This window comes from Camelina sativa, chromosome 14 (assembly GCF_030686135.1).
Source record: "Camelina sativa cultivar CO46 ecotype springtype chromosome 14, ASM3068613v1".
Classification (NCBI taxonomy): Eukaryota; Viridiplantae; Streptophyta; class Magnoliopsida; order Brassicales; family Brassicaceae; genus Camelina; species Camelina sativa.
The window spans coordinates 9,764,063-9,902,768 of NC_141893.1; the positions used below are offsets into that span (position 1 = coordinate 9,764,063).

At 34.8% G+C, this 138,706-nt stretch overlaps 25 protein-coding genes, 4 long non-coding RNA genes and 3 pseudogenes across 37 annotated transcripts in view; 11 read left to right on the forward strand and 21 right to left on the reverse strand.

Moving 5' to 3' along the window:
- Positions 1-3,983: 3,983 nt before the first annotated feature.
- On the reverse strand, positions 3,984-4,469 carry LOC147928005 (uncharacterized). The gene has a single exon (XM_087485973.1). The coding sequence runs from the start codon at positions 4,467-4,469 to the stop codon at positions 3,984-3,986; it is 486 nt and encodes a 161-aa protein (XP_087342099.1).
- Positions 4,470-7,235: 2,766 nt separating this feature from the next.
- Positions 7,236-9,378, reverse strand: LOC104740887 (uncharacterized). Its single transcript, XM_010461613.3, has 3 exons — positions 8,025-9,378; positions 7,701-7,929; positions 7,236-7,594 (listed from the first exon to the last, which is right to left on the reverse strand). The coding sequence occupies exons 1-3, from the start codon at positions 8,927-8,929 to the stop codon at positions 7,436-7,438; spliced, it is 1,293 nt and encodes a 430-aa protein (XP_010459915.2). The 5' UTR covers positions 8,930-9,378; the 3' UTR covers positions 7,236-7,435.
- A 2,183-nt stretch (positions 9,379-11,561) lies between these two features.
- On the reverse strand, positions 11,562-12,056 carry LOC104740888 (uncharacterized). The gene has a single exon (XM_010461614.2). The coding sequence runs from the start codon at positions 12,033-12,035 to the stop codon at positions 11,742-11,744; it is 294 nt and encodes a 97-aa protein (XP_010459916.2). The 5' UTR covers positions 12,036-12,056; the 3' UTR covers positions 11,562-11,741.
- Positions 12,057-13,462: 1,406 nt separating this feature from the next.
- On the reverse strand, positions 13,463-13,756 carry LOC147928006 (uncharacterized). The gene has a single exon (XM_087483182.1). It carries the CDS (start codon positions 13,742-13,744, stop codon positions 13,475-13,477), a length of 270 nt encoding a protein of 89 aa, XP_087339308.1. The 5' UTR covers positions 13,745-13,756; the 3' UTR covers positions 13,463-13,474.
- A 356-nt stretch (positions 13,757-14,112) lies between these two features.
- LOC104740889 (uncharacterized) lies at positions 14,113-15,977 on the forward strand. The gene is made up of 3 exons (XM_010461615.3): positions 14,113-14,214; positions 14,833-14,896; positions 15,477-15,977. The coding sequence occupies exons 2-3, from the start codon at positions 14,847-14,849 to the stop codon at positions 15,718-15,720; spliced, it is 294 nt and encodes a 97-aa protein (XP_010459917.1). The 5' UTR covers positions 14,113-14,214; positions 14,833-14,846; the 3' UTR covers positions 15,721-15,977.
- A 260-nt stretch (positions 15,978-16,237) lies between these two features.
- On the reverse strand, positions 16,238-16,634 carry LOC104740890 (uncharacterized). The gene has a single exon (XM_010461616.2). It carries the CDS (start codon positions 16,632-16,634, stop codon positions 16,257-16,259), a length of 378 nt encoding a protein of 125 aa, XP_010459918.1. The 3' UTR covers positions 16,238-16,256.
- Positions 16,635-19,058: 2,424 nt separating this feature from the next.
- On the reverse strand, positions 19,059-19,719 carry LOC104743451 (uncharacterized). The gene has a single exon (XM_019235971.2). The coding sequence runs from the start codon at positions 19,641-19,643 to the stop codon at positions 19,263-19,265; it is 381 nt and encodes a 126-aa protein (XP_019091516.1). The 5' UTR covers positions 19,644-19,719; the 3' UTR covers positions 19,059-19,262.
- Positions 19,720-20,413: 694 nt separating this feature from the next.
- On the reverse strand, positions 20,414-20,794 carry LOC104740891 (uncharacterized). The gene has a single exon (XM_010461617.2). The coding sequence runs from the start codon at positions 20,792-20,794 to the stop codon at positions 20,414-20,416; it is 381 nt and encodes a 126-aa protein (XP_010459919.1).
- A 765-nt stretch (positions 20,795-21,559) lies between these two features.
- On the reverse strand, positions 21,560-21,904 carry LOC104740892 (uncharacterized). Its single transcript, XM_010461618.2, has one exon. It carries the CDS (start codon positions 21,902-21,904, stop codon positions 21,560-21,562), a length of 345 nt encoding a protein of 114 aa, XP_010459920.1.
- A 2,765-nt stretch (positions 21,905-24,669) lies between these two features.
- Positions 24,670-25,271, reverse strand: LOC147928007 (putative diphthine methyl ester synthase pseudogene; annotated as a pseudogene).
- A 792-nt stretch (positions 25,272-26,063) lies between these two features.
- LOC104740893 (uncharacterized) lies at positions 26,064-27,603 on the reverse strand. Its single transcript, XR_760227.3, has 4 exons — positions 27,307-27,603; positions 26,526-26,566; positions 26,323-26,442; positions 26,064-26,200 (listed from the first exon to the last, which is right to left on the reverse strand). It is a non-coding gene; the product is annotated as an uncharacterized LOC104740893 (long non-coding RNA).
- A 1,907-nt stretch (positions 27,604-29,510) lies between these two features.
- Positions 29,511-30,143, forward strand: LOC104743452 (RING/U-box superfamily protein). The gene has a single exon (XM_010464534.1). The coding sequence runs from the start codon at positions 29,511-29,513 to the stop codon at positions 30,141-30,143; it is 633 nt and encodes a 210-aa protein (XP_010462836.1).
- Positions 30,144-33,102: 2,959 nt separating this feature from the next.
- On the reverse strand, positions 33,103-35,128 carry LOC104740895 (nuclear transcription factor Y subunit B-9). Of its 2 annotated transcripts, none has more exons than XM_010461619.3 (2): positions 34,886-35,128; positions 33,103-33,885 (listed from the first exon to the last, which is right to left on the reverse strand). In XM_010461619.3, exons 1-2 carry the CDS (start codon positions 34,935-34,937, stop codon positions 33,218-33,220), a joined length of 720 nt encoding a protein of 239 aa, XP_010459921.1. In that variant the 5' UTR covers positions 34,938-35,128; the 3' UTR covers positions 33,103-33,217. The 2 variants fall into 2 exon arrangements, with proteins under 2 accessions (XP_010459921.1, XP_019091659.1); XM_019236114.2 differs by lacking the exon at positions 34,886-35,128 and adding an exon at positions 34,701-34,879.
- A 2,718-nt stretch (positions 35,129-37,846) lies between these two features.
- Positions 37,847-39,235, reverse strand: LOC147928008 (uncharacterized). The gene is made up of 2 exons (XR_015579190.1): positions 39,120-39,235; positions 37,847-38,157 (listed from the first exon to the last, which is right to left on the reverse strand). It is a non-coding gene; the product is annotated as an uncharacterized LOC147928008 (long non-coding RNA).
- Positions 39,236-40,692: 1,457 nt separating this feature from the next.
- On the reverse strand, positions 40,693-41,349 carry LOC147928009 (uncharacterized). Its single transcript, XM_087485975.1, has one exon. It carries the CDS (start codon positions 41,347-41,349, stop codon positions 40,693-40,695), a length of 657 nt encoding a protein of 218 aa, XP_087342101.1.
- Positions 41,350-46,041: 4,692 nt separating this feature from the next.
- On the forward strand, positions 46,042-49,902 carry LOC104740897 (uncharacterized). Of its 3 annotated transcripts, XR_002035339.2 has the most exons (5): positions 46,077-46,225; positions 46,615-46,673; positions 46,757-46,836; positions 47,076-47,295; positions 49,625-49,902. It is a non-coding gene; the product is annotated as an uncharacterized LOC104740897 (long non-coding RNA). The 3 variants fall into 3 exon arrangements; XR_015580626.1 differs by lacking the exon at positions 46,615-46,673 and having other exon boundaries at positions 46,042-46,225; positions 49,625-49,759; XR_015580627.1 differs by lacking the exon at positions 46,615-46,673 and having other exon boundaries at positions 46,053-46,225; positions 47,019-47,295; positions 49,625-49,759.
- A 1,831-nt stretch (positions 49,903-51,733) lies between these two features.
- LOC104740896 (uncharacterized) lies at positions 51,734-55,313 on the reverse strand (annotated as a pseudogene).
- Positions 55,314-55,367: 54 nt separating this feature from the next.
- On the reverse strand, positions 55,368-56,293 carry LOC147928010 (uncharacterized). The gene is made up of 3 exons (XR_015580628.1): positions 56,105-56,293; positions 55,762-56,025; positions 55,368-55,649 (listed from the first exon to the last, which is right to left on the reverse strand). It is a non-coding gene; the product is annotated as an uncharacterized LOC147928010 (long non-coding RNA).
- A 5,142-nt stretch (positions 56,294-61,435) lies between these two features.
- Positions 61,436-65,877, forward strand: LOC104740898 (phosphatidylinositol 4-phosphate 5-kinase 1). Its single transcript, XM_010461621.3, has 8 exons — positions 61,436-63,214; positions 63,357-63,521; positions 63,680-63,845; positions 64,059-64,169; positions 64,256-64,449; positions 64,556-64,686; positions 64,778-64,871; positions 65,154-65,877. The coding sequence occupies exons 1-8, from the start codon at positions 62,043-62,045 to the stop codon at positions 65,452-65,454; spliced, it is 2,334 nt and encodes a 777-aa protein (XP_010459923.2). The 5' UTR covers positions 61,436-62,042; the 3' UTR covers positions 65,455-65,877.
- A 4,017-nt stretch (positions 65,878-69,894) lies between these two features.
- Positions 69,895-70,878, forward strand: LOC104743453 (uncharacterized). Its single transcript, XM_010464535.2, is given in 4 exon segments — positions 69,895-70,390; positions 70,688-70,740; positions 70,742-70,801; positions 70,803-70,878. Coding segments are annotated over 4 exon segments (669 nt in total). The 5' UTR covers positions 69,895-69,910.
- A 9,304-nt stretch (positions 70,879-80,182) lies between these two features.
- On the reverse strand, positions 80,183-81,797 carry LOC104743455 (putative F-box protein At1g21990). Its single transcript, XM_087483431.1, is given in 7 exon segments — positions 80,183-80,257; positions 80,260-80,305; positions 80,307-80,458; positions 80,550-80,690; positions 80,815-80,930; positions 80,973-81,575; positions 81,578-81,797. Coding segments are annotated over 7 exon segments (1,353 nt in total).
- A 134-nt stretch (positions 81,798-81,931) lies between these two features.
- LOC104740899 (putative beta-1,3-galactosyltransferase 5) lies at positions 81,932-84,627 on the reverse strand. Its single transcript, XM_010461622.3, has 11 exons — positions 84,263-84,627; positions 84,006-84,105; positions 83,841-83,899; positions 83,532-83,737; positions 83,371-83,434; positions 83,199-83,271; positions 82,991-83,111; positions 82,827-82,914; positions 82,610-82,735; positions 82,396-82,505; positions 81,932-82,296 (listed from the first exon to the last, which is right to left on the reverse strand). Exons 1-11 carry the CDS (start codon positions 84,358-84,360, stop codon positions 82,148-82,150), a joined length of 1,194 nt encoding a protein of 397 aa, XP_010459924.1. The 5' UTR covers positions 84,361-84,627; the 3' UTR covers positions 81,932-82,147.
- Positions 84,628-85,262: 635 nt separating this feature from the next.
- On the forward strand, positions 85,263-88,177 carry LOC104740900 (serine hydroxymethyltransferase 6). Of its 2 annotated transcripts, none has more exons than XM_010461623.3 (4): positions 85,263-86,723; positions 86,866-87,271; positions 87,435-87,536; positions 87,644-88,177. In XM_010461623.3, the coding sequence occupies exons 1-4, from the start codon at positions 85,641-85,643 to the stop codon at positions 87,865-87,867; spliced, it is 1,815 nt and encodes a 604-aa protein (XP_010459925.1). In that variant the 5' UTR covers positions 85,263-85,640; the 3' UTR covers positions 87,868-88,177. The 2 variants fall into 2 exon arrangements, with proteins under 2 accessions (XP_010459925.1, XP_087339556.1); XM_087483430.1 differs by having other exon boundaries at positions 85,327-86,723; positions 87,391-87,536.
- Positions 88,178-89,951: 1,774 nt separating this feature from the next.
- Positions 89,952-91,527, reverse strand: LOC104740901 (uncharacterized). Its single transcript, XM_010461625.3, has 2 exons — positions 90,910-91,527; positions 89,952-90,797 (listed from the first exon to the last, which is right to left on the reverse strand). Exons 1-2 carry the CDS (start codon positions 91,273-91,275, stop codon positions 90,159-90,161), a joined length of 1,005 nt encoding a protein of 334 aa, XP_010459927.1. The 5' UTR covers positions 91,276-91,527; the 3' UTR covers positions 89,952-90,158.
- Positions 91,528-98,632: 7,105 nt separating this feature from the next.
- On the forward strand, positions 98,633-100,902 carry LOC104740902 (F-box/kelch-repeat protein At1g22040). Its single transcript, XM_010461626.3, has 2 exons — positions 98,633-98,825; positions 99,107-100,902. The coding sequence occupies exon 2, from the start codon at positions 99,109-99,111 to the stop codon at positions 100,561-100,563; it is 1,455 nt and encodes a 484-aa protein (XP_010459928.1). The 5' UTR covers positions 98,633-98,825; positions 99,107-99,108; the 3' UTR covers positions 100,564-100,902.
- A 1,523-nt stretch (positions 100,903-102,425) lies between these two features.
- LOC104740903 (membrane-anchored ubiquitin-fold protein 6) lies at positions 102,426-104,162 on the forward strand. Its single transcript, XM_010461627.3, has 3 exons — positions 102,426-102,979; positions 103,456-103,626; positions 103,830-104,162. Exons 1-3 carry the CDS (start codon positions 102,847-102,849, stop codon positions 103,883-103,885), a joined length of 360 nt encoding a protein of 119 aa, XP_010459929.1. The 5' UTR covers positions 102,426-102,846; the 3' UTR covers positions 103,886-104,162.
- A 176-nt stretch (positions 104,163-104,338) lies between these two features.
- LOC147928011 (uncharacterized) lies at positions 104,339-105,515 on the reverse strand (annotated as a pseudogene).
- Positions 105,516-108,556: 3,041 nt separating this feature from the next.
- Positions 108,557-117,172, reverse strand: LOC104740904 (uncharacterized). 4 transcript variants are annotated; one of them, XR_015579533.1, is made up of 12 exons: positions 116,721-117,172; positions 116,229-116,348; positions 115,974-116,074; positions 115,582-115,782; positions 115,356-115,478; positions 115,082-115,246; positions 111,746-114,910; positions 110,147-111,672; positions 109,665-109,817; positions 109,381-109,482; positions 109,157-109,299; positions 108,557-109,039 (listed from the first exon to the last, which is right to left on the reverse strand). XR_015579533.1 is itself a non-coding variant. In XM_087483433.1 (11 exons), exons 3-11 carry the CDS (start codon positions 116,049-116,051, stop codon positions 108,763-108,765), a joined length of 6,006 nt encoding a protein of 2,001 aa, XP_087339559.1. In that variant the 5' UTR covers positions 116,052-116,074; positions 116,229-116,348; positions 116,721-117,172; the 3' UTR covers positions 108,557-108,762. The 4 variants fall into 4 exon arrangements, 2 of the variants coding, with proteins under 2 accessions (XP_087339559.1, XP_087339558.1); XR_015579532.1 differs by lacking the exon at positions 116,229-116,348 and having other exon boundaries at positions 116,721-117,115; XM_087483433.1 differs by having other exon boundaries at positions 110,147-114,910.
- A 4,317-nt stretch (positions 117,173-121,489) lies between these two features.
- Positions 121,490-122,053, forward strand: LOC104740905 (uncharacterized). The gene has a single exon (XM_010461631.2). The coding sequence runs from the start codon at positions 121,613-121,615 to the stop codon at positions 121,829-121,831; it is 219 nt and encodes a 72-aa protein (XP_010459933.1). The 5' UTR covers positions 121,490-121,612; the 3' UTR covers positions 121,832-122,053.
- Positions 122,054-129,385: 7,332 nt separating this feature from the next.
- LOC104740906 (transcription factor TGA3) lies at positions 129,386-132,569 on the forward strand. Of its 2 annotated transcripts, XM_010461632.3 has the most exons (9): positions 129,386-130,042; positions 130,396-130,584; positions 130,685-130,774; positions 130,921-130,980; positions 131,066-131,143; positions 131,231-131,294; positions 131,396-131,667; positions 131,745-131,978; positions 132,156-132,569. In XM_010461632.3, exons 1-9 carry the CDS (start codon positions 130,037-130,039, stop codon positions 132,306-132,308), a joined length of 1,146 nt encoding a protein of 381 aa, XP_010459934.2. In that variant the 5' UTR covers positions 129,386-130,036; the 3' UTR covers positions 132,309-132,569. The 2 variants fall into 2 exon arrangements, with proteins under 2 accessions (XP_010459934.2, XP_087341485.1); XM_087485359.1 differs by lacking the exons at positions 129,386-130,042; positions 130,396-130,584 and having other exon boundaries at positions 130,863-130,980.
- Positions 132,570-133,453: 884 nt separating this feature from the next.
- LOC104740910 (uncharacterized) lies at positions 133,454-137,386 on the forward strand. The gene is given in 12 exon segments (XM_019235486.2): positions 133,454-133,753; positions 133,845-134,027; positions 134,679-134,819; positions 134,925-135,108; positions 135,204-135,328; positions 135,410-135,496; positions 135,626-135,691; positions 136,163-136,249; positions 136,319-136,447; positions 136,515-136,683; positions 136,766-137,025; positions 137,126-137,386. Coding segments are annotated over 12 exon segments (1,854 nt in total). The 5' UTR covers positions 133,454-133,591.
- Positions 137,387-137,679: 293 nt separating this feature from the next.
- The window catches only part of LOC104740911 (inositol-pentakisphosphate 2-kinase-like), a 2,683-nt gene continuing 1,656 nt past the window's right edge, over positions 137,680-138,706 (reverse strand). Inside the window, exons 6-8 of the mRNA XM_019235353.2 lie at positions 138,691-138,706; positions 138,013-138,615; positions 137,680-137,918 (exon numbers count right to left, since the gene is read on the reverse strand). The exon at positions 138,691-138,706 is cut by the window's right edge and continues 95 nt beyond it. Of these exons, the coding sequence (XP_019090898.1) occupies positions 137,799-137,918; positions 138,013-138,615; positions 138,691-138,706 (739 nt within the window). The 3' untranslated portion in view covers positions 137,680-137,798. The remainder of the gene's footprint in view (positions 137,919-138,012; positions 138,616-138,690) is intronic.

Sequence of the window (138,706 nt, forward strand, 5' to 3'; positions counted from 1 at the left end):
TGTGAGGACATGGGTGATCGGATCTTAAATCATAACCACATGCACAATTTAATTACGAAATATATAACCCATAAGAAAATCTGAATGTCTGTTTCTTTCTATCCGGAAATAGTTCATTAAATTTTATTATTAAAATATTTGTGAAAATCGTTAGTAAGGAAATCTTTTGGCAATAAATTGGCACACATTTATAAAAGATTTTGTCCATAGAGACTGGACCAGTTTAGTTTACAGATTTAAATAAAATTGCTTTCAGATTTAAATAGCTGAAAGCAAAAAAAAAAACCAACTAAGTAAGGAAATAGGTAAAATTTGTAAATATGTTCTAGTAAGTATATCGTTAGCATATTTATGTTATAAGGATTATTAAGAATAATTACAAGGGTAAACACTTTCAGCTAGTATAGTCTGCTGAAGATTATATTGGAACCCACAATATCTGCGGAGAAAGATGGTTGATTATATTGTAAGCAATGTTCTACATTAAAAATGTTATCGGAAGATGAGCCAACACTAATTGGGCAACTGGCAATGGCCCATAGCAAATTGGCAAACTCCAAATTTAAGAACATCAAAACTGAAAAGGCAACTTCCATTTATTTGTTTTAATAATGCAAGTTGTAATTATGTTGTCTGCTTGCATGTTTGTAGTAACCTGCTTAAAGTTAAGAGATCAATGCTCCAATATAAAAATAAAAAACACAAAAGAGATAAATTTCAATATTATTTGTAAGTGTGATGATTGGTGAGGTTCACTTCTCAGTTCATTTTTGTTTTTGAATTCAAATAATGTGAAGTTCAAAAAAAAACTCACAAAAATATCATCATGCATATGCGCTCACAGAAATCTCCAACGTTAATCATAGCCACCTTATCTCAACTCAATGTATCTACTCGCATATATCTTTATGTCTAGGATAAACCGAACCGAATATGGTTTGTGTCAAGTAAGCACTAGTATGAAGCCATGGAGGGAGTAGCATATAACATAATAGTTTCCAATGCCCAATCCTTATAACATAGAGAGGTGTAGTACGTGCTGAAATAATGGGAGAGTTAGTCTCATAATATTTTGTAGAACCGTAACTACGAAGACTTACATTGACCAAGGTATTATTAATTTTCTGTCAGTGGATGGCACCCATTGGACCAACAATTTCAGCAATCACCGCATTATTTTCATTTGATTGTAACAATCTGTATTAAACTAGACATATACAGTATATGCACAACAATTAATTTCAAATACATTAAAAATTAAAACGCACAAGTCATAACAATGTTATTCGAGTTTATTATATGCAACTATTTACATCTTAATAAATTTCGCAATCAAAGGCAGAGACATGCATGCCGAAACAAGCATTCCTCTGCTGGCTTCTCTCGTCCACAATTTTTAATGTTTAAAAAAATACTATATCCTAATTATTACTAGCAAATAATTAAAGATATAGGTCGACGTTTTGATTGTTTAAAGAAAAATTAGGTTCATACATCAATTATTGACAGTACGTATATGCCTCTATATTTAATACGTTATGTAAACTTCATATGGTGTCGTCGACCATTTTCGAGGAATTTAATATCTTTCATGCACGTATTTTTATTAGAAGTATTCTAAGGTTTTACATTTTGTCATAAAAGCTTATAATTGACCACCAAAAAAAAAAAACTTACTCGTTTAAAAAAGTTGATCAGTCTATATAAGAAAAAAAATTGCTGTTAAAAAAAAAAGTTCAGTCTACCAAAAAAATAATGTAGATGTAATATGTATTAGTTCAAACTTTAATAGATGCATTGGCATATTTGAAGGCACTGAACTTTTTTATTTTATGGGAAATTTGTGAACCAGTAAATACTCTATATCTGCAGGATAATTAATTTATGTGTGGAGTGGTTAGATTTCCAAGTTTCAAGTCAACAATTTTGAGTCAAAATGCTGTCAGACAATTACATGCGGGCTGTAAAAATTAATACTACAACTATAGTTTACATGGATACAAAACTTATTAATGAAAGTGACGCTTTCCAATTATTTAAATTTATTGAAAATTGTTTTAAAGGATTAATATAATAAGAGAATATTACAGATTAAGATATGATACTCTCGTATGTAATATTTATACTTCAAAGATTTTAAACTTAGTGTAATTTATTCAAGATTTTTAAATATTCCATAATCTAGTATTATTCAGTATAAGATTTAACTAATATTTTGAAAATATTGCATAAGTTCAATAAATTCTATGAGTAAAAAAAAAATGAAACACTCTGGATAATTTTTGCATGAAGATTAATCGAGTTTCATTGTTGAGATGCTTTATGAAAATTTTAAAATTGTATTATTTTTAGACAACAAAGATTATAAAAAAAGAATAGAAATCAAGTCTGGCTTCTTATATTTATAAGAATCTAGTTAAATCATACGAGTTACTTGGTGATTCATTTCAATAAATTAAATACTCCCTCCGTTTCATAATATATGATGTTTAGAAAAGTATTTTTATTTCATAATATAGGATGTTTCCAACTTTCTATGCAATTTTGAAATTAATTTTATATTTTATATTATGCAGTCTTGTTTATAATTGGTTAAATTTTTTTAAAGTAACTATTTTTTAATATGTGTGTTTTAATTAAAACATCCTATATTTTGAAACGGAGATATTATTGTATATTTTTGAATATTCGTGAATGAGAATAACCTATGTAGAATTATTTCAAATATTTTTGTATCTTTTTGAATTTTCGTGAAAGAGTTACCTACGTTGAATTATTTGGTTATTATTAGGTTAAAGTCTAGTGGTTTATGTGAAGGTAATTACTACTACTAATTAGTACTGTGTTTTCTTACCGAATTACTCAACCCACTCGGATGCTATGGTGCACTATATTTATCTATATATATAATGTCACATGTGTTGTATTTTCTTAATAAGGATATGGAATAAGCTTCGAAAGCATTATAAAGAAAATTGAATCAAATAATTTATTTTTAGTTTACAAATTCACAATATTTTTGGTAAAATAAATTGAAATATTTTGCAATATTTGTTTGGAGTATATTGATGCGAAGAGAGACCAATCCAGCAAGAAACCATGTGATCAGTGGCGTCTATAACTATATAAAATAGAAAAAAACGAAAGGATAGGGATAATATAAAATCAGAAATGATATATCTCGATCTAGACTATATTATATGATGATCGATAAGGACACATGGCTTCTACAACATTTCTTTTATGCGACGAAATATGTATGCATCGGATGTGTTCCTGTCGTAACCCAAACTTGTAATTAAAAAAGTATACCATAACCTATTTCTATGATTGATTAAGTAGTTTTAAATTCTTATGCATATCCATAATAAGAAAAACTAAGTACAACATTGCTGTCACCTAGGAAATTCAAAATTTGAAGTAACACAAAAGAAAACGATTTCAAATTTGCCTTTTTTAAGTGATCCATTTCAAAACGAAATATGCATTGAGATCAACGCCGACTTGGTAACTCTACGTTTTGATGAATATACATACAATTACTTTGACCAAAAAAAAAAAATACATAGAATTACTAAAACTATGTAGTTTACAGAAAAAATTTAAAACTTACCAGCAAACTTATGTTATATGGCGCATTTTTTTTTTTACAATCAAACTCTATATATTAAATTATTGGAAATGACTTTTTTCGAGAGAAAGCCAAAAAAGTACCGACGAACTTACATGGAAAAAACAGAAACCTCGTGTTTTTGCACATTTCACAAATTTATCGGCACGGATATTACCCTCTCGAGAGATATATATAATACTAAAGCTAGCAAATCTATCTCTGAAATGAATAAAATTCTTCAATTCCGATGAAAATGTCGGCTAATCCTCAATATTAGACGTCATCGATATGAGGTCTAAACAATCCGTGACAAAAACAGTTTTATCTAAGTTCAAGGCCAAAATGCACTCCATAGCCCAGACAAGGGTGTCTAACTCTGCATATAAAGGGGATAGGCTTCTACGCGAATCTTTAAGCCCCATGTGCAGGAATCTATCACGATAGAAGCAATCCAACCGTGTCCGCTCCTATCCACCTCTACATGCCAAGATCCGTCTAAAAAACATACAAGGCAATCTTGTGGGATTTGGGTTGATATGTCTGCTTCTGCTAGCCATGGTGTTGTGTCTCTAATGTTTGCTCTTCTCCAGACTTCTTCTTCTTGAAAGGCTTTCTCCAAAGTATCGTGCGGAGATTCAGATATATTTTCAAAGACATTCTTATTTCTTGCCTTCCAAATGTACCACATCATCCACGGGAACGTCCTTAAGTGTTGATCAGTTGCACCAGAGTCTCTACCACGCCCATATAGAAAATCGAGGTTGTTATTTAGGGAAGAAGAAGGGAACACCATAGGATGGGAAGAGATTGTCGATAAAGCCCATACTTGACGTGCTGGGGGGTATTCAAATACCATATGTTTATAGTTTCCTCCTCTGCTCCACATCTGGGACAATCTTTATCTCTACCAATATGACGATAATGCAGGCGTTGGCATGTTGCCAAGCACCCAGTCACACATTGCCACACGAAATGCTTAAGCTTCCGTGATGTTTTTATCTTCCATGCTTGCGCCTTGAGTGTCGTAACACTAGGTCCCTGAGAAGGGAGGTCGCAATCAGGGCGAGAGATAGCTCTCGCGGCTTCGTATCCAGATTTAACGGTATAATTTCCAAACTTTGTCAAGGTCCACGAATAACCGTCTCTCGAGGCATTCAAGCTCGGTTTAATTCCCAAAATAAGGGTAATTTCTTTCGGGGGAAAGAGTTCCCGAAGATGCTCCAATTTCCACTTTTTGTGTTCAAATCAATCAAGGTATTAACACAAGCCAAGGGATTTCTTTCATTACTAAGTCCTTGTGGCGGCCGCGCTGGCGTATCTGGAATCCATGGTTCAGTCCAAAGGCATGTGTTGAATCCCGAACTTATGGTTTTACGGATTCCGTAAGAAAGAACATGTTTTGCAGCTAACATGCTTCTCCAGCCATATGAAGGTCGATTTGATACTTGTATCTCTAATGGACTACAATATCGAAAATATCTCCCTTTAAGAACTCGACTAAGGAGGGAATCTGGATATCTGAGAAACCTCCATAGCTGCTTTGCCAAGAGGGCAAGATTAAATTCTTCTAATGCTCGGAAGCCTAACCCATCTTCCGAGTATTGAAAACACATTTTCTCCCAAGAGATCCAGTGTAAACCTTTACTATTTGCCCTATTGCTCCACCAGAAGTCGGCGATGGCGCTAGTTAATTTGGAGCATATGGCTTTTGGTAAGAGAAAACACGACATTACGTAAGTCGGAATTGCTTGTGCCACTGATTTTATCAAGACCTCCTTGCCTCCTTTCGATAGGGATTTGGAAGTCCATAAGTTCACCTGTTTGTGGAGTCTATCTCTCACAAATGCAACGACTTGTGCCTTTGAACCATGAATTTTCTCAGGGAGACCCATGTATGTGTCCATGCCTCCTTCATTTGATATCCCAACAATAGATTTGATCTCTTGACGTATATGGGATGGAACCTCGGTTCCAAACATAATGGAAAATTTGGAAAAATTAATTTTCTTGTCCGGACGCCTCGCCATAAAAGCGGATTATATCGATAATTTCCTTACATTGCTGAGGATCGGCTTTGCAAAAGAATAGACTATCGTCAGCAAAAAGTAAGTGAGACACCGTCGGCTCGCGTTCGAAATACGTAAACCATGGATCTTCCCTTCTCTTTCGGCGTTCCTAATCTGAGCGATTAGGGCCTCTGTACATAGTATAAATAAATAAGGTGAAATTGGGTCCCCTTGGCGAATCCCGCGAGTTGGCCTAATCCGTCCCTTGGGATCCCCATTGATCAAAATGCGGTAGGAGACGGAAGTAATGCATTGCATAATCCAACCCACCCATTTATGATCAAAACCCATTTTTTCCATCAAGGCTCTTAGAAAATTCCATTCCACCCTATCATAAGCTTTACTCATGTCTGTCTTAATTGCCCTAAATTTCTTCCGGTTGGCTTGGTTGGAACGGAGGGCATGAAAGTTTTCTTGGGCAATTAGAATATTATCCGTAATTAATCTTCCTGCCATAAAGGCAGATAGGGTCTCATATATAAGATCCGCAAGAGCCTCTTGAGATGTAAGCTCAGAATTTTCAAGATCACCTTATAACTCACGTTACACAGGCTAATAGGACGAAATCTAGACATTTCTCGAGGTCGTTCTCCTTTCGGGATTAAACATATATTTGTTTCATTTAGCTTACCATCAAAAATTCCAGAGCTAAAGAAATTCTTCACCATCTTAGTGAGATCGCTTTTTGTGGTTTTCCAAAATTTTTGAAAGAACAAAGCAGTCATCCCGTCAGGTCCTGGAGCCTTCTCCGGATTCAGGGAGAACAAAACTCGTTTGACTTCTTCTTCTGAAATTTCTTTTGTGAGATGCTCGTTCATTGTTGGGGTAACCAAAATAGGTACATCCTTAATGGCTAATGTGGGGTCGCTCGCATTCAAGGATGAAAAGAGGTTGCTAAAGTACTCCTCCGCTACTTTTTCTATTCCTTCTTCTGTATCAACCCAAACTCCAAGTTGATTTAGGATACTAGTGATCTTGTTTCTTGCCCTCTTTTGTTTTGTGGCAGTATGGAAAATTTTTGTATTTTTATCTCCTCCTATTAGCCAAATTAATAAAAATTTATATGACTTTGTGAATGACATATTTTAACTATTACCTCTGATAAGATTGATATTGCAAAACCATTGGAACTTATAGCCAAATTAATAAGAATTTGGCAGTACTTAAAAACATCTAGAATAGAATAGATCTAGAACAGGTATGTAACATAGACCATTGATATTAGTTTCTCTAGATCACGACATTGGATGTTTGTTTAATCGATAGTTTTTGGGTAACCGCAATGCTCAGCGCCGAACAAAAGAATCTTCATGCTTCCCTCCCAACTTTTTTTGTTTTTCTTGGGAAAAACCAAAATTGATTATATTAGTCCCGAATTTGCTATTTTACTATTGTTATACTAAAATATCTAAAGGGAATCGATATTGTCAGTGATCCAGATCAAGATCATAATATTATCAATCAAAATCACTTGTTCCCAAAGATTCGATTAAAAAGATGTACCAAAAAAAGAAAAACAAAGAGATTCATTTTAAGCCGTTGATTTACAGCAAAAAGATAAAAACACCAGCTTGCTTCTTCAACTATTTACAGATTGTTGTTACATTAGTAAAAATCGAAAATTACTCTCTCTGTTACAAACCTCTGAAAGAAGCTACACCATTTTTGTTGTTATATAGCTCAATCAGGGTTACAGAGACTGGTAATAAAAGAAAGAAAAAAAAAGGATTTTTTTTTACATTTTGGTATTTTTTTTTCAACTTTGACAAAATTTACCATCCATCTGATTCTGAACAGCTCTAACCGCAGCCACTCTTGCAGCCGTAGCAGACTTGTTAGCTCCAGCCACGGCTCGGCTCACCTGCTCTTCTACCCGTCTCCGTTTCACTGCCTTGTTCGCTGTTTCTCGAGCCGCCTGCAATTTTTCAAGTTAAAGTTTTTCACTTTTTTACTTTTTTACTTTTTGTGTGTCAATTCAAACAACAGTTGAGTAACTCCGGTTTGAACTAAAATTAATGTACCTGAACCGCTCTAGAAACAGGCTCGCTCGTAAGAGGAAGAGAAGTTACAAGACTCCCTGAATCCCACTCACCAGATTTAGCATCACCTGTTCTAAACGAGTAAGCACCAAACCCTTGTTTACGACCTTCATGCCATGCTCCTTCGTAACAATGTCCATTCGCGAACCGATACACACCAAACCCATGAATCTTATCTCCAAAATACTCCCCTGCATACTTATCTCCATTTCTAACAAAACACAACACCAAAACAAATATTATTACTTTTTTGTCAAAACAAGATTCACCCAGAAAAAAAAAAAAAACAGAACAGAGATAACATACCTGAAATGGTAAGATCCAAGACCATGTTTAACACCAAATCTAGACTCCCCAACATAAGAGCTACCATCAGCACAAGACTGAACACCAAACCCATGACTCTGACCATTGAACCATTCACCAGCATAACAATCACCAGTGTAGAACTTGTAGACTCCATAACCATGTCTAAGACCTTGCCTATACTGACCTTTATATCTACTCCCTCTAGCCCAGCTCTCAATCCCATGACCATCGTATCTCCCATCAACCCAATCACCTTCGTAACGACCTCTCACGAAATAGTAATAAACTCCACTCCCATTACACTTCCCTTTGTGGAATTCACCTTCGTAGAAGTCTCCGTTACTGTAGAATTGAACACCTTCTTTGACGAATCGCTTCACAACCTTCTTCTCCGGTTTGTTGGTATCGTCTCCGATGTACCATTGTACCGGTTTAGATTTCGGGTTTCTTCCTTGGAAACCTAAGACTCTGGTGGTTTCGTCGGAGATTTGTTTGATTGCGATCACGGTTTGGTTTAGGAGTGCGATGTTCTTGGAAGCGAAGAAGAGAGCTACGGCGACGAAGATGAGAGCTAGCAAGAGATTTTCCGAAGTGAGGATCTCATCGGTTTGTGAGAAGACGACGAAGAAGAAGAAGGAGGAGAGGCTGAGGAAAGAGAGAGAGACCATGGTGAAAGCTAAACCGGGATTAATCCGAGTTAAACCGGTTTTAGGATTTGATGAACCGAATGGTTTAGGTGGTTTTCGTCTCTGCTTCTCTTCTTTCTCTCCGGCTTCTAGATCTTGTTGCTCGCCGCCTTCCACGATTGAAGATAAGCTTTGAAAAGACGATCGGACATTTGAAGATGACCGGAGCAACGACGACTGCGTCCTCGTTAGCTTCGCCGCCGCCTGTTTCTCCATTTTCTTCTTTCCAACAAAAAAAAAAACAAAACTTCGAAACTATCGAAACGAAAACAGAGGTGAGATTCCGGTCATAATCGATTTCTCCGGCGAGAGTACACTAACCGCTGCTTCACCACCGTAACTAGCATCACGCACGACTTTGTTAGAGAGTGAGAGGGAGATTTGCGAGTAATTTTTTTTTGGTTTGGCTCTCTTCGTTGTTAATTTTTCCGGTACCGGAGAATTTTTTAAAACGGCGAAGCTCAGTGAGAGAGAGAGAGAGAAAGGGAGAGGAAGCGAAGAAGAAATGGACCGGGTTTGGGCTTTTTAATTTAAAGAGATGAGATTAGATTTAATAAGAACCGTTGGATTAAGATCTGACGGTTGATTAAGTAAAGAGGAGAAGGAGAGCCGTTGGATGTTGTGTGACCGGTGATGATGGGAATATATACATTACATTGGTCGACGGATCCAAACATGAGCGGTTTTTTAGCTTTTACTGTTGCAAAAGCTGGCACGTGCCATTACTTTAAGTACACAGTTTCTAATAATATTAAAGTATTTTTTTTTATTACCAAACTGATTTACAGAAAAAAAAAATCTCTGCTTTTCGATAAAATTGTTAATGACATCCTTTACAATTTTGTTTTTTTGTTTTTTTGTTTTTAAATAAGATTTGTTTCCTATTAAAATAGGATTAGGGTAATATAGTTTTATCTAAATAAATCTTTTTTTTTCAAGCTTATCTAAATTAATCATTTCTTATAAAACATACAAAATGCCACCAGGATGCCCGCTTTACATTTTCATTTAGCATAGGAATAACTTATGTTTATTATTTTATTTAGTTTAGTTAAATTCAATTTTAATTTTCATAATTGTCACAGCCAAGAAAACCATTTTTGGTTAATTTCTTTTTAAAAATAAAATTAACCTAAATATATTTTTCTTATTTTTACACAAACTAAAAATTTATTATTATAATATTATCTTTAGATTAATACTCTTAATAGATTATTTATATTAATTTCATCACCTAAGTATAAAGGTAAATTGGTCAATTACAATCTAAAGTCTAAACTAAAGTAATTGGGAAAATAAACAATTAGTGGTAATTTTATTAATGATAAAAAAAATTTGTGGTATTTTTGCCATTTCTCAATACATTTTTATAAAACTATTTTTAGCATGATTATAATACTTAATTTGGAGTAATATCTTCAGGTTAAAATAAAAACCAGATCAATTCAATGGATCTAAATTAAACTTTCCATAATAATGACATACATAAACATCACCCTTGGAGGAAAAGAAAAAACATACATAAACATCACCCCTAAGCCAGATTTCTACTATTCATGCATATAGGAGTAGTAATAACTTTATTTGTGTATCAACAACAACATTTGAATTCATTTTATTTTTGGTAAGAAATCTGGTAGGTGATCTGCCAGCAGAATTGTTGAAACCCGCGATCAGTTACTATCCACGGAATTTGTTTTTTCAAACAAAATATTAATGGCCAAGAAAAAAAAGAAAAGAGAGCAGGATGGTTGGATCTAAAATCAAATCGTGAACAACCTATTTTAACCAAACATCCTCGTTTGGTGTAGTTCGATGTTATTAGCCTCCGAGATTAGTTATATTTCAAACAACATAACTTAACTACAAGCTATGTATATTACACTGTTTCATCTAATTTCTGGTATGGTTTAGAAAGTTCTATGAAAGTGTGTGTGTATGGTAAATATAAAATAGTTTGGTTGTTTTGTAATAGTTAGAAAAATTGAAACGTCGTAGAGACTAGAGAGTGCAACAATCTTTTTCTTACTAGTCAAATCACAACAACAATATAAGTATAGTTGCCATGATATTACATAGTTCCATTTGATAGCTTTTTTAATTCATGACTACTTTTTATTGCTAACAACGTTGGATTATAAAATGGATTAAAACAGGATATTATCATTTAAGCAAACATCTCTTTCAAATGAGATCTAAAGTCAAAACTCCTCATCCGTTTTAACTTTCGGCTACGATAAAGGCCAATTGCAACAGAGAGCCATGCGTATGCATTCTAGTCATTATATTCGAAATTATCACAGCTTAGCAATCTCCTTATCTTTTTTTTACTTGTCAAATTTTAATATTTGTTATATCAAATTTTTCTTATTTTTCTTTTCAGAAATATGCAAAAACCATTTTTTCACTCATAAAATAATACATATATAAATGCTGTAAATATTAACGAATTTCTAAGTGAATGAAATGATCTGGATGATATTTAAACCAAAAATGTTATATATGTTTAGTAAATTACGTGGATAAAATGTAGTTGGCATGATCACATCCTACGCAGCATGTACAATAAAACAATTAAAGATTTAAATCATGGAAGAGAAAGCACAATCATGATGTATTGTCCTTCTTCCGTTACCTTCACACTTCGAAGCCTTATTCCCTTAACGACTCCCGTAACCAACTTGCAACAATATCAAAGGAAGAAACTGAGCTCCACGCAAACATAGACTCACGATTCACCAAGCTTCAAAGAAAACCAAGAATAGAGAGAAGCAGAACATGCTTTTTGGGACTTCATTTAGACGAATTCGGCCCATTCCATTCAAAGTCCATAAGCATATGATTTAACTTTAAGTAATATATATTTTTATTATTATATAAAAATTGATACTTACATGTTTTTTTTAATGAATAAAATAAGACAACTTTTTATTTTTCGAAATATGATATAAAAATAAAAATATATAGTTTATAGATTTAATGAGGGAACAACTTTTTTTGTATGTTTAATTTGGTACTTACCATTTTACTAACATATCCAGGGAAATTGTTCGCAAAACCTTTTCACAGGACTTTTATCTCCAGGGACGAAGTATTCCCCACTATTGTATGGGTTTCCATCACAAACTTGCTTGCAAGCGTCAGAACATTTGGCTGGAGTTGCATTTTTGCCGGTCTTCATGCACACGTTCGTAACACAGTTTCTAAGACATACATCTAGCGCTCTCTTGTTCGAATGAGCGACTTGTGCCGAAAACATCATCGTACATAACGTTATAATCATTAAAATATTGCATATTCTCTTTGACATTTGAACCGCCATCTCGTTGGTATTCTGATAAGTCTAAAAACTTTTCTTTTACTGTAGTTCTAGTTTTCAATGAGATGATTTGGTGAAATATGATGGGCGGTTTTAGGAGATTTATATAGTAAACAAAGTTTTATCGGTTTGAAAAGTTGTTAACTGTTAGAGGTTAATTTGTTCTTCGTTTCTTTTTTTGGACATCTTAGATTCTTAGGTGCTATATTGGTTTGACTATCTGCGTAACTATATGCCATAAGCCTACAAAATAAACAATATCTTATTAGTGGCCTTTTATTTTTCTTACGGGTTGTTAAGAAAAGCTATTTTTGACTATCTGCGTAACTATATGCTACAAGCCTACAAAATAAACAAATATCTTAGTGGCCTTTTATTATCTTCCTAAGCTCGTCAATCAGTCCATGTGAGAAAAGATACATCTATTACGCGTAGTCGCTTAATATTAATTCTCTTAAGATAGAAAAGAAATAAAAACTCTTGGCCATATATGTGTTTTCAAGGCATTCAAATTGGAGTTTTGTTAAATAGCTGGAAATTACATGATTTTCATTTAGGAGAGTCCATGATGATGATGATACATTGCCTTCAAAGCTTTCATTAGATCAAAGAAGAATAGATCCATGTATCTTTCATCAACGAGGAAGTCAGAGTTGTTGTTGATTATATGCAAATTATGTCGCTCAACAAGGACTACCCAAAGAATTTGAAAGGTAGATATATAGGAGCGACGAATAAGAACTTATCAAAGATTACATGGAGAAGAGAAGGTAGGAGTTGAGGCAGAGACGCCAGAACCTCGTAGTCAAGATTAGCGGGTGGAGCAACATGGAGGACCGAGAGAGATGCAAAATAAAATGAAAATATTTGTTACTCGATAGGTTATGAGTTCTTATCATATGGGCGTGTATGCTTATATGATGTTTCTTTTTTTTTTTTTTTTTTTTTTTTTTCTAGTAGTTGTGAATAGATTTCATATTGACGAATAAATTTCGATTTAGAATTCGAAAACCTTGACAAATGAAATTCGTCTTAACAAAGAGTCACATTTTGATTTGAGAGTCAAGTCAAACGAGAAGGAGTCTAGTATACAGAACCAAAGGAGTTTATATTTTTTTTTGTTTTTGTGTGTGTGTGGTAACTATGAGTTGTTGGCATGGGATCTAAGATTTCCGAAAGATAAAACCGTAAAGCAATGATTTTTAAGTACACTATACAATATAAATCCTCTATAAACTTATAAATTACATCATTTGAATTCCTATGTATGTAAAAAAAATCAGATACAAAATGAGTGACAACATGCATATTTGTTTCAAGAAAAAAGATAATTAATTATTACTTGAGAAAAGTAGACACATGTACAAGATGTGGATAATATATATATATATATATGTGTGGAAAATTAATTAACAAACAATGAGAGCTTTTGTGATTATAGATTAGGGGCATTTAGCAAAATATTTGCAATACAGACTTTGACCCGGGTTAACGTAATTTTCGTGACCCAATAGTTGTTCATTGCAAAGTTTTTTGCAAGCATCCTCGCACATGGCAGGAGTAGCGTTTTTGATCACCTCTTTAACACATTGTTTTGAGACACAATGTTTGATACACATATCCGCATTTGAGATTTGTGCCGAAAACATCATCGTCAGCAAAGCCGTAATGATCAGAACACTGCATGTTTTCTTCAAACTTTGAGCCTCCATAATAACAACGTATACAAAATTAAAATGTATTGATATTGATTACAATTATGATAAAACAATATGATTTAGCTAGGTTTTGTCTAGATGATTTATATAGTGAAGGTAATGTTGTCTAATTGTAGAAAATTGGGTTGTTTTCTTGTTTTTGTTTGAATTGAAGGTTTAATTCGTTTCTTGTTTTCTATCTTTAGAGGTGGTTCTTCATCTCTGTGATCTACACAGTAGTGTTTTTGGTCATCCTTTGTTGTATTAAGCCAAAAAATCAGAGAACGACTAAACCGTAGTGGAATTAAAAAACTACCGTCAAATTAACTACAACGATTTCGGTTCGGTTAGTTCCGGTTAACAAAATTAATTTTACCCGATTAAGTCACTCCATGGCCTAACCCGACCCGACTCATCGATTTAAGTCACAAGAAGCTTGACTTTATTTTTCCCCGTTTCTCTCTGAGTAGAAGAAATCGAGAAAGGTACTTCGCTCAATCTTCGTTTCTCGTATGGGAATGATCGCTTCTATGAATTAGGATTGGTCTTTTTTCATTATGTAATTGATTTTGTTGTCGCTGTGTTCGCGTTATGTGACTGTGTGTTGTTCTTATTTTTTTATCCCCAGAATTTGATGTTCTTTGGTGCTGATTCTTAATTGAGAAAACTTGCTTGCTTCACTACTTTATTATACGAACTTAGATCTTAAACAAGCCAATTTTGAGCTATGAATTCGAGAAAGTTTGAAAATTTGCTTAATGATTCTCGCATTTCCTAGTTATTTATTTTTCCTTATTGTGCTTGTCTTCTCAGTGCTGCTTGTTGTCGAATTCGTTCTTCAAAGAGATTGATCCAATGGTTGTGTTTTATAATGTGCTCAAGATAGCTTTTGTATTTGCCTCTCTTGGTTTCATGGAGATGAATCTGCATACTTTGTAGCTCACTAGTCTTTTAAGTCTGTTGTTCCCAAGATTTATAGCTTTTTTCTTGCTCCATATGAAAATATAGCCTGTTTACATTTCATTGCTGAGGAGTACTTCATTTCCATTTGAGTTTCTGTTGTCTGGTGGAAATACTTTGACTGGGCATTGCTTCTTTTTCAGTGACTGATCAAAAGATGGGAAGTCAGGAGAATGTGAAACACCTCGAGGAATGCACTGTTTCTAAGTCAGTTTCTTATTTCACGTTTTACATCAATAATGTTTGATTGTTTTGCTAGTCATTAGACAGAGAAAGGAACATATTTCTAGTGGTACTGGGAATCATAGTTTTGTCATTGAGTCAATCAGTTTTTGTAGCCAACTCTTAGTCTGTCGTTTTCACTTGTCCATACCATCATGCTTAACCACTAGTTGCTTTGATTTGGAACATGGAGTAACCTTAGCATCCAACTTAGTATTAGTGTATCTTATGGTGTTTAACAGTGTGGTTGTTGTTCTTCAAGATGAAACATTCTAAAGCGTTGAAAAGTTCTTTATTTCTGGTGGTGTATAAAGTGTTTGTTTCTTAACCGTGATCTAGGAATCATATTTTGTCATTGAGTCATCAGTAGCCCACTCTTAGTCGTTTCCACTTGGTCATACCATCATGCTTAACAACTACACTGCTTTCATTTGATCAAAGAAGTAACTTTAGCATCCAACATTGGTACCTAGTATCTTTTAATGTAAAAAACACTGTGGTTGTTGCTCTTCAAGTTGAAACATCGTAAACTGTAAAAGTTTCGGTTTTTTTTGTGTGGGTGCAGTGCACTAGGGACATGGGTATTCTCAGTCCTAGGAGCATTGGTTGCAATCCCAGTTGGCATCAAACGCAAGTCTCTAGGTCCACTCGTCTTCTTTGGCACAACTGGAACAATGCTTGACATCATCATTGGTGTGAGTCAATGCGAGAGAGAACACGCAGAACATCAAATGAAGTTACTCCAAGACTCTCAAGATGCCACAACAATCACCAACACAGAGACTGAGGATACTTCTTCCATGTCCTAATCTTCTTGCATTAGTTTCAATAAGAGTACTATGATGTAATTTTGCGCTGGGATTTTTACGAGGGAGTGATTCAGGCCGGCTCGAGAAGGGTAGGGCTCGCAGCTTCGCCGGAAGCGACGATGTCCCTATCTCTCTCTGTCACATCCTATCCCGTTCAGAATCTTTGGGATCGATGCCAATTACAAGTAACACTTGTTTCAAGATATTGTGATTATTCCATGTGCTTTGAGCAAAACAAAGACGCAAGCTTTTGATGATTTCGCAGCCTAAAACTAAGACATTATAACCCCAACTGAAACTGTTATGATCATCTGAAACGGAAAGATGATTTGAAACAATACGATATACATCTAAAACTGTTACGATCATCTATATTATGAATGAATCAAATCTTGAACTCCAATATTAAATGGTATACAAAAAAGGCATGTTCAAAGTTCAAACCTTTAGCAACAAGAAACCATGCTTAGAGAAAAGAAACGAAAAAAGAAAACCATCTATCCCACTAAAGGAAGATTCTGGCGAACTCATCAAACTCATCCGACGACGAACCATCGGAGATAAGCCGAGAAACAGAGCGAGAGCACTAGGCAAATAGAACCAATCATCAGTTTCATGTCCGACTCTTCTCGTAGCCTCCGCATCGCCACCGGCGCAAACGTGACACTGAGCATGGCTATAGCGATTCTGATACTCGCAAACGTAAAACACATATCGGCTAACTTGTTGAGCTCTGACGCGCAGTAGAACGCGACGTGTCCGTTCTTGGTCGTCTCCGTCGGATCTGAAACGTCAAAATCAGAAGCACGTTTGCAGATTCCGGTGAGAATGGCGAGCGAAACCGCTATGAAGAAGCGATCGTTAACTCGACTAGTCTCTTCTCTTATCTCACGAGCTCCATCTTCATCGTCCATTGCACTTTTTTTGGAATCTTGCAGGAAAAAAGAAAAAAATGAAGACTTTGAAACGATGATTGATTAACAAAAAAAAAATGTGAGAAAGGTTTTGGAGTTTGTTAAAGAGGGAAGGAGAGGAAGAGGGGTTTATATAACTTAACCATCGTTAAATTTTTAACCATGTACAATGGTACTTAATTGTAACTAATTTAACCATGGTTTACTATAGTAACCGTACGTGCTGTGGGATGACTCATGCAACATAACATAATGATATGGAATTAACGAAGGGGTCTGACTTCTTTGGTTACAAAATTTCGATAACTTGGTAACACAAATGTGGTTGGTTCAATTTAGGAAATATCTATAATATGGTTACACAACTTGTTACTCCCATGCCAGTAAGTCGATTCATTTTTTTTCTTTTTAATAGCAAATCATGTTCAAAGCAACATGGAAACAATAATGATCAAAACACAAAACCCATAGAAGAAGTATAGTAGTAGACGTAGTACTAAGCGCAAACAAACGAGCGAAGGAAGAGAGAGATCATCATGAAGGTAAAACCCAATGAAAACAGAATATTGGATTCAACATGCCTCTGACTTCGCATCGGTATCCATGGTGCCAACACCAACCACGGCAACGAGATAAATATATACGAAATCTCGAGGATAAAAGAGTTATGAGCCATCCTATTCAACTTCGACGCCCAGTAGAACGCCGCGTCTCCGTTGTTCTCCGTTTCCTGATTCGGATATGAACCTTCGAAACCCGCTGCGCGTTTGCATACTCCGTTTATTAGAACGAGCGCCACCGCTACGAATAAACGAACGCTTAAGCTACGAATATCTTCACGACGTCTCACACGTTGCTATTCCCGTTGTATCTCCACTGCTCCGTCTTCCATTGTCATCGGAATCTCGCCGGGAAACGATATTGGAGATTTGGGACGAAGATTGAGAGAGAAGAAAAATAAAAATCAGAATCGGGAAAAGTAGAAATTATCTATCTATGAGTGTTTTGGAGTTTGTAACTAAAAGATGGGTTTATGTAAAACCTAACCATGGTTAATATTTAATTTAACAAACGAAAGTTGAAGCAGTAGTCTCATCCTATGACACGTGGAACTATGATTCATCGGATGGCTTATAATACGCTACAATTACTTTTGTCCTCCTCTAAATTAGGATGGCGTTACTAAAGTTATGGATAATTCAACTTAATAATATATATATATATATATATATATATATATGTGTTATGTTTCAGCAACCTAAAACTAAAAGTGTTAAATTTCCATATCCTTAAAACCGACTTGACTTACGTTTTCCCTTTTATTTTTTGTTTGCTGCGATTCCTAGTTCGTGTGTATATTATATGAAGGCCTCGGAGGTCCTCCTCTGAATTTGATCAAATTAGAGAGAGAACGAGAAGAAGACAATGTTGTTGAAAAGACATTGCTCGAGTGATCAAAACCAAACAGTAAAACGACATCGTCGCTCCAGTGAGGCATTAATGCTGCTACCACTCCATGTTGTAGAGCTCATCCTCGAGAGGCTTCCTGTGAAATCTCTCCTAAGATTCAAGTCTGTGTCCAACAAGTGGAAATCGACAATCGAGTCCCAGTATTTCCAAGACCAACAGTTTCTCCGTCGTAAGAAATCACGAAGTCCAGATGTCCTTCAATAGACTACATTAATTAAGGCCTATTCTTAAATAGCTACGATTTAAAAACTGTTACGTTCGATAAACATGGCGTGATAAATCTTGTTAATACGATAGTATCAATTAATATTCGGCAAACCTCTAATCAAGATAAATTACGAGCAGTTATGGCGTGATATGGGAATCAGTTTTGTCATTGTGTCATCAGTTATGTAGTCCACTCTTAGTCAGTCATTTTCACTTGTCCATACCATCATGGTTAGCATCCAACACTAGTATTCGTATAATCGTATCTAGTATCTTTATGGTGTTAAACAGTTTGGTTGTTGTTGTTCTTGAAATTGAAACATTCTAAATTATTGAAAAAGTTCAATTCTTCATAGTTCTTTCACTGAGTCATGAGTCATAGCCTACTCTTAGTCGTTTTCACTTGGTCATACCATCATGCTTAACCACTACACTGCTTTGATTTTCACTTGGCAGATGAGCTAGTATATGTGAAGAGTACCTGTACTACATCATGATGCCATTTACAAGTTACACTTGTTTCAAGATATTGTGATTTATCCATGTGTTTTGAGCAAACAAAGAAGCAAGCTTTAGATGATTTCTCAAACTAAAACTAAGAACCCTATAGCTGGAAAGATAGATGTATTTGATTTCGAAAGCTTGTGGCTCTTTTACTGCCTCCTGACGGAAATTGCAACACATGAAGTAGTACGATATACATTTGATGAAACTGTGAAATTTTTATATGATCAATGGACCAATCTTGAACTTTACTCCAATATCAAATGGTATTCAAAACTCATGTTCGAAGAAACAAAGTTTCAACCTTTATATATATATCCATCATGTTCAAACTAAAGAAGACACAAGGAAAAAGAAAAAGCAGAATGAAAGGTTTAATAACGATCACTAAAACGGCACCGTTCCAAATCGAAAACAGAGGAAGGAAGGATTCAGGCGAACTCAAACTCATCCAACGATGAACCATCGGAGATAACCGGAGAAACAGAGCGAGAGCATTAGGCAAATAGAACCCATCATCAGTCTCATGTCTGACTCTTGTCGTAGTCTTCGCATCACCACCGGCGCAAACGTGAGTCCGAGCATGGATAAACCGATTCTGACTATCACAAACGTAAAACACATTCCGGCTACCTTGTTGAGCTCTGACGCGCAGTAAAACGCCACGTGGTCGTTCTTCGTCGTCACCGTTGGATCTGACACGTCGAAATCAGAAGCTCGTTTGCAGATTCCGGTGAAAATGACGAGCGAGACCGCTGTGAAGAAACGATCGTTAACTCGACGAGTCTCTTCTCTTCTCTCACGACCTCCATCATCATCAACCTCCATTGCGATCAAAAATCTTGCAAAAGCTTTTGAAACGATGAGAAAAAAACAAAAACAAAAATCAGAATCGGGAAAAAGTGTGTCCGATGGGTTTTGGAGTTTGTTAAAGAGAGGGAAAGAGGGGTTTATCTAACCTAACCATAGTTAAATTTTTAACCATGAACCATGGTTTATTTTTAACCGTACGTTTTCTAACCATGGTTTGTGTTTTAATCACCGTACGTGCTGAACAAGTTTCAATGCGAGAGAGAGGTGATGATGACTCATGATATGGACTTTACGAATATTTGGTTACTGTAAAACTATGTTTTCTTGAAATACCACTGGTTACGTAACCCAAAATAAAAAATACTACTGGTTATAAAAATTTCGATGATTTGGTTACACATATTTGGTTCCTAAAAATTTTGTTCAGCTTGGGTCAATAAATATATATCATTAATAACCATACGACTATCACTATCATTTATATTGTTACTTAAATCTAAAAATAGTAACTAGTCTGATAAACGAAAGTTAAAGCAGGTTGCCTCATCTAACGACACGTGAAACGATGTATTGATCGGATGGCTCATAATAAATACGGATAACTTTGTCGTCTTGATCAAACTTGTTACTCCGATGTCAATTCAATTTTTTAAAGCAAATCATGATCATACTAACATGGAATCAAGTCATACTAACATCGAATCAAGAAACAGCAATGTTCAAAAACACAAACCCCAAAGAGAAAAGTGTGTCAGATTCTAGCGACATGAAAGATGAAGTAGTCATCACACAAACCAGCGAAGGTAAGCGGAGAAACAGAGCGAGACCAACAAGCAGATGAAACCCACAACGAGCTGGACATCGCAGTCTCGTCTAAGACTTCGCATCCGTCGTGCCATCACCACCGTCACGAAAACGATCTGGATTATCACAATCATACAAGAAATCTCCGCCATCCTGCTAAACTTCTTAGCCCAGTATAACGCCACGTGGTCTCCGTTCTCCGTTCCCGAACCGTCGAGACCAGTCACTCGTTTGCAGACTCCGGCGGATAGATTGAGCGAGACAGCGACGAAGAAACGTACGGACAACCTACGAAGCTCTTCACGTCTCTCACGTAGCTCTTCTTCACGTCTCTGATCAACAACTCCTCCATCACCATCCATTTGCGATCTGAATCTTGCGAGCAGAGCAGAGACTACTAAGAAGAAAGATTGTGAAAAGCAAAAGTTTTGTTTTGGAGTTTGTTAAATGAGAGGTATAATAAAGAGATGGGGTTTATATAACCTAACCATGGTTAACGTTTTAACTATTGACTATGGTTTATAATTTACTGTGCGTTTGGCGTGAGTGGTGACCTGGCAAAGACCTGACGTCTTTCTTTGGTCAAAGCTTAAAATTGGGTTTGAACCTTTGGGTAAAAAACCTATATGCGATAAAAAGTTACCTGACAAAATTTTACCGAAAGGTTTGAACTTTGAACTTCCCCTAATTTACCCAATGGTACGTTAAAACAGCTGCCTCATCTTATAACACGTGCAACGTTGATTAATCGGATGGCTTATCTTACGTACGTTGCAGTTACTTTTTTTTGTCTTATTCTAAAATTGCGTAAGATTTATCTGATGGCCTTTTTCTTGAATCGATTAGGAGCTAATACGATTTAAACCTATTGTTACGAGCATTAATAGTAAGCAAAACGTTCAATCAAGAAACCATAATTGATAATTGTTCAACATCACAAAGCAAATAACACAATGAAAAAAAGCAGATAGAGATAAGATTGCACGTAAGCAACGGCGATGGTTTTACGTACTAAACGACACAGTTACTACAGTAGGGGAAAAAAAGAGATCCCGATGACGTGGAAAGGTGGAAGAGGAAGAACGCAGAGTCAGGAATGACTTAACACTCACCGGACGACTGGTGAATTAACAAGCGAAGAAAAGGAGCGAGGTGGCTATCAAACAAACAACACCCAACAGGAGCTGCGCGTCGCACTCTACTCGTATCTTCTTCATGCTTTCAAGCACCTGCGGAGCACAGAGGATTCTGTAAACCACAAACGTGAAAGACAGATGCGCCCACAGGTTGAACTCTAACGCCCAGGAATACGTCGTCGGGTTTGGACCTGGACGAGCTACTTGTTTGCATACTCCTGTCAAAAGGTCAAGCAACCCCGCGACGACGAAACGACTGGCCATCCGAAGAACCTCTTCACGTTCCTCATCACGAGTCGCTTCACGTGTCTCATTAACAACTCCTCCTCCATTCATCGCGATCGAGATCTTGCAGGAAGAATCAAGATTTGAGACGAAGATATTGTGTTGAAGGGGTTTTGGAGTTTTTGTTTTCTTTTTGACGTCCAGTTTTGGAGTTTTATAAGAATAAAGTGTTTATGAAAATCTAACCATGGTTAAACTTTAACCGTGAACCGTGGTTATAAATAACCGTACATTTTCAAACTGGCGTGAGTGGTGATGTGATGACCTGGATCTCTTTTGGTAACAGTGAATTGGTTTTATGAAATATCGGTTAGGCAAGTACACACAATTTTCACTCGTGTGTAATTGCACTTTTGTTTTTACAGATTTGAGGTCACAGTGAATTGGTTTTATGATACGGTTCGTGTCTGCTTGGGTCAATTCGTTACCATTTGGAGAAAATATCGACATGGTTTAGTAATATTTGTATCATTTGATATAAGAAACTGTATATCGTACTTGTAAGTAGCACTTTTGTTTTTACAGATTCTTAAATCACTTTTATTAATTTTTTGTGAGGGTCAGTGGGCTTCTGAAATTCCCATAATCCCTTTCATCTCATGACATGTGATACGATAGTTTTTTTATCGGATGGCTTATAATAAGCCACGATTACTTTTGTCTTGATCCTCCATTTAGCATTTACTTAATTTCATCTATATTTTTATTTTACTATCAGTTTGCCATCAATCTACACATTTCCACCAAGTTGGTTGATTAACTCTTTGTACAACATTTCAACTATATAATATAAAGTTCAGGTGTTTTAAAAAAAAATAAAAAATCTACACAATAATGCATGTTATTTACAGTCGACCTTTATTTTTTATTTTGACATCATTCACAGTCGACTCAACTAACGTTTTAGCTACAACATGTGTAGTTATACTTAGATATACAATATGCAAGCTAGCTTTTAATTGATAGTTTGCTACCCTGTAAAATAAGATATGTGAATTTATTTCATTTTTCTCAATCTTTTGCTAAATGACATTATTTACGGATCAAGTTATTAACTAAACATATATATATCATCGCTGGATGAGGCAACGCTAACATTCATAATACAATATGAGGAAAGCACATCACAAACACAAACGATCGAATAGAAAATACAGATATATATATATATATATATATATATATCAATGACTTTTTATATAAATTATTGATTCACAATCTCATCCAACGATGATATCCACCTTGAACACAATAGGAGATAACATTGAGAGACAGAGAGTTAGCAGAAGCAACAGTACTTCAATGAGAGAAGTAGCAGAAAGCAACCAAGACGGCCACAAGTTAACAAACATCGCGCACTTGCCCGAAATCAACATGCAGAACATTGCAACCATCACTAGCGCGAAGGAGACAAAATTTTACCAAAAGGTTTGAACTTCCCCTAATTTACCCAATGGTAAGTTAAAACAGCTGCCTCATCTTGTAACACGTGGAACGTTGATTAATCGGATGGCTTATAATATATACGTTGCAGTTACTTTTTTGTCGGACGGGGCTTACTAATGAAGAAGCTTTTGATGCCTCTTTCTTGAATCAATTATGAGCTAATACGATTTAAACCTACTATTACGACCATTAATATTAAGCAAAACGTGCAATCAAGAAACCATTATTGTTCAACAACATGTACAAAGCAAAGAACACAACGAATAAAAGCAGATAGAGATCACACGTAAGCATCGGCGATGCGATGGTCTCACTCACTAAACGACACAGTTACATAGGGAAAAAAAAAGAGAATCCGATGACGTGGAAGGGTTTGCATACTCCTGTCCAAAGCTCAAGCAACCCCGCGACGACGAAACGACCGGCCATCCGACGAACCTCTTCACGTTCCTCATCACGAGTCGCTTCATGTGTCTCATTAACAACACCTCCTCCATTCATGGCGGTCGAGATCTTGCAGGAAGAATCAAGATTTGAGACGAAGATATTGTGATGAAGGGGTTTTGGAGTTTTTGTTTTCTTTTTGACGTCCAGTTTTGGAGTTTTATAAGCATAAAGTGTTTATGTAAATCTAACCATGGTTAAAAGTTTAACCGTGAACCGTGGTTTATAATAACCGTACATTTTCTAACGGGCGTGAGTGGTGATGACCTGGACCTCTTTTGGTCACAGTAAAATGGATTTTATGAAATACCGGTTAGGCAATTCCTTGTTGATGAACCGAAAATTCGATACTTGCTTGGGTAAAATAATTTATCATCTCTGCGTTACCATTTGGAAAAAATATTGAGATGGTTTAGTAATATTCGAATCATTTGATATAAGAACTATATATATTCACTAATCAAAACTACATTTTATATAAGTGATTTTAGAATAAAACTTTGTTTTTTACTGATTTTAAAATCAACTAAAATAATACCCGCGCTACGCCGCGGGATTGTTTTTGGTATTGTTTGTATTTTAATATTTTTTAAGATAATTTTTGTATGTTGTTTATAATAAAAAAATTATTGCGTGTGTTGATTGATTATCATTGACTTTTTTACCTTAAGAAACATGATTGGTGAACATTAAACGAAAAGCTAATAATTAAATATTAAAAACTCTAGATTCCACAAGCATACCATATAATTTCATAATGAAATTCTCTGAAACAAATGTGCCTCAAACCAAAATCAAAAATACATCAATAGACATCTTTCGCATATTCGAAATCACATCATAGTTATGCTTTATGTAACATCAAAACTACGAGTAAAAAAAAATGAAGAAAAGTGTTACACCTATCGGTTCATAGTTTCAATCTCTTCATCAAAGAAACATCTTCATTATTCTTGCTCCATCGTGAAGCTTTTCGAACAAAAATACAAGTATTCTTTATTCTTGTGGTCTTTTAGTCTGCATTTTAATATTTGTAAAACTCTAACATCTCTTCTTCCAAAGGATGAATCTTGCTTACAATCACAGGTTAATGCAACAGTCTCCAAAATCAACACTCTCAAGTCTTATTGTTCCGGAAACTATCTTATGGTCCTCAGTGCAGAGCCCACACACCCTGTGTCTTCACCATAAACCATAAACAGATTCTCCATCCTTTTGCTCAACTTCTAGCAGCTGCTCGATCGTTGTATTAACAGTCATATACTTGGGTGGTTCATACTGTTTCTTCCGTCCTCTGCAAATAGATTCAAAGGTGGGCTCTTTCACTCCAATATATAGCAAACAGAGAGTGTGCAGTCCAAGAGAGCGGTCCTTCTCGATCTTACTCCAAGTCTCAGTGAAGAACGAGACTGAAACAGTCTCTCCATAATGAACGAGATTGTGCAGTACCTCTACATTTTTGTGTCTTAGCTAGAACAACAAGATCACTATAAGTTGTAGCCCTGCAAATTCTATATCCAGCAAAAAAACAAAAACCACATCAAACATAAATCCCAAAATAACTGCATAGTAGCATCCCACTAACTACAGTAGCTATAAAATTGAATACCAAGACATTGATAATACTCAAATTTTGAACTTGAAAAGGATCGCCAACAATGAAAAAAACATATCACACTATCAATGGCTTCTTCAATCATATCACCAACACATACTTCTTCAATATCATTATTTTTTACTTACGTCTTAGCTTTCTCATCACAGCTCATTAAACCTATGAACAATAATTTTCGATTCTTAAAAATTTCCAAATAGACCACATGTAAATGCAGAAATTTAAGCAGCCCCTCCTTATAAAAGCTAATGAGCACAAATCACTGTTAAAAAATAACCATACTTAGAATATACAACAAAAACAAACAAAAATTCATCTGAAGAAAATGAGTAAATATGTTGACCACAACTTTGATAATCCTCATAAACTCTGATCCAGATTGACGACATAGTTGGAAAAAGAAAATGATAAACCGACTTACGAAGATGTGGTCCTAACCGCCTCCCAAAACAATATGGAGCAAAAAAGACATTAAACGTATGAATTAAGATTAAATTTTAAATTTGATTATTTTATGTTGCCATTGGGCTCAAATCTGTACATATATAAAAATTAAGCACCGACAATGTGAATTAACAAAAGCATTAGACTACCATATGAATATATGAAAATAATCAAAGGCCAACCATAAGAAAACAATCGGAAGATCAAATGCAAAAAACCAGATATGCATAAGAGAGAGATCTACTATGCAGTTAACAAAAAGAATGTGGAAGCTAAATAAGTGAAATTTACATATCAAAAACAAATGAGCAACACAGCCATTGACAATTATAGAAGAATTTGGTGTGTGTTACCAGATAAGGCTTGAGAATTTGTTCCAAAGTTTAAAACTTTATTCTCTGCAAAATCAACCACAAAGAAACAGAGAAAAAAACATCAATAAACAGAGAGATAATATATCATATTGGTAAAGTTAGAACAGAAGTGAAGCCGCCAAACTTAAGAAGAAGAAACTAATCACCATAAAAGAGAAAACGAATCTCGGGTTTGAGGTCACAGTGAACCACGCCTTGAAGATGAAAATAAGCTACTACACTAAAAACCACGCCTTTTAGCATCTTCTTCTGAGTATTTGCCTCCCCTGATATGAACGAAGAAAACTCAAACCACTCAAAGCACAATACAATAACGACGTGATAGAATCATGTATGATGTATCAGCTACCTTTGACGTATTTCTCCAAGAGTTCACCGCCTTGGCATAGCCTAACCAGAAAGAAAATAGATTAACTACTTTCATCTCAATCATTCAATTGAAAATGATAAGGAGCCATAGAAAGCAAAAGTCAAATCTGAATAGGGGTAAGTGATAAGGAGATTTTGAAACTGGCTCCAAACAAAACTAAAGCAACATGTTATGGTAATTGATTTACCCATCAAGATCCTATCTCTCGTCTGCAAATATTCGAATTAAACCCCACAATTATCCCAGATTCAACAAAACACCAAAGATCAAGAAAACAATCAAAATTCATACCATTTCAAAAAGATTAAGATCGGTCTAATCCTCTGAAGCAAGTTTACTCCTTTAATTTCAACCAAAATTTCATACCACTCCTTGCTCAAAATAAAGATTCCAAGAACATCAAATTCGAAAACAAGTTGTGAAACACAGATCATTGAGCTAAGGTTTCTCAAAATCAATGGAGAAACCAAATGTGAAACACAAATCAGTCGAATTCATAAGACAATCTAGAGCTCAATCGGAGGTCTATGAGATTAATTTTTCTGAAATATCTCGATTCCGTGCGTCTTGAACCCTAGAATAAGTAGGGTTGAAGAACACATAATCGAAATAGGGAAGCTGTAGACAAAAACACCCAAAATAGAAAAAACCATAATCTCGATTGCCCAAAAAAAAAAACCAGGAAAGATCTCAAAAACGAAGTCATTCAATTAGATACATAAACAAAGCGGAAAGAGAGGAGGATGTAGATTTAAAGTACCGTAGAGAACTCTCCGGTAAGTCTTCGATGTTGGTGTTGACTGCAAAGCTTCGTCACTGAAACACCGGCGGTGAATAAGTGTTGAGTCGGGGGTGAGTGAGGGACGGAGCGTATGAGAGCCAAATACTATTTTGGATAAACTCTTAAAGAGATAGCTTTGTAGAATCGGATAATATTAGGACGATCGATTATGCTAAGGATCAAAATCTCTTTAAGAAGAGAAGATTGCTAAAATCGATCGACAGAGAGAAGAAAGAAGAGGAAATCGTTTGATGAAAAGAAGAAAAGAAGAAATAGATGGGTTGTTATAATTGTATTGGTTCTTAATTTTAACTGATGTGTCAACACCAGCTTCAATGTTGAAGCTGAGGTGTCAAGGTCTGGAGAGAAATACTTTTATTTTTATTTAATAAATTGTGAGGTCAATTTTTTTTTGTTTAAAGGCTATTCAATATTATAAATAATTATTCAATGGGCTATTTTCGGATTAGGCCAATTACAATCCTCTTAGGACTTAAACCACATACATCAAACCAAGTAAAACCGTAATCAAAATTGACCCGAGTTTATTTAATAATGAACCGGAATCAAATCGGTCACTTAGTAACCCTAATCCCCCAACTGAAGAACTCAGTTGAAGCCGCCGTCCATAATATTGCGGATGCTCATCAGAACATGATCTCCGGTGAGCCTGGACGACGTGAGTCAAACGGAGATGGTGATCCAAGATCCGTTGCCATCCCGCTACCGTAGAGCAGCTTTAAGGAAGAAGAAGAGATCCGAGCTACGATTGTCGAAGAGATTCAGGCTCATATGTGAGAGAGAAAGGCGGTAGGGAGTAGATCTGAGAATCTTCGACGGTGGCTTAGCTCTTCCTAGCCATAGACGACCTCCCCCATCGAACAACAGCCCTGAGAAGCCTCCAGAATCTCTAGTCTTTGGATCTAACCACCTTCCTCTCTCGATCCTTGCCGTGAATCTCCCTCCTCTACTCCACGTCGCATCGCCGCCAATAGAGCTCTTACCGTCGGTGTGTCGAGGAAACTTCTCCCTTTCACTGCTCCCTTGATTTTGATCAGGAAGCTTCACTTTGTTGATGCAGCAGTTTATGGATGAAGCACCATGAGCCTTGGAGCTCTCTTCGTCGCCGAAATCAACGGAGAACCCCCACCGACGGTGCAAAAGTTTGTGATTAGAAGAAGAAAAACTTTGGAAGAGAAAATCGCCCTGAGTAAAATCCAAGAGAAATCGCCCTGAGTGAGATCCACGCGCATGCGATTCTCTCTCAACTTTTTTTTTGTTTTTCTTTTAGTGAGGTCAATTGGCATTCTGAAATTCTAATAAACCCTTTTACCAAACAAAATTGCCTCATCTCATGACACGTGATACAATAGATTTTTATCGGATGGCTTATAATTAATGTCGTTCGCAGTCAAGTCCACTATATATTATATCGTTTTAGCGACCAATCTAAGCTACAACATGTGTAGTTAGTTTGATATGTGATCTTTTTTTTTAAATTTCTCAATCTTTTGCTACATGAAATTATTTAAGGATCAAGTTATAAACTAAAAACATATAATATATATATATATATATATATATATATATTGTCGGATGAGAGTATAAGACAACGCTAACATTATACAATAAAGCAAATCACATCACAAAACTAAATATGTTGAACTTTAGTTTATACACAATCTCATATCAACCAAGATGCGTAATTCTTCAAAAGCAAAAAAGAGCTAATAACACGAAGTAATTAAGTAAAGGAAAACAACATTAATTAAAAAAAAAAAATAAGTAAAGGAAAACAACATTAATTAAAAAAAAAATTAAGTAAAGGAAAACAACATTAATTAAAAGTGAAATAAAATTAGAAATAATTAGGATATATATTCGCAAATTACAATTAGGTTAGGTCTCTGAAAGTACTGTCTATTGCCTCTATTATATACTCCTTCTGTTTCAAAATATAAGATGTTTTAGAGAATTTTTTTGTTTCATAATATAAGATGTTTTTAAGTTTTTATGCAACTTTTAGATTAGTTTAGTATTTTATATTATGCAATATTGTTTTTGATTGGTTTAACTTGTTAAAAGTAAAAACTTCTTAATTTGCGTGCTTTTGTTAAAACATTCTATATTTTGAAATGAAAGGAGTATAAGAGAAAGAAAAGAAAACCTTAAAAGCTTTCGCAATGGAAGTGCAATTAACCTTTCGCAGCGAAATCGACCTCAAACCTAAATCCGAAGATGCTGGGACACTCAAGATTTGCGTAAGTCTGTCGGGCACATCACTAGATCGTGAAAATCTATATCTCTCGTACGATGACTTCGAAAGCGTTGAATCCACCTTCCCTAATGACTTGAAAGAACTGAATGAATGGTTGTTCTTAGCAGGGCTCACCCACCAAGATGTTGACATTGCTAACCGTAAGCTCACTGAACGTATCTATCATAATTTGATTTCCATAGTAGACTTTCCAGTTTCTGCTACGTTAGTGTACATGTACTGTAAGGTCATCCATCCTCCTAGGAATGACGAGGCCGTTCAAGCTGAGACCAATAACATCCGGTTAGTTAAACCGGCAAGTAAGCTTTCGGTTGGTCGTTTGGCAAGGAAAATATGTAAGAAGAATAAGAAGAAGACGTCCAACTCTGATGACAACATGTGCTCAATTTTTTTGGAGGGGTTTGAAAAGGGAGAAATAGTCGTGACCTTACCTTGTGGACACGAGTTTGACGATAGTTGCATTGTGAAGTGGTTTAGGATTTATCATGTTTGTCCATTGTGTCGATTCGAGTTGCCATGTAAAGAGATGACTAATTAATAATACTTGAGGTACAAGTTAAAGGGGTAGTGATTGAGATGACTACCTATACGGCTATACCTCAATCTTGGGCTATATCTAGAGGTAGTGTTTTTAATTAAAGCTAATCACTTTGACGACACCTTGAGACTCGCAAACCAGCTTGTGTTTACGCCCTTCAATTTCGTTAGCATAGTGTATTTATCCGAACACTCGAGAAACTAAATTATATTTCTGCATCTCCATTTTTCTCTTTAAACAGAGTGAAAGATCAATGTACGTAACGTTGTGCATACGTATATGAGATTCTCCTGATATGGTATGTTCGTGTCTAATATAAAATCTCTTTTTCAGTTATATATTCATAACTGAAAGAGAACCAAAACAATAACCGGGAATTGAACAACTAGAGAGAAATAACTAAAGGGATTTTTATTGATTCTACCACATTCAGTTAAAACCTTTTTTCAAATGCCACATTTTTTTTTTCTTTCCAAGACTACCATATTTGAGCTTTCATGTTGGAATAAAATGACTAATATATCTTTCATATAAAGGTCATGAGATTTGAGATTATACTGTCCTTTTATGACACAAAAGTTGGTGCATTAATGATTGTGGGTCAGCATAAAATAAAGTTTGTAATTTAAATTAAAATACTGGAAACACATAGATTTTGTAAGCTGTTTTTTGGTTTAGAGATATGAGAGCAGCATAACGCAGTAGACAAAATTGGTGTGATGAACAAGATAAATTGTATGGACAAGTTGAGAAATATAAACTTGTCTATTAGTTTGAACTAGTCCATTTGTCAAATATATTAACTAGTAGACAAGTTGTAAATAAAACTTGTCCACTAACCGGTATTGTTCTTAGAAAAATTATGCAGTTATAAACTTGTCCATAAAATTAATAAATAAATAAGTGTTCCAAATAGACAAGTTAGGAGAGTTTGGAACTTGTTTACTAGGTAAAATTTTCTCAAAAAGGACAGTATAATCTCAAATAGACAAGTTAGGAGAGTTTGGAACTTGTCTACTAGGTAAACCTGAGTCTTTTTTTTCTGGCTAATTTTTCTTCCGCTAACCTTAGATTTGAATCCGCTTATTTTGTCCAGCTTGTCTTTTGGCGCCGGAGAGAACCTCTCTAGTTGACTTTATTTCTTACGTGTTCTTCCATCTTACGATCTCTCTCTTTAGTTGCAACAGATCTCTTTTTGATCCAGATTTTTAGTTGGGATGTTTGGTGCTCGGTCGTTTCGGTGTGACGGAGAATTGCTTTTGAAGGAAGTTTAGGTAGAAGAAGAAAAATGAATAGACACATATATAGCACATACACGAGTATGGGGATGATAAACTATTAAAAAAAAATATTAAAAGTGAATTGTATTGAACAGTTTTTCTTATATCTCACAGCTTTAATTGGAAATTGGACTGTTGTGCACTGGCGTTGGAGACTGAAAAGACGCGAGAGAAGTGTTTTTAAACAAATAAACATTTTTCTATTAATGTGTGTTGTAATACAAAATTGAGGCTAGAATGATCATTTGCATATACAGATGTGGTACATTGAAAAAAGAGTTTCTAATGTGGTACATTGGAAAAGATTGAGTTTTTAATGTGGTATAATTGTTAGAAAACTCATAACTAAAGTAACAAAACATAAAGTTTGTAAACCGAAAGGAGAAACAAAACAATAACCGGAAATTAAACTTAAACCAGAAACAGAAAACCTCAATTAAGATCTTTAACAAAAGACTCTTAAGCTACTAAGCTACGCATGAAGCTTGACGGAGCGAAAGGAGGAGTAGAGGAAGAACAAAAACATGACTCCAGCTTCGACGAAAAAGAGACCAACGAGAAACGTGTCTGATGGACTCAGCAGCCTAACGAGAAACAAACACAAAAACGAGAGAAGCGTTGAGAGGTAAGCCATCTTCATAAACACGATGAAGACTCGCTCGTCTCGAAGTAGAACCCTACCAGCTGGCAACGGAGTTCCGTTGACCAGAACGAACAACGCCGCGAGAGCAGAGACGAGGCCTAGATTGTTCAACGGCCATAAACACTGAGATGCTATCTTGATGGCTCGAAACGTCGTCGGAGTCATCCCCGGAGCTGAATTTGTTGGGTTGAGACCGACCGGTGACGAGAGATGTAGCATGACAGTGATGGAGACGATGTAAAGCGCTGGACTCATCAATCGAATCCGATTCTCCAGTGCTGCAACTTGACGACGGTGAACATCCATGTCTCACTGATTCTTTGAGAGCAAACTGTGAATAAACGAAGAGAGATCTTTAGACTGAAATTTTTTACTGTAGTATTGGTGATTACATTAGAGGCTCCTCTTATACAACACAGAGGAACTTTCTAGATTATGGAACACTCTAGACTCATAACATGTGTCAGCTATCTACTCACATAGAGAAGTAATCGTAACGGTCTGATAGTACTAGCTAGCTCACCTCTCTCTCTCTCCAGCTGGTTTCCACACTTTCGTGGTCTCCTTCCTCTGTACGATAGTTTTGTCCTTTTGTTGAGTAGGAGGATGAACTTGGTGGGCTGCTGGACTATTTCTGATTTCTGTTTAGGCTTAGCCCACAGCACTTTTATTGCGTTCTGTTTGTTGCATACTCTCACAAAAGAGAAAAAGTTTCATATTATTATTATCTCTTGAATCAAAACCTACATTTTGGTTATTAAAGTGTTTACGTGGTCAATGCATTTTTTTTTGTTTTGTAACCTTTTGGTTTGTTTAGTTATGTACTGTGTGGTTCACTTCACATAGAGAAGAGTAACTTAAAAAAAGTAAACTTATAGTTCCCACAATGTTTAGTTATCTTCTATCTAATATATATATATGACAGCTTTAAAATTTAAAAGCCTTTAGATGATCATGAAATGTCGCATAGAGTTTTAATCCAAAAACACTTTTTTTGTCATTTGCATATTGAAATCAGTCCTAAAAAAAGTATGGATGAAATTCAACACTTTTCAACATTATATAGAAATGTTATTCATAAGACATAAAATTATAACATTCATCCAAATACATGCTTTGAATAGAAAAAGGAAGAATGATTACATGCATCTTCACTTATACTGAACATATGGGTCATAAACCGACGACATTCCGTTGATAGAAGACGAAGAACCGCCAGTACCAGAACCGGATCCATCCTGACCAGACCCATTTTGGTAGTACCGACCACCACCCATACCCATGGTTGGATCAACCATACCAAAACCGTAAGGACCCGAAGGAGGTAGGCTATGTGGTGGTCCGTGAAACCCAATACCATTTCCTCCATAGGTTTGTCTGAACGACACTGCAGGTTCACCTCTAAGGGCCGATCCACGATCGGTCTCTATCTCACGGTACCGGTTAATGTACAGAGTGAGGGGATCCACGTAGTTATCGAACCCAAGCTTGCTCATAGCCCAAAGGATATCTTCAGCAGTTATGGTCTTACGCTGCTCACGCTGGCAACGCTCGTTAGCTTCACCGGTCACAAAGCTGATGTACTCGGAGACGCATTCTTGAATCGTTTCTTTAGCGTCGTCGGAGATTTTGGCGTGCGCTGGTAAGCTTTTACGCATGATCCTTATCACGTTAGCGATTGGCATGTATTGGTCTTGCTCACGAGCCATACATGGTTGTTGCTGGACCGCTACACCCTTGTTCTTGTCACTGGTGCCACCGGCTGTGACGACTGAGCTGGTCATTGAGTTTGGGTTACTGAGCTGGTCCGAATTCAATCCTGTTCATAGTTAAAGAAAATTTTATCTCATTAGTAAAGTAGAAATGAAAATTAAATTTATAAGAATAGGATACAAGTTTGTATACTAGTAGAAAACAAGAAGTATCAAAATCAAGGGACACGTTCTTAGTTACGGACCAATAAGATAAGAGATAAGTATTGTGGGGTCTAATTTTGGTTGAATAGACTGTTCAGATTCTTGCCGTTACGTTTTACGAATTATACTAGAACGAAAATGTCAAAAGGATCTTTCTTCTTCTTGAAATACTTCAAAATAATCGCGTATTCCCGAAAAAAACAAAAACTCAAAATTTGGAGAAGAACATCAATTCATTTACAGAGAAAAAGGTATGACTCAGTTAAGTGGACATTTATTTCATGTGAAGATTCCCAATGGTAAACGTTAAAAGAATCACAAGATTAAAGTTAAGCTAATGACAACCAGTAAAAATAAAATCCATAGTAAAAGAAAAAATTTGGACAAAACTACTAGTAATATATTTTGAATTAGAACTCTGACTAATATATAGTAGTACATCAGACGACTACGGCATAAAGATAAATGTTTGATAAAAATATATAAATATATAAATTACAGTAGATGTTTTCAGAAAAACGAGAATTTTGTTTCAAAAGGAGAAAAACTCAGCCGTTACAATGAGAAAACTAAACATTAAATTTGAAAACAGGGGAAAATGATACTCGCAAACATTTCTAGTGCATGCTAGAGTATATTCAATGAACACATATATATGAACTATCAAAGATCATCCCCCGTTCAAAACATTGACTCATGCATGCATGTAAATAATCACCTTTTCCGAGCAATTCCTAAAACCTCTACACAAAATCTAATTTTCAAGACAGAGAAACTCTCTACTTCACTTGGTTAGAAAGACACATAAAAATCATAAAGCAAGTCTCCGATTTTTCATGAGCATAGAGGTATATGGAAGGAGGCAAGTATGAATATATATAAACGACCACTTATATTGATTACCAGAGTTGGGTCTGGGTAGCTGATAGGGAGAGAAGGGAGCTCCACGTTCCATTGTTTCTCTGCCGTCTTTTCTTTTTCTTTCTTCTTTATAAAATAATTATTTGAGTGATTTGTTGCATGCCAAGAGAGGTTGATGGTTGAGTGGTTTTATAGAGAGATAATACAAATGGCAAAGGAGGCGGTTCTTACGAGGTCGCCATATCTCTTTCCCATTGGCTAAATTCTTTGGCTTAGTGACCAGTCAAACTAACCCCACTGCTCTTCTCTCATTGGTTCTTTGTTTCACTAATTACCAAAGCTAATTAAGTAAAAATACTCTTAAGAATGATTGGATAAGAAGAAGATTTGTATGCATATGAGGCTCTCTTTGTTTGTAGATAAATGTTGTTTTAATATTTTTCATAAACATGATTAATCAAGAAAGTATTAGTTTATCGAACGGCAAAGAAAGATTTACGTGGCGTTATTCTATTTATATGTTTGACCGGTAATTAATGAAAATATCCGTTTCGTTGTAAATACAGTTTCTTAATTAACGAAATTAAAAATCATTTTGAAAAGATTCTTTTTGAAATGTAATTTTGGTATGCTATATATAAATATGTATTATGAAAATGAGCTGTAAATACATAGTAAATATACTGTTTAAAAAATATATATTACTTTTTATTTATTTTTATTTAAATTAGCGATTCAAAATATTATAAGGAAGATTACTAAACTTTAGTAGCAAAAGATATGGGTGTAGATGCATGTTACATTTGAATGTTGCTTTACATTTTCTAATACATACTGAACCAATAAACTTATAAACCAACACCACAACAATACAATGGTTAAGAACGATTTATGTAATGTTATCTATTTATTAGTTTCTATCCATTTATATTTTGATAAATTTGATAGAAACAATTCAAGAAAAGTTACAGAACATTACAAAAATTAATAATTATTCTTGGTATTATTTATCTCAGTGAATATATTCTACACAAAGTTTATTTTTGTTTGGTTACATGTCTATGTAAGAGCAAATTTATTACATGAGGATTTATGTCATTAAATCTAACATATACCTTATTAAAATTACTTCTAACATTATTGTTTCATGCATTGTGTTGTGTGTTGCAAAGGTTTCATTTGCATTTGCTCGCCAGTTTTTTATATAACTAATGGAAAAGAAAAGAAAAAAAATTCGTTAGCTTAATTAGCCCGAATTAAATTTTAAACCCAATCCGGTTTGCCTCATCCATTCTTCCTGATTATTTCTAGAACTTCATTCCGTAAACACATTACAAAAGCTCCAAGCTAAGAATGAAACAACTTAATCATTCACCCTCGACTGAAGAGAAAGATCACACTCTCAAGCCCGCTTACAACGATAATTTATGATAACAATCAAAAGATCTAGCAACACTAGTACTCTCAAGATAATATATCCTAAGAAGTAACTATTATTTTTCTCATTAGTGTTAGGAAAAAATTGAAATAGTATAACAATAAATTTTCAGAAATAGTTGTGAATTCATTTGTATTTATTAATTAATTCAGTTTTTTTTTTTTTTCATTTGAGCGATTTACTCACATGACCGTAATGAAACCCACGCCATGGAATGTTTTTTTAATGAGAGAAGTCGACAAAACATAAACTATACTCCCATACGAAACACATATTTATTACTTTTGTAGAAAACTATGAGGATTTAAGTTTTAAGTTTCAATTCTTACAAACACACCAAATATTAGATTTCGTCGCTGTAGCTATAATTTCGAAGAAGCTCTCTGGATTTCGCTGCAAAGTTTTTTTTGCAAGCATTCTCATAAAAAAAAGAATGGTTACCTTTTAACAGTTTTCTTATATTGATTCGTGACGCAATGCTTGGGACATATACATACGTATTAAATTTTGTTTGTGTAATTATAGAAATTATTTGTTTTCAAAATTAGTTATTTTTCTGTTGTTGTTACTATATGGCAAATACTTTTTGCTACAAATACTTTAGTAAAATGATATTAAAAATTTCAGAAATAATTAGTGAATGAATAGTATATCTAAATTTGCTATTCCATGCCAATAATATCTATTTTGACAACTAAAAAAATAAAGCACAACTAAGCTTTATACATTTTGTTGGTTGTATACATCCCATGAGAGAGAAACAAGAAACAAATTTAAAAACGTACAATTGCTAAAAATTGACAATTAGGTTTACTATATAACTCACCTAGATTAACTACCCACCAAATCATTTTCTTCATAAATCATAAACAAAGAGTAAAAGTAGTCATTTATCATTTGCAGTAATCATCATCTAACGTTATGGCAACTCAAACGTTGAAGAAAACATGCAGCGTTTTTATGGTTGTAGTTATATTAACGATGATTTTTTCGGCACACATTGCTCATTCCAACAATGTAGAAATGTGTGTGAAACATTGCATCCATCAATGCTCGAAATCAGCAAAAAAACTCACTCCTACAATATGTGAAGAAACTTGCAAAAAAGGTTGTAACAAACAATTAATCAGTAAGGAAGATAACCTTCGAATTCGTGATGGTCAAACTTGGCTCGATAATATTTGTGATGAATATCTTAACGGATGCAAATTGTTCAACTGAAACTCATGTTATTTTTATTTTCGGCATTATTATACGTATGTATCTGTTTGATATCACCATAATACGTATTATACCTTAAATCACTGACATAATATGTATGTAACTTCCATTATTTTTTTGTCCTTTGATTATTTTTTTGCAAACTAATATGTTCACGTCAACAAGCATCATAATTTACTTACTAAATATCAGATATATATTTAATTATTATTTTTACAGAAAACTAAGAGGGTTTACATTGTAAGTTTCTATTCTTACAAACTATAAGTATTACATTGTAATTATTATTGTAAGTTTCTATTCTTACAAACTATAAGTATTATATTTCGTAGCTGTAGCTATAATTTGGAAGAAACTTTCTGGTTTTGCATTCTCATAAAAAAAAAAAGAATTGTTGCCTTTTTAGCAGTTTTCTTACATTGATTCGTGACGCAATGCTTAGGACATACACATACGTATTTACAAGTTGATGACCAGATTAATGGTTATATATAGTTTAAGAAAATTTTTGACCCAAAAAACATTATATATATATATATATATATATATATATATAGATAAAATACTAACTGCATGCCGCTTTGTTCCTCCACTAGTCTTCTCATTTGGAGCCATCACTTTGCATTTCTACTTCCTGTATTTGGAAGAACCACCACTACAAAAAAAATTAAAATGAGCAAAATATTGGATGTTTGAAGAACCCACATGGCCACACCATTTGATTTCTTTCAAATTATTAAGCCTAAAGTAGTTTCTTTTTTTTGGGCAAAACCTTAAGTGGTTTAATTTCTATGTATGGAACCATCTTATATAGAATAAGAAGATGAAGTAATTGCTATATCCATGCAATAAAATCCACTAATTAAACCATAATCTAGAACATATTGATATTCATATCTTCATTGTTTGTTCGGTTCTATAATTTGTGCATGAGTAAAATATTCAAAGTGATTAGTGATAGAAGCGGTATGTTAAATGAGTAAAGTTGAATTTCACAGAATGTTATAAGATTATATGTTTCTTTGACAACTTTTTATAAGTCTGTTTATGTCATTTTATTAATTTAATTTTCTCTTTTCAAAAACAGCAGCACAAGTTGTAAAAATGTTTCTTTTATTTTGAATATAATTTAGTATTATTTTTTTTTAAAAAGTTGAATTTCATATATATTAATTTTTCTTGTTTTATTAATTTGTTTCTAAATCTTTGTTTTTTGCGTTTAAAAGATAATTTCTTGATGAATCATAAACTCTTGCTATGCACATATTTCAAAATTTGTAGCAACATATGGTCACATAATAAACCAAAATCCCATATATATCAAAATTTGCAATTCCATGCCAATAATATCTGTTCGGACAACTAAACAATTAAAGCACAACTAAGCTGTATATAATTTGTTGGCTGTAACCATCCCATAAGAGAGAACAAGAAACAATTTGAAAACAATTGCTAAAAATGGACAACATTAGTTTTACTATATAACTCACCTAGCTAGATTAATACCCACCAAATCACTTTTGATAAGAATCAGATAAGATAACTCAAGAACAATGAATCAAGAGAACGTTCTTCCTTTATTAATGATAAAACCAAGTTACAACCAAGAGAACTTACAGATTCTCTTCCTCCCCCTTACAACCTTTCACCAAACTCTCGATGCCTCTCTCCAACCCCTTCCCTCAACTCTTATACTACTCTGTCCTTTTGTCCACCTCACCAGTCGTTATGGCGAGATACAATGAATAGGTGACAGCTACCAAACTCTAGTTTATTTCTTAACCCTGCTTATTGACTCACTAACTGGAGTAAACAGTTTCAGATAAGACCAGAGATTTCTCCTGAAGCTTCTGGATCATTTCCCTTTACTGGATTGCTTGTTGGGCCTTGGCCCTTCGCTTGTATTGGTAGCAGACTGGTGGAGGATGGGCTTCACATGTATCAACTTTCTTCACAAATCATAAACAAAGAGTAAAATACTCATATATCATTGGTAGTAATCATCATCTCATGTTATGGCAACTCAAACATTGAAAAAAACATGCAATATTTTCATAGTTATAGTTGTATTGACGATGATGTTTTCGGTACACATTGCTCATTCTAACAATTTAGAAATGTGTGCAACATTGCATCCATCAGTGCTCGAAATCAACGAAAAAACCACCCTTATAATATGTGAAGAAACTTGCAAAAAGTAATATTAGGAAAAATATATAATAAAATAATTTATTAATTTATAAATTAAAGTAAACAAAACCAATATGAAAAAACCTATTATGAATAAACAAAACAAAACTTAATTAAGTAGCAACTCCAGGGAAACTTGTGGAGGCATAGATGTTTTTAAGTGCTTGGAGACATTTCTTGAGGAGTAAATTGTCATCATTGACTCTATTTCAATTTATTTACAAGTTCTTCACAAGTTCTTCAACTCTGTGGGTTCTCACTTTTTCTTAAATAGGTTGTGGGAAAACTGATGAATCATCCAAAGACATAAAAATAGTAAATTTTTAACTCATCAAAAAATATGTAACTATGCATAATTCAGTTTATAAATATTACTTTAACATAAATTTTTTTTTTCTCCTTTTGGGTTAGACTAACTATTGCCAAACCCTCACCATTTGAAGACTATCTACAAGTGTTCTTGCACATGTTCATCGAATTTTTCTGCAATCACTCTGTATAAATATAAACAAATAAATATATACGTAGATGACATCACAACAGTTTGTTCAAATCAATTGAACTATGTAATATCACTTCAAACCCTTTATATATACTATTATATAGATCGATTAGAATAGTCAAACATAAAATCTATATATACAATTATATACATCCATTAGATTAGTCAAAACTGTTAGAAGCAAAAGCTTCTCTCTCACAAAGAACAAAACAAGCGTACTTATTCTCTGTTTTATAGAAGACAAAATAGAGGATTTGAGAAACTTGTGGTTTTATTAATAAACTGAAAAGCTTATATGTTTACATCATAGTTTCGATGCTTAAATAGATAAAACAACAGACACAATAAAGAGTTCTATCTCTTCTACTTGTGACGTTTAGACAATATGACACAATCTAAACATCACGACTCTTAACTAGAAACTAATTTATACGAATGTGACTTTATGTTATACAAAACTCAATTATGTCTAACACTCCCCCTTAATTGAGTTTTGGTCTAACTCCAAGCTTCTTCCTTGCTTTTGATCTCGAACTCTTCATCATCTGCCACGTTCAAACAACCTTCTTCTTCCCTCGCAAGTAAGGCACTTGCGTCTGAGTTATTCCATCTAAATGGAAAACTCTTCTTCTTCATCTCAAAATTCAGTATCCTTCTCCGTTGAGGATTGTAGATGAGACATCTCTTGCCTTCAAATAAAACTTTGTATCCTTTTGATATCATTTGAGAAACACTAAATAGATTTCTCGCTAAACCCGACACTAGAAACACCTCTTTGATGATCTTCTCTCCTTGGCTTGTCATCACTTGGATATTTCCTTTCCCTGCCGTCATTACACACTGACCATTCCCCACTTTGATCGGCACCTTTATACTCTGATCAAGAGTGATGAAGTATTTAACTTCCTTGGTCATATGGTTAGTGCATCCGCTGTCAACTAACCATGTCTCATCTTTTTTTTTTGATGATACTTCTTCAACCATACTGAACAGCATGTGTTCCTCATCATCTGTCTCTTCTAGACTTAGATCCGCTCCCTCGGTTCTTCTTAGTTTGCATTTTTTGGCTAAATGTCCTGGTTTGTTATACACAAAATATTTTCTCTCACTGTTAGCCACTTGTTGGGAAAGAACACCTTTCTTGTTCTTCTTCATCCAACAATCACCCTCATTGTGATTGTTACATTTGCAAACACCACACCACTTATCAGCCTTCTTTCAACGTTTGTCTTCTCCATAGAACGCTCATTCCGTTGATTGTTCTTCTCGAAGTGATACACGCCGCTCATGTGCTTTCAACGTTCCTATCTACTCCGTCACCGACAACGACGTTAGATCCTTCGTTTGCTCCATCACAGCGACAATACTGTCAAATCTTTGAGGGAGAGATATGAGAATTTTCTGGATAATTTGATAGTCCGTCTTCTCTTCACCATGAACCCTTAATTGATTTTAGCTTCTCTGTGAAAACTTTTATGTTGTCTCCTTCGTTCATCTTTAAGTTTTCATACTCCCTTCTCAACGATTGCATATTGATCAACCGTACTTGTGGAGATCCTTCAAACTCTGTTTTCAATGCACTCCAAGCATCTTTCGACGAGACTGCTGGTGCTATACGAGGAAATATTTGATCTGTGACGGCAGTTTGCAAGAGTTGCAGTGCCATTAGATCCTTTGATGATGAGTCCTCCCATTTATTTTTCAATTGCAGTGCTTCTGGAGAATGATCTCCTTCCATCGGTTTAGTTGAAACACCGGTCTCCACTACTTCCCATAATTTTCTCGTTCTTAAGATGGTCTTCATCTTTATTTGTCAGAAAGCATAATTATCCCCATCGAATATGGGAATCACTTGATGAGATGTCGTCTCCATCTTCTCTGTTTCGTTGCTTGAAAGGCCCTGGAATCAGTAGGGCTCTGATACCATGTTAGAAGCAGAAGCTTCTCTCTCACAAAGAACAAAACAAGCGTACTTATTCTCTGTTTTATAGAAGACAAAACAAAGGATTTGAGAAACTTTTGGTTTTATTAATAAACTGAAAAGCTTATATGTTTACATCATAGTTTCGATGCTTAAATAGATAAAACAACAGACACAATAAAGAGTTCTATCTCTTCTACTTGTGACGTTTAGACAATATGACACAATATAAACATCACGACTCTTAACTAGAAACTAACTTAAACAAATGTGACTTTATGTTATATAAAACTCAATTATGTCTAACAAAAACCAAATCACTCCACAAGTATATACGGTTATGATTCAGTATTTTAGTAGAAAAAGATGACAATAGAAAAAGATGACAATAGAAAAAGGATAATTTCAATGGTTGGTTGCATAATATATATCTAATAATTTAATAAAAAAGATGGCTTCTAACCTTCCATCGGTGAAAACCAGAGAAACAGAACGGCAAGAAGAAAGAGAGTTTTTAATTAAGATTACAATTTAAGGATTAGGTATATTCTTTATGTATAATACAAGCGAAGTTTTAAGGTATAATAAATATTTAGTAAGTATTAGAGGAAATTCCAAAAAGTACTAAATATTTCGGAAAAATTTAGGCGTTTTTTGAGTGCTTAGAAGTTCTAATTATATAAAAATAAAATCTTTTCAAAAAATTAAAAATCTAATTTATGGTCGTCTTTCTTAAATTTATTTAAATTAATAATAAGACAATTTTAAATCGGCTCCTATTTAAACGTAAATTCTAAACAGCTTTAAAATAATAATCATAATTCCTTACATATTCTTGTAACCAACTTGCAAATTATTTTTCTCTAAGCAAGGTTAGATTATCTCCATTTATGCCAAGATTAGCAGCAACCATGATTTCATTGAACAATCTACATAAAAATATTAATTATTAAGAAACATAACACTAGTTTATGTTTAGCCACTAATTAATGAAAATATAACACTATTTTAACAATATTTCTTCACAGTTTAACAATCATTAAGTGTTATAACAATCTTTTTGTTTATATTCATGTTGTTTCAGAGTTAAGTAGTAGACATGAGATGGCTAGACATGAAGTAAGCTTAATTAAGATGAATATTTAACTATAAGCAGTGTCGTGCCCATATATATTAGGGCTTAAGGCGAACTTACATTGGAGATCATTTTAATATATTTTTAAAAATAAATAAATATTAAAATTCAAAATTATAAAAAAAAAATAAACATTAAAAACATAAAATTATATAAATATTTCAAAAGCAAAAAAAAATCTAAAAACCTAAAACATAATCAATGTTCCTTCTATTTCAATAAACTCTTTCCGATTTCTCATAATCTTTCTTGCTTCAGTTTCACGACCTTACTCGATTCATTTCACAATTTAGGGTATTATTTTCTTTTTTGTATATTTTTTAAAAGGAGTAGTACATGGGTTATTTAGGAAATAATATGACTTCTCAAAACTATAATAATACACCATATTTTCTAGAATTGAGGGTTAAAAAAAATATATAGATATTTTGGGGACCTCAAGCAAATGTTTTTTTTCTTACCCATAGGCACGACCGTGACTATAAGTTAAAATAGTTATCTGCTTTATAACAATCTAATCATTTTCAGTTTTTAAAGATAATTATGAAATGTTCAAGATGTAATTAATTTAGTTTACAAAAGAAAGGTTTTAATTATTAGTTTGTATTTATTTTAATAAAATACAATGATCATTCTCTATGTAAAACTATATTTAACTGGTTAATCAATGTTTGACAAAAATACCATTACAATTGAAACGATCCGACCCGGTTTTTTTAAATAATAAATATAATAAATAATAATAAACTATAACTAGTGGTCCCATACCCACTAGCCACCTAACCACAACCACAACCACGATCAAACAGCGAAAATAAACAATATCAATAACCAATAATAAAATATAACCACAAATCAATATCCCAATCATCAGAAAACAAGTAACCATCAACCTAGCAAGTTCTAAAGACCCAACTCTAGCAATCTAGCAATGCCAGACAACATCCAATCGAGTCCATAGAACATCCTCCTCTTCATTGCCTTGATTCCACGATCACACTTTGTCTTTACCTGCACCACAAACACATATTGCAATGAATGAGTGCTTTATAAACACTCAGTAAGGCAATCCTCCCATCTACTGGGCTATACACACAAGCAATAGAGACATCTCTAACCATCAATAAACATTCAACAATCAACAATAACAAACCAGGACTCAGCATCGACCGACACCAACATGCATCGACCGACACCAGTTGGAGGTTGCGTCAACCGACGCAAGATCTGCATCGACCGATGCAAGGTTAACTTGCATCGACCGATGCTCCCATTGCATCGACCAACGCATGCTCGACATGGCACGAAAACCCTAAAGTTTACGCGCCGTCCTCGTATTTGCATCGACCGATGCAATGCCGAGCATCGTTTTTCCCTGAAGCTTCTCGCCGGATTTTTGTTCCTGTAACCACAAAACACAATCCCAAGCCACAAGAAAGCTTCCAATCGTCCCAAATATCAATCCAACAAGTCTAACAACACATAACACGCAAATTAGAGAGATCTCTAGCTTAGATAAGCCATGGTCCTGCACTTACCTTTGCCAAGACGAATCTGAACCTTAAACCAATAAGAAAACACTTCTAGAAACCTCCTACAACGTCTTAAGCCTCAGATCTCTACAGGAACAACCTCAAATCTCCAGAAAACACCAAGAACTCTCAAGAACACTTAAGAAACGTTTTCTCTCTTTTCTTTTGTCTAAAAAACGGCTAAACACGACTAATGAGACAAAACTCGAGTTAAGGGTTTTCCTAACCCAAAACGCAGCGTTTAACTTAACTCGTCCGCAAAAAACTGAACATTGCATCAACCGATGCACATAGTGCATCGACCGATGCAATCCCTAAACCGGGATTTCGGTTCACGGATGTTACAACAATTGTTATGACTTAAATTATCGTAAATTTTTTGCCACTGTTTGTGACAATTTTTTGTCATAAATTTATCTGTACCTGTAGTATTATGACTAAACAATTACGAATTTGTTACATTTTTTTTCTTCACAATAGAATATCTAAAAAGTCACAAATGTGTGACAAATATTTTATCTCAAATAAATGTCACTATTTGTGACTACATAATTGTAGTAAAACCGTCACATTTTGTTACAATTAATAATATCAACACCATTTAGTCGCTAATAGAGACAATTTCAGTAACGATTTAATTCGTAACAATATTGTGACGAAATAATTACAAATTTATAACTAAAAAAAAAATGTTACAACATAGTATCTAAAATATCACAAATTTGTGACAAAAAAAAATTGTCTCAAGCTAATGTCATAATGACCCCTTTTTCTTGTAGTATACTCGGAAAGGAAGAAGAGTTTGTTCCTCGTGCTAGTGATGGCTATATCAACATTTTTTGTACGGAACTAGATTTTAACCCGCGGTACACCGCAGATCTAGATTTTCTAAATATTTTTTTAAGCAATATTTAAGTTGGAGTTTGTGTATAATTGTTAAAGCAATGTTTTTTTTGGGGCAGAAAACAATTTAATTATTTTGTATTGTTCTTGTGCATGTAAATGTGAAGAATTAATTATTAAATTGTAAAAATTTGTAGATTACTATTTTTTTTTTATTTTTTTATTTAAACTTGTATGTTTCAAGACATATATTTGAGCATGTTGAGTTGGAAATTTTTATAATTTTTATGTATTCAGTTTTTATTTAAATTAGTTATTTGTTTTTTTATATAACATGGTTTTCTGGAATAGTTGTTAAATCTGTCGAGGCCCATATATAGTTCAGAAGCCCAATATCATCAGCCATGTTTCGTTCCATGTTTCGTTTTTGCTATGAACGTGTTGCAGATGCTCATTCTTTCCTTTTAAGAAAAAAAGGAAAAATAAAAAACTTGTCGGTTTGTCTTTTTCCATTTTCACATACGATTCATTATTCAATTCAAGCAATATTGCTCAAATTAAACTCTGTTGGATAATCTGTGGATTAATTCGGGTTAACAGGTATTCCTCTTCCGAATCTCTGTTCGATTCATTATTCAATTTAATATTTATCTGAGCTGCTACTTTTAAGTTGATAAGAATTTGGAAAATATAGTTTGTTTTATATTTTCGCTTCCGTTGTGGATGATTTCGTGTATTCGTTGTCGATTTTGTCTAGTTCCAGATGATGATTGTTTAATTCTTTCATGGGCAGTCTCAATTAGTTTAATTCGATCTGCCTTCTAATTATAAACGTATTTTGTCGGACTCAAAAAGTTAAAAGATTATAGTTGATCAAGGATGTTTAAAATAATCACCAATTTGTTATCTTCTTTGTTGTTTTTTTATGATTTATCAATGTTAATATAGATTAACAAATTTATTAATTAGCAATATATGTTTTTCATCAGGTTTTAAAACCATTGAAGAATGGTCAGATTAGAGTAGAAGATACTGAGAGAAGATAAGAGTCTGTAGTCTATATTACAACTTGTTTTGGGTTTTTTTTTAAAACCTTTGCTAAAACATAGTGATGATAAAATTCTTGTGCAGGTTGTATATGAACTAATGGTTTCAATAAAAACGGTGTACTTTGTGGCTTTGTTAGTATAAACCAAAGATGGTGAGAAAGAGTTAGTAATTTTATCCTTTCACTTTTTTTCATTCAGTAGATAGTGTTACTATTAGTTTACTGAAACCAAATTTGAACCCTTAATCTTGTGTTGGCTTCTCTGACAATATGAAATACTAAAATGATACACAATGAAAGTACCAAAGTAAATCATCCAAACTTAATATTCTGTTCTTTATTCAGGAAAAAAAAACACAAAGAGAGCTTACTGAGTGGTGATTATATGATGTTTTTCATCAGGTTTTAAAACTATGGAAGAATTATCCAGCGGTTAGAAGATACTGAGAGAAGATAAGAGTTTTTATTCTATCTTACTACTCGTTTTCAGTATTCCTTAAAAAAACATTTGCTAAAACAGAGTTTGCCTATATATGTTGTGCAGGTTATATCTGAAATAACGGTTTCTATCAGATGCAAGGACTGTGGCATTGTTAGTATACACCGGAGATGCTAAGAAAGAGTTAGTAATTTTTAGCTTTCTATCTTTTGATATTGTAGATAGTGTTACTTTTAGTTAACTAAAACCAAAGTTGAACCCATAATCTTGTGTTGACTTCTCTGAAAATATGAAATCCCTCTTTAAAAACAATGAAACAACCAAAGTAAATCATTTAAACATAATATTGTGTTCTTTATTCTGAAAAAAAAACACTTTGATTATTACGACAACCAAGTAATGATTGTAACTTAGAACAACTAAAACTTTTCTTCAATCTTCTGAACTCCTTCCTATTGATAGGTCTATAGTGATAAACATTACTCCTGTGATCACGATTTCAAAGTCTATAGTCGTAGAAACATGTAAAGTCAAAAACAAAATGATAAACTAACATACCATTCGAACTTTAGACTCAATGAAATCATCTTCGTTGTTATTCCAGATTCTGAAAGACCTCCTTGAAAACGACATTAGTAGTCTGTCTTTCTATCTTTCCTTCTTTGTTGACAATTAGAATCTTCAATCCTTTCTTAGAAGTAACCCTAGATAAGGCAACATATAGCTGACCATGCGAAAACATAGGTTTTGGCAAATAAAATCCCACCTTCTCTAGCGATTGACCTTGACTTTTGTTTATAGTCATGGCAAATGCAACCGTTAGTGGAAATTGTCTTCGACGCATTTTGAAAGGCAACTTTGTATTTGATGGAGTTAGATCAATTTTAGGAATCAAAACAATATCACCTACTCTATCACCCGTTATTACTATTGCTTCGAGTACATGATTATCCATCTGTGTTATTTGAAGTCTTGTTCCATTACACAACCCACCCTTAAGGTTGATATTACGAAGCAACATAACCGGAGCCCCAATTTTCAACCGCAAAGTATGATGAGGCAAACCAGATAACTTAATACTGTTTAAGAAATCAGGCGTAATAACAGGATTGGAAAGTGAATCTGAATCGGTAGGGTCAATGCTATCAGCACTCAAATACACTTTCTCTTCAGCTGTCGATCGAGAACACAAAAAAGGGTGGTAACATTAGATACTTAATAACAAAAGATGATTGAATAGCTCTTAATTAAGTTGTGTATGAGAACACTTACTTTCCAGCATCGCTAGCATATATTGATTGATTTTGTTCACATCATCGTTGGTTGGAGCTAAAATGACTCTTGTCTGAAAGAATATGGGATCTTTTTTATCTTTCAAAAATGCTGGATTCCCATAAATCTCCATACTGATAGCTTCTATAGGATTCTCTGCTTTTGTAATTAGAAATTCGTTGGGAATATCAATGATAGCTTCACCGTTGTTAGGTTCAGAAATCCTACCATCTCCAACTGCTAATAGCCAATCTGAAAATTCTTTGATGTCGTTAGCTTCATTAACACTCAATTCGTTGGAGAGCAGACGCATTTTCTTAGTTAATTTAAGAACTTTGCAATGATCCCAAAGATAAGAAGCGTTAAGAGCTGACATAACAATTTCAGCCTGAACCGCACCGTTGATTACCGGAAGCACTTGCCTGAAATCACCGCCGAAAACAACAACATTTCCTGCAAAAACTTGGTTGTCTACATTACCCATAATATCAGCAAAACTTTTATCCAAAGACTCAAAGCAATACTTGCTCATCATCGGCGCTTCATCCCAAATAATCAAAGATGCTTGCTTTATCAAATTTGCAAGATTAGAATTAGGCTTTATTCGACAAAGGGTATAATCATTAACATTAATAGGAATTGCAAACCGAGAATGAGCTGTCCGACCACCTTCTAACAACAAAGAAGCAATGCCACTGGATGCCACATTAAGAACAATCAATCCTCTTGATCGTACAACAGCGGATAGTGTCTTTCACATAAAAGTTTTACCAGTTCCTCCAAAGCCATAAACAAAAAATACACCCCCTCGATTTCCAAATACAGCAGCAATAATGTCATTATATATACTCCTCTGCTCAACAGTCATCATCTCTAACCATGTATCATGCTTTGCTTTTAGATCATCACAATTGTACCTCATCTCATCAACTATCAAGTGGTTGGAATTATCAATACCTTCTCTTGTTGGCTTTGGAAAATTGTCTATTTCCATCAGAGACCCACCATTGAACAACATAATCTTCTCTATCTCTTGTAGTGTATAGTTCTTCACATCATCTTCTGTTAGAGTAAGAGCTGCGTAGTAAAATTACAAAATTTTTTGTCAAACAATGTGTTGTTTTCTATAGTAATATAAAGTTATATAGACCAATATAGACCAATAGCGTTGACAAACTTAAGCGGAAATACCTGGATTGTTATATTCCTCTTGTTTTTTTTTCTCAATCCCTTCTGACAGGAAATCCCAACATGTGTTCCAAACGTGTTCTGGTCTAGCCAATGAATCAGAGAGCAGCATCATTGCAAAAAAAATTCTCAAGTAATTCCCAAAACACCATTGACTTGCTTCTACCAGGCTATCAATGAAGATTTGATCATCATTTAAAATTCCCCGTGTAAAGTAAGCTTCTTTGTAAGAAGGGTAGAGAACACCATTGTAGGTTTTTATGTCATCAAAACATGTAGGTCCCTTGATATGGTTTAAGAGAACTCGCAAATAATATTCAGCTTCTAGCCTCCTTGGAACATAGTTAATTCGACCTAGAGAAAATCCTCTAGCCCTCTTTTTAAACCGCTTATTACTTCCATCCCAAGTAAAATATGCAGGGATTTGCGCATATGTGACATCTCTTGCACGTTTTCCATCTTTACCAACAACATTCTCCCTACACAAAGTCATCCAAGCCATAAACATTGAATCTTCATTTGCTACTAGATCCAAAACACTGTTGATTTCATCATCCTCATCAAAATACACTGGTTGCTTTCCTTCATCATGGAAAGAGAGTCTCTGAACTGATGTGGACCGGTACTGTATTGGGAACTTAAAAATCCTCCAGATCGCTTCTGAAGCTCATACATATATGAAGTTAACCCAAAAAAAAAAACCAAAATAGTTATACTTGCGACCAAAAAGTGTTGTATATATAACATAAGTAGAGAATATTTCAATTAACCTGCAGTCAAATCAATCTTTTATTTCATTTTTTTTGTTATCACTCGGAGACGTATCTGCTTGAGTTCTAGAACTTTCAGTAGTTCCACTTTGAATCTTGTCAACTGGGTCGACAACCACAACAACCCGGTCTGGACCTTTGTTCATATATTTGAATAAATATTTGATAGAACCCGTTTGATTGCACCATTCAACGTTGATGTGAGCTCTATATCGAACTGATAACTTAGTATTATACGGCACCACATACCTGCTGTCACACTTAAAACCAGCCCTCTCAATATATCGTTTAGACGGACGCCTCCTATAAACAGGATAACCATCAGTACCAACTTTGGTAATGTCTTCATACTGTTTCGGATAAAGCTTAGAGCACTTTCCAGTTACCATACACGGAGAACTTGTATTAGCGGTACCACATGGTCCGTGTATCATACACTCCTTAATAACTTCATAAAGTTCTGGATCTTTATCTTCATCTGGGATTTCAGCATAAAACATTTTTCAACCCCAGGCCTGAATCCATCTTCACCATAGCATAAAATTAGGGGATATTGCGGAGCCAAATATGAGATATGCACTTCACTAATCCTCTTTAGGTGACCTGTAGACTTTTCTTCAAGAATAATGTCACGTGAAGGCATTTCTTTTTTAAAATCTCGTGGGATAAATGTGGCAACCTCATAAGTTGTAGGCATACTATAAGTCCTTCCATCAACACCAACTCGATCAACAACTATTCTCATATGAAAAGGTTGATCTTGATGGGTTTGAAACCTATCTTTTGCAATTCGAAAGTTCTTGACATATGGATTGACATCGTTGAGCATCTTCATTAATAATTCAATGATTTCCTTCTTTAATTTCTGCTTGCCTTTAGCCATACCTGTGTTTTTGCTCTTCCTTAAAAAAGAAGAAAGAAAACGATTAGATATACTAATTTTGTTAAGATAATTTGTGAAACTTAGGTAAGAAAGGTTACCCAATCACACTTGCTTTGTTCTCAACTTCATTCTTTGTGTCAACTATATATAGCTGTGAGTACTTAGCATAATCACCCAAATCTGGTTTTAAACGACCTATGTGGTGATAGTTTCCTCCTTGTAAACGAAACATATTAGGTCAGATGCCTTTTGGAATAGAGCGATCAATCCTTCCTCCAAGAGAAGTCATTGCGAAGATCATGTTATAAAGTCTTAGATGCTGTCGAAAATTTCTATTGAGTGCATCATCACGAGTTAGAAGTTTCTTTAGTGTTTCCGGTGAATCTTTTAGTAAAGGTAATTTGACGGATCCTTGACCACAACATAGACTGAACGTCGGTGTTTTTGTACTCCTTTTCTTGTTTAATTGTTTGTCGAACCACATCATTTCACCACAATACTTGCACTTTTATGTTGGATCACCATGATCTAGATAACCTATAGCCAAAAACATCTAAGTTATCAATAATAGAATTATAAGCAGTTGACTATAGTACAACATTTTTTAGCTATTGAATTTTTACCTCCGGTGAATTTGTTATGCGCATAACCTTTGGGTTTGGTATTTGAAGCTTTGCATGATCTTTTGTTTGGAATGGTGATTCTGTCGCAATTTTTTTTGTCTACATTGCGAGAATGAACATCACCAATTTCTACTTCATCCTGGATTAATAAGTCATCCTCAGTGTCTTCGTCGGTACTGTAGTAGTAGCTCTGCTCATCAGTATTCTCGTCAGAGAAAAAGTCATTCTAGTTCTCTTCTTCGTAGTAGTCATTGTCACTGCTACTATTATTGTAGTTATCTACCCTTGGATCATTTGTTTCACCTAGTTATATAAACATAATATCAGCAAATAATATGAATAACAAAAATTTAAATTTGTATGTATTTAAGAAGATGAAAGACATACATATGTCCGGATTTGAGCATGAAGCATATTGGAATTCTGATTCCAAATTTTTTTTGATCAAATTTTTGAATTTCTCAATCCTGAATGATTTTTGCTTCTCTTTTTCACCATAGAAAACATAATCCTTATATTGTAGACATATAAAAAGATCCGTAATTTGATGTTTGAATGGTTAAAAAACGCAGCTTTCTTTGTTATGTATGATAAATATTTACTAATACTCACCATTTGATGCAGAGCAACTCGTCCAATGATTTCTCGTCAGAGTACTGGTTTCAGGAGTTGTACAATGTAATGACTGCATATTGGTGATGTCCTTCATCACAGTATTCATATAGTCAATGTTTTGCTGTGAAGTGATAGTTGACATTGGAGTTTTAACTGAGGTGAGGTTGAGGGAAGTAAATCAGTCATTATTTTTGTTAGGAAATATAACTCAACGCCATTAATCTACTAATGTGGCTTTCTGAAAATATTTAGTCAGTCTTGAGAACTAACCACTTTCAAAATCTTGTTGTTGTGCAGAAGCTGGAGATTGGTTGTTGATTGGTGACACAACATTTCTATCCAGCATCAAAGGTAAATTAGTAATATCTCTGAAAACTCTATTGAAAGCTGAAGTAATTGGTACAGAGCCATTTTGATTTGGTCTATTGAGTGTTTGATAAGAACTTGTTTCTAAACCTCTTGATTCTATACGGCTTCTTTTGTTAGAATTTCTGGAATTTTCTTGATATGGAGCTGTGAAATCCAGCTTCTCCGTCATGTTGTCTAGCGGAAAAGAGGTTTAGAGATTGATAATCTCTATCCATGTGAATATTATATGTAAGTTTTGATGGTACCAACTAATGTGAACCCCTAAAATTATGGTTTTATTGTATAAATTTTGCAGGAAATTTTGGTCAATCAAACAGGTTTAGACTGAAAATCCATGAGTGATATTAAATGAACAATTATAGTAATTGTAGACCGTAATTTGTTACATAGATTAGGGGACCTGATTATTTGCAGTTAGAATCTATCTTATTTAAGAACGTAGATTTAGAAGTATTGTTTTTTTGTTATAAATATCTATAATTTCATTTAAATACTAACTATGTGTTCTTTTTATATTTTACAGACCTTACAAATTTTTTCATGGCCGCCAATTTATTCTTATCGACAAAGTACCCATCTTATTAAGGACGCAGGTTTGTTTGAACTTCTCTTTATTTGAAACTTTCCAATGACATATTAGGCTATAATAGTTATTGGAGAATCTATACTGCTGCAAATTAAAACTTGTTCATACGTCATTCCACCAATAAATATTTAAATTAACAAAACATTAATAATTTTATTTTGGTAGTGAATGGAAATTGAAAGAGAAGTTTATTTTTTCAATAGTTTAAGATAAAAAAAAGATTGGTGATTATTTATTCCATAATAGTGTAGAAATAACTTCTCTGGCAGAAAATCCCTTATTAGAAAATAAACTGAAAATGTCAGAAAACGAAAATGAATCTAAAATGAAATCACCATATCAAGAAACCCAATCTTGACTTCAAGTCAGTCCTTCTTCTCAACTTTGATTTGAACTCCCTTCAATTTGTTCTTGGAAACATTATTCTGTTCATAATCCCCACACATGCCTCCTTTGGATTATCTAGATCAACACATTATGGCATTTTGTTTTCTTCAAACTTAAGTGTTGTAGCCTTAACATCATTTTTTCCTCTGCTTCCGGATTCATTGGATTCTGCACACACCTTCTTTGAAGAGGATGATTGTTCAGGCGTATCAGCATTACATGGGTAGACACGTTTATAAGAGGGAGAAATTGACTCAGTAGTCTCTTGACTATAAGTCAAGGCAAGGTGAACCTAGGAAAAGCCAAAAGATATATTTGTTAATATATTTGTCTCTGTTTCAAATTCAGAGATTAAAACTTGATTCCGTAAGGAATAGATAACATGATCACCAGAGACAATTGAAGTTGGGTTCACCATTTCATTTGATTCCATAATTTCTTGCTCTGCTAGAAGTCCCTCTTTGGAAAGGATTTTAGAAACCTTTTATGAATCCTTTACTTCCCAAATGTTATCTCGCTCCACACACACCAAAAATGCAAATGTTTTTCCAAGTATGGTTTTGATAGCGCTGGGTAAATCTTCAAAATCTGTAATCTAATATTTGAACAATTATAATTTCTTAGTTTTAAACAAATTAGAAAAGATATGAGAAATCAAGAATTTACGGATTACTTCATCAAATGAACCACCAAGAAGAGACGCTGCAGATTCTCCAATAATCTCACAAGCTATGCTATCAAATAACAGAAATTTTGTCTCTGCAGAATTGTCCATGACTTTGACATAAATCATGTATCTACGACCACAAGCAAGGAATGTTATTAGTTACAAATTTATAAATGCATTATCATTTGATAAAACCATTGAATCGATTCTCACCTTGCAATAAAATTGGAGACAACTAACTTGCAAACCTCACACTAGAATTTTGGTTTTTGTGCTTCTTTATTCGAAGAGGAAGCTCCATCATGTATGTGAGTCACTTTTTTTTATTACAGGCACGACAACTAAAGTAATACCAAGACCAGTCGGTATCGATTGCGTAGATGGTTACACTTAGTCTCACTTTTCCAACCTGTAAATAAAAATATACATCAGCAATTTATTTGCCGAGTGATGATAATGTAACTAATAGAACCATTTATACAAATGTTGATTTTCAAACATTTTGTTCCCAACCTCAACCGATTCGAGAAGTGATGCAATGGTTTTCCTTGGAAATTGAGTGGTGTCTTCTTGGATGACAGGCACAATCTGTAGCGGTGGAGCAGTTTCACGAAAAGCAAGAGACAAGCCGTCATTTGGAATACTGTATGTTTTCAAAGGCCATGTGTTAGTGGTAGGTTTTCTAGAACACGTTTTTTATTCATATGTCAACAATTTTAATACTTACGATCTTATAAAGACATCAACTTCACTCAAAGTTGGATTGAGATGGACTTGTGATGCATCATAAGAATTAGACAGATATTTACTTCCTGCACACAATAATACAAAAATCCATCATATTTGTAATCTATATTCTGTTTTTTTATACAGAAAGGTGCGGCCAGGATATTACCTTTGTATATTTTGAGTTTGACAAACCTGAGGACACAAACAACAATGATCCCATTTGCTATCTGACAGCATCTGAAAACTTTGTCAGCGAATGATCCCCACAAGGTACAGGATAGCCTCTCGTCCCTATATATTGTATAAAAGTTTCTATTAGTTAACCGTATACCAAATACATAAAAGTAGATTGGTCAAAGATTTTAAATTTCGTCTCGCATCTCAAACACGAGTTTGTGCATTGTCTTGTTGTTAACTTCAACAGTCTTCATATCACCAACGTTCACCACTTGACCAATCACATTTGTTAATTTTGATCATAAAAATACAAAGAATTAGATTTTTTTATTTTATCAAACATAACTATGTAGAACTAAACATTGTACAACGTTTCTACTTACCAATCAGCATGTTAGTGTTGAACTTAGGATCTTCAACCTTTGCAAATTTTGTCAAACTTAGGAAGATTGAATCTGATTTAGGATCACTCACAGCAACATAGGTCCCATTTACAAAACTCAGTTTGTATAAATGAGTGGTCAGACGGAATTGACCAACAGCATGAGTCAGAGAGAATGTTTCGATGAACCTCCATGAACCAATTGGTAGATGGTTGGCGTATCGGTTGACCAAGTCTTTTTCACGGTTCCATGAATTTTCATGCCCTATAAATTAATATAGTTTAAGTTAAGATAAGTAAAAGTTGTATATAGATAGATGGTTTTTATAAAACTCGATACTGACCGTCACATCAGCCAATATAAGCTCAAGTGTCTCTCCGGTGATGGCTGTATAATGGCGCCAATTATGCAGGACTTTGACATGGATTCTCCATGCGGTCTTGTAAGGACGAATGTTTCTTAAGAAAGCGAAAGATGCTGCCATTTTGATTGTATAGTTTTGAGCTTTGTTTGACTGTGGATGTGTTTGGCTGTCGATGTTTGTTGGTGAGGCACTGTTTATATAGCTTGCAATTGGGATTTGTTATGATTGCGTATCGAATTTTGAGAATATTTGAGATCTTAGTTGTTTTGGAAGGTTTGATTTTGGTTTAGTAGAATTGAGTTTTTTACGTTCAATATTTATCATGTTTGCAAATTTAAATGTGATGATGAAGATTGTATATGATTGATTGATGATTCTGATTTGCTAATTTTGCAGAAAATTAAGTATTTTATTTAGGAAGTTAAAGAAGGTTGTTCCAATTTCTATATTTTCGGGTATAGAAAGATAGCTTTAGAGATAATTAGATTTCAATATTTGGTAAAATAATTTATTGGAAAATTAATATGCGAGTTTAGTGGGGAAGAAGTTTATGCGACTTTAATCTCGGATGATTAGATTTCGAATTTGGTAAGATAATTAACTGGAAAATTGATATACGATTATAGTGGGACATACGTGTGATTATTTAACGAAGATGTTTTTGAAAAAAAATAAATTAATAATAATGGCATAGAATTATAAATAATTCTGAATTTAGAAGTCTATAAATAATTCTGAATTTAGAAGTCTTTGTTCACAAAGTTGTTGTGAAAATGTTAATATAGATAGCTTAACAGATGCTATGTGTTCTGAACTAAAGGAAACTTCCATTATTTTATTTTCGGCACTATTATACATATGTATAATGTATCAGTTAAATATCATCAGCATAATACGTATGTAACTTCCATATTTATATTTTGGGTGTCAAATATACGCAAAATCATATTGAAAATTTTTGGTTGAAGATAATTAGATCGCATGTAATATTCTTTTTGACGTTATGGTGTGTAACGTTTATACGTTCTAAAATCAAATACAAATTTCATGCATCTATATGTCTATATACATATTCATGTAAAGATTAATTTTCCATGAAAAAGAGAATGACATATTAAAACCTATAAATGGGCTAGATGTTTAATGGTAGTCTAATTTTGCAATTGTACGTAACGATGAACATTGAATTTCATCACACTTAATCTTTTACATCTATCTAGCGATATTTATGTGAAAGGAAAGAGTTAGGTCAGCCAAAAATATGAAACTAATCATACCTAGTAAACTATAATACATCGATCGGCAACTTATGGTTCCATCAAACACTCTTACACTCTATCTCTTATCTTCCTCCTCCTCTCCACGAACTTAACTTGGTCTACGAGCCTTCAAAAGCACGAAAAGACTCATAGAACTCTGTTTAAAGTATTCTCAGTCTCATGGAACTTTGTCATAAAATATAATATATAAACATATTACACGCACAAAAACACTGCGTATTTTATTGAAATTTTGTGATGTATTGTCAATGTTTCTTTACAAATAGAAGATTTTATTGTTATGACTTTCGTGAAAGAATTGTTTGATAGGGCAAGTACTTACAGTATTTACTTAATAACCAAAAAAGATATGTATATAATTAATCAAGCAGTTTGGTAGATTCGGCGTGAAATGAAAATAACCCCATAAGCGTAATAGCTAAATGACCAATTGTTTTCACCAAAAAAACAAAGAAACATTGTTGAAATAAACTTGAAGAAAGCTTAAGATGGGAGTTAGTCTTAATTCTAACTAAATTGTGTTTACAAAAGAGATAAGGATCAAAGTGTATTTCGAAAATAACTAAATATGAGTGATTCATATTAGTATTAGGATTAGCATAGTTATATATAAAGTTACGTTGAAATGTGATACGACTTATAAGGTTATGTGAGAAAGAGAGATTGAGAGCTTGAGTTTCTTAAATAGTTTTCTTAAGCTAATATACTTTATAATTTTGTGTTCTTAAACAAATTTTACTTTCTATAAACATCATATCGTTAAGTGAATATATGAGCTTCTCTCGTGTATCCTTTGCTTATTTTTGCAAACTATTATGTTCACCTCAACAAGCATCATAATTTACTTACTTACTAATAGCAAACACAATGATTACCCATTTGCATAAATCTTTTAATTTCTTCTAAACTAACAACCCTCTTCGCAATGATGGTAGGATCAATCTAAAACCTTGGTACTCGGCGATATATTTTGAACCAGTAAAAACTTGGAGCATTTTCAAAAATAACATTTTAAAACATTACACATTTCTTTTATATTTCTCCTCTTATAAACATGTCCGAAGAAGGGGTAAGTTAAAAAAATTTATATCTACTTTTTTCTCCCAAAAGACATTACAAAATTATTTTGTGTAGTTGTGTAATATATGTTTAGATTTTATATTGGAGACAATGAGAAGTGTGACATTTGGGATTTCAATAATGTGAAGAGTAGAAGATATATGAGTTTGCAAAAATCAACCACACGTCGTTGTTGGACGGCTACCTGATTCACCGGCCATCGCTCATAATCAGTCTCTCTTTTTTTCTTTTCAGTTTTTTCCCTCAAGTTTTGTTTCATATGATTAACCCACCAAACTTCTAAATACTAGTATTTTGTGTAAGTTTTCTTTTTACTGGGGGGTTTTAATAGCATCATCATCTTTTTATAGAATATCTTTGAAAATTAGTTTAAAACTTATCTCAGCGAGATGAATATCCCACATCTGAACCTAAATTTTGGGCTAAATTGATAAAATAAAAATAAAATTTGGAGGTTACATTTGTAGAAAAAAACTTTATATGGGTAAAATTAAACGTTTGCTATTTTAGTCACGCGCTAGCTGAATCATCATCAGTCCATCACACAGTAGATACGACGTGTTCACCGTCGCACGCGTACAAAAAGCTCGTTGCACGTGTGAACTACGCGCAAAGCAACGAAAACGCAATCTTTGACGCCAACTGTGTCTGACACGTGAATATTCAGAAGAAATAAAGGACGTGGACATAATCTTGACCGCCGAAATATTTTTTGTTTTCAACATGTGGCACCACCGTCTATGTTCGTGGATGCTTCGAAACTGACGACATTATTTTAGAATGGGCCTTGACAGCCCAATCACATAAATACGTGTTCCTACTTTTGTATGCCAGCTCAGCTTTAAATTGGTCCAACTGTGAAAAAAGGAGCTGTTTGGCTTCACCTTCTCGTTCCTACCAATATTTTAGTTTCGTCAAAACAAGAAGTAACCAAAGCTTAAAAACCTGTTTCTGTCGAAATCAGTAGTCATTAAAATAAAGATTGGTGGAAAACTAATTTTAGCGAGATTCTCTTGATTTGGTAGTTGACCAAAAAAAAAAAAAAAAGCATCACATTCGAAGTAGAACAGTTTTCGAATCCAAAATTTTGGAGTATGCTAAAAGTCTCTAATCTGTATGTATATAACCGTATGTTTTTTTTGCTCGCAAATGAAATGTACGTGGTCGGGGCATCGATCATGGGTGTTTTAGCAATTTGAAAGCGTAGTATATATAGAGTAAACTAGAGCTTTCAGATTATTAAGTAAGAATAAGATTGTATAACGAAGACTTGATGTTTTTGCTATGAAGATGCCTTGAATATGGATGGAATGGGGAAGTATTGGGTATGGCGTGGAGTACCAACGCGTCATGGCGTATGAATGGGGAAAATACATTCAACCATACACACACTCTCTCTCTCTCTTTCCCAAAATTATGTATCGAGTGAGATTTCTCATTGATGTGGACAAAAATTAATGAGTGTTAGTAGGTTTTAACTGGGGATCCACCCCAACCCAACACTAACGTCGACTTCGAGTACCAAAATAAAATAAAACGGTGTAGTAAAAGAACATAATAAGTGTAGAATAGATCCAACACGTAGAACAAACGCAAGAAAATTAAACAAATGTTACATGGTTATTCACGAGGATATACAAAAATATATGTATCGAACTTGAATTTAAGGATTTTTCAAACATTATTATAGAGATTAAAATGCTTTTTTGTTTTTTCTTTCAAAAAATTCAACCTCAGATTACACCTTACGCTCCCTTCCCTTGTAATTTTTTTTATTTTATTTTATTTTTTTTTTAATTAATTTATTTATGTTTGTTAATGCGGTTGTACCATACTATTTTATATACTAATGATTTTTATTAAACTGTGATTAAATGCGTTTGATGCTCAAACTACCACCAGAGTCCAAAGCCATAATCACCACTGACCACTCGCACGTATAATACTACAATTTTAGAAGTATACTTAATTTATGACATGTAAGTACGTGTAAATTATGAAGTTTACTTGCACGGTTGCACCCTAGTTTTTATGATGTTGTGGTTTATTTTAAATGACAATCATATTGGGCACCTCAAATCAAAGTATTCGAACGTATAGGATTGAACATGTCTATTTATGTGAAACACTACCGAACTTTTAAATTTGATTTTTATCAAATTGATTTACTTCTAGCATCGCAAATCACAGTTTACCATTTTATTTTATAGATAAGACATGTGTACACATATATCTCAACATGCATATTTTCATAACATTTATGTGTTTTATTTTTCATTGTTTATGTATCTATCTATAGAATATTCGTATTTATATATAGATTAAAAAAAAGTATCAAACGGACAGACAAAAATCCGAAGTAAAAAACAAATTGACGGACACAATACGCAACTTATGAAAATTCGCAACACATACACTTGTATCTACTGTCACTATCCAAAATGGGAATATTAGGCGAACTCAAATAACTCAAACACGAATATTTAACAAATCGGAATAATAATAATAATAATATAAGTTTATAAACTAATTAATCAATTCGCAAGTAGGAAGAGAATCAAAACTCGAAAAGATAACAATATACATTAAAAACCAACCCACCAAGGCAACGATCATCTAATCACAGAAGAGAACAAAGTTTTTAGAATTTATAAAAATAGTAATAAATTAAATAAGTAAGTCATCAAACAAAAGACAATCACCTGGAAACTCGCTTCCTAATCAAGATTTCTCGATAATCCTCAAATCATTAATCATTTCTCTCTTTTTATATCAAAAAATAAAAAGAAGCAAACAAAGGTCGACCATAACCAATCATTTGGTCTTCTTCTACGTGGGTTTTAATTTATATTTCAATTTCAACGTATTGAGTATCCCATACTACTACATTACTACAACTACATCATCATCGTCGCTTTTAATTATACAAAGACAAATTCCAAACCATCTCGAGTATATGTATTTTAATATTTTTACATACAGTACGGTGTCGTTTTCAAAATTTAAGTATTATTAAATACCATTGTGGTTTCTTTTTTCGGGCTGGTGGTGGGCTTCTTATGTCCGCTTCCCAATACTTTCTCTCTCTTCCCTTTTTTTTTTTCTTTCAAGTTTATTTATAAATTAAATTTTTAATCAGTGTTTTGTTTTATTTTATATTTTTGTTGCTGTATCGTCTCTTCTGTCTCTGTTCTCACTTTTGTTTTATTTTTTGGTTTCATCTTTCTTCTTTTGATGTTCTTGTAGCGTTTGTACGAAATCTCACAATGTTTTCTTCTCAGATTTTAGAAATCTTGTGAAATCTCTCTCTCTCTCTGATCAAACACCTAATCCCCTTACTATAAAGTTTCAATCTTTTTTTTTTTCTTTTTCCAAACCCATTTCAAAATCTCCGGTGGTTTTCTTTTTTTTTTTTTTCCTGACGGCGGATCTTAGCCGGAATCTGAAGAATCAGTTTTTATTTATATAAATAATAACCCGCTTATAGATTTAAAGCGAATGACATTATCTGAGATTGGAGAAGATTGTGAGTCGAGTGGAGTGAAGAAGATTCTCTGATGAGTGAATCAGAAGAAGACGAAGAAGAAGAAGCATCAGCAGCAGATACTGAAGTGATTTTAACCAGCAGCGTCGTCGTTGAGAACAACAACAACAACAACAACAACAACAACAAAAACAAGGCTTTTGTTGAGAAGAATCAGCGTTTCGTTGAAGAAGAAGAAGTAGAGAGACGAGACGACGGTTTGGTGTTGTTGTTAGCTCAGTCTTCTACACCAATGGTGAGATCGAGATCTCAAGGAACGACACGGCGCGTGACTCCCACGCCTTTAGTCGACGTTGAGAAGCCTCTTCCAAACGGAGATCTCTACATCGGAAGCTTCTCCGGCGGGTTTCCACACGGATCCGGCAAGTATCTTTGGAAAGATGGGTGCATGTACGAAGGTGATTGGAAACGTGGCAAAGCTTCAGGTAAAGGCAAATTCTCGTGGCCAAGCGGAGCTACATACGAAGGCGAGTTCAAATCCGGGAGAATGGAAGGTTTTGGCACTTTTACCGGAGCTGATGGAGATACTTACAGAGGAACTTGGGTTGCTGATAGAAAACACGGACACGGGCAGAAGCGTTACGCCAACGGAGACTTCTACGAAGGTACTTGGAGAAGGAACCTGCAAGACGGTAGAGGTCGTTACGTTTGGAGAAACGGGAAGAACCAGTACACTGGAGAGTGGCGTAACGGTGTGATCTCTGGGAAAGGTTTGCTTGTTTGGCCTAATGGGAATAGATACGAAGGTTTTTGGGAGAATGGGATTCCTAAAGGAAGTGGTGTGTTTACTTGGAGTGATGGGAGTTGTTGTGTTGGTGCTTGGAATGAGAGTAATATCATGAGGAGTTTCTTTAATGGTGTTGACAAGAATGATTTGATTGTGGCTGGTACTAGGAAGAGATCTTCTGTTGATAGTGGAGCTGGGAGTTTGGGTGGTGAGAAAGTTTTCCCAAGAATCTGTATTTGGGAATCTGATGGTGAAGCTGGTGATATCACTTGTGATATTATTGATAACGTTGAAGCTTCCATGATTTATAGAGATAGGATCTCTGTGGATCGTGATGGGTTTAGGCAGTTTAAGAAGAATCCTTGTTGGTTTAATGGTGAGGCTAAGAAACCTGGTGAGACTATTTCTAAAGGGCATAAGAAATATGATTTGATGCTCAATTTGCAATTAGGAATCAGGTGAAGTTTTCTCTAATTTGGTTTTTTTTTTTTTTTTTTTTTTTTTTTTTTTTTTTTGTGTGTGTGTGTGTGTGTGATGGCTTTTCTCTGTTGTTTCTAAATTAAGGTTTTTTTTGTGTGTGTGTGTGTGTGATTGGATTAGGTATTCTGTCGGCAAACATGCTTCCATTGTTCGTGATCTTAAACAGACTGATTTCGATCCAAAGGAGAAATTTTGGACAAGGTTTCCACCGGAAGGGACTAAGACCACACCTCCTCATCAGTCAGTGGATTTCCGGTGGAAGGATTATTGCCCTTTAGTGTTCAGGTAACCACCTTTTTGAAAAAGTGTTTCAATTTAGCAAATTGCTGAATGTGTTTAGGTTTTGATGATGTGGCTTTACCCAAATCTGGGCTTAGTTGATAAGGTTGTGAACGTATTTGTGATGCTTTGTGTTTCTTTTTCGGGGAAATTTTTGTATGTAGACGTCTCAGAGAGCTTTTCCAAGTGGATCCAGCTGAGTATATGTTAGCTATTTGTGGAAACGATGCTCTCCGCGAACTGTCTTCACCTGGAAAAAGTGGAAGCTTCTTTTACCTAACTCAAGATGATAAATTTATGATCAAGACGGTGAAGAAATCAGAAGTCAAGGTTGGTAGTTGTTGTTTGCTTCTTCTTGTTGTTGACCTTATTATTCTCTGTCTTCTTTGAAAATGCTTGTCTGTACTAGTTAATTTACTTAATTAGCGGATTGGACACTCTTTTGTTTGTTTGTTTCTTTGCTTTCACATTACTTTCTTAACCCACTAAGTCTGTGATTAGCTTATCAAATTTGACCTGAAGCGTTTGTCTTCTTCTGTCCAGGTTCTTCTAAGAATGCTTCCAAGTTACTACAAACATGTCTGCCAATACGAAAACTCCCTTGTGACTAGATTCTATGGTGTTCATTGTGTCAAACCTGTTGGTGGCCAAAAGGTATGTGTTTGTTTGTTCATCTAAAGCTTCATGGGTCTATTAGTGTCCAGAAAATTTATTGTTTTGCTTACTGTTTTTTTTATCAGATTCGGTTCATCGTCATGGGCAACTTGTTCTGCTCTGAGTATAGAATCCAGAGACGGTTTGACCTCAAAGGGTCTTCTCATGGACGCAGTACTGCAAAGCCTGAAGGGGAAATTGATGAGACCACGACACTCAAGGATCTTGATCTCAATTTTGCTTTCCGTCTTCAGAGAAACTGGTATCAAGAGCTTATGAAGTAAGCTCCATGCTTCTAAGTTCTTTTTTTGTTTATGCCTGCCTTTTGGCTTTAGAAAGTATTCAGCAACTTCATATGTCTAATTCTTATCGGTATTCATGATCAGGCAAATAAAACGCGACTGTGAGTTCTTAGAAGCCGAGAGAATAATGGATTATAGCCTTTTAGTTGGTGTGCACTTCCGTGATGACAACACAGGAGAAAAGATGGGGCTTTCTCCATTCGTTTTGAGATCTGGTAATGTAGACATCATCATTCCCTATCTGTGTCCCCCCCCCCCCCCATTGAAGTCGACCTATCATGAGATTTACGTCAATATCTTTTGCAGGTAGGATAGATTCATATCAGAATGAGAAATTCATGCGCGGTTGTCGCTTCCTAGAGGCTGAGCTTCAAGACATGGACCGAATTTTAGCTGGCAGGTAATAATCGTTGATCCGGGTTTGATTTTTAATGTTAAGAAGTTGACTTCACAGGAGAAGCTTTTTTGCATTCATAGCCATTGATTATTGTAGAGACATGGAGTGGTTGAGAGATTCAGTATCGGATTAGTATTAATGAATGTAGGAATGATTAAATTTGCTTGGCAAATATTGTTTGGGGAGTGTGAAAACAAAGCATGTGGTCCTGTTTACTAAATAAAGAATCAGTCAATTCATGATTTCATCAATTTTGCTCAAAATTTACAAATCTGTTATTTACAGGAAACCATCGATCAGATTAGGCGCAAACATGCCAGCAAGAGCAGAAAGAATGGTCCGGAGAAGCGATTTTGATCAGTATTCATCAGGAGGAGCCAGTTATCCATCTCACGGTGAGATGTACGAAGTGGTTCTCTACTTTGGAGTCATTGACATCTTGCAAGACTACGACATAACCAAAAAGATCGAGCATGCATATAAGTCACTACAAGCTGATCCTGCTTCCATCTCAGCGGTTGATCCTAAACTCTATTCCAAGAGGTTCAGAGACTTCATCAGTAGGATCTTCATTGAAGACGGCTAAAAAGATAAGAAGGCTAAGAATTTTTAACTAACATTCTCGGCTGTTTTTGCTCAACGGAAATGTGATAAAAAGCTGATTCGAGAAGGGTAAAAAAAAGGTAATCTCAAAGATAGAAGAAAGGCGATTTGGGATTCTGTTCACGTATATTTTTGAGATGATCAAATCAATTAAGTTTTGGGGTGGGGGTGGGGAGGGGGGCTTTATTTATTTTTGTGGTGAGCCGTTTATATATATGATTTATATATGTGAATATAGATTGTGAAGGTTTTTTAGTACATAGGCAGACAAGAAATTACAAGGAAAAAAAGAAAAAAAGTTGGGTTTGGTTAAATTCCAAATGTGGAATAAGATAAAGTGTATAAGTCACAGAAAAAAAATGATTTAAGGATAAAAGAAAGTAATACAATTAACTACTTCTCTTAATCCCCCATATTCTCATAGGATTTCTTCTTAACAATCCAAAGTTAAAGGGGTCCATTGTTTTTCTTTGTTAATTTTGTTTCAAAGCAACTTTACCACTTACATACTCTATCTATGCTCATAAAGCAATGTAAATGGTAAACAGTAAATACGAAATAGTTAAATTAGTAAACTAAAAGAAAAAAAAATGGTCAAAGAAGGAAGAGTTGAAATGGGGTTGGTTTCATGGAAAGTAGAGAAAGCTAAACCAGAACACCACATGTCTTTTCCTTGCATTCTTTATTCTTCTTTACAAACTCTTTTGGAAAATGTTCTCTTAAATCTCTTTAGTCTAGTTTTCATATGTGATTAGCTTCACAAAGTATGTAACTGTTTTTCAAATTAATGTCTAAGATATTTAACCAAAATAAAGTCTGAGAAGGCTCAAAACGTTTTGTTTGTCAATATAATTCAATTAACTACACTTGGATTTGTTTTTCCAACTTAATCTACAATCCATATTGCATCCATCATCTATAATTATCTCTTAATTTCCCAAAGTTGCTTTTATTGTATTTTATTTTCATTAAGTTTAATATTCCCTTCGTTTCAAATAAGATGTTTTAGAGAAATTTTTTGTTTCATAATATATGATGTTTTCAACTTTTTATGCAACTTTTAGATTAGTTTAGTATTTTATATTATGTAGTATTGTTTCTGATTGGTTGAACTTGTTAAAAGTAAAAACTTCTTAATCTACGTGCTTTAATTAAAACATCCTATATTTTGAAACGAATGGATTACTTTCTACTGTCCATATAATTGGTTTTCATTGGTAGTAATAAACAAGTCTTTAAGAACATGTTAATGTACATCAGCATTTGCACCAAAGAACAAAAAAATGTACATCAGCAAAAGTAAGTAATTAATCCCATTAGGCATTAACAAACAATATATATAGACATGAGTCACATGATATCCTATTCACAGATCCACTAGATGTTAAAAGCTGACAAATTATCTAAGAACTACAATGCCTAGAGGCTAGAGATATTAATAGATTATACCTATTTGGAATTTGAAATATAAGTAAATTAAGAAGATATCATCCTACCAATAGGGATAGCGAAGAAGAAAGTAACACAAGTCAGAGTTACAAAATAAAATACTAGTAAAAAGTTTCAAGCTATTGGTGGTTTAAAATTAATCCCAATTAGTTAACATGTCATCAGCTTCCATTCTCTCAGATCCTATCCTAGTGTCCGTAAATCCCAAGGTAATAATAATAGTCTTTGTTTAAGAGCACCCTGACAAATCATAGGTATTGTAATCTTGGTTAAAGTTTAACTGTAGTTAATTATTGGGACCAATTTTTCATTTTTTGGTTTAAGTACTGTTAAGAGCCTGATTTATTATTAACGAAAAAAAGAAAGATAATAATACTATGTGAGTATATGAAAAGGACAGAGGTTAGTGAGTAGCTTCTAGGTGTCTGTCAAATCGTTGCATGCCTAATATTCCTTCTCTTCTTTTATTTTAATATCATAAAGATTTACCAATTTTCTTAAGAAAGCGTATAAAATATTTGTTTATTCCATTTTTACTGCGTTGGTCAAAGACATTTACCAAAGTTACAGCAGTAAGATCTTTTGTCTCACCGGCCGATGTCTACGTCTTGTTTATTATTATGTCATGTCTGTGTCTATCTTCTACAAACTGGATATATTGACGTTTTTTTTATTTGGTAAGTCAAAGGGAGACAAAACCTCTCTTATTAATACAGACAAGGGATGAGTATCCACTATCCATGTCGTAAGAAAACCCACTACCAACTCTGAATCAATCTCTAACTCCACATGAATTAGTCGTTTCTCCCATGCGATGTGTAGGCCGTAGTAGACCCTAGAGTTCTGCCAACAAAGCCGTACAATGTCTTATGTTCAGCGCAAAACCCTGAATCCACATCCCCATACTATCCCGGATCACGCCTCCTGAATCCACATCCCCATACTATCCCGGATCACGCCTCTTGCCGTAGCACAACCAGAATTCCCATGCGAGGCACCAACTGGATCAAGATATATTGACGTTAATGTTAACAACAATAGAGTTAACAGACTAATAGCAATTATAATGTTTATTTTATTAACAAAATTTATCGTCAACATATATATATATATATATATATAGAATAGCATGCATTGAGTTGGATTTAAACGTATTTCACGAAATAATTTTATATGTGATTGATTAATCTGTGTTTGGAAACGGAAGACTAACCATGGACTAAACAAGACTAATCCTTGAGATATATAGAAAATAAATATCTTGCCAATCTGTGATTTTGGTTCGAATACGTCAATTTACATGGAGTACCTTTGAAATCTGAAACGAAAAAATGAGTATGAACCTTTTGAAAGCTTTTTGTTGGAAAATGTATCCGGGTTAGAAGTCAAATCCTAGGCCATGATTTCATTATATCATCCACCTTTCTCGGTGAATAGTTATGTTATTCTAAACTTTCTTCTTTTAAATTCTTTAGAAACAATAGTACTTTAAGATATATATATATATATATACATATATATTAGTCGTAAATTTCAATACTTACAACATAGTAGTAAACTGAAGTTGTGGTATAATTAAGCTTGTCATCTTAACGATTGTGATAGTTCGAAACATGGTTGAGCTGTGTCTGTGTTTCTCCACGTATGCTTTTCATTAACATTGCAATATAAGAAGTTAAGAACTGAGTGGTGCCAAAATATTTTAGATTTTACGGTAGTATGGTTTTAATTTATTGATTTTAAAGATGTAGTTTTCATGGATTCAGACATATGGGGTGTGAGATATTGACAATGGAGGCCCAAATGAAGACAAGAAGAATGGGAAATTAGGGAGTGGTCTCAACTTTGGGACTATGTTTGTCTGAGGTTGAAAAAGCCACCAAATGTGCCCATTCGTGTATTTTAAAAAATGAGCTTACATTATTTCTTTTACACACCCAACATAATGTCCCACCATGAAGGGGACACTTCTCTTTAGCTATCCCTTTCTCATTATTCTTGTGTTTTTAATTTTTTAGACTTCTTTGTTTTGTTACAAACAGTTGCAAAGAAGTACTTATTATTATTTGTTAGAAAAATTATAACAAAAGTATAGTCACTAGCACAACAAGAATTGTAGACGCATCATCCTAATACTAATGATGTTGTCTTTCACTTCTTTGAGAAACCTCGTGAATCATGACACTATTTAAATTGTAAATGGGCATACGTACATTGCTTTTTCTATCTAAGTCTTGCAATTTGCAATACATTTGGATGTTGCGTAAAGGATCATTATTTGTAGTAATAAAATCATGAAGAGAACATCAATTAAGGAAATATGTATTCTTTATATTTTTATACTTTCATATTGTCCGAATATCTTTATGGTTCTCACATTCTTCAATCCTTTTGAATTTTAGTTCCTCACTCTCTTGATATGAACATAGACTCTTTCAAGATTGCCAATAACACTATCGTTTCCTCATTCAAAAATAGAATCGACTCCCAATACGTTATATATTAGCGTAAAATTGTACTATTAGGCTTGATCCGTTTTTATAATATTTGGTATATATGGAAATAAGCTTGATTTCTAACTAAGCGCAATGTTCTCAAAACAGATTTAACACTAATTTTTTTATTAAATATTTGTTTTTCCATACTAGTTAGAATATAAACTGGAATTTTAAGGATATTGTTTGAACAATATACAAAACACTGAGTTTTTGGACCATATATCTACGTTTATTTGCTACAAAAAAAAAAAATAATAAATTAAGGATATTATTCGAACAATATTAAATCATCGATGATATATATTTTTTGAACAGAAAATCCTATAAAACCGTATAATATATACCAAAACCTAACTGAACAAATCCGGATTGAGCCCTCCTAGATCCAAGCCCTGCAGGGGGTCCAAAACCTATATATATTAAAGTATAAACAGAAGACAACGTTCCAACAAAGAGAAAAAACCCTAAAAGGCAAACCTCGTATTCTTTGTAATGGATTTTCATGGCGAAACAGTATCCCTCAACCATCAAATCGACCGCAATCCTAAACCTGAAGACGCTGGGAGAATCAAAGTCTATGTGAGCATCCTAATGTCGGAATATCCTATAAGAGATTGCCGGCCAATACTGGCTTTCTCCTTGCCTGCCAGAGAGTTTCAGGATAGCTTCACGGGGTATAGATGGGAACAACTGAATTGCTTAGAGGACGATGAACGTCTCAGTATCTCTCAGGTTGATTTCGCGAGGACGGAACTCAGTAGACTTGTCACTGACGTCATGTTCTACTCGGTTAAGTATTCTCCATATTGTGCTCTGTCAATTTATATTACCTTTAAGTTCAATGATAAACCTCCTGCTATGGTTGAAGAGTATAAATCATTAATGGAAGATACGACGACGACGAAATACGAAGAGTATAAGCATCTCCCTGTGGATGAGAGCGTTATGCGCATCCAAGAGCCTAACTGGAACGTCTTTCACTTCTAGAAAAGGAAACACAACCTTGAGATTTGTGTTTTTTTTTGTCTTTTTGCTTTTTTTGCTTTTTTATTGGTGTTATATGTTCTCTTATAAATAGGGTTGAAGCTCGGTGGAACCAAGAGTTTGGATGGATTTAGGGTTTAACCGAGGGAAACGATGAATTTTGCTCTGTTACTTTATTGTTTTGTGTTTTGTATTATCTTATAAACTCTTAATAAAGGTTTTGAGTGTTGGAATTTGTTTTAGACTCTAATAGAGCACCACTGGTATCCGATTTAGAATGGCAAGTACGTTTTCGAGTCTATGTCAAGGAAATTATACAAGAAGACGAAGTCCAGCTCCCATAATTTGTTTTGTTGAGTTTAAAATGGGAGAAAGAGTCGTGACCTTACCATGTGGACACTAGTTGTATCCTCGAGTGGTTTGCCACCAATTATATTTGTCCATTGTGCAGTTTCGAGTTACCATGTGAGAGTTAGACGAGCTACTACTTGCGGTGAAACGTGCTCAAGAATTTAGTTCAATTGTTTAAGGGTTTTCAATCTTTGGCTTTTAACCTTACGAAAACAGAGAATTTAGGTAAATGACTTTATATTAAAGAAAGTTCAAAGTTGCATAAGTGATTGTGTTTGTTGTACGAGATGTAATTTTGGTTTTTTTTTTTTTTTTTTTTGAATTCTGTAAATTTCTTCAGAAATATTGCTTCTGGGAACGCTGACGTGGAGGGCGATTACAAAGGCGATCAGGGTTTTTTCCTTGGCTATCAAGTTTGATGGTTACGGCGGATCAGCCGCCTCAACCTACTGAGTCCGGTACACCGCTGTTTGATCTGGCTCTGCCGTTGGATGTAGAGGGGAGTCAAAGGAGTTCGGTTAAGGTTTTATCAGAAGAGTTAGGTTCCTCCCAGGATGGAGCCGCAACCACAGTTTCAAAGGGTTTGGGTTTGGGTCAAAAGCCATGGCTGAAGGCGGCGCAGAAGCACACATTCAAGAAACAGGCGTTTGTGGTAACAGAGATTGAGGGGAAGCAGCGTGTCGTGGTTCCCAAGGATGTGTTTGTTGATGCGAAACCACTGTGGCAAGATTTTGTCATCGGAAAGTTTCTTTATTCAAAGGTTTCCCATGTGGGGAAGATTCACATGATAGTCAATAAAATTTGGAGATTGGGAGATAAATCTTCACTCATTGATGTCATTGTGGTTAACGACTTCACTGTTAAATTTCGTGTGCGCAGTGAGAGTACCAGGCACAAAATTTTAAACCGGGGAATGTGGAACATAGGTGGTCTTCCAATGATCCTCTCAAAATGGACGCCTTTCGCTGAGGAGGCACAACCAGCGCTGAAGTCTGTTCCATTGTGGGTTGTATTGAAGAATATACCACACACCATGTTTACTAACAAGGGGTTGCAGTTTTTGTCAAAGTGCAGTGGGTACACCTATACGTTTACATCCAAAAACAGAGGCATGCTCAAGTTTTGACGAAGCACAAATTCTGGTTGAGGCCGATCTCACTAAAACCTTACCCGTTGAATACCACTTGGCTGGAGAAGAGGAGAGGGAGTTAGATACTGTGGTAAAATATTCTTATCCTTGGCTACCTCCTCAATGTAGTCAGTGTCGCAAATGGGGACATTTGCAGGCTGCCTTTCTGAAAACTGCTTTGCCAACTGAATCAGAGGTTGTTCCAACAATTCTAGCGGTGTAAGAGACAGAGATAGTGGGGACTGCAGACGCTCCTGCTCAGGAGATTATAAACTAATCTACAAAAGTAGTTTTGGGGACGGTTGATGCTCATGTTACTAAAACCATGGAGACATAGGAAGCTCAGGAGTGGATAACTCCACAGAAAACCGGTCATAAGCCTATGTCTAGTCCGAACAAACAGAATATGTTGGTGCAGACTGGTGAGGTACCTCTGTTATCTAACTCCTACTCGGTTTTGAGTGAGGGGGATGAAGATGAGGCAGAGGAGGTTGTTGTTCGGGCAAAGGAGGCAGCTCCACCTGTTTCAACACATGTTGGTGATTCTATCGTTGTTCCTCCTGTTCTACCTTCAACTGCACCGGTGTGTGTTGTGCCTGCAGTGGGGACAAATGGACGTGGAGTTAAACCTACTGTAACCCTAAGAGAATCAATCCCACGCGCTTTGAAGATATCTCATAAATATGTTAGCAACCCTTCTACTCAGCCTCAACGCGACCCGAGTAAGTCGGGTACCCAACATTAATTTATGTCGACTTTCTTTTGGAATGTTCGCAGATTCAACAAAATGTCAAAACATTCCATAGTTCGAGATTGGGTTAAGAAGGGTAATTTTCAGTTTGGTTGTATTTTGGAAACAAGGGTAAAGGAAACAAAAGCTGCAGCTATTCTTGCTTCAGTTTTTCCTGATTGGTCCTATTTAACAAATTACATTTTCAATCGAAGAGGGAGGATATGGGTGGTATGGAATTCCAGTGTCCGTCTTACGCCTTGTTACACAAGTATTCAGGTGATCACTTGCTCCGTCCTGCTGGAAGGTGCTGAGAAGGAGTTTTTTGTTTCGTTTGTATATGCAGCAAATGGTGTTGATGATAGAAAAGTGTTGTGGGAGTATTTGAAATTTCATCAAGACTCTCCATTGTTCCGTAATAAACCATGGATGGTTTTTGGTGATTTTAATGAAATTTTGAAGGCGGATGAGCATTCACTCTCTGATATCCAGCCTATGGTGTCACCGGGGATGCATGACTTTCAAGAGGTGGTGCAGCATTGCTCCTTCAGTGATCTGCAATCTCATGGTCCGATGTACACTTGGTGTAATAAGCGTGAGTTTGGTCTCATTTGTGAGAAACTTGATAGGGTTCTTGTTAATGATATTTGGCTCCTTGAGTATCAACAGTCCTACGGTGTGTTTGAGGCAGGATGATGCTCTGATCACCTACGATGCCGCATAGCAATTGGGGTAGACAAACCTAAACTGCGACGACCATTTAAGTTATGTAATGCTTTGGTAATTGATGAAAAATTTCTGCCAATGGTTAAAGATTTTTGGGATGGCTCTGAACCGTTATATCACTCAACTTCCGCAATGTACCGGTTCTCAAAAAAACTAAAAGCACTGAAACCACATATCAAGTTACTAAGTAGAGATCGCCTTGGTAATTTGGAAAAGCGAGCTAAAGATGCATCTGAGCATCTTTGTACCTGTCAGATTGACACCCTGCAAAATCCTACAGACTAGACAATGCAAAGAGAGGCGGTTGCTTATAGTAGATGGCTGTTTGTTTCAGGGTTGGAGGAAATTTTTTTTAAAACAGAAATCCAAATTGCACTGGCTCAAGGTCGGCGATGGAAATAATAGGGCATTTCACCGTGCAGCAAAGGCCCGGGAAGCAAGAAATACGATAAAAGAGATTCAGTGTCCGGATGGCAGACTTGCAGATACACAAGAGACAATAAAGCAGGAAGCAGAGAGGTTTTTTCGTGAATTTCTTGGCCATAGGCTGTCAAACTACCAGGCTCTCGGTGCGGATGAGCTGTTGGCTTTGCTGCCCTATCGTTTCCCAGAATCGGATCAAACTATGCTGGTGAAGGATGTAACGGAGGCTGAGATAAGAGATGTCTTATTCTCTATGCCAAAGGACAAAAGTCCTGGTCCAGATGGCTATACCGTGGAGTTTCTAAAGGTGACATAGTCTGTCATTAAGAATGATTTTGTTGCTTCGATCCAATCTTTCTTTAAGTTTGGTTTTTTACCAAAGGGCGTCAATACTACCATTCTAGCACTTATTCCTAAGAAGAAAGAGGTTAGAGAGATGAAGGATTAAATACCAATTTCTTGCTGCAATGTGACATACAAGGTGATCTCCAAGCTCCTCGCCAACCGGCTTAAACGACTGCTGCCTGCATTTATCTCTCCTAACCAATCCGCCTTTGTCAAGGACAGGCTTTTAATGGAGAATGTCCTCCTTGCCTCAGAGATAGTTGCCAATTACCATAAAGATTGATATCTCTAAGGCATTCGATTCAGTACAATGGCCATTTTTGATTAGTATTTTCCACACTCTGAACTTCCCGTTGCAGTTTATTAAGTGGATTGAGATTTGTATTACCACGGCTTCCTTCTCTGTTCATGTAAACTGTGAGTTGGCAGGACTTTTCCGCAGTGCAAGAGGTTGAGACAAGGTTGTTCCTTGTCACCCTATCTATTTGTGATGTGCATGCAAGTTTTGTCTGCAATGCTTGATAAAGCAGCTAAGGATAGGCGAGTTGGTTATCACCCGCGATGTAAGAATATCAGTCTCACACATTTGTGCTTCGCAGATGACTTATTGGTATTCACTGATGGGACTAAGACGTCTATTGAGGGTATTCTTCAGGTTTTTCATGACTTTACAGGCTTTTACGGCCTGAATATTAGCCTTGAAAAGTCTACGCTGTATATGGCTGGAGTCACAGTCAGTGAAAAAGATGCGATCCTACACTCATTCCCATTTGCATCAGGAACCCTTCCTGTCCGTTATCTTGGCTTACCGCTTCTAACCAAGCGTATGTCAACCTCTGACTATACACCGTTACTGGAACGCATTAGAGAAAAATTCAGCAGTTGGACAGGGAGATATTTATCTTTTGCGGGGCGTTTTCAGCTCATCAGTTCAGTCATCCACAGTCTCACAAACTTTTGGATGTCAGCTTTCCGCTTGCCAACAGCTTGTACAAAGGAGATAGACAGTATGTGATCTGCGTTCTTGTGGTCAGGTCCTTGTCTCAATGCAAAAAAGCTAAAGTTTCGTGGTCTGATGTCTGTACGCCGAAGGAAGACGGTGGTTTGGGTCTGCGTTCTCTGAAAGAAGCAAACAAGGTGAGTTGTTTGAAACTCATATGACGAATGTTATCATCGAATTCCTTATGGGTGGCCTGGCTTCGAACTTATCTACTCAAACAGGGGTCCTTCTGGTCTCTTCAAGAAAATAGTACCTCCGGTTCTTGGATGTGGAGAAAGCTACTCAAATATCGAGCTTTAGCCGTAGAGTTTGTTCGGTATGAGGTAAATAATGGAAAACACATCTCGTTTTGGCATGATAATTGGTCGCCACTCGGCTGCTTATTCAAACTTGCAGGATCGCGTGGTACTATTGATATTGGGATTGGTCTCCACGCAACTGTAGCAGAGGCACTCACTCATAGACAACGACACCATCAAGTCGAATACCTAAATCAATTAGAGACGGTTCTCACATCAGTTCGAAACAGAGGACTACTGGAAACAGAGGACAAGGTCCTTTGGCGGGGTAACAGGATCGTTTTAAGGCCAAATTTAGCACCAAAGAAACTTGGGAACATACCCGGATCTCAGGACAGAGGAAACCATGGGCTGCTGGTGTCTGGTTTTCCTAAGCCACACCCAAATACTCCTTTATTGTCTGGATCGCCATGCTGAACCGTTTGACAACGGGGGACCGTATGTTGTGCTGGAATTCACGGGTCGACGCTTCTTGTTCCTTCTGTCGTGCGTTGCAAGAAAACCACATTCATCTTTTCTTCGCATGTCCTTACTCCTCAGCAGTTTGGACCGGTCTCATCTCTAAGTTAGTTATGACTAAATTCTCGACAAATTGGGATAGTAACATGAATCTACTTGTGGACACTTCCTTGGGGTCTGCAACTCTGTTTTTGTTCCGCTATGCTTTCTAGGCATCGATCTACTCGCTCTGGCAAAAGCGAAATAGACGTCGTCATGGAGAGACACCAGTATCTTCGGATCAGCTTATCAAATATCTTGACAGACAAGTCCGCAATAGGCTGCTCTCGCTTCGGTTTGGAGGAGGTCTCACTTGCTGTATTGCAAAGTGGTTGAGTTCACGCTGAGGGCACCACTAGATGGCTTTCGAAATACACTTTGTAAACATAATTTCTAGTTTCCTCTCAAAAACCTATATTAACTTCATGCTGCACTTGATGTAAACACTACTTTTTTTCGAATAAATTTTACATTTTATTCAAAAAAAAAAAAAAAAAAGGTTTTCTTAGCAATCTCACTCTAGTTTTGTTTCTAACATAAACGTTGCACAAGATGTAAAAATGCTATTTTCTTTTTGAATCTAAGGTAACATTTTATTAAAAAAAGAAAAGATTGTGTTTGTTGTAAGTGTTGTGATTGTTGTACAAGTTGCTGAGTTTGAGATGGTTGCTGATGTTTGCTGCAAGTTAAATCACGAAATCAGATAGAGAGAGGAGAGTATGTGAGGACTCTGTTGGAAAAATTCGATAGAGACCAAGGCACTGTCCACGCATAATCACTGGACTGGAGTTATCTTCTTTCGATAGCGAGTGAAGCATAACTTGAATATCTCGTGTGTTGTGTAAGGTGTAGTGCTATATTATATGCTAACGTTAATATAATATTAAATAATTTGTAAAAGTCATATGTCTGTTCGCCAAGATCATGGAGCTTTCAAATTTTTATTAAACTCTTGCTTTCAAATGTTCAAGAATGTGTTATAGCCTTTTTGCTAAACATGTGCTGGATTTGGTCGACGACATTCAAACTCGTTTGAGATATTTTTTTATATTATTTTCACATTTTAGTTTCTGTTTAATTTCAACTGAATTTGAATTCTGGTTTATTGATTCTGATTTCTAAACTGGATTTTCACATAGTCATCACATCATTAAGAAATAGAAATTTCATATTGAGCAAAAAGTTTATAGGAAGAAGCAATTTTGTAACGTCTGCATCTATAGAAAGACGCATTATTTCTTTTTATATTTTTGTTGTTCCACAAATAAAAATAAAATGTTGAACTAAAAGGTCGTCTTCCTCAGCTTCTTCTCCAAGAAGCGAATTTGTATACCTTTAAAATTCTTTTGCAAAACAAAACGTTCCTCACCATCTTCATTTTACAAATTTCTGAAGGCATATATACTCAGAAAAAAAAAAGAGAAGAAGAGCAGTTACCTGGAGGAGTACCACTACAGAAATTAAGATCATCGATTTGCTCAACCTCAAGACCGATGAACCATGACTCGAGTGTCACATCTTCATTTTGCATACTTATGCAAAACTGGCCTGCAAAGTCAAACATCAAATGAGAATTAGTTTTTGTATATTTAAAAGTATTTTAAGATTTTAATACTATATATGAGATAAAATATGTAATTATACACTATTTATTTTTTAAAGTATGTGAAATCGGCAAGATTTACTGAAAAACCTTATAATTTATGGAAATTCGTCTTCTAAAATCTGTTTTGTTTCTTCTAATTACAACATGACCAGCTCCCGTTAGCATAAATGTGGATAATAATTAACCTGCGGTATGATAGCTTTTTAAATTTTAAATATATTTTTAAAATATAAAAGATGATTGAATATATTATTTTAAATATATTTGATGTCATTTAGAATTTTTCCATTATTTTAAGTAATTTAATTGATTGACATTTGACGATATCAGAAACTGCATAGCTTTTATTTGTTATGGATTCCCATCAAGTTTTTTGTTTTACATAGTAGGAAAAATATTAGAATTGATATTTGAAGATTTTAATATAATAATAAACAGATCATTAATATTTTTCATTTTTCATTATAAGTTCTTTTTGTATATCTATATTTTTTATTTGATTAATTCTAACCAATAGACATCTATTATTTGTTGAATTTCTCATACCAAAAATAGACTTAAAATTCATGTATTAAATTTAATTGTTTTCATAATATATATGTATATATTTTTTCAGAATATATATGTATATATATTTAAAATTATAATCCACTAAAGATTTTGTAATGGTTTATAAAATTAAATTTGTCATATAACAAACTAATATTCATTTGATGGTGTAGATAATTTATCATTATTTATGTATTTTATTTAGAATTATGAAAATGTTTCTATAACAAAGAAATTTTTTTTAAAACTTTGTAAAACTTTCTTTTTTATTTATTCTCTAATCAAAAAATTATTTATTTTATTAAAGTAATTCATAGTTAAATTTCATTTTTAATTACATTATTACTTATTAATGATTTTCAGTTATTTTTGTAAGATCCATATTAAATTCATGCGGATTTTTGGATACTCTAATTGGATGATCCAATTAAATTGAATCAATACCAAATTACCATTATTAATTTTAAAATTCTTTTTTCTAAAAACAATAATTGAGTGGCAATTGAAGTAATTAGATTCATAATTTTGGACATGTTCTAATTTTGTACTTGTCTTTTAAAATTATAGAGATTAGCGTAAAATTGTAGGATCACATTGATTGTACTTCTCTTCTTCTAATTTATATGTGCATCTTCTTATCACTTAGTACTGATTGTGTTATCACGTGCTAAAGTAAATTGTTTCCGCAACTTTTTTACTTTATATGTTCTATCTAACTTCATCTTTTTGGATATGTGGTCTTACTTAATAATTATGTCAGAGCCGAATGTCTTAATTATAGTAATTTCAAAGTTCAAAAGTCAAAAATGAGCAAGATTGATAGTTTCAGGAGTGCTCCTTCGTGGAACCACATTGATCTCAGAATCCAGCATTGATCGCTCAGGAGCTCCTTCGCACCTTCACAGGTCAAAATCAATCTCTCTCTTTCCATCTCTCTTCCATTTTTCTTTCGTTTGAAGTCTAGGATTTCAAACCAACCAAAACTATGTTGTTTTAGGATATACTCTGTATAATTAAAGCAGGTTTGACAAATCTCTCTAACACAAGTAATCTCTTGTCTTTCTTTGAACGGAAACATTTGAAGAGCCTTGCAAATGTCGGCGAATATTTCAGATGATGGTACACCAGTTCACAAAGATCTTTGGAATGCGCGTGCTGGTGCTGATGTTGTAGCACCTTTCAACTCTGATCATGTCAAGTACATTCCTAAAGGGCATGCGGATCACTTGCAAGTGTTATCATCCCTTGAGTATATGCCTCCCATTCACTGTGTTGTTCAAGATGATGTCATACCGAAGGCTGATTTGATGACAGATGAGGTATTTGCTAAAATTGGTGTTAAGTTCAACAGCTATGATTATGTCAACAGCATAATGCGGCCCATGATGAGTAAACGAAGCTGCCCTGAACATTATTGTGTGATGTATTTATGTGCTAAGATTTTTGGCACAACCCATGAGAGCTAGAATTCTTTAAAGGCTTTGTATCGTTTGCCACACTCACCTGCAGGAAAAGTATAAAAGGTTTTCAAAGATTTTCATTTGAAATCCCAAAGGTTCATCAAGAAAATTTTAAAACTTTATGAATCGGATGTTATAGAACTTTCTAACCGTAATATTGAAAAAGAAGGAATCAATGCTAATAAGCCTCATGAGAAAATTAAAATTTGTAACCACTGGATATATTTATTAGCATCGGTTTTCTACAAACCGGTTCCGAAGTAATAAGAAGACTAGATAACAAGATACACCCAGCCATTATAAAAAGTATTCACCATTTAACCCAAAAAAAAGAAGAAGCAATTCGTATTCAAGAATCTCCCCATGCATAGTTTTGATTTTTTACTTTCATCAACTAAAATATATTTATGTGACATTTGTATACAGTTCCAATGCAAATACCAAAATATATATTAATGTGTAACACCATGTCTCGATTTATAAGCTAAGGTTAATAGAAACTATTCAAGATAGATACCAAAACGCCACCACATAAATGATTGGGTGAAGTTGGTTACAAGACATAGCTATGAATAAATTAAACAGCTTTAGAGTTAAAACAATAATGTTTTGCAACAATCAAAGAACAAGGTTTTGGCAAATAAATAAAGGGCGAAAAGACACATCAGAGGATATGGATCCTACAGTTTGATGAAACTGTGGAAAGCTTCCTAAGAGCATTGGTAATTCTCAAGTACGTATATATATATCACTAGTACCGTTGTCCTCTCCATGATCCACTTTAACCCTCACTACAAGTTCCGCGATACCCTGAAATGTTTAACACCTTCACTTGACATGTGGTTAAACAGCATGCTCCCTCATCCACCTTCTTGCTCTTCTTCTTAGGGATGCAAGGGCAAACGTCCCCGCATCTACTTGTAACTTTGTGCACAAGTCCCTAAAAGCGAAAGTAAATTCATACGTAGCAAAAATAAAACAAGAGTGAGTTGTTCATCACATGAGATTTAATTTGTTATTTTTTTCTTTACCTTGATGACTAAAGTTTCTAGGTTTGGCGAGCAGTTGAGAAGAAGTGGCACCACCTGCCAGCCTCTTTCTTTGTCACTCTCAAAAGATAAAGTAAGGAGGTTGTGAAACAGCGGCATTGATTGACACAGAGAGTGCAAAACCTGATTTTATCACAACACAAAACAAAGATACATAGAAATTGAGACTTTCGTTAGCTAGCTAAGCGCATACGCTTCAAAATTGAAACAAAATCAAACGAAAGAACAAATAGCAAACAAAACTGACCTCAAGAGAATCTGAAGACAAGTGAAGGGTCCTAACATTGTTTATCATTGCAACCAGACCCGTAACATCACCCAAATCATCATTCACAGGATAATAAGAACTTATATCGTCCTCATCTGTACTGTCCTCATCCTCTGTACCGTCCTCATCCTCTGTACCGTCCTCATCCTCTGTATCACTACTAAGTTGCTCCCATGGTTGAAGATCGAGTCTAGCTTCTACAAGGGAACCCAAATTAGCCTCATAGCAACCCGAGACATGACCAGAATAGTCAAGGTACACAAGACTGGGTGTGTTAAACCAAACACGACCGTAAGCTTCAGGGTAATCGGGGAAATCGTAAAGGATGGTGAGTCGCTTGATGGAAGGGCTAACGACGTTCCCACACCAAGTCGGGGGACCACCGTCATCAGGATAATGTAGGAATAACTCCTCAAGCACAGGACAGCCAGCGATTAAATGCTCGTACACGATATAATCTGCAAACGGAGCTGAGACGAGAGAGAGTCTTTTGAGCGCTGGGAAAAACACGCCCCCAGGAGGAAGACGACCGTGGGGATAAAACCCACCGCATATTGTGAGCTCAACCAGTGTGTTGCTAGTGAAGAACTCAGTCTCTATACTATACATACCTACGGTCGCCAAGTGAACTTCAACGAAGCCGCGCTCCATAACAGTGCGAATCCAACCTTCTAACTGAGATTCTTCATGCATGTGTTCACAATTCAGATGGAATCTCTTTATCATTGAACCAGGATTATTAAGAGAGCAAGTGTTTTTTCCACGAACTCAGGGAAGCCTAAAGGACAACCACCCGCCTCACTCAAATAAAGACTGTCTACAAGACAAAGCAGATTCCTCCACCTCTTGGACAGAACCGATGTGGAAGCAGTAACGTGTGTCGGAAGAAACGACAGGATTTTGCCAAGAATCTCATCTGGGAGATTGCTAATTAAATCCTTAGCTACGCTTTTGGCACGCATAGTTATAGATTTAGGTTTCAACTCAAACAAAATAACAGACCTCGATTATCGATCAAGTGGCTCGAGTTGATCGTCTCAATTTGATAAGACCTGAGTTAGGGTTTATAATAATAATAAGCATATTTTCTCATGCCTTGATAAAGAAAAGTCCCATTCTCTCTTTTCATAAATTATTTTTTCCACAAACACAAAAAAAAAGGAAAATACTGAACTAAAAAGGTCTGTTTCACAAAAGAAAGTTAAATGAAGTTCTTTGGCAGCTTCTTCTCCCACTAAGCGAACTTTTTGGTTCTTTACAAAACAAAATATTCATCTCTTCTCTTATCCTTTTTTTCTCCTATGCAAGAGAGTTACAATTTCGCATCCCACACAGCTTTATTACCTTCGCCGCACATTACATGAACCATCCACATTCTATCGACTGATCTGCATACCCCACTACACTTCCAGTCGAATGACGCCACACACACTTCTCCAGCCTCTGCCCTCATTTCACAGTCTTTTGGAAAGAGAGAGAGTAATAAAGCATGAGAAAAAAACTAAAACATTCCCTTACTAATTTCTGAGGGCATATGAAGATGCAAAAAAGAGCATTTACCTGGAGGAGTACCACAACAGAAATTACGATCATCGATTTGCTCAACCTCAAGACCGATGAACCATGACCCGAGTGTCACATCTTCATTTGCATACTTGTGCAAAATTGGCCTACAAAGTCATACATCAAATGCTTAACTAATTTTCATTTCCCTTGGTAAAACATATATATTGCAATCTATCAAGTATAATATAACACGTAGTTAGTTACATACTGGTTAACAGATATGTATTTGGCAAGATCCTTTGAGATGGCATAGATCTGTCCTGTAGCATGTCGGAAATATTTGTTACCTTCTTCTCCAAATTTCCAAAACTCGGGTTCACGGTACTTGGCCGTCCTTAAGAAAAAAAAAGATGGTTTAAAATCGGAACAAATAGAATAAGAGTATCCTAAAAAAATGACACAATATCACACATTGGGAAGATTACTTTTTAGTAAGGACAGGTCCAGATTTCATACAACCAATATAGACCCTTGGCTTAGAACGGTGAAGAGCTAATGTGGAAGCAAGCGTACCTGAAAAGGCAAAGGGCTGAGAAAAAATCCAAGGAGAAAAAATCTTAAAAGTATTCAAGAAACAGATTTTTGGTACCAAGATTGACATGAACATCATCATCAATCTTGACATAAAATTCAGCATCCCACTTTGCAACTGCACTAGAAAAGAAGCTTTTGGTTTTTGCAGACAGATTGTAATATCCTTCCACATGATCCTGCAATGATTAAAAATTAAAACAAAATCAAGAAAACCGTAAATCAAATACTAGAAGAATCAAGTTTGGTGAATAAATTGGCCTCACCAGCCTAAAGAAATCTTTGTATTGAGCATCTTCTGAATCAATTTCCTTATCCAATCTACTATTTGGCGTTGAACTGCCAACACATTCAAGTAAGAGTATTAGTCTCATCTTTTTTAAAAAACATTAGCCTATACATTGCATTCATTTCACTATATTCCATAAATTAATTCACCTGCGTCCAATCATGAATTTGATGACAATTCCCTTCTCTTGTTCCAATTTCTCTAGATTTTCCCCTGTGATAGATTATATCCAAAAGCTAAATAAGATTGGAAGCAATGATGCATGAAAGTAATAACCTGAGAGATTTGAAGGAGGGACATCAGAAAATACCCTGAGGCATCCAAGTCTCTCGAAGCGAATCGCGACGTTTTCTACTGCTAAACGCAGTGTTGATACCAATCACCATGAAAACTTTCTTCTTTTGGTTTCCTTCTGTTGAAGAATTGGTGGTGGCTGAGACATCAACAACAACCTTTTGAGAGCTCTGTGTAGCAGAGAGCTGCTTCTGAAGCATAGAAACTGACTTATCTAATGATCTGTGGTCACAAGTGTATAATCATCAAAATCCTATTAATCAACATGCAAGTGATCTAAGATTTACAAAAATAAAAAATCGTTAGTAAAAAAAGATTCACTCACTCGATGGCTTTATGAGTTTTTAAAACTTCTTCCATGACATCTTTTTCTTGTGATTTTTTCTGTATTTGTGGTAAAATCCAAAGATTCAAAAAATAAGAGTTTGTTATAACACCCAAATAACGTTTGTAAACAATTAAATGAGATTCTTTTTTAAAAGAATAATACTTTCTCATGAGCATAGTCTTCGGAAACGATCTTAAGTTCCTGATCACGCCGGTGCTGTAAAATGAGCTGGCTACCTGATTCGGACGAACCTGATCGCAATCTGAAAAATGCAACAACAAAACATAATGAAAAAGCAAGAAGACATGATTTGAATTTACTATATAACCGTAGAAAGATTGATAAAGGAGAAGGAAAAAAAAAACTCAAAAGCATTAAACAAGCTAGCAAAACCAAACCAAACAAAACAAAAACAGAACCTGGAAGTGAAGATTGCTCCGAGGAAAAAGCAAGAAATGCAGAGAAGAGGAACCCATGTCAAGGTTAGTTTCTTGGAGACTTTGTTGGTGTGCTTCATGGTGAGAGCACAAGAGAGAGAGAGAGAGAGAGAGAGAGAGAGAGAGAGAGAGAGATGAGAGAAGCGAGAAGAAAATTTTCAATAACGGCAAGGCAAGTTACTATAACATGCAGAGAAGAAAATTAGTAACACTCTCGTTATATATATTAAATGCAAAGTTTGACTGTTTAGTATTCAAAGTCATCTAAGTATGTCAGGTGATTTACTTCCATTTATATATATACCCCTTATGTTCAAAGAAAAAATGAACTTCTTGACTAAACAAACATAAACAAATTAAATAACCTTATATGGTTTTATTGAATTTTAATTACTTTTTTTTTAACTCTCAAAACAGTTTTTCATATGAACCACACAAGTTTTGTGATACTTTTGGAAGTTAAAGATTTTTTTTTTTTGTGGTTCTAATTATAGGAAATAAAAGCATTCAAAACTGCAGTTAAGGAAAATTATCATACGGAATTTATAACTCTTTATATTAACATATATTCGTATTTAATTCAATCAACCAATCAAATTAAATATATTCAAAAGTTTCACTTCGAAAAAATAGTGTAGATGATAGTTACATGTATTTCATTTTGGGTTTTGTTGTGTTACGATATCATGAATTCTTCAACATGCAAATTGTATTCACTAAAGAAAGGAGATGCGTGTGATTCAACTAATTTTTAATTCATTGACAAGCATTTAATTACATTTTTTTTTTTTTTTATAAAAACATTGCAAAACGCTTTTTTATGTGGTTGGTCTCTCGTAAACGTTTTTTTTTTTTGGTTTGCAAATGCAACATAGCGTTTGTGGTATTATGTGTATGAATGTAACTCTAAACCAATCAATTCAAATTCCCCCAAACCGAAATAGTCACCGGCTACTCCCGGTTGAAAAGTATGCGGCGTCTAGAATCAGTCATGTTGCCGTCTTTACCTATTCAGCCGGTAACCCTTCCAAATTCCATTTTGCGTTTATTCCCAATTGGCCAATTCTCATCAAACCATAGCTTCCGTATTCATCCGACGAGAGAGAGAGAGAGAGAAGAAAAAGCAAAATTCAGACTTTTTTCTGGGTTTTTAATTTTTTAGGGTTTGTTCGAATTTGGATGGAAACCTCAACTTCATCTGAAGATAAACATAAAGGAAGAAGAAGCTTTCGTTGTCTCCATCGTTGCAGAAACTGTTGTCTCTATTGCTTTTACAGCTAAAAAAGGACGAAGCTTTTAGCGATTCTCACATCCTTCTCGTTTTCGAAATCTTTTTTGTGGGTTCTTCTAGATTTTGGTTATGGATCGTACTGCTCAATCATCAGATCTCTCGTTAGGATTCGGTAGCTCCCACGCTTTGCCGCTACCTCCAAGAATCCCAATTGCTGATGACTCAATCACGCTTCAGATTGATTCTAGTTTCCGTCCATCTTCTAATCCAATACCTCCTGTTCCGCTTCAGCTCCTAGAGCAGAGATTCGATTTCACCGGAGTCGTTCAGGAAGACGATGACGTTGTTGTTGGTGATAACGATGTAGAAGATGATGATGATGATGATGATGATGATGATCAAAGGGAAGATGAGCAATTTATTCTCTTGGGTCATCCCATGAAGTTAAAACGATCTAGAGTTGGTAATTCCAATTCAGTCTCATCATCAAGTTCTTGTAAGAGATTTGCGATTGATTCAGGGGTTGAGAGTAGACGAGCTGGTGTTAGAGCTTGGGGTAATCAGTCGATTGAAGAAGCTGATCCTGAGATTTACGAGTTTATGGAAAAGGAGAAACAGAGACAGTTTAGAGGTATTGAGCTTATAGCTTCTGAGAATTTCGTGTGTAGGGCAGTGATGGAAGCTTTGGGATCTCATTTGACTAATAAGTACTCAGAAGGTATGCCTGGAGCTAGATACTATACAGGGAATCAGTATATTGATCAGATTGAGATTCTTTGCCAAGAGCGTGCTCTTACTGCTTTTGGACTAAATCATGAGAAATGGGGAGTTAACGTGCAGCCTTATTCGTGCACTTCTGCCAATTTCGCTGTTTTTGCTGGTCTTTTGATGCCTGGTGAACGAATCATGGGATTGGATTCTCCCTCAGGTGGTCATATGAGTCACGGGTATTACACGCCAGGTGGGAAGAAAGTCTCGGGTGCGTCTATATTCTTTGAGAGCTTTCCATATAAGGTTGATCCTCGTACAGGGTATATTGATTATGATAAGCTTGAGGAAAAGGCGCTTGACTATCGTCCGAAGATACTTATCTGTGGTGGGAGTTCGTATCCGAGAGACTGGGAGTTCCCTAGGTTTAGGCATATTGCAGACAAGTGTGGAGCTGTTTTGATGTTTGATATGGCTCAAATTAGTTGTCTTGTAGCTGCCAAGGTAATGTTTATCTCTGTTTCCATATTGTGTTATGGATTGTTTCTCTTTGGCATCAGTCACCAAACTTGAGGCTTAAGCACTTGATCTTTGTGTTTACTCAGTGACATTAAACTATTTTCTTTGCTCTCTCTTAATGTTGTAGGAAAGTCCAAATCCGTTTGACTATTGCGATATTGTTACCTCAACGACACACAAGTCTCTCCGTGGACCTAGGGGTGGTATCATATTTTATAGGAGAGGCTTGAAGCCCAAGAAGCAAAGCATGAATCCTAATCACTGTGAGAGCAACATCCTATATGACTACGAAGAAAAAATCAACTTTTCTGTCTTTCCATCGCTGCAAGGGGGGCCTCACAATAATCATATAGCTGCTCTAGCCATTGCCCTCAAGCAGGCCGCTTCACCAGAGTACAAGCTTTACATGCGACAGGTCAAAAAGAATGCCAAGGCTTTAGCATCTGCTTTGATAAGCAGAAAGTGCAAGTTGGTAACAGGTGGCACCGATAATCATTTGCTTCTCTGGGATCTGACTCCTTTGGGCTTGACAGGTAAGGGATTCATCAGTCTGAAAATTTATTATCAAACTTATTTGAGATCAAACATATTTGTCTAGTTTCCCAAAATCAAAGTCTTATTTCTTTGACGTCTGTACAATGCATATGTTTAGCTCTGTCTCCACAGAACTCAAGTCATCCGCCTTGTGCTTTTCAGGCAAGGTGTATGAGAAAGTATGCGAGATGTGCCATATCACTGTCAACAAAGTCGCCATTTTCAGCGAAAACGGCGTTATTTCCCCTGGAGGAGTGAGAATAGGTAAGCAAACAAAATTCTCAGTGAAACCTCAACAATCTGTACTCTGTAGTCTGTTTTGAATTCTTTTTTATTGTTGTCTGATTCTTGAAAATGGGATCATGTATCAGGCAGTCCGGCTATGACCTCAAGAGGTTGTTTAGAATCAGATTTTGAGACAATGGCTGAGTTTCTATATAGAGCTGCTCAGATAGCAAGTGCTGGACAAAGGGAGCACGGGAAGTTGCAAAAGGACCCACTGAAAAGCATCTATCACTGTAAAGACATTGCAGATCTCCGGAACCAAGTCGAAGCTTTTGCTACTCAGTTTGCAATGCCTGCGTTTGACATGTGAGTCATCCTGAAGAACGAGACCACCTCAGTCTCTCTCATTTTTTTTTGTTGCCATGGTAATCTAAATCCATACACCCATTTCTCTATTTTACAATATCAACATTACCTCAATTTATGCTAAACTTAGATCAATATTTGGGGGGAGAAAACAAACTTTTGTGTGTTGTTGCTACTATGGTCGGTTAATTCTTTATTGCTTGTGTACATAGACAGACATTAGGGGTGTGTTGGGTATTAGTGTATCCCCCTTTATAAGTTCTTTTATTTTCAAGTGGTAATAATAGAACACGGGAAGAAAAATCAAAAACAAATTCTGGAAAATTAGCTGTAATGCAGTTGGATTTTTGTTATATAGAAAAGTGGGAATAATAATATACTTTCAGGATGTTTGTTTATATGTTGGGGAACACAAATAATTTCTGTAACCAGAGGAAAACTTGCTTCTGACCTCAATCATTGCTATTTTCCTTCGAGAATTAGAATCATTAATATTCTGAAGAAGTGAAAAAAACAAAACCACTGTGACAAAAGGAATGTACATAATTTGTTTATTTGTTATGAATATATTTTTGTTATTATATCATTGTGTTTATTTGGTAAAAATCAGCTAAGAAAGTTTGGTGTCCTACTGAGGAGGCAAAGCATGGACTTCTGGTGAGAGTCTAAAAGCATTTAGATTCTGCCATTTTTTTGGTTTTGATAATGACATCTCTCCCAATCTATAGTATATATAGATTGGCTAAAGAGACAAAATTAAAGAGATAGGAAAAGGGTTTTTAGTCACACAACTTAATTGTTACTAAAATATCTTGATTATGTTCTTAAAGGTTGTTAGTAGTAGCTTAGATGAATTTCTTAACATCCATGGGAAGTCTAGTGTTTTGTAAACACTTGGTGAAGTTTGATTTTTTGGAATGATTGTTATTAAGGGAGAGTAAGATCCAGGGTTGAACAATTATTTCCGGCCATCAGTGGCTTTAAATGAATTGATTTGTACTCATTTAGAAGATTTTGATAAAATAAATGTTACTACAATGTTTATAGACTGAGACATGATTGTTCTCTAGTGCCTTTTAACTTTTTCTTTCTCTATTGGAAATCAAGAATCAAGAGAGCTAACAGTAATGGGAATTGGCACTTTTGGTACTTTGATTACACATATACCAAGTGATTTTTTGAGGGTTAAAAAAAAAGAATATTTTGTCAAAGATGTTCTTTTTGGGTTTAGAAAAAGGAGAAAGAAAAGCAAAGATGAGTGAATTGTGTGTAAAGCAAAAAAAGATTAAAATATTTAAGTAGTATAAGAAACTTAAAGAAGTAAACAAGGAGTGCTTTAAAACAGTGGGTGGGGATGGGATTTAGGGTGTGAAATTGGTAATAATCATAATTATTGACACAAAAGCCACCAAATGGTGTGCCCAAAGCATATATATTTAGATGAGAGTGCCAAAAGACAAATCTGCTTTACAAAGGATCCATTTTCATCATTAGTATTGGATTAACACCACAAATTCAAAATTAACAATCTCTCTTGACCTCCTCCTCCTATGTGAATCAAATCAAATCCAATTTTTGATCATTGGCTATTTTCAATTTACCTTTCCTTCTCCAACTATTTCAAGGAGACAACAAGCACCCCATTTTGACCAATTGTTTTTTTCTTTATTTAACTTGTGCTAGTCTGACTCTAATGATATAGCAATAGGTCACAAGTTACCCCATAGAGTGTACTATTAGTGAAGGTGGATGATCAATTCTTTTTAGTAAACTTTCACTCGAGTATTGTCATTTCGCTTAATTTTAGGTTCGGTCTTGTTATCTATAGACTATACCGACAAAGAAATATACAATCCCCAACTAATCTAATGTTTAAAAAAAAAAAAATCCCAAAGTCCAAAACACATACACCATTCCATTAGTTGAACTCCCATGTTTTGAAACCTTCCAGAAGAACAAAACATCTTGCAACGGCAGGGAACTACCAAAAACTGAAAAAGCAGACATATACTTTAGATATGATTCAGAGAATCACTCCATTTCTAGAATTACATATATAAACATCAAAATACTAAAATAGAGCAAGAATGACAAAATTCTCAAATTCCAAATTTTTTTTTTCATAACAACAAAGATAAAATAAAATAAAAAGTTACAACAACTCCCTACCAACTGATTCATCTAAAAGCCTAAAAGCCTACACATTTTTTTTTTTTTTTTTTTTTGTAAACTGAAAAAAATAAAAACCAAAATGTCAGCTTTTGAGAGATAGAGAGAGAGAGGATTCATTTATTTTCATCTATGGCTGCAGAAATCCAAAAGCTTTTTTCTTCCTTCAACAATTTCCTCAAAGAAATCATCGATTTGGGCCGCAATACTCTCTGTCCCATTCCTTAAATTACTAAAATACCCTTTCAGATTCTCCACTCTCTCTCTCAGCAGCTCCCTCTCTTCCTCCTCCCCTTCCTCCCTCTCTCCTCCGCCGCAGAACCGCCGCTCCAGCTCCGCTTTAAGCTCCTCCAACGCCGCTTTGCTCCGTCGGTACTCATGCATCAGTATCCCTTTCCTCATCCCCATCCTCCCGACCTCAGCCGCCACTCTCTGCTGCAACCTCCCCATCGCTCCGGCGAAACCTCCGGCTTGACTCTGCGTTATTATCTGCGTCTGTGTCTGCGTTGTTGCGTCTCCAGGGAAACAGTAGACGAGACCGTTCATTAATACCATGAGGAGAAGCGAACTCATGCTCCTCGTCGCGTAAAGCACGCCTCGGAAACCGCTGAATCCGTTTTGTAGCTTCGTCGACGATTCTATCGCCGTCGCCGACGTTTGCTCCGACCAAAACGGAAACCTTTGAACTCGGTTCTCCATTACTGCTCTGTTTACTTCCTCTATCCCAATCGCTTCTCTCCTACATCCTGATATTGCCCTTATCACCTAAACCACCATTAAAAAGCAGACAACAACAAAAAACTAAAACTTTGGTCCAAAAACACTAAAAAGATTCAAACTTTATAAGAAAAAGATTCGATTTTTACGATCACCCCACCTGACGAGAAAGCTGAGGTGAGAGACGACGGTGGTGGTGATGACCATCGAGTGTGGAAGCGATAGAAATCCCGGCGGAGGAGAAGTTTTCGACGGAGGAGACGGCGGATTTGATGACGAGACAAGCTTCCCAAAGTTTGGAGCTTTCGTCCATATACTCATCGAGCCATTTGTCACCGGCGGGAAGCTGAAGTTTCTGAACCAAGAGAGTGAGATGTGAGTGAGATGTGCGGAGAAGACAGAGAGCTCTCTGTAAGAAGTGTACGGACATGAAGTTGTTCGAAAGGTAAACTCTTTCGAGATCTTCCATTGATCTGTTTAGAAATGAGTAGAATCCGTTCACTGAGTTTGCAGAGGACGGATCCATTTTTTGATGAGTTATGTATATAATAAAGAAGAAAGCTTTCAAAGATCTGATTTTTATTTTTTTTTGGTTTTGGGTTTTGGTTGGTCGATGATCAATGAGAAGATATTAAAGAGAGAGAGAAGTGAGGAAATTGGGGGAGAGGGAAAAAAGGAAGAGGAGAATAAAAAGGTTATATAGAGATTTGGAAGGTGTATCTATGTATTCATGTACGTATTGTCATCGTATGTATGTGTAGATGAAGAGGAAGAAGAGAAGAAGGAAGTTGAGGTTTTTGATTCTAAGGATGAAAGGGATTGTTGGGTACAATGATGGATGTTTCCTACTGAGGAGGAACGATGATTGGTAATTTTGTCTATTTTTGTATATATATTTTTTTGTTTTCCATAATTTTCTTTATTTCTTTTTAAAATGGGTTATAGTACTACAAAAAAAAATAAAGAAATTATGGAAATAATACATATTGGACAAGAATTTGTTTCATGATATCTGTCTTAATTTGTGGGTCTTATTACACTTGAAGATATATGAAAATTGAAAAATTGTAATGAGTTTTGTTTCTTTTTGTAGAAGATACTCCATGAGCTATCTTCTTTTTTTTATGGTCTTTGGAGAAATTGATGCTTCGTCTGAATAAAATCTCTAGTTGTTCGATATAAACAGAAGAATATAAAAAAGAAAACAAAAATTTAACAATCATGAGCCCCAATACCTTGTATTTGGTAGTATATATGATTTATTAAGTTTAGAATTTTCGTTTAGGGTATCTAATCCCATCTTCACAATTTTACTATATACAGTAGGTTTGATTACAAAACTCTTGATGTTAAACCATATCAAGATGTATGACATTCAATGTGTGTAACGTTTTATATCTTTGTATATAAAGCTTACAGTTTGATTTTTTTGCCTTCTTGGTAAGTAAGTTTATGTATTGAAACAAAAGATAGGGGAGCCGAAGATAAGATTCTTCTAGGTCTTGATTTGGTGGTAAAATTCCGATAGATCTTTTGAAAAGGTAATTTACATTGACATTTATTTATGGTAAAGATTAAATATTGAGATATTCCAACGATCAACCTAAAAACATACTAATAAATTATTAACGTACAATTTGGTCCCTTTTCTTTGCTAAAACATTCAATAAAATAAAAAACAAGGAGCCATTGAATCTTTAGGGTTTTGAGTGGGGTTTTAATTTATTTTTCTATGTTCTCATTTGTATATGTATGTTGAGTTTTATTTTAGTGTTCACTTTTTTAGGTGCTTCTTCCCTCTTTTCCTCCCTCGAGCTACTGATTTCGTGGGGGTTTTTTTTCCGAGAAAATAAAAATAAGAAAATGATTTAACACTTAATAGTATTATTTTCTATTTACCCAATTCATATTTTGGTAATTTGGTTTATGCCACCTTTTTCTACAATTTGCAACATTTGCCAAAAAAGAATAAATGGAAATGATGAGATTCTTTGTATGTATCCTTTTAGGTCGATGCACATACTCAAAATTCTTTTTAGGACATAGGTCTCTGTGATGTTTACAAGCCATCATCAGTCCTATAAGGTATACATTATGATCAACCCTTTATTCTTATTTTCATTTAACGAAATATTAATTCCTTCAAAGTATTTATTAATTGATTAAACATTACTTAGTGATTAGTATATTAATATAGTCAACAACTTAAATTGTATTTGTCGAAAATTATTCATATAGATGCCGCACTAGTGACTTAGTTGATCGAGATTGATTTATATAGTACGACGATAGATTCGTTGGGAACTATTATAATGCAATCCTAATTTATTTTTAAAATCGTAAACTTCAAAGTGGCATTTCGGACCCATTTAACGGCGGATATCTCAAAAGGAATGTTATGTACTCTATTTAAACAATAAATTGAGTTGATATGTAAGTTGGAGATATAATAAATGCAACAGGGAGAGAAGAAAAAATAAAATTAAAATGCAAAAGTGAAAATATATCTTGTAAGCTAAGACGTCTACTTTGCTTTATTTCTGTTACCAATATTGAATGTCCATTAGTAGTATATTTTCTTATTATTTTGTCGGATTTTATTCTAGTAAATTCATCCTAAAACAAGAATTTTGGTAAACTGTTATCATTGAAGATAGGGATTAGAATTCACGTGGTCACACTCGTTCGGTCAAGCCACAAAGACTAGTAAAACCCGGTGTGCTAGAAGAACTTGGAAGATAAAAAATCTGCATCGAGATGATCTAAACCGAATGAGCTAATCCGCAAATAAACACCAATAGTTTTTGTCAAAGAAGCACAATAAAAACACCATTACGTGTAGGTTTATATATGTATAAAAAATGTAAATGATATGATGAAGAATGTGTATTATTAGTGTATATAATAAGAAGGATGGTGCGAGAGAAATGAGTAGTGGCAGTGGAGCAAGGGGACCATGAAATCTATGGGAAGCGTCGGACAACTCAAAAACCTCGGTTTCGTAAAGAGACTTTCCCTTCCATTCTTTTTCATTTTTTTTTTCTTAAAACCAAATTTAGTATACTATTTAGTCTCTACCATTTTCTTAATTCTCCACCAATTTTCAACTTTTACAGAAGAGTTTAAGAAAAAAAGAAATTGATATCTTATGCTTAAATTCAAGAACATAACAGAAAAAGTTATAAAAAAAAAAGCTCTTGTAAATGTTTTTTCTTTTGGTTTTCCAATGTTTGTTTTTGTTGTTGTTGTAAATGCTCTCATAAATATATATTCTCTTATGGTTTTATTTATGTTTAAATTTCGTAAATAAGAGAATAGAATAGTGAGAGAATGTTTCGTTTTCTTATTAATTGTGTGATGGTCCATAAACTGCTAGTATGCATAGACCATCTGCCTCTCGAATCTATTCCACATCAGTTTCAAAATGCAAAAAACATAACATCAAAAATCATAATTTTCTCAGCTTTCTAAAATCTAAAGAGGTAAAGAGAAAGAGTTTTAGTTGGTCCCAAAAAAAAAAAAAAAAGAGAAAGAAAGAAAGTTCTTGTAAAATATAATTTCTGTCAACTATTTATTTAAGAGTGTCCGAACATTGACATACAAAAGAAGACACATTGCAGAGTTGATATGATTACGTATCATGCAAGAAATATTTTTGCAAAAATCAAGATGATAATACTATGGTGGAAAATCCGAATTACCGTCGCACAAAAAAAAAGTTGAAATTTAAAATACAACTTTTAATTGTTTTCTTAGCATTTCCGTTGTTATTATTATTAGGGTATTTGTAAATGAATGCAGTGACAGTGACAATGAGCAAGTGTGACATTAACCTGTCTACCTAGAAGGAGAAATTATTATTAAAAATAAATTAAGGTGGTACGCAACTGATTAGTGCTGCTTAATCTTTGAGTCAGTGATTTCTAATCGGACGGTGGAAAGAGAGATGTGGAATAAACTTTTATTCTTTTCAAGGGTCAACTGACCCCCACTTGAGATCTAGAGATATGCTCTCTTTTCTTAAATTTTTTTACCTTTTCCCCCATTATATAGTAAATATTCTCCATTAAACAATCTTTTGTATAAACAAAAATTGGATAAAAAATCAGTGAACCTAGGTAGAGACTCAAGACCTTTCTTTCGAGATTACGTTACAGAAACGTTTTGGTTTAAGTTCTAATTATTTCTTTGCGTTTTTGTTTACATCTAATAATTTTTGAAGTATCAAAAGAAACTGTAACGTTTCATATTTTTTTTTCGTGGTGTTTAATAGAAAATAGCGTTTGGAACAATCAATACCTTAAATATTTGATAAAGAAAGATGTTGAACTAAAAAATGATTTTGAATGAAAAGTTTTTTGTTTTTTGACATCAAATTTTGAAACTAAAGTTAAGAAAGCAAATTCATAGCTGTTTCGATGTAGCCAGAGATATATACTATAAATGCCAGTTTTGTATACTTCATGGAGACAGATATGTATCTATGTGGTTATGATACATTCGTACACATGACAAATTATATTTTTTCGTATGTGGTCCAAATTCTCAGTAATGATTTGAGTGTCTTATCCGTGTATATGACAAGTGTTTATGTATAAATTATAGAAAAATTGAGAATAGATACCGAAGAAAAGCTATAAACTTGGCTTGAAAGTAATATATATCAATACCGTTACTTTTACTTCAGGACAAGAGAAAGAAGAATTCGAAATATAGGAATAGGGAAGTAAGAAATAGTAACCAACAAATGTTTTACTTTTATGAATTGGACTGAGCTTAATTAAGGTACGTAGTGATATGCAGATTAAATCGGGTAAATAGATCAATCATTTTATGGAGAGATAGAGAGGAAGGAGAGACAGAGAAGGGTGATTATTAGAAGAGTGAGAAGGAAGTGGCAGAACAAGTCATATCAAGAAGAGACAGCTGTAATTTCATAAAGACATCAAGTGGTAGAGAGAAGTGTGATGCTTAAGGTTGGTAACAAAAAAAAAAGTTACTGCTACTTTTCTAAAAGCATCTCTACTTCTATTTTTGTAGTTGTACACACTTCGACTCAATCAGTATCAACATTACATCATCAGACGTCGAGAAAAAGCTAAAGAAGCCAGATTTGTCTAAGGAAGTGTAACATTGTTAGAAAGGATCTTCTTATTCATAAGCACATAAAGAGAAAGATAAAAGAATCATCTCTAACAATATATAAAGAGTGTTTGCATACAATAAAAATAATGCAAAGTTGAATGCAAATTAATAAAATAGCAATGACACTCATAATATTATTTGTTTATCTATTTAATTTGAACACGTTTAGATGAAATTTACATTTCATTTAGTAAATAAAAAGATTTTATGGTAAAGTTTTGTAGTCAAAGTTTTCTTTTTTTCGATACTTTTACTCTTTAAATATAACAGTAACTAAATAAGTATCATCATTAATCCTACGGTTTTGGGTGTACCTATTTCGATATACTATAACTCAAGGTCGGCCCCTTCTCGTTCTACTACTACTACTCTCCACAGCTACTTGTCATCATTTTCATTCTCCCTTACACTTTTTCCTTACCCACACCAAAACAAAGAGATCGATGAAGTGTTTAAACAGTTATGTAAGTAAAAAAGGTAAAAAAAAAAAAAAACTAGACATACGTTCGTGTAGATGATGGGAAATTGTGTCATGTGTGGGATATGAATAATTCAAATGGTACACTGAGTATATTGTACTAGTGTTCCTAAAATAAGAGCAAAGACCAAGACTAAACTTAAAGATTCATGAAACGTGGCCCTTTCAAAGTTTCCTCTCGAACCCACAAGAGTGCCATCTTTGTTCCAACCAAGTTTTGTCCTTTATTGATAACCTTAAGCAAGACACTGGTTTTATGTTTGTTCTCAACTGCACGTCATGTTTATTAGTGTCGCGAAAGAAATAATCGTATGTTTCTAAGGAGACTATTTGTGTTTGTTATATGAACCACGTGTGTGCGTTTGTGTGTGTGAGTAAAGAAGTTTGATGAGCCCAAACATGTTTATGAAAGAGCAAAGAAAAGATTTGGATTTTTGTGAAGGCTTTTTCAACAAAAACCAACTGATTGAGCTGTATAGTTCGCAGTATATAACTCAAAGGAAGCAGTCATGGCACTGGCTAGACGAGACTCAACATAGTGACACGTTATAGTACTGAAATCCTTTAGAATCCACCATAACATGAAAGTTGCTCAACTCTCTCCATATCAGTGACACGTCAGTAGTGGAGAGAGTGATACCTGTCAATCTAAATTAAAATCAAACATATTTAAAATTAAAGAGGAATTAGAAATATCTTTCATGTCTTTTATTCTTTTTCATATCACAAATAATTTTAATATTTATATAAAAAATCTAAAGAGACTTATAACATGTTGATGTATTCTTTAAGTAAGTAGATGCATCACCAAAAAAAAAAATGTATCGAGAGTAAAACCAAAGATTTGCTTTGTCCTCTCAGGGTAAACCATGAAGATATGAACATATAGTTTAGGCACTAGAATTTTCTCAACAATTTGAAGGGTTGTAGCAGTGACTGGGAATTTGGTTACTATTGTATAGAAATTCATGAAAGTGTGTCTTTAGAGAAATATTTTTTTTTTTATAAAAAAGATCGGAGTTTTGTTCACTATCGAATGAACGAAAGATAGTTAAATCAATGATATAATGTTGGTTGAGGAAAATACAGAGAGAAAAAAGAAGAAAATTAAATAAATTTTAGAGTTATATTCAAAAAATTGAATAGCTAGCAGCAAAGGAAGTTGTCTATATTAATTATAACCATTAAAGAGTTAACCAAACTGCAAGAAAATCTTTTTGATAAAAGAGAATTTGAGAGTCTCATGCTATTTAATTGAGAAGCTTAAACACAAATATATCTAAATACCTAAGTTTTAGACAAGAATTGTATGATGTTTAAATGTTTTTATCTACCAATAAAATGTGCAAATGGTATGATTATTTTACTTCCTAAAAAAAATGCTAATAGTTTTTATCTACAAAAATCACTTTAGAGTAAGATGTAGCTTTAAACAAAATTTAGTATTATTTGCCTCACAAAAAAAATCTTAGTTTTGTTTGGTAATATATACTTTTTAGTTTTTTAAATGTGAAAATATAAGAAACAAAAAAAGGTATTGCAATAAATGTATATATAGATATAAACAAACCGCGGGTATTCATCTAGTAAATGTAAAAATTCCCTAAATCTCATAATTAGCCGTCAAACAAAGAGATCCCATGTGTTTTAAACTCAAAGCTTTGCTCAGAAGAAAACTAATTTGTAGTTTATGATTTAATAAGCATTACTTCAAGTCTTCAATGCTATACAAAGAAATGGAGTTACAAAAGCTGGAGAATAAAAAACATCTTAAAACAACAAAAGAGCTATTGAATTGTTTGTAGTACTTTGTACTGTCAATAAAACATGATCCTAGAAACTACTAAGAATTATAATACCAGAAATTTTAAGAAAAAAACATGATCCTAGAAATGATGATCAGATTAATAAAAAAAAATTGTAAAATCAGATATTAACTGTTGTAATAATCACATCAAGAACACTAACTTCAAAGTACGGATTAGCTGGCGGGAAGAAGGAGGAGGTTTAAGAGCATACCAAACACCAACCGGTTCATCTTTTTGGTTTAATTTATATGTTATTTTATTTTTTTTACTAATGTTTGACAGATTCATTAAACCAAAAGAATAGAAATTATTCAAGATTACGATTTTGTCAACTTGTTTATTTCATTTCTACACACAAAAAAAAAGTAATTTAATAATTCCAGTTGACTTCGAAAGATGATTAGACCGGGTTACCTAATACATTTCAGTTTCGTCTCACCAATCCAACGGTCACCATTAAATCGCACAAATGCAAAAAGAAAATAACAAAAAAAATCGTGCGTTAATTGTTTGATTCAACTACAAAATTCCTCTTTGAACCAAATTAAAAAAAATAAAAAGACAAATCCGAAACATAAGCGTGTGGATACGAAAGATCTCAAAGATTCGTCGTCACTCCTAAATTTCTCATCTTTCCCTGCATCTGTGAGATTTTCATGTCCTTAGAATTTTGTCTGTTAACTCCTTTTTACTCACTGTGTTGTCTGAACGATTTTTTTTTTTTAATTTATAAAGTTTATTACTTTGGTTGGCTTTATCGATGTGGGATCGAATTGATTTGACTCTTTCTTAAGGTTTATGTCGGTTTCATCAAAAATGAAAATTTAGGGTTCATTTACATCTGATTAGTGTTTTAAGCCCATTTCTTGATTGTAAAGTTCTGTTTTTTTTTTTAAATTGTTGGGAATTTTATTGATATGCTGCAGTGATGGGTTCTGTAATGAGCTTGAGCTGTTCCAAGAGGAAAGCAACGAGTCAAGACGTGGAATCCTCAAACGAATCTCGTAAAAGACGAAAGACTTGTTCAGATAACGATGTTGATGTTGATGGTGATGATGATGAGTTTTGCAGATTGATTCCAAGTCTTCCTGATGAGTTATCTATACAGATTCTTGCTAGGCTTCCTAGGATCTGTTACTCGAGTGTTCGGTTGGTTTCACGGAGGTGGAGATCGGCTGTTTCGACTTCTGAGGTGTATGGTTTGAGGAAAGAGCTTGGGAGAACTGAGGAGTGGCTCTATGTGCTTACCAAAGGTCAGGAGGATAAGCTTTTGTGGTATGCTTTAGATCCTGTCTCCACGAAATGGCAGAGATTGCCTCCTATGCCGGTTGTTGTCTACGAAGAGGAGTCTAGAAGGAGTTTGTCTGGTTTGTGGAACATGGTTGGTCCGAGTTTTAAAGTTACTGAGATTGTGAGGAGCTTGTTTGGTAGGAAGGACACCTCTGAGCAAATGCCGTTTTGTGGTTGTGCTATTGGTGCGGTTGATGGGTGTCTTTACGTTCTTGGTGGGCTCTCTAGGTCTAAAACAGTGAGCTGTGTTTGGAGGTTTGATCCGATTTTTAACTCGTGGAGTGAGGTGAGCTCTATGTTAGCGAGCCGGGCTTATTCTAAAACAGGTGTGTTGAATAAGAAACTATATGTTGTTGGAGGTGTTGATAGGGGACGGGGAGGTTTAGCTCCGCTTCAGTCAGCTGAGGTTTATGATCCGAGTACGGATGCTTGGTCAGAGGTTCCGAGTATGCCTTTCTCAAAGGCGCAAGTGTTACCAAACGCGTTTTTGGCTGACTTATTGAAGCCTATCGCCACGGGAATGACTTGTTACAATGGTATGTTATGTGTTCCTCAGAGTTTGTACTCTTGGCCTTTCTTTGTTGATGTTGGAGGAGAGGTTTATGACCCTGAGACAAATCTCTGGGTTGAAATGCCGTCTGGTATGGGTGAAGGCTGGCCTGCGAGGCAAGCAGGTACAAAACTAAGTGTTGTGGTGGATGGGGAGTTATATGCATTTGATCCTTCTTCTTCGATGGAGAATGGGAAGATTAAAGTATATGATCAAAAGGAAGATACTTGGAAAGTTGTTATTGGGGAAGTCCCTATTTACGACTTGACAGATTCAGAATCTCCTTATTTGCTTGCTGGGTTTCACGGCAAGCTTCATTTCATTACTAGAGACACTAACCATAACGTTACAGTCTTACGAGCTGATGTCCCCAACATCCCAGTGTCATCACCATCATCTAGCTCCAGTTCTGTTTCGGGTTCACGGTCTTTGAGTGAAAAGGGCAATGCACCTAACAAGTCAGACACTGTTATCTGGAAGCTCATTGCAACCAAAGACTTTGGTGCTGCTGAACTTGTTAGCTGCCAAGTTATAGATATATAACAAAGTCAAGAAGCTTTTTCCCATTTCTCGTGGGACATTGAGAAATCTCTGTGTACAGCCAGAAGCAAAAACCTGAAGCTTATGAGATGTTCTTCCAAAGATTTTAATCTATTAAATCGATGATAGATTCTTCTGGCATTTGGCTGCCAAAGTAAGCCTGAGTAATAAAATGTTGTGACAAATATATAGTAATGCGATTGTTTTATCGATACCCTTGACACATGGGCAAACATAAACCATAGCATTTACATTACCTTGTAGTTTAATTGCAAAAGTTCTGAATCTGTAACATCAACTTGCTTTCTGCATATATATTTGATATTTCTGTAGTTAGTAATAGAGAAACTTGTAAAAGATAGAAAGTTTCAGGTAAAGTTTGCAACTTATAGTGTGGATCTGATTTAGGCAATTGAAACAGTCTACCACAAAAAGGTATTGAAACCTCTTCCTTAAATGGGTCAATCCATCTCAACTTTTATCCGGAGAGGTCACATTTCTTGAATCCTTTTGCTTAACCGGAGAAATACTCGGTTTGGTGTAGAATCTCTTCCATGGACTGAAATGTGTAACACTTAGATAAATTTATGTAATGGTGGGGGACCTGAGGAGGCAGATAAGCAGAAGAAAAGTTTTTTTTTTTTTTTTAAATGCCTTAGGAACATAAACGCATCATATGCTCTAAAGCAAACCATTTCTAGATTCTCTCATTTACACACTTCACCTCTATTCATTTCTTTTTTATCTTCTTGTATTTTCTTTATATGAAAGTTGCGTTTGATTTATGTTTCAACGAATCTATTCCATGATTATTATTTTGACATTTGGTTATAATACCTGCTTTAATCTGATGTGAAGGAACCAGTCTTATTTGTTTTTTTTCTTTCTGAATACATAAATCTTAATATCTAAATATCACTAGCCTGTTGTTTATTCCATCCAAAGCATGTATTGGTTTCTTTTTGTGGCATGCACGCAACATTTTGGTCTCCCATTACTTGAAAGCGAAGGAATTTTAGTTCTATGACTGTAACTTCTTCCCAAACTAAATCGAAACCCAAATGTTAAAAGGCAGCATTAGGCAGAAAAAAACTTTCATAAATATAACAGTCAATTATGTCATTAGAATGAATACCTCTTAGTTTCATTCATATGGTCTTACTACTACAATTGGGTAGAAGTGATGTTCTTAACTCTTAACTCTCTTAACCCCCCCCCCCCCCCCACAAAGTTTATTAAAGGTTTGTTATTAAATAACCATTATTATTAATAATTAGTTACAGTAGTTAGCCTTCTTCTATAGTTGGTGGCTGCCATTTTCTAACCATTCGAGTTTACAACAATATGTTTATGCTCTTCGAAAATTCCAGAATTGCCCCTCTTATCATTGGTTTACAAAAGAAAAAAACACATATAAAATTTAGCATAATGCCCAACGTATTAAAACAAGAAATAATAGAGGAATTCCATAACAAGAAGTAATTAATCTCTCTGTAAGAGTTCAATATCAAAAGAAAAAGTATCAATACCCACTTAATACGACGAATAAATATAATTATTGGAATCCACTTGTTTCATTTTGATATTGTACAACATGGCCAGAGTTTGTATCCGTCTTATACTAGTATTTGTTTGTCTTATACAGTAGTATTTTGCATCGTTACACGAATATAGATTTACGTTTATTAACTAGTATATAATATCACCATCAAAACAATCTTAAGTCTAAAGATTTGAACAAATTTGTTTGATTAGTAAAGTCAACTTTATTTGATGATGATATTAATGGAGGAATATGTAGGGGTAGAAACGTCAAATTGAGGATTTCAGGTAAGATTATAGAAAAAAAAAATTAAAAATTTCCCAAATTGTCTGTGTGTGTGTTTTTTTTGCTTCTTGTTGCTCAAATACAGAGCCTCTTAACCAAAGTGTCTCTTCTTCTTCCTCATAAATTTCTCTCCTTTTTTTTTTTATATTATAATTCGGATCTGTTCTGCTTTTAGAACGGTCTGATCCTTCTTGTAACAAAGCGTCGTCAATATAGTCAAAAAGATTCAATTTTTTTGTTTGGCTTTGGCGCGTCGGTTTGGTGCTTTTGAGCAACGGGGATTTGAAATTCTCCACGAGAATTGATTTGGGGGGGGGGGGGGGGGGGGTTTGTTAATTTTCATGATTTGGGTTTTGTAAATTGGGGTTGGAAGTGTTCGATGGTTTTCCTCAGAGAAGAATTTTGAAATTTCTCTCTTTTTTTTTTTAGAGTTTTCTTTGAGGGGAAATTGAAACGAGATGGCTGGTGATGAAGATTGGGTAGAAATCAAGTTTAGACTCGCAGATGGTACTGATATAGGTCCGAGCAAGTTTGATCAATCTATGACTGTTTCTTCTCTTAAAGAGAAGATCATTTCTCAGTGGCCTAAAGGTATTATTACTTGTGGGTCTGCTTCTTTGAACGTATACTGATTTGATTGATTGTTTGATGGTTTCTTGGTTTAAAGTTTCTGCCTTTTCCCATTGGGGGCTTTATTGTATACAGTTTTGTCTTCTTTGATTCTTGTTTCTTGTCTCTGCAGTTGTCTAATGTATAATGATTGGGCTAGTGTAGGTATTGAACTTTGTAAAGTAATGAGAATTTTAAAGATAAAGGTGAAAGGTTTAGGTGTTGTTGTTGTATAAAGCTACTCTACCAACTGATTTTTGGCTAATAAAACTAGTTTGAGGATTGATGATGATGTCTCACGTTGTATTTTTCTTCATGGATGTTTGTGTGTGTTTTGGCCTTATTTGGATATGTTGTTGCATTTTACTATCTTCTGTGCTGTGGTATTGTATTACTACTGCTACTTAAGGTTTGTGTTGGAAACGCTGCATATTCAAGTGTTATTACTCTTTTGACAGACAAAGAAAATACTCCAAAAACTGTAAATGATGTGAAGCTCATCAATGCTGGGAAAATACTGGAGAACAATAGGACACTTGCAGAATCCAGGCTTCCGGTTGGGGAACTTCCTGGAATGATCATCACTATGCATGTTGTTCTTCGCCCTCCTTCGCTAGACAAAAAGAGCGGTAATTTTCCTCAATGTACTCTGTTTATCGCAGTACAGTGATATGTTTCCCTGAAGCCTGTAGTCGCTTGCAGTTATGGTTTTCAGATTCCTATTTCTATGTTTATTACTTTATTCCCATAGGTTTTGCTGCTAATTACTCTTATTTGATAGATCATGGTCATATCCTCTCATTGTATGAAATCTTTCTGTCTTTTTCTTCAGAAAAGCTGCAGAATGATCCACCGATTAAGAATCGCTGCATGTGCACCATTTTGTAGCTGCAAGTAAATTGGATCATAGAGAATTTATATCCTTCATGATAATGGCATTGGTTGATGATGCTCCATGGAACAGCTTCTGTAGCTTCAAACAAGCTTTGAGAAGTTCCTTCCTTCAGTACAAAATGATTGGCATAGACATAGAAAACAAATGATCTTCATTAAAGAATTTGGTTCCATGTGTGTGTGGTTGTTAATTTATTTTTCATTTTTTTTCTGTCAAAAAATGGCTCCACAAAATGTACTACGATTCTTGAAGGATGGGTTTTTCGTATAAGTTATAATGTTCGAAGTGATTTGTTTTCAGAATTATAAGAAATTGATGTTTTAAGAATGAGAGATAGAAAAGAACTCAAAACATAATTAAAAAATCAAATTCATTAAAAACTCTACTTTTAAAACTCTTAAACAATGAACCAAATTCTAAGGCTCGTGTCACCTAAGTACTATAGCTCATCTATATCTTCCACATGGTAACTTGAAACGGCACAATGGACAAACTTGACTGTTGGCAAACCACTCGAGGTGAGAGCCATCGTCAAACTCGTGTCCACAGGGTAAGGTCACGATTCTTTCTCCCATTTTAAATGTATCAAAACATATTGTGCACATGTCGAAGCTGGATATCTTGTTCTCGTATACTTTCCTTGGCAAAGACTCAACCGCAAACTTACATGCCGGTGTATACCAAATGAGACTTCAATAGTTCTATCATCAAATAAGACTTCAATAGTTCTATCATCAAATGACATATCCTATACTCGAAATACTGGACATACACTTCCATCGGGATAGGAGGATTGAACTAAAAGGTAATATAAAATAAAAAAGCACAATCTGGATAAATGTTAACGGAGGAAAATATGACCCTAACAACAAGTTCATTAAGTTGACTAATCCCATAGCCAACCTGATTGCAAGTTAAACGTTCATCGTCGTCTTTTAAGCAATATAGTTGTTCCCATCTATACCTGATGAAACTATCCAAGATATCTTTGGCAGGCAAGGAGAAAGCCAGTACGGTTGGGCAATCTCTTATTGGTTCTTCCGACATTAGGATACTCGCATAGACTTTAATTCTTCCTGCGTCTTCAGGTTTAGGATTGTGGTCGATTTCATGGTTCAGGAATACTTTGTCAGCAAGTATTATTATTTTTCTCCTTTTCTTTTTTTTTTGTCAACAACAACAATAGTAGATTAACTTAAACGAGCCAATGTGAACGGACAATGTTTATATAGGTAGTCAAGCACGATTCAGAACGAATGCGCCTCGCTAAATTGTCCACTTTAGTATTCTGAAGACAAGAATTTAGGTCCTTTTCTTTGATTTTATTTCATTTTTGTCAACTAATAATTGATATTTTCATCATGCATTTATGCTAACGAAATTCAGATGTAATTGTTAAAAAAAAAATGCAGCCCAAAGTAAAAAGAAATCTTTAAAATTGATCCCATCCTATAGTGATGTTTTGCCATAATAACCACAAAACTGTTTTATCATTAGAAGAAAATATTCAAATCCATACTATTTTGTAATGGTGTTATTGTGTAGATATTAATTCTCTTTTGGTACAATTAGTAATCACGTTAAATTAGTAGTTTTTTAATAATATAATACATGCTCAATCATATAACAAGTACTGTTAGTAATTCAGAACCACAATATTACAATCAAATCTCCCAACCTAATAAAATGAATTGAGAAGAATACTACTAATCGATTGGTTCGGAACTTCCAAACCGGAAACTGAATTGGTTTACAAATCACGTAGGTGCTAACACTCGTCGTTTTAAATAAGTAACGAACAAGAACTCTCAAGAATACACCAAACTCCGCCTGTTAGACAATTGCATCCAACATGTTTAAGATGATCAAATAAAAAAAAAACTTATCAATTAATGTTAATAAATTTTAAAATCATTAATTAAGATTTTTTTTTAATTTAATGAATTACTACTGGTTAACAATTATGAGCCCTAAATAAATAATACATTTATAACTAAACATATATTTTTTAATGTGTACAAGAACTCTACAAAATCAATCTTTTTGATACAAAGATGGATTATTGGAAAATGTTGATGAGTTATGACTTAAAATTAGGCCTACATCTTTATATTATAATATTAAAAGAAAAGTACAAATAAAGAATGTCTAAAATTATGACTCTTACTAAATCAATTACCACTCAATTATTGGTTTTAGAAAAGTAGTTTTGAAGTTTGTCAAAAAAAAAAAAGTAGTTTTGAAATTAATAAGGGTAATTTGCTATTGATGAAAAATTCAATGGGATGAAAAAGGAAGCTGTCCTCCTATACTACAAAGGTGTACCTCAAAGGACTAGTAAGCTTGGTTTAGTAACCTACATACGAGAAGATACTAGCTCTCCTTGGAAGCATACCAAGGTAACCAATGATTATGAATGTTTTCCACTTGTTGCAACTTCTGCTATAATATAAATAAATCATCATGTTGCGATCCATTTGTCAATCTAGGTCTTGTGGCAACTGGAGGACGCATCTGATGAGGAAGAGGAAAATTGTTGGAAAATTAAGCCATGTACTCTCACAGTCCCTACAGCGTCTACACACAGAAGAAATATTGAAGAGTTCAAGTTGTTTGGACAAATTGTCTCAGCTCAACAAGATTCCGTGAAGAGGTGTAAATGTTAGGTTTCTCAAATTTTAGATACTGCTCAATGCTCTTGGTTTGATATAATATGCAAATATCTTCAACAACAGTAAGATAACACTATATCCGTGTAGAATATGGGGTTTCTAAACAATACACATCACTATATTTTATCTCCAAGCTCTTTAGTTTTCTTTAAATGGCTGGATTCTGCTTTTTTCCTTGCTTCGTTCCCATCAATGCTTCTTGGACATGGTCATTTGATATTGAAGTCCCTGCAGCTTGGTTTCATACTGTTCTTTAATGAAAATGATTCTCAACGACAACTCCTGCTGTGGGGCTAGTGGGGATTTATAATCGGTCTTTTCACTAGAACGATTACATTTAGCTTCATCATTCATTCACCTCTTTCAAATGATTGGACAACCTGTTGAACTCGGCTGTTTTCCAAATCTGCTCAGAGAGCTTCTGAGTGAGGTCACTGCACCTATTTTCAGTGTTTCAAGCTCACTGGCACCTTTTCCACACAGCCCAGTTAGTATATCTTTTAGTATCTCAACTGTGTAAGATTGTATGTAATCTCCCTTAGGAGTTTTATATCATTGATAGGAGTTTATATAGTGTACAATGATATCGTAACTACCAAATATACTCTATACAACAATAAGATTTGGATATATTCATATCTAAACTAACAAACTGTAGGTTCCGCCTCAGCCTTTATATTAAGCTATCTATAACTTGAGACCATTGTCTGGTTTTTATACAAATATATTCAACAACAGTGAAATAACAGAAGATTTACTGGTAATGAAGAAGACATGCCACTATATTGATGTGTCTGCATTTTATAGGGTTTTAACCATAGTTTTTACACTTGTTTTGAGTCTTTTGTTAGGTCCTAGTATGCTTTTAGAGTCTTTTTAGTTTTTTGTGAGTCTTCACAGGTTCTAGGTGACTTTGGAAGGAATTTGAGAGCTTTGGGGATGAAAACATGGATCTGGAGCTAAATTGGTTGAAGACTGATCAGGCTAGCAAGCAGATGGAGTGAGAGCAGAAAAAGCATCCTGGATCGGCTGATCCTCATTCGGATCGACCAGTCTCGTACCCGAAGCAACTTTTCCTTTTTCGTTTTAAACCAACTTTTAGGGTTTTATTTTACTATTTAAGCACGAGGCTCAACCTCTAGAAAGACAACTATTATTCTACGCAGCTTTTGAGTACTTGTAAGCTTGGGAGAAGATCTCTAATCCTTTGTATCTCTTTGGAGAAGATTTCTGAACCCTTTTACTTCTCTTTGCAATTCAATTATGATTTCTTCATCCTTGTTTTACTGTTCTTTTACTTCTATGTCTTAGTACTCTCTCTGTTGGGTTTCGGGTTTCTAAAGGGGTTTTCATGATTCTCTGAATTTAGGTTGCTAGATTTGGGATTGATCTATTGTGTTCTTCTTCTATTGTTGATTATAATGCTTAAACTAGATTAGCTACCTAGTTTATGATTGTAGGTTAAATTCATCTAGGCATCAAAAGTGTTGTTGAATTACTTGAAAAGAACATAGGAGAGCAAGGTGATCCTTAGCCAACGAAAGTTGAAGTTGAGGCACCTTGTGAACAGATCAAACTTGAACATTTATTGCTTGTTTGGTTTGCTAGGTCCAAACAACGGTTTAGGGTTTAGTGAATTCATTGCATAGATAGTTAACGCTGCGAAAGTAGGTTAGCTTTACAATCGTGATTTGAGTTCTAGAACGGTGTCTAATGCATCCCCATCTAACCACCTTAGTCCAAGATTATATTCTCCATAGATTCTTTGTGCCCAATATCCTTCCTTGATTGCAAAACTCTTATTTATTTTCTGTTTTTAATCGATTACTTGAAACACAATCTTTCTTTTTGCCTTAGCTATATTTAAATCTATACAATTTTATAGTGCATGGCTTGGTCTCTTTGGATTCGATCCTGAAGTGTTACAACGATACCACTAGATCGTGTTGGAGTACACATTAGATTTAATTGACCTTGTTGGTCACATATCTGTGTTCTCAACTACGCTTTCATTCTTTTAACTTATAAGAATATGGGGTTTTCTATACAATACAGAGAAGAGATACATGACTTCGAGATCCCCATATCTTGAATAAAGAACAATTATATTAAGCTATCTATAACTCGAGACCACTGTTAGAACTTGGACTTATTCAACATTCTTGGAACTTATATACATAGTAAGTAACATCTGTGCATTAATGTTCACCAAGAGTTGCTGACGATGAGCGGTTCAAGAGCATAGCCTTCTTTGATGCCCTAACGTTCTTCAGAGTCATCATGAGCTTTTGTCTCTCCCCTTCAACCTCTGCAAACTTGAGGCTTAGCTGAGAATAGCGGTCATGCATTTCCCTAAGCTCTGTCTCCATAGATGAATACCGGCCTTTGGTCTCCAGCATTTCTTCAATTAGATTGTTTATGTCTCTGAAACTCTGGAAGATTGCTTCGTCATCGGTATGTTGCTTCAAGAAAGAGCTGCAAATTCAGGTAAAAAGGAATAAGTTCAACGTCTAGTATAGAGTTTGACTCGTTCCTGCAGTATCTTGGTTTTACAAAGGCGAAAATAAATATAAGAATCTTGGATTCATGTACCTCTGGAAATGGATGGTTGATTTTCTCTTTCCACGCAATGCTTCAGCAAGTTCTATCTCCAGTGCAAGAACCCTTTCCAATGCGTTTCCGCAACTGAAGTTCTCAGAAGATAGAGGAAATATACTTTGAAGTTCTTCTTTTGCCTGTTGGAAAGATGATCATAAGACTTCTGGACACACATGTTTCAGTATATATCACAATCTCTAGAAGGTAAACATCCGCACCTGACGCAATTGTATCAGCTCGTGTTCCAAGCCCGGAAATCTGGCGTCTGAATCATTGTCATCTTGAGGTTGAAGTAGATTCTCATTCTTCATCCGTTCTAGCTGTAAAGAAGACAAAAGAAATGATCCAGTGTCACAAACATAAAATCGTTCTGCAGATACTAACCAACAAGTAGACATTGTGATATAAAATTGCAATCCAATCCAACCAAAGTCAGATATTAATACATCCAATAATTTTAACTCCACTCATTAGAAATTCTAACCAGCAATCCAAATATTACCTCATTGTTCAAGTGATCCATGCTAGACCTTAAAGTCTCTGCCCTGAAATTATTATTGATCAAAGCAAGGCTTTCTTCACTTTTGTCCAGCACCATTGCTTCTCCTGAAGGTTGGTCTCCGTTCCCGTTTACATTGCTCAATTGAATAGCACCCTGATGAACAATAAACATGAATTAAAAGGTGTAAATATAATAAGCATAATAAACAACTAATCATAGCAGCACCTTCTTTCCCATTGAGTCACAGAAAACAATATGCCTAATATGTAACTAGGGAAATATTTACAGATAACATCGAAATACGTAGTAGGCTAGTCATTACCAGCTTGATTAATCACGTAAACTAGTTACACATAACATTTCATAAAGAGGATGGAGCAGAATTTTTAACATGACGAGTTGGAGCAGAACTAATTTTAATGATACCATGAACTTGAAGAAATCTAACTTCCAAATAACTACTAGTTTGACCTGATAGTTACCTCAATGTTTGACCTGGGACTGATGGTTCCCACTGTGGGAACAAAACAAGCACCATCCCTTTGCTCGTGGTTCAGCAAGTTGCCTGAAGACACTGCAGATATATTTTTGTCCGCCAACTCTGATACACGATCATCGATGCTCAATCTATCTTGTTCTCCCCTCTCAATATATTTATGAGAGCTGTAACACTGTACTACTTCTCTCAATGATTCTAACTCTTTGGCCATTTTCAAGTTTTCCTCTTTGCATTGCTGCTGAAGAGCTTCAAGCCTCTGTTTTTCTTCTTTGCAGCACTCAAGACTTAATAATGAACAATCCAGCTCAGCCTTCATCATGTCATAATTCGTCATTTTCTCACGTTTATCATGGATAACAGATTGTCGATCAGCCTCCAATTCCAATATTTTATCTTCCAGCTCTTTAGTTCTCTTAAAATGGCTGGATTCTGCCTTTTTCCTTGCTTCATTTTCATCAATGGCATCTTGTAATTTCATCAGAATCTCCTCACCATGCTTCTTGGACATGGTCAGTTGATATTGAAGTTCCTGCATCTTGGTTTCATACTGTTCTTTGATGAAAATGATTCTCAACGACTCCTGCTGTGAAGTTAGCGGGGCTTTATAGTCGGCCTTTTCACGGGCACGATTGCATTCAGCTTCAACATTGTCCTTAAGCTCTTGCAAATGATTGGACAAGCTTTTAAACTCCTCTGTTTTTAAAATCTGCTCAGAGAGCTTCTGAGTCAGATCACTGCACCTATTTTTCAATGTTTCAAGCTCACTGGCACTTTTTCCACACAGCCCAGTTAGTTTGTCTTTTAGTATCTCAACAGTGATTTCCGCCTCAGCCTTTAACACCGTTAAATTTTCTATTTCTTCTTCATGCACAACCAACAAAGTTTTCAACTGCTCGACCTCATGAGCACATAAGCTTCTCTCAGGCAAACTTCTTTCTGCATTCTCATCCCTAGTTGCGTGCTCTTTGAGTTCAACTGACATTTCATCAATTCTATCCGCAAGAACTCTATTCTTAGCCATGGAAGACTCTAGTTCAGACTTTAAGTCTTCAAGACTAATCAATAACTGACTGTTTTCTTCCATATACCGCGTTTCGTTGACTAGACAGTGGTTAAGGGCAGATTCCACATCAGTGTGCTTCTTTTGAAACTCAAGGTGGCTCTTAGAGCAGTAGCTAAGTTGTTCTCCAAGGTCATTAATACAGATCTCAGACTGGATCTTTGTAAAAGTAAGCTGAACATCTGCAGCCACTAAACATTGATAAAGTTCTTCTATAAAAGAAGACTCTCGATGAGCATTTCTGACATACTCCAAACGTTGAAAAGACTTTTCAGATTCCAACACAGCTACCATCTTCTCCAAAAGTTCCACTTGAGATTTTTGCAAATCAAAGTTCTCCAACAACAAATGCTTTTCATCTAACTCAGAGGCAAGTTCTTCAACTCTGCTGTCTAAGTTGTTTCTCAAACTTCTCTCAATTTTCAATTCTGATTTTACAGAGTCGAGATCTGCCAACAACTTTATATTAGCATTCATATGCTGAGCTCCTACATTACGAGAGTCATTGAACGCATTCAGTACCTCAAAATGTTCCTTGTAGAGCTTGTCAGCATAAGTCTCCCATTCTGTTCTTGTGAAAACAACCTGGATATCTGCTGCTACTGAAAATTCCATCATTTCAAGTAACTGAGATTCCAAATCGGAAATATATGATGAATCACGATTCAAGCTTGTCAGAGATGTTTCATATCTTGTCAGACAAAGAGCGTGAGTTTCCTTCTCCAGCTCCAGATCGGACACCATTTGCTTAAGACGGACCAACTCAGAGCTTTGCTCATCAAAACTCATCAATTCGGAACTTTTCACAAGCAACTGAGACGTAAGATCTCCCATTTTAATTTCTAGTTCCTGCCTCAAGCTTTTTTCAAGTTCCAACTCGTGGTCAAATGTTGTCTTTAAATTTTCAAGCTCACGCACAAGACCCAACGTTTCCTGAGATTTATCCTGAAGAGAATCGAGAACACGTTTTTTTTCCTCAGCCAGTTCTTCCACAAGCAGCTTAGTTCTTCCATGTTCAACAGCTACAGAGCTTAATTCACTAATCTCTTGACCAAGTCCCTCATTCTTGGCAACAAGTAGATGTATTTCATTCTCAAAATAGCCAAGACGAGAAAGAAAGTCCATGTGACGGCTCTCATAGTTTTGTTCAGCTTCAGTAATAACCTTCATTTTGTCCATGATAGACTCAGTTTCCAACTGAAGTCTCTGTAGGAGGGTAGTGGAAGCTTCTAGTTTGGTGACCAGACAATGTACATCATTCTCATGCTTCTGCTTGAGCTCCATAACATCAGACTCAGCAGCCCTTACATATGACTCTGTCTTGGATTTTTCTTCCATCAGATCATTGTTCTCTGATATAAGTACGAAACATTTTTCACATATCTTACACAGGAATTTATCAAGCTGCTCGGTTATATCATGGGCCTCCAAATCAAGATCCACTCCCTCTTCCCACAGGGGCAACGAAACAAGTTTTTCATTGTAGCAGCCTAACGTGTTTCTCAACTTGTCTTTCAAACTACTGAAGTTCTGCTGTAGATTTTCATTTTTTGTGACCAGATCATCAAGCTTACCTCTCACAGAATCAAACTCAGCCTGCACAGCAACAAGCCTTGTCTGAAAATGATTTTTTTCCAGCGCTTCTTTCTCCATAAGCACTGTAAGCTCTTTTTTCTCACAAATGCATGTCTCATAATTGGTCTTCCAATTCTTGGACTGCAACACTAGAGATTCAAGTTCATCAATCTTCTGCAGAAGGATAAGGTTCTCCTGAGTAATATTCTGCAAACTTGCTTCTACAATTTGATTCTGCATAGCTACAGTATTCCATTTGGCAATACATGTGGTTTTCTCCTCCTCCAGGGAGCAAACCTCGTCCAAAGTAATATCCAGCCTCTGCTTCAACATTTCCTTGGCCTCTGTTGAAAGCTCCAGCTGCCATCCTAGTTCATCAATTTTCGCTTTCATGATCCTTATGTCAACACTTGCTTCAATAAAAGTTTCCCGTAGAATGTTCGAGAATACTTCCAGATATAAGTTCCTTGAGTGCATCTCATAGAGTTCTTCTTCAACTTTTTGATATAGGCTTTCTTGCACATAAAGAGATCTCTTCAAATCTTCTAGAAGAATATCACCTTTTATGGGGTGTTCCTTCATCCCCTTTTTCTCATTTGGAAACTGTGTGAGTTTTATATCTCGAGCTTCCTGTTTCTCAGGCTTTGAATCATCTGTTGACTGGACGCATTCGTGAAGGCTTTGTGGAGGGTCTGGAAAAGCTTGCTTAATGAGGTTCTCATTGGTCTCAAACATAGATACAACCTGGGATGAAAGCAATTCAAGATCCTTCTGCAGATGGTTGACAGCAATAGAATAATTTAAGCGGGCCCTTTTCAGTGCTGCCTCTGCAGCCATAGCTCGTTTATCCAGTTCTTCATTCAAAGAATCCAAAGCTTTCTTCTCCTCACAAAATCTTAGTGTTTGCTCATTCATATCTTGGCGCAACGTTTCCATCTCAACATTCGCACCGGAGATACTATAGACGCACGTGGAATGTTCAGTCCTTAGACTCTGTAACTCTACAAGCAACTGCCTTTGAGTTTCCTCAAGCTCCTGGACCAGAGATTCATAATAGCATTCCATCTGATCCATTTTCTTGGTAAGGCTATCACGTTCAGCTTTAGACTCGTCGAGCCCTCTTACAAGCTCGAGTATCTTATCTCTCATGGCACTAGCAGATTCTGCTGAATTGGGTTCACGAGAAGTAAGATCAGGCATACCAAGATATTGAAGTGGATCGAGTTCTGGTTGATAAATATCAGTATCCAACTCGGAACCTGCCACACAATGCTCTGCTTTGGACACGCCTCTCTCTTTCTTATCGGTCGTGGTAATAATCTCAGATGGTATTGTGCTGAAGTGAGATATAGGCTGGCCAATCTGCCTTTTAAAATCCTGTAGAACTCCAAGCAGAGACTCAAAGTCTGAGAGGAACACTCTTAAGTCTCTGTCATGGTTGCCATAGCTAACTTTGTTTTGTATCTCTCGTATGTTATCCTCAACAACTAAAAGTCCCTGCAGCCATCTTAGTTGTAGACTGTGTGGAACATTATCTTGGACTTTGCTATTATATAGCATGTGTGATTTGACGCTACGTAGACGCTCCATCTCTTCTTTTAACTTTGAGCACTCTGATTTCAGCACAGATACTTCTCTGACCAAATGATCCCCAGAACCAATCTCTGATATAAGTATCTGAGAAAAATCTTGAGCTTTGGAACCTATATCATCTGCATGGCATTGTAGCGAATTCACTTCAATCTTGATCTCATTAATGGATGATTCCATGTCGTCCAAGAATCCTTTAAGTTTATTGTTGTCTTCTATTGCATTTCCCAAATCGCTATTCCTACCAAGATAGTCTGAACCCCAGCTATGATGCTGCCACTCGCGACCGTCTTTCTCTTTCAGCGGACTCTGAGCAACTCCACTCAGATCTCCAGATACCACGCTTTTGAGGCTATCAAGTTCATTCGTGCTGGATATATCATGTTTCTCTGCACTTAGGCTCCCTGATGTGTTTGAAGAGACATCAAATCCCAGTCCTGAATCAAGGTCATGTCTCCCCACAGTTTCTTCAACTAAAGAATTATCTCGGAACTTTTCTTTGAAACTCCCTCTTATATTTGTCTGCAAATAAAAAAACTGTGTCAACACCCTCACACCAAATTAGTTTGATATTTGACAATATAAGTTGTGTCAACACCTTCACATCAAATTAGTTTGAAAGTTGTGTTCTATGAGAAGGTGACCATGAAACTACATAAAAATCAAAGCATTTATGGGAAAAGAAGACCAAACCTTATCAACATGAAAAAGAGTCTCATCAGAAGGTGAAATCCTGCCACGAGAAGATTCGTCAGGACTGCTGTTGTCAGGGGTCGCTGATGGACCCCTCTCACTGAGTTCTCTCTGCTGCTCGAACTCTCTGAAACCAGTTTTTGAAGTTAAAAGCTGTATAGTGACCTGAAAACAAAAACAAAAATATTGAGATTCCAATCTATAAGCTTAAGAAAGAAGTCTATTTCTTGATCGGAACGTGAGAAACAGAGAATAGATACTAAATGGTCCATACATGTAAGATAGCTCCTGAATCACAACCTTGCAAGGGCAATGCCACAGCAAAAGGTTTTAAGGCGTCAGCATATTCAGCAAGGTTGATCATAGCCTCTCCAAGGATACTAGATCTAGAAGTACCCTGATCTCATAAGAATGCAAAGGGAAGAATAAATTAACTCTGAAATTAGAAGTCAGAAAAAAAGAAGAAGAGAAAAGATAGGAAAGAAAAAGTAGAATGATACCATAGCCACAACAATCTTATAAAGCTTTTCATCATAGTGCTTGGTCCTTGTATCCTGAAGTAGCCTTGTAGTTTCATAGATGGGATCACCCCACTTGCAAGTTCCATTTCTCACAAGCGCTTTTGTTGTCTTTGCTGTAGCTTTTACGGAGTCAGCAGGAATGAAAGATATGAATAGTTTGTCCCATCCCACTTGTGGAACCTTTTAAAAAAAAAAAAAACAAAGCAAGCATCCCATCAGATCACCACTGTGCACATTCAGCAAGCACACAGCATCAACATCTTATATATATAACTACTCAAAGATACATAGTTTCACACACCAACAGCATAAGAACACAAGCAAAGGCAATAAGAAGTAATGAAACTGACTTATTAGTTTATTTGACTTACATGAGTAGCGTGAAACTGCAATCGAAAGACCACTTTGACTTTGGCTTTCTCCAGCTTCCATTTTGCAAGTCTCGACATTACTCAAAAAATAATCAAATCACCTGCAAGCAAAACACATATGGAAACAAACAAACTCAATTATCGTTTTCCTTGTTCATCTTCATATCTCCAGATGTTCCAGTTACAATCCTCAATCCTAAGCAAGAACAAATACTACATAGATAGAACAATTCAAAACAAGGAGAACAATGAAACCTTAGCAATGCAAGCTGAGATCTTCTAAGTCACTCCAGGCCCTTGAAAGATTCCAGATGCTAATTCCACAAACTATTAAATGATCCCTCAATTCCGAAATAGCGAAAGAGAAACAAAAATCTAAAAGTAAACACTTCTAGTTAGTAACCCCCTCAGATCCAATCTCACCTTAAACTATATAACCCAATTTGTAAACACCTCAAATCGAGAGTAAGAGATCCGAATCAATCAACATACTTAGCCAAATTAAGAAAAAGTTCCACTAATCTATCAACAACACATTGTCCAGATTTAGTAGCTCGAAGAAACACCCAAACACTGGGAACAAAATTACTCACTAGAACAACAAATCAAGTCGTGAATTCTCTTAATAATGGCTGAAACTAAAAAAAAAAAAATATATATATATATAGCAATAAAAACAAAAACAAAGAAAGCTTTGATTTGATTGGGTTATTGCATAAATGGAGATGAAGTGGATGAGATCATTACCTAGTTAACGGATCTGAATTGGGTACTTTATGTCGGAAGCAAAAAACTAATAAACGCCCGACCAATGAAGGAAGAATCTCTCTCTCACTTCTTCTTCTTCTTCTCCAGGCTTTTCCCACTTACTGATGATAAAATATATAAAGTCTGTGAATTTTCAAAATTGGGGGTAAGCTAATATGGGATTAATGAAAACTACATTAACGGATCTAGAGGAGATTCAAGGCAAGAATTAGGGATTTGGAGGGAGAGAGAGAGAGAGAGAGGGAGATTAAGGTTAGGTTTTTTTGATTATTGATTGATTTTGTTGTTGTTATAAGTGTTGGTGATTTGGTGAAATATCACAACGGTAGGAGATGAGAGAAGAAGAAAAGAGTAGAGTACTTAATTAGTAGTGTATGTTGACCGGTTTAAGTTTTTGTATTTAGACAAAAGTGTTAATTAAGAACAGAGACATCCCGCCAACGTCTCTCTGTTATCATTCTTAATTTCGCTTTCATTTAATTTTTTTATTTTTATCATATGGTCCCATATTTTTTTAAGTATAGAAGTAGTAATGAAGATTTTTATTTATTTATGTCAGGGTGTATTTATTTTTTGGAAGCCTTGGAGGCTTGGAGGTGAGTGACCAATTCGAATATATATATGTTTTTAGAGTGAATTAGTGTAATAATCAAAACTGAAAATATATTTAAAAATATAACACATTAATTCAATAAATTAATTATATAATATAAGGGGTAGGGAAAATAATCAATGGAGAGGGTGTTGATGATTTGGAGGAAGAGATGGTGGTAGAAGGTAGTCGGTGGAGATGGCTGGAGGTGGTTTCAAGCAGAGGTGGTCGGAGGTGGTTTCCGGTGGAGGTGGCTGGAGGTGGTTTCCGGTGGAGGTGGTCGGAGGTGGTTTTTGACGGTTGTGGCCAGAGGTGGTTTCCGGCGGATGTGGCCGGAGGTGTTTTCCGGTGGTGGTGACCGGAAGTTCGTCGGAAATGGCCGGAGGTGGTTTCCGACGGATATGGCCGGAGGTGGTTTCCGGCGGATATGGCCGGAGGTGGTTTCCGGCGGATATGGCCGGAGGTGTTTTCCGGCGGTGGTGGCCGAAGGTGGTTTCCAGCAGTGATCGCCGAAGGTGGTGGCCGAAGGTAATCGCCGGAAGTGGTGGTCAGTGGTGTTCGCCAAAGGTGGTGGATGGTGGTGGGGCTGGAGGTGATGGTAAAGAGTGATGGTAGAGGATGATAAAGAAAAGGCTAATATTGTAATTATTATAAAAAATACATACTATATTATCTTTATATGGTTAGAATGGCTACTGAATGAATTATAATTTTTTTTTAATCATAGAGTTCAATTCCCCACTTTTTTATATAAATCTGATTAATGATCAAACAAATGTGTATAGAATAATACTAATAACCACATTAATTAAAAAAAAAAAAAACATTACTAGTAAAAGTTAATGATGTCAATGGTTAATATCGCAAGATTTACTTCACACAAAACGAGATTTTTAAAGACTTTTTAGACCATCTACATTGGTCGATACTCAAACCGTTGCTTAGTTATTAAAAATAAATAAATAATAATAAAAAGATGAGAGAAAATGAGAAAATGAAGGAGAGAGAAGAGAAACGATTCTCCACAAAGCAACTATAGAACCGTTTCTGAGACACATGTTAAATGACTAGTGGCTGATTTTTTTTTCTGATTTAATCTTTAAATAAATAAACATATTATATTAAAATAACATATAATGAGTAACTCATCTCATTTAACGAGTGGAGTTAACTTTTTATTTTATTTTTATTATTATACAAGTATAGATTTTGCTCCAAATTTTTATCCAAATATCATGAGAGTTTGAGGTTATCAATCACCTAGGACTGTATGTGTTTTATATACATCATAAAACGCATTAATCAAATGAAGAAAAATAATTTAAAAAATCGAAGAAAATAAAAAAGTAAGTGCAATGGTGGCCCCAAAACGGAGCTGGAAGGGCACGTGGTGGGAGGGTTCTCGAGTGAGCGGGTCTCTTTATCTCCCGGTCACACAGCTAAGCTATTTCCACTTTAGCACGTGAACGTGAACTTATGTGATCGTCGTACGTGGTGTTCGATCCAATGACTAACATCTACGCACGCGTCGATGACGCTAGCTGGTTCGCGTCGATAACGCTAACTGGTTCCTAATTGTAGTGCTACTGTCTTGGGCCGAAGCCCAAATTAAAGATTGTCTCTATATTTTTTATTTTCATCACTAGATTGTAAATTCAGATTAGTATTAATCTCAATCTTAAAAAAAATGAAATATGTTTCCAAGACTGTAGTACTGTACTGTAGTAAGTGGTAGTGACCTTTTTCAGACAAAAATGGATTGACTTAAACACACACATTTAAGTTTTAACCAGTAGTCAATAGAGTTTTTTTTAATGTTAAAGGCAGATGTGAAAGCATTGAAACAATAATCTTTTCTAATTAAATAGTTACATGTTGCTTTTCATAATTTTTTGTAGACTTGTAGTGCATGTATGGGACCAAAAAAACGTCAAATATATAAAAGAAAGTTCTTCAGAAATCTAGGAATCGAAAGAAGAAGCGCATTATCGTTTATTCTTTTTCCTGATTTTCTAATATGTACTCTTAAAGTTTATGTGTAATGGCGATCGATGGATATATCATACTCCAAAATATCTGATAATTTTTATTGGTAGTTTATTGATACCGACCCACTCATACCCATCTTGCCACTGGGTAATTAATTTATCGTTGTTGAGATGCTTCTTCTTCTCGTCTTTTGCTAAACGGTTTAACTATAAATTTGCCACGACAAGAAAAGAAAAAAGAAACTATAAAGCTACGTGTCTTTTGATTTCTAGTTCTTATAGTTTTTTTTATATAATTTTTTTTACCGTTTGTAGGGTAAAAAAACTTTAAGGAGGAAAAAGAAAAGTGGTTACGATATACATTACAAAACATAAATAATATTTTTCGAATATATAAATTCAAATTCGATTGTGTTGAATCAAAACATTATATTTGACTTGAAGCAGTCGACGTATCATTATTTGGCTATTCTCTAAGAACTGTTAAAATTAGGTTTTTGTTTTCTTTTTTGTAAGTTGCACCTCTAGGCTCTAAGCCTCTAACAAGATTCATTAACTCTTTCGACTATTTAAAAATTAACCTAAGTATATCGAACTAATTAAATGTAGTGTTTAGTGTTCCAGAGGAATTTTATATGGTTTACGAACAGAAGCCACGACACGGGCTACGTTCATTGCTTCGTTAGACGTTCCTGTAATATTATAACTCGTAAAACATAAAGAGTGCGATGCTTAATGCTTTCGTCTTTGTGACGTGTAGTTAATCATATACGTCTCTCTATATTATACTAAGTATAATCTAAATACGTCTACTTTTTGCAATATATTTAGTACTAAGTGGATGTAATCATATCCGGATCTATCTTAGATTTGCATCAACTCAAGTTTTCTTTTGTTTATCGTCTGACTATCGTTTCAACTTTTAAGTTCCTAATTTAATGAGGGATTAATTGTCGTATCTGCCGCCTCACAAATCTTTTACTGTCAACTACAATAAAAAAGGTAAAAACCGTTTGTTTTGTAATGACTATACAGAGATGATATTGTGCCGCTGAACGATCAGGATTCGCCGCGCAATTTTGAAATCTTCATTACTCGTCAGTCGTCGTCTATATATATTTGAAACTTACGTGTCGTCTAGCAATTATTTGCGACGACGGCTTTAGCAAACCAGTTTTAAGTAAAATACCCACTATAATGATTAGCATATTGAGTATTCGTTCAGTTTAAAGATTAATCATCTCACTTGAGGACTTGAGGTGTAATCGTTTAGTTTAACTAGCAAAAATCTAAAGTAGTGAATGATCTTTTGATTTAATGATTACTTTTCTCAAGTATTGTTTTGAATAAACATTGAATCTGATCATATATATACATTACTCGGGATAGCATGGGAGTTTTGTTGTCTGAACCAACAGTCAAACAATTCACGCGGGAAATGTATATGGGTTATAGTTTTCTGTTTAGGGTATATATATATATATATATATATGTATATTTATTCTCACTTTTCTTCTAGTAATAGAACCAGTCTCTCTTTTGATCATAAACGTTAGCTAACACATCATTGGTTTACTACATAAAATATGTGTATAATTCATATCCGTCTCAATATATTTAGTACCTAAAATGAGTATAATCCTATTTTAGTTTTAATTTGTTTACGTCACCCCATTCATAAAAGATCATAAGTTTTGATAATCTATATATAGTTCTGCCGACAAAGCAAAGAGAAAAAGATATATGGTCCACTTTGTATAAATAGTAAGCTTACCTGTAAAATAAAACATTGGACGACTTAAAAATAACTATAGGACTCTAAAATCTGTTTCATTGATAACCACTCAACAAAGGACGAGGTAATCTCCTATGCTTCAATAATAGAGTCAACAAATTATACTGTTCTTCATTCTATCTGACGATAGAGACACTTGAAACTAAAGCAACGACGATAACATTCGTATTTGTAAAACATTACATTTAGATTCCCACTATTTGCGTACGTATAATATAATAGCTGTCAACAAAATGTACGTATAAATTAGTGGGAAACAGTATGACACAAAAAAAAAGTGGGAAACAGAGAAAATAAATCCAACTAAAATGGACCCACTGATTTATCTCTATATATTCATCCCAACCCCTACACCTTAAATTCCAAAACAACAACACTCACCTTTCACCAAATTCTTTTACACATTTCATCACCTCTCTCTTTTGTCTCTATTTGCATCATCTTTTCACATATAACCTCTATAGTTTTATATATTTTTCTTGTGAATTTTTAGAACATGTCGCTAGACGGATCGGGACTCGGAGGGATGGCTATGGCTGAGGCTTACACGGCGAGGAAGTTTCACAGAGAGAACATGAAGAGTCTTACGACAAACGCAGCCACAACCGCCGGTGGAGTCGAGGAGAACGGTGGAGGATCCGGCCGATGGTTCTTTAGAAAGCTGAGCACCAAGAAAAACTCTGCTAAAGTTTGTGATCTTATGGTTACAGAATAATATTATAAGCTAAGAGATGATGGTCATGTCCTAAATTAATCAAATTAATATAAGGAATAAAAAGTTAGTATTTTTCTTTGCGATTTTAGTTTTAGCACTTCGTGTGTTTACTTTATGTTTGATTGTTCTGCCTATCGTGAGATTTTCTTATGTTTTCTTTTTTGGCTTAAGTCAAGTATTTAGAGTGGAGGTTTTTATAAAAGCTATAAAGAGTTTCTATAATCATGCAGCTCGATCGTTTCTGACTTTTTAATACTATATATTATGTACTCATATTTCTCAAATACCATTTTTAAAAGGAAATTTTGGAAAATCTTCCAAATAATTTGAGTGAGTTATTTTAACTATAGTCCAAATTAATTAACAGGTAAAATCATGTAACTTTTTTTTTTAACGTCCAGGACATTAAAATTCAGACGTATTTCAGATTAGCCAACGAATAAGAAATCATATCTACGATTAGATAGTCACGACTCACGAGTAGTTGTTTTTTTTTTGTTTTTTTAAGTTTAGGACCAAACTACATATGAACAAGGAAATTAAGGGTTGAAGTTGCAATGCATGCAAATTTTAATTATTCGCAGACCAGCATTTCTCCTTACCGTAGCAAATCCAGAAGATCACGTAATTACCTGTTTTAAGTATAGATAACTATAGTATCTAATCTATCTATATGGTAACATCAGAATTTGATGCAGATTGGAATAGCCAAATGTGGGGGGGGAAAAACAAATTATTCAAAAACATCCGATTGGTTAGATAACTTAAAAAAAAAAGGTTAATGAATTAATTGATGAAGAGTATATAACTAAAAAAGAATATCAAGTACTTGAACTTTCTTATCAAGTGTGCCACTATATCGTATTTTCAAAATATAGTTTAAAAGATTCTATAATATAATCGTGTTGGTGTAGTGCTTTTACACCCGTACTAGTGGTCGATTGCCATAACATGCAAATTGTTCGTACACGCATTTCCAAGGTTTATAAGAAACGCTACAAAAATCGATTTTCTAATGGAAATTTTCATCTTATCGGATGTTTTCAAATCAACACAAAACACTTTCATGCATAAAATTTTACTTTTAAGTCAATTAGTTCTTGAACACAAAAGTTCTTGGAAAATTCCATCAGAAAATTTATAGTACTAACCGAAAATGGTAAAATAAAATTTTGACGAATCATTTATTCTGGTGTGGGTTTTTGCAAATATAACTGATGGTGATTACTAGCAAAATAATGATAAATTATCTTTATAACAACATTAATGGATCTATACGTAATATCAAGAGTAAATGCATATCATATTTAAATACGTACTAATTTTAGTGGTATCCTTATTTAAAGAGACGAAATGAATTTAACAATTTCTAACACTATTCACAGTAGTATTGTTGCCTTTTAATACCAAACTAGATTAAGACCGTGTTAGAGGATGAGTTGAAATTCATTTTATTTATATTGTAATTTTTATATAAAATATAATTTATATGATTGTTTTTAAAAGTTTTTTTAGATAAAACATTATGCAATAAAATCATATACTAAATATGATGGCTTGAAAAAGACATCTATTTTGTAAGTTTTATATTGTTAATGATTCTAGATAATTACCCGTGTTATAACACTGGTTAAATTTATTTTATACAAAATTTTGTATATTTTGTATTTTAAAATAAAATTTTAATATGTTGTATTAGATTATATATGTGAAATTATTTCAACAATATATATTCTACATCATGACTTAAATGTCATTATAAGACATAATTTTGAATTTAAATATTCAAATTTTGACCGGTTACTCAGTAAAAATTTTAATTTAATAGATATTATATTTAAAGAATAATATTACTAAAGTTTGAATATTTTATAGATTGAACAATTTATATTTATTTTTAAAAATTCAACTTATGATATGACCGAAAATAAAACTATTTTTTAATTATAATAAATAATATGATAATTTATTTGTTTCACAAATTAGACTCATATATAAAAATGAAAGGTGAAATATAATTATAGTTAACAAATTAATATGTTAAGTTAGATACCAAGAGATTTTATTTGATGAATAATTTAATAAAGAAAATTAATATGGTAAGTTAGATAATATGATTCTTTAGAATATTTTCTTTGAGATTTTTGGTATAACATATTTCTAACCAAATAATATATTATTAATGTATAACCTATTTGTAACCAATTTATTAAAATTATATAGTATACAAAATAATGTTGTGTACTTCCGTTTTATTATAAAGGGGATATTTTAAACTCACTTAGATAGCAATAAAACTAGTCTATAGATGTTAAATACATGTTATATACAAAATAAAGAAAACACCAAAATTATTAGGGGTTAAGTTAACGACAATAATATGTGCACGGTGCACCAGCACCATAATAAAAAAAAAAAAAAAAAAAAAAAAAAAAAAAAAAACGTACCGGTGCAAAAGAAAAGAAATACACCTAGTGGTGACTGATGATTGATGAGTCAGTGGTGACGAGACGAGATACCGGAAGATAGCTACTACGAGACGAGGAATCTTGCTTTTCTCACGTGCACTTTGCCACGTGAGAATATTCATTCAATAAGTCTTATGGGCTTTTAGAGCTAAGCCCAACAAATCTGCTCCTTTGTATTTTGGTTATATATTTAAACCTTTGTTTTTTTTTTTTTTCTGTTAGTGCACTGCACACTCATGGAAATTTTGAATTAATGTATTAAAAGCCAAACCAAAAAGTCCCCACTTAATTTACGTATTTATCTCTGTGGAAACACAGATATAATTAGACAAGTGGCGCCAAACTAATGAAAGAATCAAATATTTTATTAGGCAAAAGAAGAAAGATTTAAGCAAAGTAATCATTTTTGTAAGCAAAGTAATCATTTTTTTAAGAGTTGGGTAGGTCATTAAAGTCACAATTATTTCTCACTAAGCTAAGGAGATACTTAAGTTAAAAGATGCCACTTCATACCTCTAAGACCCTCCAAAATAAAGCGAAAATTAAAGTAAACAAAATTGATTATAAGTAATTAATTAACCTTGCAGTACTCTTGTGTTTCATAAAATGCGACCTAATTTCTAGGAAAAGTATACTCAGTCTTGATTCAGTGAAATTAATTTTTAAAAGATTTGTTGAAAAGTATACCAATATCAAGCAGCAGCTTTATAGAGATAAAAAAAATTGATATTAGCTAAATCTTACATTGTTGTTTCTCTATTTGTGAGCATTGTTACCATTGTAGGCAGCATGAAAATATACAAATGAATAACTAATAAAATTACCCACATCAAGCAGCAGCTAAAAAATCTGATTTTAGCTAAATCATACATGTAGTGTTTGATCGAGAGCCGCTCAGTAAAACAAATGCACAACAACGAGACTCTGAAACTCATTACTAATCCGCTCAAACTTTATCATTCTCCATATCAAGCAGTAGCTAAAAAAATCTGATTTTAGCTAAATCATACCTTTAGTGTTTGACAGAGAGTCGCTCGGTAAAACAAATGCACATCAACGAGACTCTGAAACTCATCACTAATCCGCTCAAACTCTATCATTTTCCAGCCAGATCTTTGCCCCTGGGCTGTCCTGTAGTCGTACGTGTTCTTTTTTCCAAGGGCTACATTACCTTCAACAACCGTTGGAGAAGCCCCGTATTTTCTCCAAGTTCCATTGTTGGGATTCATCAGGATGGTTCGGTTCAGTCTTGTGGAATTGGGAATCCTATCACGATAAACAAAGTATCATAAATTATCATCTGGGAAGAAGTTACTCTCAGGCTTTGAACCCACGATCGGATCACGCAAGTAGAAGAGATAAGATCTTATCAAAGAGTTCGGGAGATGAACATTCTCGGGAAGATCTGCCTTAGGACCCATAAACCAATATCAAGGTACTATCAAGGTAAAATTAGTGTGATTAGTTGATAAAAAAAATATACCAATTTTATTGGTTTTATAATTTTAAAAAAATATCAATGGAAGAGCTGCCTTAATAGAACCCATAAACGTATTATACTTTTGGGAAAAAAAAAATGCCATTGGTTGATAATATATGGGTGATTTAGCTAAATAACCAATTTTGATAATAAAATTAAGAATATAGCACCTTAAAATGAAAAATTAAGAAACTAACCTATAGATCATACAAAATGACGAAACTGACTTTGAGAAGCAACACACGTGCCCATGGAAGAAGAAAGAAAGACAATATTAGCTTGTTTCTTTGTTTTTTTTTTAAATTTATTATTTGAATAAATCACTTTACCTCTTTATTTTATTATTAATTTATCTTTTCAACAAAATTAATATGAAATCCAAAATTTATGTAAACAAAATATAGAATTTTTCTGCATTTGACATAGGTTTAATATTTAAAATCGGAATATGAAAATTTTAAAATGATGAATAGTATTGGTAATTAAAAAAAATAAAATTCTTTATAGAAAAATATCAAATAGAATAGTACACTACATTACATATTATTTGAACATTTAACACAACCTACAATAATTTAACAGTAGTAGATGATAATAGTAGTTGTAGTTCTAGTAATGACATAATTGTGATAATGGTGGTTGTGGTGATATTAGTGGCGGTAGCGGTGATGATAATAAATTACATGAAGATACATGCACAAAATAAAGAAACTAACAAAGTAAAAAACATGTTGAAAAAAAGACGTTATACCCTAAGAGATACAATATAAAGAACACAAACATTTGACTTAAACGCACATCAAATAAAAACCTTACATCCTATAAAATATAATATAGGCAATCCTAACAGTAAAATTAAATGCACAAAAATATACGAATTGTGATAAACTTTAATCAAACTCTAGTCAAATTATTAACCTAACTCTAATCAGGCAAATACTATAAAAAAATATTTTTACAAATGATTTTATTTTATTTTTGTAAAATATTTAAAGCAATTATGATAGAACTATGGAAATAGTTAAAAAAAAACATGTTAGTATGTGAGACGTGTGTATAGAGAGGAGTGAGGGATGTCTATTTAGGCCATGAATGGCTGCTGGTTTTTTACTGGTTTTTAGATTTTGGTTTTTAGTTTTTGGATTTTGCAAAATCTTGGATGGTAACTTGATTAGTTTTTGGTTTTTTATGTATAATAATTATTTTTTAAATAGTAAAATAAAGATTATAAATTATTTTTTAGAGATAAAAAAATGCAGTGATGCAGAAAACAAAAATACGTTTATTGCAAACAGAAAACACATTATTGCAAAAGTACTATCATCATCATCTAGAACTCTATAGTGATGCAGAAATTTCATCCCGAATCCCTTCCATATACTGCATCGGAGTATTGTTTTGCTCTAATTCTTCATCTGAATCAGAATCTTCTTCAGCTATATGGTCTGAATTGATGTGTTTGGTGCTGAAAAGCCGATCCATTATATCGAGGTCGATAAGAGGATTTTCTCGGAGCTTCGAAGCAATTGGTGTTTCCTATATATATATAAAAGATTTAATATATTAGTTTACTATATATGTTGTTAACTAACAATATCATGTGATAGGATACGTAAATATTACCTTAATACGTTCATCCCACCATGAGTCGTCCATGTCAATAGCTAGAGTGGTGGGATCAAGTCCAACTCCAGTTTTTTCGATCAGACGACAATAAACATCATATAGCTTTTTGAAACTGTAAAATTTGTTTTTTAGTGGAAGCCATTCAAGATCGTGACCTGTGGCTTCTTGAAATCCTTTTCTAATTCTCGCTTTACTCTCTTTCTTTAGAGGGCCAATACGCCAATTAATAAGCTCCATCTCAGTCTCATATATTTCAAGTAAATGATGAACCATACTATCGGTCCATTGAATCTTCGGCTTTATATCATATTAATTATTTACATACACATAATTAGTCAAGGTAATTTTGTACTACGGTAGGATAGACATCACTAGAAAATAAACATATCAACTAAATAAGTACCCCTCTGGCATTTGATGATTGTCCTCGATAAGCCATACCTACAATAACTTTTAATGTAAACATCGTAACAACAAAATAAAATTTTCTAACTAAATAGTGTTGATATAAATAAATAATGGTGTTAGACTAAAATTTACCGCAAAAAATCCAAGCTTGATTTGCTTAGAAGTTTGCACTCATGGGATGGGAATGAAATTTGTGTGAGTGTAGAAGACAAGTATGAAACGTAGCTCTTTTATAGTAAAAAAAAGTATATAAGAAAAATTAGTTTAATAATAACAAATATGCAAGTCTTGAGGAAATATCCGTAGAATAGGTTTTAGTTTGTTCCTTGCACAAAAAAATAGTTTCGTTTGTTTTGGAATTTATAAGTAAACTAAAATAAATAAATATATTAGGAAAAAGAAAAAGAAAAAAAATCACGTTGAAAAGTGAAAACCCACAAAATGTGGTTTTTAGATTTTATGAAGAAATTCCTAAAATCCTCCAAAAACTAGTTTTCTTAAATTTTAGGAAATCTATTTTTTCATAATCTTGAATGGTTTCAAAAATGGATTTTCCATAATCTAAAGCCAAAAACCAATGTAAAATCTAGTGCCATTCAAGGCCTTATTCTCATAGCATAGAGGACAAACTTGTCATTATTATAGATAATACATGGTATATAATAGATAGATGGTTAGAGTGGTTAGTTAGTTAAATATAGTTTTTCTTTAGGTTATTTTTACCAAATTCCCATAATATATCAACTTTATTCAATAATTTGTAAGGTGTTTAATTTTTTGTTATTCAAGAATCAAGAACCAATGGCATTTTCCCATATCATACGTTTATTCAAAACTCTTTACTTTCATTTGGTAAGTTAAGAATATCATGTTAATATGTTAGCTCCATTAAAAGGCCATATACTCAACGGTTACACACTCATACAAAAATTTATCGAGAAAAACTTGTGACTTATAGCTAGATTGGCAAAGCGTTTTTGCAAGCGTTATGTGTCAAACGCCCATGCTCAACACCAATCAAAAATAATTTTATCTCTTTCATACGTGTTAAAGAAAATGATAACTGCTATAAAAAGTAAAGCGTTATGACGCTGGATTTGAGAGAGTTTGGGTTATTATTTTTAAATAATTATCACTTAAAATATATTAATTTGGAAACAAAAATATTCTGGTAAAAAAATATTTGACTTGAGTCCAAATAATCAACAATATACTCGAATATAGTTTCAATATTCCTTTATGGTGCATATATGGAGAACTCGTAGATGATTTTTTTTTTTTTTTTGCTTTTGTTATTTGTTTCTGAACAAGATGTTTTTTTATAATTTTGTTTTTAATAAAATTAGTGATAAATAAATTTGTTTTTCAAGCATTTTTATTTATTAAAAAAAATTAGGTCTTCCTTCCCGTCCCCGCTCACAGCTTTCTGCTCCCCGCCCCTGCTTCAGCTGCTTACCGTTGTTGCTCCCCTCTCCGCTTTGCCAATCTAGACTTAAAAATCTGAATTACGTATTGTATTGTTTTAACGTGAAAAACACGAATGTGAATCTACGTTTTGATTAGTGATTCTGATTTTTTTTTTTTTTTTTTTTAAAATGATAAACGAATCATATACACATAATAAAATACTAGTATAATATAAAAGATTCAGATTCTGTATATTAGACGAAACGATGGAATAAAGTATACGCAAGCCTGCCGGAATATTCCCCCCATAGCAAAGTTGATGTGTCGGCCGACGATGAGAATCCAAGCCATCTCATCAAACAAACGCGTATTTTAGAAACAGAGGCGCACGCTAAGGTCAACTTTTGAAACAGAGGAAAAGACTTCGACTTTTTCTTCTCTCTTCTCTCGATTTGTTTTCTCCCGGTGTGGGTGTGCTTTTGTCGTTTCATCGTTCGTTTACTCCAACTTGCTTTTATTATTCTACGCTCTCTCATCTCATGGACTAATCAAATCAAACAACACAACACAAAAAGAAAATTTAGTTTTTTTCTTTTTCTTTTAAGAGAAATACAAATAAATATCTCTGCTTTTTTCTTTTCTTTTTTTTATTCAGTGATGGGTACGCTTCACCTCTAAGTTTTGACCAAAGAAGTTTCTTCGTTTCTCTAACTCTCTCTTGTGGTCACCCGTTGTTTTAATCGTAATATACCAAGAGAATGCTAAGATTCACTCTTCATCTCTCGACATCGTCATGAGTTTCTTCTCTGTTTATCAATGGAGGTTGGTTTTGGAATCTTTACAATTTTCCAAGTTTTTTGTTTTTTGTTTTTACTTGTTGCAAACTTTCTAATTTTAATGGGTATTGCTCTATTTGGCTATGTTTCTTCAAAAGGTTCTTTTTTTTTTTTTTTTTTTGGAGAGTTGCGTCTTAAAGTTTCAACCTTTATTATTATTAGCTAAACACTATTACTACTCGAGAAACTTGTACTACTGTTTATGGTTGTGTTTAGTATCAGCAATGTAATTTTTAAGGATATCGATTGGATCTGTATATGTATGTATTGAAAGCTGCTGAGCTAGAGACTTTGTTTCTTCAATACAATAAGCTTGAGTCTGTAATTGTTGACTTACAGATGTTGAGCTCTTCTTCTTCTTCTACTCAAGTTGAAACATTCAGAGACATGGGCATGTATGAACCATTCCAACAGTTATCTGGTTGGGAGAATCCTTTCAAATCAGATGTCAACAATATTAGTAACAATCAGAGTTCTACAACAACACTTGAGGTTGATGCTAGACCTGAAACTGATGATAACAATAGAGTGAGATATTCTTTATTCCCTGATTCATGCTTTAAGACTGATTTTTATAAGTGTTTGTTTGTTTGTTTGTTTGGTGATTGTATGGTTAAATTATGTGCAGGCGAATTATGCTTCTTTGTATAATAATAACTCTGTTGAAGCAGAACCTTCTAGTAATAATGATCAGGACGAAGACCGGATTAATGATAAGGTAGAGACATTTTAGCATTTTAAGGCTACTTTGTACCTTTTGGTTTCGAAGACCTCATAAACTCCTCCTTCTCCATTTTAATCTTTAGAATTAGAGGAAGAGACACGGCGTGATGACATGAATTGTTGTTCCTTCTGTATGCACAGATGAAACGGCGTTTGGCTCAGAACCGTGAAGCTGCTCGCAAAAGCCGTTTGAGAAAGAAGGTAAGAAAAGGTCCCTTGGTGGGATTTTCTTGTGGTTAATGGTAAAAAGGGATGCTTATGCAAAGTTACGTCTGTGTGCCTGTAGGCCCATGTCCAACAGTTAGAAGAAAGCCGGTTGAAGTTGTCACAGCTCGAGCAGGAACTTGTCAGAGCTAGGCAACAGGTTAGCTCAATCTTATTTTTTTGTTCTGTACATGTTCATCAAGCTCTATATGACTCATACTGACTCAGTGAATTTGGTTTGTTTTAGGGATTATGCGTACGCAATTCATCAGACACTAGTTATCTAGGACCAGCTGGGAACATGAACTCAGGTTGGCTTTTATATCACTAAATAAGCTTTATGTTAGCATTGCTTAATCTCTTAATCCTCAATATCTTAAAGAAATAATGATCTCAATGAAACCTTATTCAGGGATTGCTGCATTTGAAATGGAATACACACACTGGCTCGAAGAGCAAAACAAAAGAGTTAGTGAGATTCGAACAGCGCTCCAAGCTCATATCAGTGACATTGAGCTCAAAATGCTGGTAGATACTTGCTTGAACCACTACGCAAATCTCTTCCGCATGAAAGCTGATGCTGCAAAGGCTGATGTGTTCTTCTTGATGTCGGGGATGTGGCGAACTTCAACTGAACGCTTCTTTCAATGGATTGGAGGTTTCCGCCCATCTGAACTGTTGAATGTAAACCCTTTTTTCACCTTTACACGTTATAGCCTTCACTCTTGAGAAGACAATCTCAACGCTTATTGTTTGTCTAGGTTGTGATGCCATACATTGAGCCCTTAACCGATCAGCAACTGTTGGCGGTGCGTAACCTCCAACAATCATCTCAGCAAGCAGAGGAGGCTCTCTCTCAAGGCTTAGATAAACTTCAGCAGAGTTTGGTCGAAAGCATAGCAGTTCAGATAAAAGTTGTCGAGTCCAGGAATCATGGGGCTCAAATGGCTTCGGCCATGGAGAATCTCCAAGCATTGGAGAGTTTTGTGAACCAGGTAACCTGCCAATAATCTTCATATCGTAATATAGCTAAATGTGTTTGATGTGTGCTTTTGTAGTCTCCATGATCTTTCTTCTTAAATCAATGATGTTTCATTTTCATTCTGCAAAAACCAAGAAAGCTTGCATCTTTCTGTCTGTATAATGCATTGAAACCATCTCTGTTGGAACAGGCGGATCATCTAAGGCAACAGACTCTGCAGCAAATGAGTAAGATCTTGACGACAAGACAGTCTGCTCGAGGCTTGCTCGCTCTAGGGGAGTACTTCCACAGGCTTCGTGCTCTTAGTTCTCTTTGGGCAGCTCGTCCACGAGAACACACTTAACAAGTTAGGAGGCAAAACAAAGAGAAAGAGTCATCAACCTTGGATGATGTTTAGCTAGGGACTTGTTTATCTCTCATTAAGTGTTTGGAAATGAAGGCTCCATTAGAGCATCACCTTCCTCATTGAAGTTTTTGGTTTAGGTAAAACGAATAAGGTGTAAATTTGGGTGGAAACAAACATTTGATAAATAAGGCTCCTTCATATTTGTAAAATATAACAGGCTTTGCAGTCTTCTTCGTATATGAGAATTTGTGTCCAACATCTAGTTTTACGTATTTGTGAGGGACTTGAATACAAAATACCGGTGATGCGTTAACGTTAGACCGAACTGATATGAAACCGGTTATGAAGACTATGGTTGGTGAACTTTTGGGTTTTGCTTGCTTTTCTCAAAGTGCGCATTGTCATCCTCATCGTTGCGTTTCTACTTTCATCGCTAATGGGGGAGAAAAGTAAGGAAAAAAAGAAATAAAGAAGGAAGGAAACAAAAATGGCTTAAAGTTTCATCATTCTTATGTCGTGGTGAAGAAAATTTCTCTGCTCATCAGTGAAGGTTGGTTAAAGCTTTACCATTTTGATTCTATGTCTGGTTGCTAAAATATATAAAAATAATCCTCTTTGTGTTAGAACTTTTCTGGTTTCAAAATGGGTGATTGATATATACGTTTTGTAATTTCTCAAAAGATTCAATTTTTGAAACTTGGTGAGCTTGAAAACTGGTGTTTTATTTCCTAGAACTGTTGCAAAACTTCTCCTGTTTACTCTTGTGTGGGTGACCGTTTGTAACTTTGGGATCTTGATTGATTCTAGTGAGGGTGAGCTAGAAACATACTCTCTTTTCTCTCTCTTCTTGTGTCTTGTCAGATTCTTTAAAGACTGAATTTGTAATTCTTGATACAAGTTTGGAGCTTTTGCTGTTTAGTTGAAATTGTGTCACAGCTTGAGCAAAGTAGCAGCAGGTGAAGTTCTTTGTTTTCTGTTCATGAAAATTTATCTGTTTCATACTAACTCGATGATACCTATTCTCTGTTCATTGATTATCAAAATCAGATACTAGTTATCTATGACCATGAACACAGGTTGGTAATTTCATATAAAAGTATATATATATATGTTGGGTTATACTATAATCGTCAATACATTAAACTCTTAAACACATAATTCTTCACGAGGGATTGTTGCATTCGAAAGGGAATACGGACTCTGGCTAGAAGAGCAGAACAGGAGAGTTAGTGAGATTCGAACAGCACTCCAAGCTCATATGAGTGACATTGAACTCATGAATGTTAGTAGATTCTTGCTTGGACCACTACGCAAATCTCTTCCGCATCAAAGCTGATGCTGCAAGGATTGATGCGTGCTACTTGGTATCAGGCATGTGGCGAACTTCGACTGAGCGTTTCTTTCAGTGGATTGGAGGTTTCCGCCCATCCGAGCTGTTACATGTAAACTTCATTCGTTGTGGATTTTGACCTTTATGTTATAGTCCTTTCACTCTTTAAAGCACCTAAAATTGTTTTCCAATTGGCTTTTCAGGTTGTGATGCCATATCTTCAGCCGCTAACCAATGATCAAATCCGGGAGGTTGCGAACCTTCAACTGTCGTCTCAATATTCAGAAGATTCTCTCTCTCAAGGGATAAATAAATTAAAGATGGCTTTGGCTGAAAGAATAGCAACCAAGGAGATTCTTGAAGCATTGCAGGGTTTTGTGAACCAGGTAAACCTACAACACACCATACTCTTAATAGTATTAGGCTTTAGCTCAGTGTTTGGTTTATGCATCTGCAGTCTCCATTAACCCCCACCATTCTCACATGTATTTTCATTCTCGTCCGTTTTTCTATTAGCTTACGAACATTCAAGTTTGGGAGGATATAGACATTCAAAACTTAAATGTACTAATGGCAAAACATAGAATGATTTTTCTTTTACTTGTCTGAAGCCCTAGAAATACCCCCAAAACATAGAAATCTGAAGCCCTAGAAATACCCCCAAAATATATTTGGTTCTCCTTTTACTTGTCTGAACCGAACCGAACTAAAAGATATCTGAATCAAACCAAACAGAAATATTTTAGGTTTTTCTATATGGTTTGTAAACTTTGTATATAAAAGTTACATAGATCCAAACTATTCGAAACCCGCAAAAACTGCTCAAGACATAATTAATTAAACATGTTGGACTATACAAAAGACATAATTCCTCCGCAGAGCAATTATTTTGATGTAATTCTTTCATCTTCTAATTGTTTAGATGAGGTTGATTGTGTTTGAGATGACTAGCTAGTGTTCCTTTAGGGTACCGATTGATACAGTGAACCGTTCCTATATTACCGATTGGTTATAGTTTCTCTAATGGGTTTTCTTAGGGTTTCGATTTTCCCAACGATAACACTCGCCACCGGCGCCTTCGTCGCTTTGAATGGGGAGATAATCATCCAAAGTTTCCTTTTGGTTCCGTGGTCAAGCTTTATGCTAAGTTGGGGCTTCATCGTTACAATTTGTTGGAGGTAAAAAAATTTGAGTGTTCTATGTAATATCGATATGGTGTGACTATTATTATTATTAGTATACCAAATGAAATTAACTTAGCATTCTCAATTATCTTCTTTCAGGGTACAAACTTGCAGCTGGATAGCCTAAAGAGTTTCACCGTGAGCATAACTGGCGGTCCTTCCTCTTACTACGTCAGTCTGGTTGCACGTGTTCCAGATGGCGGTTTGCAGCATTTTCAAGTTCTAGTTCGTGAAAGGGGTCTTGGCTTTCTGGACTTGGGGTGCCCTATCGCTAGACCTCTAGGTAATTTAAGATTTGACTTGGACATATATTTATGGTGCAGTTAGACTTGATTTGTGGTCATTACATCTTATACATCTTATACATTTGCTTGATAGTGACCGAGCCTTTCCTACGTCCTCATAGCGATCCACCTCCACCACCTGATGGTTTGTTTTTCAGTGATGAATTGCCTGATTGGCCATCGGAGATTGCTTTCAATGATAGAAAACGGTTTCACCTGGTAATAGTAACTAATACAACTCACTCACTCACTTGTGGTTTTGCTTTTTGCCTAGTGATGAATTATTGACAAATTTTGCAGGTGAAAGAATCTGAGTTGAGAGACAATGACTGGGTTCGTCTCTATTTGGAACTTGCACTTGTTTTTCACGACAGGACTCTTACAGAGGTGAGATTTTCTCTCTCTCTCTCTCTCTCTCTCTCTCTCTCTCTCATCTGTTTTGCATATCAATGATAGTGGCACTCCCTACTACTGGTACTAATTTGATTCACTCGTGCATGGTTTTTGTTTCTGCAGCGCTATCTCTCCCTGTTGGAGAAAAAGCTCTGGACAACAAGCAGCGTTCTAAAAGGCTTAAGCGTCGTTTAGGTGTTCTTAGACTTTGGAGATTATCTAATCCTAGGTGCCACCAGGTATACAAGACCCGTCCCACATTATCCGCTGCTTAACTAAGTTATTTAATTTGTGCTTTTGGACTTTTAAGTGTAATTTATAAGTGTGTGCGACTGTCACAAACAATTAAGTTAACGTAATAGGGGAATGTTCTTGGTTTTACACGTTTTTGTTGTCCTTTTGTATTTTCCCATTCTATGGTACTAAAAAACTGTTGTGTAGTTTAATCTTGTTTGGACAAAATCTACGGTCAAATTAACTACAACGATTTCGGTTCGGTTAGTGTCCGGTTAACAATGGTTTGATGAAAAAACGAACGGGGCTACCAAACATCAAACATGTGATCATTAAAGATTTAAAATTGAGAAGGCCCAACTAAAGCCGATAATGAATCCTTCGCCTAGCAAACCTCCTAAATCGACCAAAAGCCTCCGCCGCTAAATTTCGTACTTGACGACGAGCAGAAAGATGATTCGTCGGTTGGCCTATACACAAGACATAATTCCTCTGCACAGCAGTGAATCTGATGTAATTCTTTCATCTCCTTATTTGTTTAGATTGATTATATTTTCTCTAATGGGGGTTTTTCTTATATAGGGTTTCGATTTTCCCAACGGTAACACTAACACTCACTTCGAATGTGGAGGCAAGTATCCTAGTTATCCTTTTCGTTCTTTGGTCAAGCTTTATGCTAGGTTGGGGCTTCATCGCTACAATTTGTTAGAGGTAAGTGCTTGATATGGTGTGACTATTATTATTATACCAATTAAATTAAATTGCTCTTTTCTTACAGCTTAGCCTACAGAGTTTCAACATGAGGGTGACTGGCGGTCCTTCCTCTTACTACCTTAGTCTGGTTGCACGTGTTCCAGATAGCCGTTTGCAGCAAGCCTTTCAAGTTCTTGTTCAGGAAAGGAGTTTTGGCTTTCTAGACTTGGGGTGCCCTATCGCTAGACCTCTAGGTAATTAACGATTTCACTTATAGACTTGAGTTAGTGGTGCATTAATTATCGTACATCTTGCTGATTAACATTGCATGCATAGTGACCACCAAGGAGCCTCATAGCGATCCAACACCACCACCCGATGGTTTGTTTTCCAGTAAAAAATTGCCTCGTTGGCCATCGTCTTTCACTGATACAAACCGGTTCCACCTGGTAAGATCATTAGTAATAACTCACCTGTTGTGGTTTTTGCTTTCTGCCTTGTTGTAGTGATCACATCTGTCAGAGTTGCAAGACAATGATTGGATTCGTCTATACTTGGAACTTGCACTTGTTTTTCTTGATAGGAGTCTCACAGATGTGAGTCTTTTTTTGGTCTCCCTTCCATTGGTTTTTGGTTTTTCATATCAATATTGATAGTGGCACTCCCTAATTGGTAATTATTCGATTGTTTCTGCAGGACCATCACACCCACCATCTCTCCCAGCTGGAGATTGTGCAAGTGGCGATTGAAACTACTCAAGATGTGGGGCCGCGTAACTCCAAAAAGACTACAGTTGTCTACATCACCTATAATGACTTGGCTAAGGCTCAGGCTGGTGAACCGGTACAGGGCAGAGCTATTGTTAGAAGAATCATCAATGAGACTACAGGAAACTTTCGTCTGCGGGGTGTATATTGGATTAAAGACGACACTAAGAAGGATTCTGTGCACCTCTGACAGCGTTCTAAAAGGCTTAAGCTTCGTTTAGGTGTTCATAGACTTTGGCGACTATCTAATCCTAGGTGCCACCAGCTGCGTAATGTCTAGTATTATATTGAGCTCAGCTGCATTAAGCTCTTGATCAGCATGCTTAACTATTGTTATTAATGGTCTTCTAAGTTATTTAATTTGTGCGTTTGGACTTTCTAGTGGATCTGTAATATTGTGCGTATTGTACGACCAAGCTCTACACTTATCTCTTATTTTGTGGGATTCTTTGCATATCATCTAGTACAAATGAGTCTTATGAATTGAGATAAGTGAAAAGAGTAGGAAACTGTTACGTGAGAAGTGAAACATAAAAATACTTACTACCAATCAAGAATGTTTTTGAGAGCACCCTCTATGACATATGAAAAGTCTAGAAGCATCAAGGTTGATCTCCTTTCTTCTTCAGCATCTCCAGGTATGTGTTCATGATCTTCTTGTCTAATTCGTAATAGACTTCCATTTTCTTCAAAGGTCTCATATCAAGATCAATGAAATGTACCTACGGACGATGTTGAGCTCAGTTTATGAGAGACAATTCAATCAAAGCAAAAATTAAGTATATATGAAGAATTAAAAAAAAAAACCACATGTACCTTATACTCAAATTCTTGCTTTGTTGATTCGAGATGAAGATTACTGTGGGAAGATGACCTTGAGAGCCTAACGTCTGTTGATCTAAAACTCATCATTACACTACAGTCCTTTGCAGTGGCAGATATTAGAAAATCCTTCAAAATTTTCACTTTTTCATCTAGTGGAATTGAATGTATGGAACTATACTGATTTAATGATTTACTCTTCTCCAAGTCTCTGCACACTTTACATGGCTGGTCAATCAAGTCATAGTACACGTGAATCGCTCCCTCGATGTTATATTTGTCCAGCTTCTGGACGTCTAGAAGCTGATCTAGAACTTCGGATGAGTAGACAGTTTCTGCTACAAGCTCTATGAAACGATCTGCACGTAAGCCATCATCGGTTTTGATTATATCTTTGAGTATATGCTCAAAAGCTACTTCAACCTTTGAAGTTGTTTTGCTTATGCCACCACCTAAGCCTCCAAACACCAAAGTTCCATTCAAGAACACGCGGAAATTGTTCTGAGGTGTGGCGTAGAGTGCTTTTATTGCTCTGTGTATTCTATCTTTTGATCCGGAGAATAGGTCCAAGGGATCATACTCACTGATTTCTGAGATCTGCAATACATGGTTTTAGCGTATTAGGCATTGTGAATTCTGAGAACGTTCAGAAGGATGTAGGAGAAGTATTACCTCGTTTTCCTTAAGC

Coding starts and splice junctions, on each gene's coding strand:
- LOC104740889 (XM_010461615.3), top strand. CDS start 14,847: ATGGGAAGTCAGGAGAATGTGAAACACCTCGAGGAATGCACTGTTTCT. Junction 14,897..15,476: donor GAGGAATGCACTGTTTCTAA/GTCAGTTTCTTA, acceptor GTGTGGGTGCAG/TGCACTAGGGACATGGGTAT.
- LOC104740887 (XM_010461613.3), bottom strand. CDS start 8,929: ATGGAGAAACAGGCGGCGGCGAAGCTAACGAGGACGCAGTCGTCGTTG. Junction 7,930..8,024: donor CTTGGATCTTACCATTTCAG/GTATGTTATCTC, acceptor GTGTTTTGTTAG/AAATGGAGATAAGTATGCAG. Junction 7,595..7,700: donor CTGTTTCTAGAGCGGTTCAG/GTACATTAATTT, acceptor GAAAAATTGCAG/GCGGCTCGAGAAACAGCGAA.
- LOC147928009 (XM_087485975.1), bottom strand. CDS start 41,349: ATGAAGAAGAACAAGAAAGGTGTTCTTTCCCAACAAGTGGCTAACAGT.
- LOC104740898 (XM_010461621.3), top strand. CDS start 62,043: ATGAGTGAATCAGAAGAAGACGAAGAAGAAGAAGCATCAGCAGCAGAT. Junction 63,215..63,356: donor AATTTGCAATTAGGAATCAG/GTGAAGTTTTCT, acceptor TGATTGGATTAG/GTATTCTGTCGGCAAACATG. Junction 63,846..64,058: donor TGAAGAAATCAGAAGTCAAG/GTTGGTAGTTGT, acceptor TCTTCTGTCCAG/GTTCTTCTAAGAATGCTTCC.
- LOC104740900 (XM_010461623.3), top strand. CDS start 85,641: ATGGATCGTACTGCTCAATCATCAGATCTCTCGTTAGGATTCGGTAGC. Junction 86,724..86,865: donor GTTGTCTTGTAGCTGCCAAG/GTAATGTTTATC, acceptor TTAATGTTGTAG/GAAAGTCCAAATCCGTTTGA. Junction 87,537..87,643: donor CCCTGGAGGAGTGAGAATAG/GTAAGCAAACAA, acceptor ATCATGTATCAG/GCAGTCCGGCTATGACCTCA.
- LOC104740891 (XM_010461617.2), bottom strand. CDS start 20,794: ATGGATGGTGATGGAGGAGTTGTTGATCAGAGACGTGAAGAAGAGCTA.
- LOC147928006 (XM_087483182.1), bottom strand. CDS start 13,744: ATGGAGGCTCAAAGTTTGAAGAAAACATGCAGTGTTCTGATCATTACG.
- LOC104740902 (XM_010461626.3), top strand. CDS start 99,109: ATGGGTTCTGTAATGAGCTTGAGCTGTTCCAAGAGGAAAGCAACGAGT.
- LOC147928005 (XM_087485973.1), bottom strand. CDS start 4,469: ATGGTATTTGAATACCCCCCAGCACGTCAAGTATGGGCTTTATCGACA.
- LOC104740905 (XM_010461631.2), top strand. CDS start 121,613: ATGTCGCTAGACGGATCGGGACTCGGAGGGATGGCTATGGCTGAGGCT.
- LOC104740890 (XM_010461616.2), bottom strand. CDS start 16,634: ATGGACGATGAAGATGGAGCTCGTGAGATAAGAGAAGAGACTAGTCGA.
- LOC104740888 (XM_010461614.2), bottom strand. CDS start 12,035: ATGGCGGTTCAAATGTCAAAGAGAATATGCAATATTTTAATGATTATA.
- LOC104740892 (XM_010461618.2), bottom strand. CDS start 21,904: ATGAATGGAGGAGGAGTTGTTAATGAGACACGTGAAGCGACTCGTGAT.
- LOC104743451 (XM_019235971.2), bottom strand. CDS start 19,643: ATGGAGGTTGATGATGATGGAGGTCGTGAGAGAAGAGAAGAGACTCGT.
- LOC104740899 (XM_010461622.3), bottom strand. CDS start 84,360: ATGAAGCACACCAACAAAGTCTCCAAGAAACTAACCTTGACATGGGTT. Junction 83,900..84,005: donor AAGACTATGCTCATGAGAAA/GTATTATTCTTT, acceptor CCACAAATACAG/AAAAAATCACAAGAAAAAGA. Junction 83,272..83,370: donor AAATTCATGATTGGACGCAG/GTGAATTAATTT, acceptor ATGTGTTGGCAG/TTCAACGCCAAATAGTAGAT.
- LOC104740906 (XM_010461632.3), top strand. Junction 130,775..130,920: donor AAGACCGGATTAATGATAAG/GTAGAGACATTT, acceptor CTGTATGCACAG/ATGAAACGGCGTTTGGCTCA. Junction 131,979..132,155: donor TGGAGAGTTTTGTGAACCAG/GTAACCTGCCAA, acceptor CTGTTGGAACAG/GCGGATCATCTAAGGCAACA.
- LOC104740904 (XM_087483433.1), bottom strand. CDS start 116,051: ATGTCGAGACTTGCAAAATGGAAGCTGGAGAAAGCCAAAGTCAAAGTG. Junction 115,479..115,581: donor ATAAGATTGTTGTGGCTATG/GTATCATTCTAC, acceptor TTATGAGATCAG/GGTACTTCTAGATCTAGTAT. Junction 109,818..110,146: donor GTCCCAGGTCAAACATTGAG/GTAACTATCAGG, acceptor ATTGTTCATCAG/GGTGCTATTCAATTGAGCAA.
- LOC104740903 (XM_010461627.3), top strand. CDS start 102,847: ATGGCTGGTGATGAAGATTGGGTAGAAATCAAGTTTAGACTCGCAGAT. Junction 102,980..103,455: donor CATTTCTCAGTGGCCTAAAG/GTATTATTACTT, acceptor CTCTTTTGACAG/ACAAAGAAAATACTCCAAAA. Junction 103,627..103,829: donor TTCGCTAGACAAAAAGAGCG/GTAATTTTCCTC, acceptor CTTTTTCTTCAG/AAAAGCTGCAGAATGATCCA.
- LOC104740895 (XM_010461619.3), bottom strand. CDS start 34,937: ATGGAACGTGGAGCTCCCTTCTCTCCCTATCAGCTACCCAGACCCAAC. Junction 33,886..34,885: donor GCTACCCAGACCCAACTCTG/GTAATCAATATA, acceptor AACTATGAACAG/GATTGAATTCGGACCAGCTC.
- LOC104740901 (XM_010461625.3), bottom strand. CDS start 91,275: ATGGATCCGTCCTCTGCAAACTCAGTGAACGGATTCTACTCATTTCTA. Junction 90,798..90,909: donor CACCTCAGCTTTCTCGTCAG/GTGGGGTGATCG, acceptor ATGGTGGTTTAG/GTGATAAGGGCAATATCAGG.
- LOC104743452 (XM_010464534.1), top strand. CDS start 29,511: ATGGAAGTGCAATTAACCTTTCGCAGCGAAATCGACCTCAAACCTAAA.